Raw genomic sequence first — 123,755 nt, 5'->3', positions numbered from 1 at the left:
ACACCATTATATGACAAGGTCACTATAAACACACTCACAGACACACTACAAGTCCCTATAGGTTTATTATAGTGAGTTTTTACTATTGTCTCATAACAGTGTAAAATGATGGATTGCCAGTTGTGTTGGGAAGGTTTTTTGAAAGGTTTAATGAAACTACATAATTGTAGGCCACATAATAGGCTATGTATCATAACCCAATAAGTAGTTAATTCACTGATATGCAGTATGTTGCTGGGATGGAGTCACCCTGGTTACAGTGTGATTATTTCACACAGGGGACAAGCCAAAGCCTTCATTTCCTAGGCTGAGTCAAGTCACAAGTAGAGTTGAGTTGTCAGATTATATTGACTTAATTATGTGCTCATTAGCAAAACATTGCCAAAATCCACTTAATGTTTAATAAATTATTAACATCACCTTATGGTTGTCAAGTAGGGTTCATTTCCGTGGAGTGAAACTGCTGCTGCCAAAAGCAATAGCACTGAATACCAATACTAAAAGTGAATTAGGATTCATATAATGTGATTTATGGGGAAGATTGAGATGCTGTAACTTGTTCAGTGAGAATTAAATATAACTTATTATACATTTGTGCAAAGTAAACACTGATGTGCTTTTTCTTCTACATGATCTATTGCAACAGAGGGCACTGTTTGACACTAATGGGGTTATAATAAAGGTATTTCTACTGCCGCTATTGTTCATCACCACAGGCAATCTGCTCTCCTGTTTAACTGCCCATCCCCCATTCAATTAATTCAGGACAGATATTTGTTTAAAAACTTGGCATCTATTTGTTCATTACATTACTTCCATCGATTGCTTTCATGTAATGTCTTTAATCTCTTACATGCACTGTATCATAGGCTACTCATCTGCACAACATACAGTATATACTGCTGCAGAAGGACAGTTATTGACACAGAAACAACATTTTCAGATCCACCTACAACATCAGATGAAGGTGAATTAACTAATTGTCCCTCTTGACAACTAATATCTCATGTGCTATAAAAGCCACTATTTCAAGCTCATTAATATTTTGTTCAGTGCTGCCAGGCTGGTGTGGGTGTTATTTACACTTACTCACAAAGGTAAGGTATTTTGTTGTAGCCTAGTGGAGGAAAGCAGCTCCAGGGCCACAATCAATCTGGTAGGTGGTGAGGCGGCGACAAACTAACCCCAATATGCTCGACTCCTGTGTTTGTGTGTGTTTGTATGTGTGTGTGTGTGTGTGTGTGTGTGTTCTGTAGTCCCAGGTGGGGTTGCTGGTTAATCTCCAGCCCTTCCCCAGGGGACGAGTCCCTCATGTCAGTAAGCCTATCAGACACTCCCCTCTTCCTCCCTAAGTACACCTCCCCGCTGCCCTCCTTCTCATTTGCACTGGTTAGCATTCATCTGACCAGCGCTATTGTGAATGACAATGAGTGTGTGTGTTTAAGTGTGTGTGCGGGTGTGACATTTCACGCTACATGCAATTATTACAATTTGAAGATTGCAGTCAGCGAATATATTTTGCCTTTTTTTTTTATTCAGTCTGAAATATGTAACCTGATTAGCTGTTTGCGTAAATAGTTTCTTTGGAGAGGCTTCTGAGAGAATGAGTGTAAAACTGCCTCTGAGTGTGATTCACATCCTGTTTCTGTGAGAGTCAATGTGCGTTTGAGTAGGTGCTGTGTAGCGGACGGACATGCTGCTGATGTTTTAAAGACCTGTTAAACCAATTTAACAATGACTCAGAAGCACCCACAGAGTTAATGAATAGTCCCTGAGCATCTGGAACGCAGCCTGGATTGTAGAAGGAAGCCAGATAACTAGGGTCATGTGTGAGTTATTTATTTACTTTTGTCAAGGTGGATTGTAGGTTGTCTTCACTATGACATCACACTATGCTTCTTAAAAAAAGAAAATTTAAGGATTCTAATATAGATTCTGTTTGTTTAAAGCCCCCTCTGATGCTCTTAGACAATAAATTCAGCCAGGGTGGAGATTTCAATGGAAATCCTGTAACTCCGCCCCCATATCTCCACCCTCCCAGTTAAATGCATCATGACACGAGTTCTCTATCTTAACAAGAGGCCCGGCAGTGAGAAAAGGATTGGATTAAAACAATGTCTCAGCTACACGATATGGATCAGTACACAGGACCCTGACAGATGGCATCACAGGTTGCCAAGACAACTGAACCCTAACCCACCTCCATCTTCCCCCAGTGCGATGGTGGGAGGATTGATAGAAATTCAGCACAGGCACCATGTGCTGTGTAGCACTCAAATTGGTCCCCTGGGTCAAGAGGACCCGTGGCCCATCAGATGGGTCCACACTTATTAGGGACACACAAGTGTTTCATCATTCTGTCAGATTAGGGCAGATCTCATTTTGAGGTGGAACGAGCTGCGTTCATGTAATTGAATATTTTTTTGCACGCTGATCTTTATCAGATAAGTGCATATTTACATTCTCCAATCAGGTTTCTAATATTATTGTAATTCATTTGGGAACACCACCAGCAACAAAAAACCTTCAAGACTTTTTTGTCTACACAAAATGACATGTGACAAATCTTAAACAGTATTGTAAAAGTATTTCTTGGAATTTGTTTCTACTTTCTGTCTCATAATGTGTTATCCTTATAGTATTTTGTGCAATGAAGAAGTACTTTACTTCACTGCCTTTTTTTGTAAAAGGTATTTAATGTGATTTAAGTAATCTTATTGCCTCTCCTTCATTACCACAGGCTATTCCTACAGAGTATTAAGCCCAGCTCACTGGTTCAGCCTGTCACTGGGTGCATGGGGATGTGAGGCGTTCATATAAATGACTAATACATAATGTGTCAGGCAGTCCTAAATGACAAATGAATGCTGGTTACCTCGGCTCAGGCTGGCGGGCCAGGGGGTCAGTAGCTGCAGGGCAGACCTATATTTTAATTAAACTACCTGTCAAGTTGGCAGCAAAATGTAAAACCAGTCTAGAGTTAGAGTCAGGAAATTACTGTACTCTAACTTTCAGTCTGCTGTAGGCATTAGGCAATGCAAACACCTGGAAACAGATTTCTTATGCTAATGGGTAATGCAATATACTCATGTTTAATCAACATGTGTAGCTTGTATGCCATTACTGCAACTGATCATACACTGTGTATTTCTGAACTTTTGAACAAAGCGTGTGTTATGCAAGATCTGTGCATGATTCTGATACAGCATTCATTTGTTTCCAACCCTGGAGTGTTACAAATTGCCACCAGAGGGCAGCACAGCTACTTTCTCACAAACCTCTGATCACTGTACTGAAAGGAAAAAGGGGAGCCATCTTTAATATAATGGAATACATAAAACCATCATTTAATGGTTTTATGTATCTACTTTTAAGAAAAAATGGAATACCAACATAACAGTGTAGGTCCTTCCCTCCCTCCCAAACCCAGCAAATGGACAAGTCTCTGATGGAAACCAAATGGGAATACCTGAATTTAAATGTCCATTTCAGTACCTGTATGTCTATGCAGCACCATGGTTACCCAACAAAAGCTTCATGCACTTCACAACCTTCAGTCAGACATGGAAGGCTTGGCTGCACGGGAGGCTGTGAGAGAGAGAGAGAGAGAGAGAGAGCCTTGCTGTCATTCCTCTCTCTGTCACCGTGATTCCAATCACTGGGATTTTAACAAGATTACCCAGAGAGAGTGGAAGCAATGGAGTACCAGGGTAATGTAATTATCAAGTGATGGAGTGCTTGAGACGGCTGTATTATCACTGGCCAGTCGCTTAACCCCTGTCAACACGTGAAGGATCATACCCTCGGTTCCTGTGTGATGACAAACAAAGGTTTATAAGCCTATATGAGCAGAATGGCGCGTTATCATTTTCGTTTTACATGATTTGCACAAACAAGAGAAGGAAGAAACAACCTCAGGACAGGTGTGTGTGAGTGTGCATGGGTGGATATCTGTGTTTCTGTGTGTCTGCTTCCCTCTCTGTCGCTCTGTCTCTCTCTCTCTCTCTCTCTCTCTCTCTCTCTCTCTTTGTGTGTGTGTGAGACATAATGACTTGAAGTTGAATTAGATAATTCATGAAATATGAATTTACCTTACCAAGGAAAGCAAAGACCTTTACCTATGAACCTGGAGTCCACACACACACACACACACACACACACACACACACTGCCAGCCCGCTCTTTCTCTCTCAACCCCATGGTCCGAGCGTCTCCTGACAACCACATTTCTCTCTTTTGCCACTTCCTTTTTACACAAGTATCCCAGTCTCCATAGCAACCCATCTCAGTTTTAGAAACATGGACAAAAGATCCGGAGAAAAGAAAAATAGGCAAGGACATACACAAATAATACATGTAGACCCACATTACAGTAATCAATAGAACATACACGCAATTGCACAAAGATACAGCTGCTACCACAACAGCATCACATAGTGTGTACACACACAGATGCACATGTGCACACGTACTGTATACACACACATGCACACACACGCACACATACACCACCACCACCCCTACTACTGCCAGAATACAGACATTAAAAGAATACACGAATAATACAGGAGTTTTGAATTTAAAACAATTGTAATTTGACCCAGCTTTACTGTATTCTCTCTGTTATGTTGACAAATCTACTTTTCACAATATTGTGTCATTTTATTCACTTTATTTCCTCGGTCAATGGAGGGATCTAATATCACAGCCACAGACATACACACTCATCTCCAGTGACATCACTCAGCCTGACTACACCTCACCAAGATGACTGTGATTTGGCTCCTCTATTGTCTTTCACATACACCCTTTTTTCAGCTTCACACTCACTATCTCTCTGTTTTTTGTTACTCTTCTGTCTTCATGGCTCCCAGTTGACTCATAGTCTGGCTCAGCTCAGGAGGTTTCGTGAGGAGGTATGGTGCCACACTGATGATACTGCAATACTTAGGCACCACACATGTGGACTCCTACCCACCTTTTTACTTCCTCCCCTTCTTTCCCACTACATCGTTGCTCCACCTTCCTTCCCCTTTTCTCTGTTGGCTCCCCATTTATCTTCTTCCCTCCTCTTCCTACCCACTCCTTACAACTGCAATACCACTATCTTTAAATGGCATGAGTATATCTGGCAGTGTCAAGTCTAGCAGAAACCTATTTCTATTTGTGAGATGAGTTTGAGAGAATACACTTCACCTATTGCAACAAGGAGGGACATAACTGAAAGCGGAACAATTTGAACCACACTTTGCAGAGTACAGAGCATGAGCTAAGGAGTGTACCAACTAGTAACAAATGAAAGTGGTCAACAAACAAACATTACCAACAGACCCACCAAGGAAAGAACAGGACTGCAGATCTGTAAATCTTTCTTGTTTAGAAATCTGGATGAACCTTTATTTACAACAAGGCATTCGGGTTGACTTGCTGAAAGTCCTTGGGCTTGAGTGACTTGATGAAGCTCCTTTAAACAAAGGTCTTCTGTGTTTATTTGTGTGTGTGTGTGTGTGTGTGTGTGTGTGTATGGGGGGTATGGGTGTTTGTGTGGGGGTGTGTGGGTGTACATGTCCGTGTTTATGTGTTAGGGTGGACAGCAGGATTGGGGGGATAGTGGTGGTAGTGGTGTGCGTGTGTGTGTGTGTGTGTGTGTGTGTGTGTGTGTGTGTGTGTGTGTGTGTGGTAGGGGGTGGTGAACAGCTGAAATGCTAAGCAGAGAGGCTGACTTTCAATTTGAGCGGATGGGAGAAAGACTGACAGATGGAGAGAGAGCAAGGGGAAGAACAAAATTCTTGCCCCTCTGCGGAGCCGTGGATTGACAGATTTACTGTGTGTGTGCACACATCCTGTGCAGCAGCGGTCAAAGCAGTGTGAAGGGAACACCATTAAAACCAGCTTGTTTGTTTAGTCAGGTGCTTAGGTACAGAGGAGAGCCTGAAAATAAGGTTTCTTTGATAAGTAGCCTTGGCAACTCACTGTCTGTAGTGCTGAAGCTAAGCCTGCTGGAGTTTGTGTGTGTATGGGTGTTTGTGTTTATGTGTGTGTCTGTGTGGGTGGCTGACTGTGTGTGTGTGTGTGTGCATGTGCGTGTACATGCATGTGTGTGCGAGAGTGTGCATGCACGTGTCCGTGCCCGTGTGTGTGTGTGTGTGTGTGTGTGTGTGTGAAGTTTTGAAAGATGGACAATATCAGACTGTGTGACTCATCCAATATATCATTCAGATCTAGCATCTCTGCAGTGTCTGAGTCACCATGCAGCAGTGACAGAATGAGGAAGAGAGGGAGGGAGGGAGAGAGAGAAAGGAAGAGAGCAGATAACAAAGGAAGCTGATATGATGAAAGAAAGATCATGACATTATCTTATCCTTTTCATCTGACTCCCTTTGTGACGCTGTTCTGCAGCTCTCACTTAGCATATCGTTCTCTGTCAATGTCGTTATGCTCTGGGCTGATACTGTCGACCCACCGCCAACAGGAGCTACAGCCTTTTAGTAAATAGGCTCTAGATGTTTCAAATTTGAATGGAATTGCCAAAGACTTACATGAATTAATAAATCGATCTACTTTTCAGTAGTTACAAGTCAATAATATGTCAGCCTCAGTCAAGACTTTCATATACTAAGATTCCCTTCTCCCTCTTTGGAAAGATGGGGTCATACTGCAGGTGTATTGTGCATGTGCAATGTATTTATATAAATAAGATTCATAATGAACAGGTGGTAAAATAACAGGTAATGCTCAAGTTGAGAAAGAGCAGTGGGTGGGGTTCCTACGGTACTGTGTGATAGGAGGATGATGTAGAGGTATCTATCTATCTATCTATCTATCTATCTATCTATCTATCTATCTGTCTGTCTGTTTTTTAACAAAAAAAAATGTGCAAAAATCAGAAATAACCCTTTATGTTAATTTTGGTTTGAATTTCCCTTTAAAAAATAATTCTTGTGGGGGTTTTTTAAGCAATATTTTTTGTTTCTTTGGTTGAGGATTATTTTAGAAACCACAAAAATGGATTGCAAGGCTTCGTTCTCTGATAATCACCACTCATCAGTAAAATAACAGTAAAATTGTAAACTGGGAGTCTTACAAGCAGCAGCAACAGGTTTCATATTCATGGTCAAAGTGTATAAAATGATTGTATTATGAAAAACGAGGCTGATTTTGCCCCAAAATTGATGTGTTACCTGTCATCACTGCCCACACAGTACTGCTTGACTCTTCTGTTTTCACGTGAAATATCAAACTGCACATCTTACTTTCCATAGTAAATGTCAAAGGCAGTGTCTCCTTTGTGCTGGGTCTTATTTGTTTATTGTCTGTCCATTCTCTTTCACACACACACACACACTCGTCCCAAGGTGTCTGCTCTCACAGGCTCAGCTCTTAAAGGAACCGTGCATCAGTGATTTGTCACGACCATGACGCAAACCAAAACTGTAAGCTTAATGCAAATGTGTACTGTGAAATTTCAACAGAGATTGCTGAAGGGACATTGGTTCAAATCCAGTCAATGACATAACAAATTATATAGTTAACCCCAGTGTGTGATTGGGTAAATAGGGCCATCGGAGCCAAGAGTGAAATGAATAACTGCCTAGGTATCAGGTATTTTTTCAATTGAGGAGCAAGTGTATTATTACGACTGTGCGCAGGGTGTCATTGGAATTGCCTTGAATTGCAAAGCAATCATTAACCCTAATGGGTAAATTGCAGGGTGTGAGAGAGGGCCTGGTTTAGTGCCATGCACACCAGGAATAAAGGTTACTCGTGTTTTCGTTTTTCCTTTAATGGAAGATTTAAAAAAGCATAGGTGAAGCAATTAAAAAAAAGCATTGCAATTTGTAACTGTGCATACCTTTAGGGCCTGTTTTAAGTTTACAGTAATATTATTTTACATACATAGATTCATCATGGCTCACCCTTGCAGTGAGGACAGTGTATTGAGCTGCCTCTAAACACAGAACAAAAGCAGACTGTGATAGTGTCGTTCTCTATCGTCCCTCTACTTTGAGACCTCTCTATCAGATGTGTCACCTCACTGTAACTAATGAAATCAGATGGACAAGAAGTGGCGACAACATGAAATCAATAAAGCATTAAAGGAAGTGTGTGTGTGTGTCTGTGTGTGTGTGTCTGTGTGTGTGTGTCTATATGCAAATTTAGTTTGCATGAACTTTGGATTAACCCTATTTTTTAATGTAAAAAACATTTGTCTAACAACATGCCAAACTGCCAACACTGCAGCAATGTAATAAAAAGCAACAACAAAGACAGGTCAGCATGATCATAACTGCCAAGAATATATATTTTTGTATACACATATAACACAACACAGTAACTTACTTCTAGCAAGTTAGATTTACTACTATATCTCACACACGCGTTTCCCCCCAATCCCATTAGACATGAAAGCCCTCCCCCCATCTCTCACTTTTTAATGAGATTTGGAGTATGTGTGTCACCCCACTGAGAAGCCATCGGTGACAGGCAAGGGGACAAAAGGAGGCCTGATGCTTGGGTTTGGGGAAATAGACCCCCACCCACCCACCCATACACACACACACACACACACACACACACACACATCTACCCCTAGCTCCCATCTGGTGATGGGGCATTAAGAGGCAAGCCTGAATAAGGAACTACTGGCATACATGCGTGCACACAGACACACGCACACACACACACACACACACACTTCAATCCACGTGCCCAAGCTGCATTAATTGAACAAGAAAAATGCCCCCCCCTCCCCTGTCCTCCCCATGCTCTTATCTGGCTCTCATTCGACATCTACTTGAACTGCAAGACTGTGCTGTTTGGTATTTCTGTCTATCCAAATGCCTAAATGTCAAAGAACTGTCCAGTGCTGAACAAGGTGCAAGAAATTGTGAGCTACAAAGGAGAAAATAATTCCTGAATTTTGGCAGAATAATTTATTGTTTTGGTAAATTCATAATAAAAATGAAAACATACTAAAGAAATGTAATTAATTAATTAATTAATTAATTAATTAAAAAACATAATGTCACTATGCCTTGTTTTTTATTCACTGGACCATACACAGTTTCAAAAACATGATTTTAGGACCATTTATATCTGTTCATTATGTTTAGACCTTCTGTAGAAAACATTTCTCTGAGTCTAATATCAAAGCAGGCAAGCATGACAAAAACATCCCAATGCTCATTACCAGGACATTTCTTGGTTACATCCCTACAGACATCAAGTGTATGTATCATTCTGAAGAATGGAGGCTTTTATTCCTCTCTGATAGAGCCAGCGTCCTTGAAGTTTCCTGGGAGGACTGTGTGCTCAAGATTCACTTCTTTCATCCTCTTGAAAAAAAACAAAAACTATTTCTATTTCTATTTTTTCTCTCTCTGTCTCTCTCTGTCTCTCTCTCTCTCTCTCTCTCTCTCTCTCTCTGCCTCCCTTTATTTACTTACTTTATTTTGAAACTGTCATAGGGTCTCTAGCTTTTAAAATGTTAAAATGTTAAATGCTGAATTTAGATGGTGAGGGCGAAAGAAAGAAAGAAAGAAAGTAAGAAAGAAAGAAAGGACATTGTGTCTTTCTGCATGTGCACATCTAGGCACCTGAGCAGGCTTTTCAGCTGTATGTGCATAATCTTACATCATACTGTTGTCTGTGTGTGTGTGTGTGTGTGTGTGTGTGTGTGTGTGTGATGTGGAAGGAAGCCTGAAGAAGTAGAGAGTTTTTGACCTCCTAATATTATCGTGCCTCGCCCCAGAGGCTCCCCCTCGACAAACCAGTGACGCAGTTCCTGACAGTGGGAGACGGGAGGGGGGAGTTGGGGGGCTAGGCACGGGTCGTTGGGGGAACCAGCTAAATATATACCAGCTGTGGCGATGGCGTTGAAGGCCTGCGCGTCCGACCAATCGTGCCTCCCGACGCGGGCGGGAGGTGGATGCTGCTGTTCTCGGCGAGCCAATCGAGCATCGTTCCCCAAGCAAGCAGTCATCCTGAGCCTGTTGGGCGGGGGAGGTGGAGGGTGGAGGGTGGAGGGGGCCGGGGCGGTGTAGTGTTACCCAGCATCCGTGTAGAAGTGCAGTATATAGAACAAGAGCATTGGGGATCTTGAATACCATGATGCCATACTGTGTCCTCTCTGCATTCTGCATATCTATACGTACAACGTTTACCTCACTGAACACACCCATGGTCTTATTACGCAGTGATCCTTCATTGAACACTGTGGAGAGCTCACGTGTGTGTGTGTGTGTGACTAAGAAAGGAGGAGAGGCTTTATAAAATTAGAACAAGACTATCTATCTATTCTTAACATTCACGGTTCTAATTCTACATTTAAGGGCTTCTTGTAAAATACAATGAGTCAGTATGGAGACATTTCTTAATCATTTATGAGATTCACATTAGGGCGGTGTAATGCAGAGGGGATGAGGCTGTCTGATATTTTGAGGATAACAGTGTCTAAGATTCATTTATTCATCTAATGTTGCCACTATAGCTCACTTGATCTTCATGCATCTTGCATGGTCGGTTTGGTTTGGGTTCATATCCTCTTTCCAGGGGAGGTTGATCTCATCGTCCTGAGTATTGCTCAGCGGCGCTGGAGGCGCAGTGTGCAAATCAGGAGCTTATTTATGAGCCACATAGGATCTCTTGGGCCCTAGCACAACCTCAGCACAGCCCCCGAGTCATTAAAGAGTGATTTTGGCATCCACTTCCACTCTCCTTTACCCCCCCCCCCCCCCCCCCCCCCGCCCCGCCTCCCTCGAGGCCCCGACAGCACCTGCCCCCCACCCACATCTGAACAGCCATTTAAGATGCTGAACATATGCGCACACGTTCTCTCAATTTAGCACCCATTCTGTCAGACACACACGCCCACACTCGTATTTATACTCCATATGACGCAAATTAAAACTCAAGCAAACATTTGAAGAACTGCTGGATGGTTTCTTTCCACGCAAACACTCACTCCAGTACACAGACGCACGAAAGCAAGGATGCTGTTACCTTGACTTTTATCTTTCTTGTTATTTAGGTGGAGCTCACCAGGGAGGAGCGGCAGGAAGTTTTGTTGTAATGGGTGAATTGATGGTCACAGAAGGTTATGGGTCACCTCCCTTGCTCGCTCTGGGACTGGATGACGGTTCTGGCTGGTTGGCTGTGAGAAAATATCATTTATGGGGCTGGTGACGCGTTTATTGAGCCTGTCAAATTAACAGAGGCAATGAGCTGAGCCAGGACAAGAGTGGCAATGTTACTGCAGCCTGTGTGTTCACTCAGACACACACACACACACACACACACACACAGAGCAAAGTTGTTTTTTATCATCTGCTGATCCAGGAGTTGTGCATCAATCAAACACACATCTCTGTGTCACCTTGGGTTCTTCAAAGATCCTGCACAGAATTGTTAGACGTCACTGATGTTGGGAAAGAGAATGCACTCTGAATTTTCCTTGGCAGATTATACATTAGATCCAGCTATAGTGCAATCCATCAATCCATCTCATAAAATAATTTCATTTTTGATTATTATTAGTTATTTGATTTGCTATGATTTGTTTGAACAGTTCAGCCAAGCAAAAAATTAAAGAGCCGAGAATCTAATCTGCGACATGATCAAGCAACACATCTTAGAGTCGCTTCACTGACAATGAATAAGACTTTGTGGACACTCAAAGAGAGTTTCCAGGGATACAGGCACATCTTTTGATTCAGATCTGTTAGCACTAATATGAAATATAGTTGATAGGGTTGAGAAGTTCCAATTAATTCAATGACAATTGAATTATCCACAAAAGTTATCCTCCCAAACACTGTCAAAGGAGCAGCCTCACAACATCACTTTTTCCTAAAACTAGAATCTAACAAATAATAGTTTACCTATTTGTTGGATTCTAGTTTTGTTCGTGGTGATTGGGTTCTCAATTCAATTCAATTCAATTCAATTCAATTTATTGTCATTAACACAATGTGCAGGCACATAGAAGGCACACTCAGTCATAGAAGCAACATGATTGAAATTTGTTTTAGGGTATTTTTTTTTTAGCGGACTAGTGGGCACAGTTAGGCATTAAGAAATCCTGTTGCCATGAATCCACAGCTTGCAGTTGATTTACAGACGACCATTTAGCTCTATTCAGGTATTGCATTTTGTTTTGTTCCTATATCTGCTCCTCTGTGTGCTAAAGCTTTGGGGTGGAGGTGGAGGTGGAGGGGGGGCAGCTCCTAAATCGAAATAACACCTCCAAATAGCTCAATAAGTGCTCCTCCTCCCTCTCATCTCCATTAAGAGGTTAGAACAGTCAATAGGTCCGGCCGAACACTGGGGACAGACCCTATTGATTTCACAGCCAGGGAAGGAGGGCAGCCATTAACTGTACACTTCCCGTAGCCTTGGTGGAGCAGCCAGCGTATACACACTCTGCTGAAAGCCCTACTGTAATGTTATTACCCACTGTGAGCAGTAGGCTGAATTTGGTTTAGTAATCGATTATTCTTTCAGCATCAGTGTACTGAAAATGCCAGGCACACAAAACACAATATTTTGGTGTTTAGACGAGAAAGCAATGAGAAAATACTGTCCAGAAAATATGATACGGTGTGATATAAAGTTACCTGAGATGCTTTGTGACAGTGAGTAATAGTAAAATCGACCGATCACACAAAACAACAAAGACGTAACACTATGTAGGCCTGTGCTTTGGCAATTGAGCCTCAGCATGAGATATAATTAATGAAATTGTTATATTCTGCATATGTGAGTAGAATATTAAATCTATGTATCATGGTTAGCACATGTAGAGGAGCATTGTTTATCTGAATTATCTCAATCTTCCTAAAGACATAAAGAGAAAAAAATTGAAATTGTCGGAATATGTAGAAAAGTAGAAGTCAAGTAAATGCAAATGAGCTGCATCATTCAGAGTGTAGTGGAAGCCCTAAAGGTCAGGGAGGCTTGGTTTTCACAGTAAGGTTGCTGGTTTGAATCTCCTGGCTGGGAAAGTCTGCCCTCCTGGAACAGCTATCATCTTAGGCGCTCTTGAGAAAGACACTTAACCCCCCCTACTTCTCCAGTGGAACCGCCCAGTGGCCAATAGCATGACGGAGGTGGTTGTACTGCTGAGTGAGTGTGTGTGTGTGTGTAACTGTGTGAGTGTGTAGCAGGTTGTTGCTGAAAAACAAATTGATGCTCAGCAAACATTCCCTGGGCAAGTAAAAGTTTACAGAAGAAATTTAGTTTTGAGTGTTTCGGTGTGGACTTTTTAAAATACACATCAATGTTCTAAAAACATTTCATTCTCCCAAACAACATTTGTCCATGAAAAAAGAAAAATACTGTAAATAATGGTTGTATTGAGCGTGTTAATTCTGTGACTTTTCAAGGCCTGTTGCTATGCTGTTCAGTGCTGACTGAAGTTGAACTACAGTAGGAATTGGTGCATTGATTTTTCCCAAAACAGATACACTGGACACATACAGATTTTGTTTGTTTGCCTTTTTTTTATCAAAACAGGATATAGAGTATTTCATTTTGACATCAACAAACCTCTCAATTTACACAGCAAAAGAAGCCATAGAATCACACTGGAACTTCACTCAGAGGCACAAAAACAGGAAAATTTAACCATTACTTCATGTTGCACATCTGTCATTTTTGAAAATGTTGAATCACCTGTTTCAGACAATCCTTACGTCACTGAATATTGTGACAATGAAATGGGGGTATACAAGGGAAAGGAGGTACATGTGGTTAAAGGTGGAGCAAAGGGAGTCCAGCCACTGAATGAATAAAACGCATCAATCAAACTGAAAATTAGGGAATTAGGGGGACAGAGAGAGAGATAGAGAGAAAGACAGAAACAGACAGTTATAGCGAGAAGGAAACGACAGCACAGCCTCCATGAGGACCGTACCAAACAAAAACAGAGACATGGAGAAGAAGGGCGTCCGTCTCTTAGGCGGAGCCCCGGTTATCATTCTCATCTGGTGAGCAGTCCCGTCACAAACTCCTTGCATTTTCTTCTTGTCAAAGATGTTTGTGTTGGACTCTATTATTATATTTCTATACATATGTTTCTATGTTTTTTTTTTCTTTACAAGTATTTGTGTTTATTTTCTACATTCGTTATCACAAAAACACGACTTGAAAACAAATGCATAAAAAACAGTTACATAATGACTGTGTTCATGATGTCTGACGTTTTGACAAGAACTGTTACTATGGATTTATTGCTTTGTACACTGAGTTATGTTTGGTGCCACCTGCAGACTGGAGGGCCAGACTGGAGCCTCGCCGCTGATGGTCTGCAATCCCTTAAAAAATTGACTTCCAGCTAAAACCCAGCTCTTCACTTCACCTTTGGTTAATTGTGCAAAGAAATTGACACATCAGTAACAGTTTGAGAGACAAAGACAAATAAGTTTAAACATTTTAAATTAAGTTTAAAGAAATCTAAAAGGAAACGTAAAGAGAACACAACACTTTGTTCCATGCATAAATACACGTCCACACACATCTATATTGTGAGGTGCTGACTTAAGGTCGCCACAGACAAGTGAAACGTAGGATGGTTGGGTCCCTCGGCCCCTTCAGACCTTGTCAGTGTGGGTGCAGAATGAGGACAAAACAGATTTGAGAGGGGGGTTGTATTTGCTTGTGCTTCCTATTCAGGAGCCAAGTACACTGGTCAATGCCAGACTCCCAAAGGTATAGACAGGACGACACCATGGCGATTTGTATTATTATTACAAATGGACTAGTCCCTACTTTTTGTGATTGGTCACCCTGTCTTCTCTGGAACTGTTCAGAGAAATCTCCCAAAGTGGTGAACTGTATGCTAGTTATAGACATTTTCAAACAATGTTCACATCGTTTCAAAGCATCTATCATATCATTAGACATTTTGCACTCATCCCCCTATAGTTTTAAAATGTGCATTAAAATGACTCTTCTTAAATTGTCTCAACTATATCTTTATCCATAGACTTTGAATGTCTCTTTTCCAGTCTTAGAAATATTTTTCTTTCCTCTCAGTAAACATTACATATTTTTCAATTTTCTGCCATAATATAGTTAAGACTCTGATACTGATCGATTAATCTATACTTTCTCAAAGTCTCTGCATTGCACAAACCCTTTGTAATGCCAGACATAATTCTAGCAAGGCGATGGGCAGTGGTATGACCAGAATCTAAATGTAATCTATAAGCTCTTATAAATCTTTACTCACCTTTTATACAATAAATCATTTAAACAACACATTAAGACTTGACTTTAAGTGGCTAGACATTAAATGTGGAGTATAATCATAAGAATGGCTTTACTCCTGCACTATACTGCTGAGATGTGATGGGTTGCAACTGCTAAAATCATACTCTCAACTGCAGAGGTAACGTGTTACAAAACGGATCACAAATAGCAAACATCTGAAAGACATCTGAACATTTTACCTTTCATGCATTGTAACCAAAAGTAACTGTCACAGCTCACCACAAAGGTCATTATGCCACTCTTCAAATCAGTACAGTTTCTCTACGCCAGGTCACTTATGTGTTAAGGACATAGTTTTACAAACACAGAAGCCGATGATAAGAAAAAAATAAATTCCCAATATTGTGCATTAAAGGACACACTACTCTCAGTGCATTCAGGAGAGATACAGTATAACCTATGTCAACAGAGTGTCTAGTTTCTGGTTACAATGCTGTGCAGTGACATTTATACACTGTAATGGCTGGCTTGTAGGGATTGTACTGTAATAAGAATCAGTTAGAATGATAAATCAGGGGTCAGTTCATACGGACTGCATCTACAACCCTACAGGCTTCAACGTGATCAAGAACCCCTGGCTGATGAGGTGAAAATGGTTCACATGGTTACACACAATTGCACTCCAAATAAATATATCTATTATCCATATGCATAATAATACATTTACAGCCTGCCAATTTGATATGTTTTACACCTCTATTAAATTGGATATCTTTTAGTAATTTTTACAATAACTTATTTTTAAATCTTTTTTTTACGATTTGAATTTGTGCAAACATACAACAATGGATTGTATAGTTTCTCTTTTTTCTTGTTTCTTGTTTGTTGACACCTTTTTTTTTATGACTAACTTGATGCACACTCAGGAAAATAAGTCTACCCATGTGTCAGTGAACGCAGTGCGTGTTTGGTCTAAGAGTAGCCCTCATCCTGCCTGTAGCCATACCCTCCTGCCTGTCCCTCCTCCTGGACGTACTCCTCCGTCTTCTCCCAGCCACCGGGCCAGCCTCCATTCGCCTGTGTGGTAGCACCGTAAGACTTGGCCGGGCCGCCCAGAGCCCCGTAACTCTGAGTGATGTCGCCCGTCTCTTCTGCCAGCTCGTCCTCGTCAATGAAGCCGCACTTCTCTTCGCTGGTCAGTTCTGGGTCGGCCCACGGCTGTTTCTCCCCCGATGCGAATAACCCGTAGAACACCACACCCCCATAATGCACCATGGAGGCAATCAGGAACACATACTGCCACTCCTCTCGAGTCTGAAGGAGGACAAAGGGGAAGGGGACACAGAGTGGTATTGGAAAATAAAGCTAGAATTAATTGGCCAAAAGATTAAAGCGCTGCTAGTGTGACATTATAAGGAAATGCTCTAAGTCAGCTGCAAATATCTGTAGTATTAAGCTGTTATATCTCACTTTTTAAGTAATTGTAATATTTTATAATGTGCTATGAGTATCAGTATAATATATCATGATATATTGTATGTGTTTATCATGTTCACAAATCATTATGCATGCTTATATGTCTATTTCTATCTATCTATCTATCTATCTATCTATCTATCTATCTATCTATCTATCTATCTATCTACCTATCTACCTATCTATCTATTTATGAATGTATTATAAGCTTTTATTTTAAATGCCCTTATATTGTATTAAATGGTCATCATAGAAAGTGTTACCACAGATTTTTCTTTTTTTCCTTTAGACCCTTCACACACATAAAATGAAAGGATCCTGATAATTCCTCCCTCTTAACTGCCATGTATGTTGGTGTCTGAAAGGGGAAAAACCCCTTACCTTGTTCTTTGTCATAGCACCAACGATCAGTGGACACACCATGCCAGACAGAGTCCCCACACCGTTAGAGATGCCCATGAGGATACTGGCATAGCGCGGAGCAATGTCCAGGTGATTCACATTGAACCCTGATGAAACAAAAAACTCAGAATGAAAAATATGGGTGATACATTTTTCCCTTTGTGAATTATGGCAACACTATGAAACCTAATTCAAATGCCAAATGGGGAGAAACACTTTGACATATGAGAACATATTGTGTGTATGAAGTAATACAATAAAAGCAACAGAACTAAGACACGGCCGAAGATCAAAGCAGCACAAATGGTGACCATCTTGTTGCAGAAAGAGGCAGCAACTCGCTGCACATCCTCCTCCTCCCCCACACTGACTGGCTGAATGAGTAAGTGTCCTCGCTCGCTGCTGCACACAGCCTGCCTGGCAGATCCCCTGGGACATCTAACACTGAATTATTAAACACTCCAGGAGAAAGCTCAAGAACAACAGGCGAGAGGCAGGGAGCAGGATTTTGCCCGGAACCACAGACCCATGCTGGAAGAGATGTGAGGAGCTGCTTGTGAGAAATCTACCTGGATCCCTCTGTAGCTGAGCATTAACATGCAGAACCTTTGTATAAATGGCTGAAGAAGGTTGAAAGGGATGTTTTGCCTTTCAGAGGAAATATGTTAGAAGTGAAGCTATTGGCTATGTGACAATAATGAGTATTGCAAACATATATTAAGCTCTGAGCTGGGGTCATTTGGCTGGACATTGAATGGCTGATCCAAGTTACATTTCATTATAAAGAGAACAAAATCAGTGAGCCAGTGTTGGGGAAGCTGCTTTGAAAGTATAGGTTTACAAGCTATTTTACATTGGAAGAAGTTGAACTATAGTAAAATACAGTTTGTTAACTAAAGTTACTTAGAAAAAGTAGTTCAAACTACTTTGTAAATAAATGATCATATCTACATCTGCAATGTGATATAATACAAAATCACTCGCCTGCAAAGATACCACTGATCAGGATGTTAATTATACGTTATTTCAAATAAAGTGCAAGGAATGTTCACTATGTTTATACTCCTCACACTCTGACAGCTGCCTGCCAGAGAGAAGAGCCTGGACAGAAAACACAAACCAAACACCCTGTCTGGGTTCATCACAGGAACAAGTGCAAGGAATGTTAACTTTCTTTTGGGTGTAATATCCATCACTCCTACATTTTCAGTCAGTCTGGACTGAAACCCAAACCAATCAACACTATCTGGGCTCTTCACTGAAAAACTTGACTGTTAACTTGCTGTTGTACGCAAGCTTAAAATAAAGAAATTCAGAAGGAGGTTGGATCAAGACATGAGAGTCAGTGATGAAAAATAATTTAAAATAAATAACTAAAATGATGAAAAAAGCAATTCCCTTATTTTCTTTATAGACTAAAATAGCTGGTAGTTGCAGTAGTTTGCTAAAAATGACTCAACATGACAAAAAAATGACGAAAAACACTATCCAAATTTGAATTTAGTTGAACTTGAACTATCACCAATCTACTGGTGTTGATAAATGCAGTTAATACTAGAAAGGCCAGGCCACCGTCAACTGACTGCTGTTTTGAATTTTAGAATTAAAATATATCAGCTTTCAAAATGTACATCAGTGACTTTTCTTATACCCACTTTCTGTACAAACTAAATTTGTTAGATTTCCAAAATCACAACAGGAAATAGCAGTTATAGTTGTAGTAGTTGGAATTAAATTTACCCCTTCAATTCAATTTCTCTTAGACCCCTAAAATCCACTGGCCCTCCTGATGTTAAACTACTAGACCACTACATCACATGCAGTGAAGCTAGTCCCCAACACTGACCACATCATTACAACTATAGTCCTGATTGAGTGTTGTACTTCTACTAACCTGATATAGCAAATCCACTGAAGCCCACCGCCAAGACCAGGAAGGAGATTGCCATCCCTTTGCTGTGGGAATATCCCACCACCAGCAGCAACGTGGCCTCCATGCCAAATCCTAACAAAGGCAGACAGCAGGTCACACACACACACACAGATACACACACAAAGCCCACGGCTATTGGCCATCACAGTGCCAATTGAATTAGGCATGATACATGGTCTGCACTCAATTACATAAGTGACAGATATGAAATCAATGCACAGTCACAATCATTGAGGCAACTTGTGAACAAGTATTGAACAGATAGATTTTTACAAAACTATAATCATGCCCATCTCTTGTTGCAAATCCATCTGGTCATGCAGTGAAGAGCAACCAAAAAAAAGAATAGTATAGATCTGACACCCTGTAGCGGTTCAGAGAGAGGTGTTGAAAATGATATTTCAGCCGCGGTTCTGGAGTTCTCACCTCCACAGTTCATGATCTTCCTGACAGTGGTAGTGGACAGGATGTTCTTGCTGCGCAGGTGGTCAGCCAGCTGCCCCCCGATGGGCACAATGATGGTCATCACCAAATGGGGCAAGGCAGACAGCATGCCAACCTACAGCCACGGTCACACAATCACACAACTGAGCTGCATGCACAGTTATGGTAAGGCAACAGAATATGTGCACTACGATTTTAAAGGTTGCAGAAATGCACAATGAAAATTATTTTTCAGATTGCAGAAGTGGCAAATTTTACAATAATTTACACCAGTTAGATCAAGATGTTTTTCTTCCCATGTCATTCACTTATTCTATGATTACTGCTTTCCTTATTCTCTTCTAGGCAACACATGACATTTTTCCTAAATATATCATTGTTACATCGTTTGTGATAATGTTCACTTGCATAACATTCTTTGTGAACTTCTTTCTTTCTGCATGTTTCATTATTACTCCCACAGACTGCTTTGCATTGTACTGTAACTTACCAGTTCATCAGGATTACTTTGCAGCTCAATCCAAGAACAAAGTGGCACATGCTTGGCTCTAATACTTTTAGCAACACTAGCTGTGCTCTTTCCCATAGCATCTGAAGCTACTATCCAACTACCAAATAATCTATTCACTCATGCTTTTCAATTGTTCATTGATTCATCTGGGCTCACCTTGCTTATCTCAAAGCCAAACACCTCCTCAAAGTACGCAGGCTGGCTGATGAGCAACAGGTAAAACGTCCAGCTCCTGCAGAAGTTGGCCACAATGATTGCATAGACAGGCATAGAGGTGAAGAACTTTCTCCAGGGGGTCTTGAATTTCTGGAATGGATTATCATAATGGATTGAATGTTAACATCAGTGCATAAAAATAAATATGCATAACCTGTTTGATAATGTCTCATCCCTGCCTCTGAGTATATGACAAAAGAGAGGTGAAGTATATGATGTTGTGTAAAGCCCTTTGCGACTTGACTGTGATTGTGTGCTATATAAATAAACAAGACTTGACTAGACAAGGTGAAGAGGTTTTTGACACTAGAAAGTAGAAGTGACACTAGAAAGTAGGCCATCAGATCATCTTCCAATACAATATCAAATGAGATGATTTCCTAAAATGTTTGGCTTTAAGTCCAGCTTGGTATAACTCAAAAATGTGTTGGCGCCTGTAGTAACTTTTACACACATTGGATTGGAAAACAGAGGTACAATTGGGTTAAGGGAATGTTATTTGTTGGGTATCTTCATTTCAGGGCGGGTATCCCCTCACCTCACTAGGACCCATCAGCTTGGCACTCTCTCCAATGCTCTCCTCAATGTAGCAGCGTTCCTCATCGGTGATGGTGGGATGTTCAGCCGGACTCTCATAGGACACAAAGATCCAGAACATGTACCACACGATCCCAAAGCACCCTGCACATCACAGACAGAGATCGTGTCAGAACTCTGGATGATTACAGAGGAAGGACCGCTGCAAGTTTGACCTCAGCATTAGTTGCATAAGAACACACAGAGTGTTTGGCAGCCTGATCTTTCCGAAATGCCTCAGAGAATAAATCCCAGACAGGAAAGCCAACTGTATCCAGTCCGGAGAGAGAGAGGGGCGGGGTATTTATTGACACACCAAAACATTGGGAGGGGGGAAATCAATACCCAGCCTGCCTGGGTAAATCCATTTGACTTTCACTGGACTCTCTGACAGTCAAAATCTTAATGCTTCAAGCTTCAAAATGGAAAACTGAGAATATTTCAAGATATTCTTTTGTCATCATCGGATCGACCCCATTTCCCATTCCCTCACTTACACTCAACACTTACTAACACACACACACACACACACACACACACACACACACACACAGATACAGACACACACTCATCACACACAAAACCTCATGAATCAATCTTACCATAGACATAGAACACAGAGGACCAGCCTGAATACTGCACCAGGATCCCAGCCAGAGGCATCGCGATCACAGCACCAGCATAGGAGCCTGCATGAATGAGGGATCAGGAAGAAGAGAGGAGACAGTGAGACGAAAGGTCAAAGCACAAAAGCTGCGAGCTCAGACATCTTAACCGACGTGGAAATATGCACAGCATCGATTCTGAGCCCATTCTATAACAAGCCAGTCGCCCACCGTGAGAAGTAACCCGTATTTACCGCAGAAGGAGGTGGTGGCCAGACGACTCCTTTCCAGTGGAGGAGCCCACTTACTCCATATGCCATGACAGGCTGGGTAGGTCACTCCCTAGATACACCGCAGAGCAACATTCTGTGTTATTTCATGTTGAAGAAACATATATCACATATTTATCAACTAGCAACAGATTGAAACTAGGGATGCTCTTCAGACTGCAGTTTTGAGCTCTCAGTCATGCTGTTACACACAATATATTTTATATATGTATATATAGTGATCAAAGCTCAGTGTCAGCCATTTATTGTTTCCCAAGAGCAAGCAGGAGTTCAGTTTCTTACTCAAGTGCATTTCTTTCCACCCTTCCAATCCAACCTACCAATGGGCGAAAATAAAAGTGAAGGATATAGCGTTGTACAATGTATAATTAAGATTACTTTCTGCTATTTTTGATATCCAACATTGTATTTCGTCTGGGAGTAATGATCTGCAATGAATGGCTTGTATGAATAGAAACAATAACCTTTTTACGCATCCATTTCAAATGACAATATGGATTGCATTGCTTTTATTTAGCCTCCCATAATCATAATTTACCCTAATTGCTTATAACCTTGCACATTTTATTACTGGATTATTTAAGACTGCAATGAACTAACAATCTAAGAGGGAAAACCCATTCAGACATGAACCAACAGATATCATATGTAATAACCAACAAAAATTAACATTTTCACCCTTCTCATTAACATTAACAAATTACTCGATGCCGTGAGCAAAGAGGAACTGATGAGCTGTTCACAGAGCGAGGCAGATCCGCAGCTATTAAATGTTCATCAGCCACTAATTTGAACAGAATGTGCTACTGGAAAATACAATCTGCCTTGGAGAGAAATGATGTGCCAACATTCTCATGGCGATGAAATCTAAGATTATTTTATTGAAAGGTGATTTGCCACACAATATATCCAAAACCATTCATATTGAACCCTCTTTACAAATCTGCTCTAAATGCAATAATAGCTACAAATGGAACATTCATTCACCATCCTTCCTGAATACCTGATATAATTTGTCTAAAATATATTGATGGCAAACCATCAGCCAGTGATTGCCTCCTCCTCCTAGAAAGAAAGTCTCTCAATGATACACATGATGCCCACCAACAGCTAAATGCTTATAGGTTTCATTATTTATTTTATATTTGGAGCCAAAATTTGTTTAAACCTATAAACATTGAATATACAGTACAAAACCATCAGATTTTTCGAGGAACTGGGGTATCAGCTTTCTGTTTTCCCACCAAAATGGACAACAAAGAGCATCAACATGATTTACCAGCCAACAGCAGGCAGAGATGTCTAGGTGTTATATTTCACTACTGCAGCCAGAGGATTTATGAACTTTGCATATCAGCATGTTATTTGTATACCAGCAATTTCCCATGCAGGACAAAATGTGTTTCAGCAAGTAGTATGACAGCAAAAGGGAGTTAGACTATCCCACAAACACCCAGCTGTAGTGGAATGGATCAATATAGCCCGTTTCACATTTCCTCAGGCTGCATATCCAGAGTAGGTTACAGTCTTTATTTTGCTCCCTTTTGGCGTGCAAATAATAGCAACCCCATATCTATTTGCAGCCTATCTGCTCTATTTATGACAAAACCCCCATACTATGTATTTATAGCCAGTATGCTTTATTACTGACAAAAAACCCACACCATGTATCTGTAGCCTAAATGTTCTATTAATGGCAAGAACACTTTCGTTATTGATTTTTAGTCACGAAAACACCAAATTCACCACTTACCATAAACTGTTTATAGGAACAAAGAATCAAATAATTGTTTTAGGATTCTGATAGATATTGACATTCTCTTTCCAGCTCTCAGCGGAAGCTTTCGGTTTCTAAAAAAGAAAAAAGAAAAAAAAGCTCTTACCTCCACCAGTCCTTGTAATATCCTGACAAAAATGACACACCCATAGTGGACTCGGGCAGCCGAGGGAATGAACATGTTGAGCGTCGAGGTTAGGACGATGGCTGCACCAAATACCCTGAAAATAATCAGAATTTATTTGTATTTTAATATAATGTCTCTCATATTTATCACCAGTTTCATTTCCACTGAATGTGTGAAATAAATTGCCATTATTAAGTTGGTGGCCAGGGAATTGCACTGAAAAATCACATGCAGTAAAATATACCTTTCTTATCTTATTGTAGTAAAAATATAAGTAGGCCTCCTGATATCCTTTTCCAGTAACACACATCACATATAATCATCATATAATCACACATCACACTAAAAATGTTCATGATTAGTGAATTGCATTTCACGCGGAAGGCAGGTCCCATACTGTCAATGATATATTTGTTTTTATTGCATGTCTGTTGCCTTTATAATGAGCAGAAATGGATTGTCATATTTAAAATCTGTGCATAATATTGTGTCTAAGAGATAAACGTTGTTCGTTCTTGATAGACTATAAAACAGATCGTTCCGGTCCTCAGTTCTGATTGGCTCAGTTGTAAGATATCCAACAGACGCACAACTCTGACGTCATCATAATTACTTTAAATATTAATGCTTAAATCACCACTCATATCGACACATTGGTGTCGCTTAGCAACCATTTGCTTAGCTACTGTTCAAGAACTATGTTGCTTGGCGGAAGAATTATTAATTATTATCGATTAAAATAGAAGATGTAGCCTATTGGACATTTGAGTTCTTTGTTTTTAATACAATGGTGTAACACACACTTTGCTAAGAGTAAAAAAAAAAAAAAAAACCTCCATAGGCTAGGCTACTGTTGTAGCCTACCTTGTGTCACTGAGCCGCGGAAAAAAAAATCACACCCGAGGCACAACTATGGCAGCACCAGCAGGAGCCAGTGGGAATGAGGGATCAGTGAGAGATTGATGGCTCCTCTCATATTTTTCTATAAAAGGTAGGCTAGGTAGGCAGCTCCAGTGATAAAAGCTATAGGCTCCCTTTTCTTCGTCGTACTGGGAGCAGCTGAGCACGTGGAATTAGGCGCAAGTAAGGGCCAAGCCATCCATAAACACCGAGGGAGCTGTTTCTCATTTCTGTCACGTCCTGCCGCCCCTCTCATCCGCACGCGGGGGGCAAGCCCTAATCCGGTAGAGACAACTCTTGGGCACGAGACCAATTGATTCGATTACATCTCAGTGTCAATCAAGAGGACGCGAACACACAAAATGTAGTGTATGCTAATAAAATGCGCTTTATTTCACAATTACAGCAGGTAGGCCTAATTGTCGCTGTTCTTTAAGTGTTTGCATTGTAACTTTCGTTATCCGATGTTGTAGGTTAGTTTATTTTTCAGATATAGGCCTGTAGGTAAAGCTATTCATAGTATTCTGGTACATCACCACACGGCCTTGGTAGGAAAATAGCAGGTGATTGTCATAAATTAGCAGGTGATTAGCCTATATGACAGCTACAGCCAATGTGTAGATATGGCAAAGCAGTATTGGTGGGAAATGCATATGACATCATGGGAATACTATGAATAGGCTTAGCTAATATTTTGCCTAGACAGAAGAGGATGTGCAGTGCTGGTAGAATGCGCTAATGACGATTAAATCCATATTTTATGACTCAGATATTTACATCGTATCCCTTAAATTATGCCGCAGAACTATGAATATTATAAGCTAAGTATGTGCATCATAATGAGTAACGCAGCGGCTGCGCACATGTGAATAAAAGCCTTTGGCGACAAGACAAGGCCGGGTCTCCAGCCTGGGGGAGCAGGAGATTAGACGGCTGCCCCCGGGGAGCTCATTAACAGGTGGCAGAAAGCCCGCGCGCTGGGAGCCGAGGGCTGCGGTCAAATCACGGCGGCCTCCCTCCCGCTTCACCTCCGGTTTACAGGAGCTGATCAGCCATGCGGGCACTGGCCACAAACTGCCTGCCTGCTGACTGAATATTGACCTATGATTGGGAATCGTTCAACCCATTCGTAATTCAGACAACGCCAATATTTCATGCAGGGCCTTGGCTTTTTATTTTTTATTGCAAACAAATTATTTCATTTCCCTGCGTTCAATTTCGTTTCCTGCCTATTTTACAATAAACGTAGAAACAAAAAGTGACACCAGACACCAAGGCTGTTCAACAATTTCGTTCAAGAGGCAGTGAATTGCTGTGCAGATGTAATAAGCCTATATGAATTCCGTTCTGGTGTATTCATGGTAATTCACCGGGGAGCCTGCAGACGCACCGCCTACCTGTTTGCAGCCAGCCTGGAGGAGATGTATCCTCCCGGGATCTGTGTCACGATGTAGCCCCAGAAAAACGAGCCGTGAATCATGCCCACCGTCTCCGGATCCCAGTTAAACTTGGCTTTCTTGAGGACAATAGGGGAAATAAAACCAATACAAAATGAGCAAACCGTGACGTAGAATTATGCCTTCGTGTCCTCTGGTTCATTTTAGATTGTATTTATTATTCCAGCGAGAAATAGCCCTAAAAGCCAAGTCAATAGGCAACAAAAATATTTTCTTTGAAGAGTGGCTGAATCAATAGGCCTAGGCCTGTTTTTAAAAGGCCTATAGGTCTATGAAACGGCTTATTTTGATCAGATCACATTGATCTGCTCACCGACATTGTTCACCTGCAATGTCAATGGGGGGCTGCTGAGAGGCTGTGTATTTGTTTTAAGCACACGAGTGTCTGTGTGTGCTGGACGTGGTGCATGTTTTGCAGGTTTATTTGGTGAATTTTGGCCTAAACGCAAAAAAATACACATATATGCCTACATTTTAACAACAGATGTGTCATGGATTCTAATATATAGAAACCACTCATTTAAAAGTCATGTATCGTTTAACCATATGCACATATATAGTATGTGCAATATATCAAGGGAATATATGTCAATATTAGAAAAATGGCCACTGTCATATGTTCTGTATGTATTTACACGCATTTATGGTACAGAAATCCATTTGACATGGAATATATTGAAATGTAGGCTATTTTATAGGATATATTATCCTAGAATAGCCTATATTTTGAAACGTGAGCTTAGGGAACATTATTCATGCATATATTTAGGCTACTGATATTTTAAAATATGTATGCTCATCCCAGGATCTATTATGCATTCCTATATTTACTAGCATGTTGGAAAAAGATTGCCAGGATATAATATTCATTAATTTAATTTACAAGGATTTTAACTCATATGAAATAGCCTATATGGCAGATTGTGTGGGATACGGCCTAATAATGGCCATATAGCTTTATCTTCTGTGCAAGGGAATTCTCTTTCTTTTTTTCTTTTTTTTCTTGAGAAAATAAGAATGGGGTGTCGTGAGTCTCGAGTCATGCACGACGCTGTTTTTACGTCAACAAAGTGTTCGCCGCTGTGCCACACCTCTTTGATGATGATCTTGCCGTTCTGATGTATGGTGCTGTTGTTGACCATGCCCACTATGGCCACGCCCAGGTTACACCGGATACCGAAGGAGATGCAGAAGCCCAGCCCGCTCATGATGGCGATGATGTAGCGCCGGGGCAGACCGAAACACGTGCAGTCCCACAGCGGGGGTTTCTTCTCCGGGGCCTCGAGGGGCCGCCCATCCTCCGTCAGCTCGATCACCTCTCCGTTTTTCTGTCTCTTTTCCATCACCCTGCAACAGCCAGGTTAACACAACACTGTCTATCAAGTTTTCCCCCAATAAAATGACATGCAATGAGATGATCCTGAGAAGAAATCTGCAATTCTCCTTATTAAAAGGTTTCTGAGGAGGCCCATTTTTGTCATTTCCATTTTCTATATTTTATTTGAAGGGAATGCTTGATAGCCAGGTTGGTTTGGGAGCTGTGCCTATACATTGGGATTCCTTTTAATTTCAGGAACGAAAAGACATGAGGAAGCAGCTCAGTCGCCATAACCTACCAGCCTTATAAGGAGTGGGGCCTCTACATTGAATATTAGCCATTTTACACTGTTAAGAGAGGGATTTTTCTTATCACACTAATCGATTGAGCTGTAGGTCTATACGGTAGGTCCAAGGCAAATGATCCAAACACGTGACAGCAGAACAACGAAATTAAAATATCTGTAAGAAAAACAAACGTTCAGATGTTTATATAAAAAACAAACTTCATCGCCTAGAGCTGAAAAAAGGCGAAGATGCCCCTCTACCGCATTGCAGCAACCCGCTCACCTTCACCCTCATTAGCATTCACAGGACTGAGCAGCAGCGACACACACATGGGCATTCCTCAAATACTTTTTTTTTTTTTTTTTTTTGCAGGGAAGTCACGTTTATTCGATACACGTCGATGCCTTCGTTCAAATCTAATCCATACAGAACACGAACATACAAGATGCAGGCTCAAAAATCGAAAGTTTGACTTATCAGTGTCTGGAAAAGGATTTAAAATGACAAGGCGTGTTGTGCTAACAGAATAAAAGAATCGAATAAAATGACAGAGACTTCAATTGGCCTGCCCAGAAATATATGAATTCATCTGAAATAGCAGGCCTAACTGGAGATACGAAATTACAATAGGTAACCTACTGTCTTTTTCTAATAATTGAATCCAAAGTTTTGTTTGTATTTGATAAGTCTCAAGCAGTTTTATCGGATTTCAAGTAGCCTACGAGACGACTGAATTCAATAAATGAAGCATAGGTTATTTCAAGGTTTTGCGCAGAAATTTTCCAAGCACGATTGAAAGAAAAGAAAGATGTTTCAGAATTGAAAAATCTAAATGTAGCCTAAAGTCTACTTCATATAATAGGCTATTCGATTGGCTATAAATTGAAACTAGAGAAACCAGCAACAGATATCTGAATATAAAAGCTACCGAAATCGTATCGATGCAAATGACCAAATGACGTTTATTGTGTTTAATTAATTTTAGAGCCAGCTCACGCTTACTCATTAGCGAAACCATTAGGCCTAAGCCACTGCTTTTCTAAGGAATATGAAAGACACCATAAAATGCATACGAATCCACAAAATGCTTCTGAATATGTGTATGGCCTTACAGGCGGGTGACAGTGTATACCAATATCTGGTTAATGAGTTTTATTGTGGTAGGCCTACAGTCATCAGGCATGACCCTCTGACTGTATGGACAGCTTCACCCAGTGGCACCCAGGTTCATCCAAACCTCTGTCATCACCTCACACATTAGATTGCATAATTTTCTTCTGGCTTCTAGAGGCGTGACTAAAGATGCCTGCAAGTTGTATAAGATAGTTTTCGGTGGCCTGCAGACCACCCATACAGCATGGCAATAGCCCGTGCCTGGCTACAACCTAGCCTACATCACATTTAACATTAAGCAATGGAAGCATACCAATCAAGAAATAAAGCATATTGCCTGTGCCTACCTGTGCAAATGACCCAAGGTCTTCCCCGCAAATTCCTTCACCCCCGCCGTGGCTCTCGTCTTCACGGACTCCATATCCAGTTTCTACGTGTAGGCCTATTTCTCAATATTATTTACTGTTTAAGCATCATGTCACGGCGCAGAACGACCGACCGCAGCGGCGAGGAGGGAATTAACAAATCAAGTTCTATTAAATTTGTGTCCAGGAGGGCAGTTGTAGACGGTCCTAATTTCACAACGAAAGCGCTATAACAAAAAGCACCTTCATGTGAGAGAAATCAAACGAGTTGTGCGCCTTCGTCCACCACCAACTCCTCTCCTGCCTGGTGTACAGTAGACGCACCGAGTGCCATCACGACGAATACGAAAAGAGAAGTGAATAAAATTGACGCCAGCGTCGGCAAGCGATAACTCGGTCTCAGAAAACAACAAAAGAGAGAATGAATTAAAAAAAAACACCCAAAAGGCTAGAAAAGCAGGAGTAGGTGTGTGGAGTTGCTTCAATAAATCAAAGAGGGAGTGAGGCTGTATCGTGTCTCATGTGGAGAGCGCAGGTTCATCTGACGTCGTGTTCAGCACCGAGGTCAGCGACAGCAGCTCCGTGTCCAACATCTGGCGCGCCACAGCAGCTCGGGAGCTCAAGGCAGGGAAGGGAATGAAAAGCTTTCCACATGAATTCAAAGGTGTAAGAAGCACAGAGCGGCCAGAGGTTGTTTCTATCGGTTATTCATTTCAGAAGATGATAGGGGGGGAAGAAATCATCAATCTTCAATAATTTGCATAGTGTTTTAGAATAAATGGTTTGAGGTATACGACAACTATATTTATGTTTCCATTTGCTACTTTTCATGTTTTATAAATGTTAAAACCAGGGCAGTTTACCCCATATATGAAAGCTGCAATTCTCCCGAGGGCGGTGCTATGGAAACTAAATGAGCAGGAGTGGATTTCCCCTCGAACAAGCTCCCCTGCACGTAGGAAGCCATCAATAATTTAAGCATCCCCCCTATTTTCATCCCCAACCCCCCCAAGCCCCCCAGCACCAGCCCCTACCTACACACAGGCAGGCACAAAATTTAAAATTATTTTTAAATTTTCATGAGCTTTATATATATATAATCTATATCATGATTCAGCATGTGCAGTTCATCAACTGCATGAGTATAGACCAATAAAAGTAGTAATAATAATACTAATACTAGTAATAATATTACTTCTAATAATAATAATAGGCCTATGAGATAGAGATCTTAGATGTGTGATAGAGGACAAAAGAGTTGGGAGGAAGGGATCAATATAATTCCTGAGTGATTTATAGGTATTGGGCGCCATCTGGTGGCCACTCACAACATTGCACCTAGCTCAGAAATGTCTTAAAAATATGAACACAGTCTTCAATATAGTTATTTATTGATTTATTGTGAATATTAACAGGCTTTCTGCAATTCTGTACATTAGGCTACAGTGAAATAAGGAATGCAATTAACAAAATATTCACTTAATAGCAATTCATGCATCTCAAACCAGACAAAACTACCTTGCAATGACTAGAGCAGCAGGGACAACTGATATGAAACATGATATTTGGAATTGAGATAGGCAATTTTGTCATTAAAAAACCATACAAAAATGAGTAAACACAGACATTTAAGGCATTTGTTTGTTGGGAAACATATCATGCACCAGGATCATGCACTAACCCTTCCTTTTCCAAAGAATACTTGGACAGGCCCGTCTGCATACTTTGTCTCAGCCAGTGATGCTCGACACACACTGGAAGATAATCCTGAGATAGAAGTAAGTCAGGCTTACTTTTTGACTGTCAAATTTGAATTGCTGATATCTGGAATCACAACTGCATAATTTACAGCATAAGTCATAACAAGGTTTGAATACAAACAGGCAAAAAACGAAAGGGTTTTAGGCATAAAGATGCTGTAAATAAACATACTGTATAAGGTAAACAACAAAGCTGCGGTAAGGAAATAAAATCAGGACTGGGTTTCCCATAGTATTTGCAGCAGAAGTAGTTCTTTGCTTAACTGGTCTCTTGAGAAAGAAGTATAGAATTACATGTATTTTATATAGTATCCTAACACTGCATTTATTTATTTGGTAATTTCTTTTGTAAGAGATAACAAAATGTATAAAGTAAGAGATTTTGTACTTTTTTTTGTACTAGTAAATTGATAAGAACATTTTGAAAAAGAGGATTAAGAACTAACTTTAACCACAAATGCTTCAGGCTACAAACCAGCCACAGATCAATAAATTAATTGCACTCTAATACATCTTAAATATAATATACTCTCTATCTACAGCAAAGCTAGCAACCAGCTAGTATGTATGAGCTGGCCACTAAAATTCATGACTTCTTCACTGAAATTCTTACATGTATACAAACCAGGGAAAGGGCCAATTTTAATTCAGTTACCCTTCTTACTGTTTATCTTCCACACATACACTAGAATGATATATGCCTACAGTACATAAAGACACCAATAGCGTGACATCTGAAAACAGAAAACATGGGCCATTCATTATCCATGTACAAGACTAGGAAGGTTAAGGCTGACAAGAACGATCATCCTAAAACTATACACACATAGAACTGATTGCAGTAACACAGAGGATCAGTCTAGAGATCTTCCTTTAACATCTTCTTCATGTGATCTGTTCTTATGATCTAAAGTACACATGTGAAATCTCATAATTGGTCCCACAGCAGGTTGGGCATCCCATGGACACATTAGAAGGATTGCAGATAGACCTGCAGCTGCTGCATCACTATAAATGGATGTTGTGATCCCTAAAATAGGGCAGAAAATATGGAATAACCCAACATCTTTGATTGTTATAGTATCACTATATTGGAGGTACTTGGTTTTAACGCACAGTTTTAAAAAGACTATTGTCCCTAAACTACTCATTCACCTATCACATTTACAGAACAAAAAACTTGTCCATCTTATAGCCCAGCTACAGATCAATGTAATTAATTTGAACTATGATAGCTACCAATGTTCCAAAGAAAAATACATTGTAAAGCTGTTAAAGGAACAAGGGCAGCCCATTTAAAAAATTTGTGATGAGTTTCATAACTCATTATTTAAACACTACGTTTGAGTGCTGCATACATTCATAGTTAAAAGACAGAGGAGGATGGGTGATGTATAACATGCACCCTAAAATGATATGGATTGACAACTGCAAGTACCGTGGCTATTTAAAAAAAAAAACTTCAAAACTGACATATACTGTAGCTCTCTGTCTGAGGGTTCAATTCTTCATCTTACGTTCCAATTAGAGGCATCACATGCAGTTAATTTTTAAAAGTAAAAAGGTCAATTATGAGAGCCGGGACATCACACATCAACTCCTCTTAAAGGGCAGACATTGCCAACTTCGCATGTTCAAAAACCACAACCTCTAATTCTGTCAGGACATACAGAGTAGTTGTTGTGATCATGACATGTGAGCTGGAGAGTGCAACAGGAAGGCATTAAATTGGGAATGATGCTACAAGCTGCAGTTACAATCGTTCTGCTCCTTGCTTTTCTACTCCATCCCAACACCTTCCAACAATTTGCTATGGCACAGAATAATTACATACAGTAAAGGAGAAGAAAAACCTTCACAAGGTCGAAGTATTTAAGCAAAGTGACACGTTGCATTGGAAATTTTCCTGCTGCCTCTACACAGATCCTAATATAGGAGTACAGTTAGACACATGATTATCACTCATTTATAAAATAAACAGGTATAACAACAACAACAAGAACACATAATGGCGTTATTATCCCAAAGATAGAAGCCCTTGATTGTTCCTTGGTGGCGATTAAATTCCCAGAAATGTCCACCCGTGGCTCCGTTAGTTGGCGGCGGGGAGGAGGGGCTACAGGCACTCTGACAACACTTCATGCTTGCTTGAAGAAGAGCAGAACTCGGGGCGGAGCTCCGAGTTCGGTTCCGTGATGAAACTGGCACTCAGCTGGAGTTTGAGCCTCTCCACCTCGTAGTTATGCAGGTACTCCTGGATCAGGTAGCGTTCCCGTTTGATCCGGGCCTTCACCTCCGATGGAACGTCTGGGATCATCCACGCCACGAAGAACTTCACCACAAAGACCACGTGCTGCAGAGGGAGAATCATCACATGATATATGACTTTAATCAATAATCAAAATATTTGTATAGCACCTTTTAGTTAAGAGTACAGAAAGAAGTTGTTTCTCAGAGGAGAGTGTGTTGTCTTACTTCCATGATAATGATGAAGGCCATTTTAGCTGCCAGGATGTGCCAGAACTGCATAGTGTGTGTGTACTCCCTCTGGTGGCCTGGAGGGTAACGGTAGTCACGGTATCTGCACAAAGCAACAAGCACACAGGGGCAGGGTCACCATACAGTAAGTAATGCATGTCAGGGTTGGGGTCAATTCATGAATGAACTCATTGATTCCAATTCAACTGAGGAGCTGGAATTGGAATTGGGAACCAAAGTAGAATTGAATTGGAATTTCAGGAAGTTTAATATTTATTCAATGGAATGCTGTGAAGTTCCATGTTTTTTATGTGTGTGTTTTCTTACCACACATGAGACTACATGTAGTGTTATATATTATCAATAATGAATATCATGAAATGGTAAAAGGTACGTTTCAGGTGGTATTTGATGTATGTAACTTCACCTACTTCAATTTACAATTAAACTATCAAATAAACTGGTTTTGTCCAGTTCTGCTATACTGGAAAACAAATGTGCAGAATTTTGATTGATCCTGCATAACTGATCCTGCATAACATGTAATTGTGATACGTATATTATGATTGAATGGATTAGATTTGTTTAACTGTCTTTTATTTGATTCATAATGTTTGATTTATAGTGTTTAGCAAGTCAAGACAAACTCTCTTAGAAGTGGAATTTCATGGAATTTAATGGAATTCAATTATGTTTCCTGTCATTCCAATTCAATACCGATTCTGTTTCCTTAGAGCTGGGTGACATTCCAATTCCAATTCCAGGAATTTACCATGCATTCTCAATTCAATTCATGAATGGCCTCCACCCTGATGTATACTCTATTACACAATATGTGATGGTATTGGCACAGATCAGACAATCTTGACACCTATACAAATCCGAAACGTCAAACTTGGTCCAACTAAGGTTATAAACACTTGTATTGCTAATTCATGACTTCAAAAGCAGAAGGTGTTCATTCAGATGATCAGTTGCCCTCTTCTGGCTAACAACAGCTAAGGTACTGGCATCTAAAACATGTATGACAGACTTCAAGGCTCATACTACATACATAATATGCTAAAGTACTGTATGTTCCCAGTACCTGCAGGTGGTGATGACAGAGCTGTTATACCAGGTGGGGCTCTCCCCTTCTTCTGGCATGCTGTAGTTAGAGATCTGTGAGATGCTGTATGTTGACAGGCTGTTGTTGATGTAGCCCTTCATGGTGGCCTCTGAGCTGTAGGCGTACAGGTAGACCATACGGGGGATCATGTCCGAGGTGAACGCCATGATGAATGCCTGGGACGAAAGAAAGCACATGAGGCCGTCAATGAAATGTTTACCAATGGAGTAAAACCACTGCAAATATGATTATCCAGACACAAAGTTAAACATTGAAGTAAATAATCTGAAAAGAATTAATTTCATTTGATCAAGTCTATAAACAGGATTATGATTCAAAATCCAAAAATATAATACATTTATTATGCATTAAAATACAAAAATCTGTACATGATTCAAGACAAAAACTCATTGAACGTTTCTGATGAAAACAATTATTCTGAAACTCACATTGGTGACAACAGACAAAATGGCGACCACGTTGAGGATCTCCTGCCACGCTCCGATGCTTCGGGCCTTAGACGCCACAGGCCGTCTGAACTGGGTGGTGAACTTCCAGGCATCCACCCTGATCTCCAGGATGTTGTTGAACAGCGCCAGCAGAGGGGCCAGGGGGAAAGAGGCCACAAATAGAGTGATGAAGCCAAACTGGACCACTGTAGGGACAGGGAAGAGGAGACAACAGGACAGAGTGAGGGAGGGAAGCCGCCAGAAAGAGTGATTACAAAAAAACAGAAAGTAGAAAACAGGGAAATGAGAGAGAGGGATAGAGAGGTTTACATAATCGTTGACTGAGAATGAGATTTTCTAACAATTGTGCTAGCTATCCTGTCTAGATATGAACTCTCACCCATCTCCAGGTATTCATAGAACAAGCCAAGCTGGCTGAAGTTCTGCAGGTCATGGTCCTGCTCCCAGCGACTGTACTGGTTCTCAGGTTGGTGCCGTCCCTTTCTGCTCCCCCACCAGTTACGCATCAGCCTGTCAGGAAGACCATGAAGAAGAACTGAATGTCACATGGGGGCATGGGTGTACATAAAGCTGACAAGGTGTTTCCAGCAGGCAATGATAAGGACAAATAAAATGGATAGTTGCGGTCCTCAGTTCTGATTGGCTGATTCATATTTAGAGCTGTTGTAAAATACCTGATGAAGTGCACATCTGCATAACTGTTAATTTGAATATTAATGCACTAACCAAAAATCATCACTAATACTGGACGAGTATACCAGAATTATATTTCTTGGTAGAAGAATAGCATGTAATTATTAAGTTTTATTGGACATTTGACAATTGTGTGTTACCACAGTTTCATGAAAGCTTCTTGTGGCTTTTTGCTCAATTCTACACCTTGTGTCAGACTGAGGTGAAGGAGAGAGGAGAGCAGGACTCACGGCAGCAGGGCTTCCTGGATGTTTCCACACAGTTGTTTCCCTGCCATGACGATCACCAGCTGGGTGGTCAGCTCGATCAGACAGCCTCCAGGGTCACACTACCACACAGGGACACACAGCACAGGATGCACCAGGTTTTCATTTTTAGATAACACGCTTTTATTTGAAACATGTAGGAAGCTCTCAAAAATCATGAAGTTGCCCTGACTTGTAGAAGAATGTTGAAATTATCAAATTGTGTGGCACTCACTTTTTGTCCTTTGCTACAGAGCAAATTAAATAATCTCAGTTGAAGAAAAACTTGTCAGTTCAGTACACAAAATAAGATAAATTAATAATCACTACTATCTTAACCCCTTGCACCCTGAGTTTCCCCTTAAATTTCCCCTTCTGTACTCGTTCCAGTGCTTCATTGAAGCTATAGCTGCTTATATATGGAGTGAAATATTCAAATCCAAGACGGCATTTGTCTATGGCTGCACCACATCAGATGGAAAAATCCAGATGTCTTGCGCATCATTTTATACACATTTCCCTGTAATTCAGCATGACATATTTGGAATCTTTGGAAACCTTGGGATTCCGACTAGAATTTAAAATAAAGTTCTGTAGGCTTGAACAAAGCTTGGCTGCGAAACGTGTGTTTGTAATGATGATCCCACATGAGGGGGACCGTGGTGTTTCAGTCAAGGTCTGACTTGATTTCTCAGTTATGTAAGAAAAAGCTCACCTCCTCATTCCTCAGTCTGCTCCACTTGTTGAACATGTATGTGTAGTTGCCAGGATAACCCACAAATTTCCCCTTGAAGAAGGCCACATAGAAGCAAGAGGAGTAGTAGTTGACAAACTGAAACATGAACATCTTCATGGTCAGCTTGTTCTCGTACTCCAGGTGGGTCTTGGGGATTTCTGTATGAAGAAAACGTAATTTGAAGATGGCATCATGCTACAGTCAAACCCATGCGATAGTCTAGAATGAATTCCTACGTTCTCTACTGCAAACCTCCTAGCTTCCATTCTTCCTGTTTGATATGGTATGAAACGAAAGGTAGGCTGCCCATTTTTCATCAATTTTACACTACTTAGCGTTTGAGTTCTCGATTTTTCTACTGCCTGTGATATTACAGATGAAATCTCCTTACCCAAATCAGTGATCCAAATGGCCACCCTCTCATAAAAGAAGTTGAGGATCATGATGATGACAAAGTTGATGCAGGAGGCAGTGACCGAGGTCGCCAGCTGTGGAGTGATGAGGCTGCCGACCAGCTGGATCTTCTTGGTCGGGCTGTCCTTCATGATACTTGCAAAGGCGGCAAACACGGCGAGTCTGTAGGCTATTACCCCGATAATACAGGCCACTATCAGAGACAGCTGTGGGGAACACACACACATAAACATGTAAACATGCTGTTGGCAGTATGTGAATGGGCATGGAAATGACCATTCTATTTATTGTTATTGCACAAATTACAGAAGGAGTAGACCATCTGAAATACCTGGCATTTGCATAAGGGTTAAAAAGTACATTAATTAAACTAGGTTAAATATACATTTAAGAGAGATACAAACATTGAGAAGCACACACACACACACACAGAAACACAACTGCACACACACTACTGAGTTGAACATGCGGTTACCCAGAAGAGAACGGTGGCTCCAGAGAGGCAGAAGCGAGCGCACTTGCTGGTGACGGGTAGATATGGCTCCATTTCCTGAAAGATTAGTTAACAGGCACTCTGTTGATTGTGAACCATAGGGTAAATAATGTTTGTCATGTTTATGTCCATGTTTGAAAGAAGGCTCTGACGTACCTGGGTGATCCTGTTGAGTCTCTTGTGAGTGCATTTGATTTCAAACTCGGGTCGGATCTGAAGCTGCTGCTGTTCCTCTTCAAAGTCGACCAAGTCCCACTCGTACTCCAGCCGGGCCTGGCGCCGCTTCCAGAACTCCAGGAACAGAGTCACTGCCGATTCAGAGAACGAATATACAAATATCTGTCTAAAAATCGTAGAAACTTTGGATCCTTCACTTGCGGGTGAAAAATTGAATTCTAAATAGCAGTCATCCAAAAAGAAAACCAAGGCATTCTGTTTCAAGTGAAAAAAGATAAAAAGCCTTTGTTACATGGGCTGCAAGATAATTAAAAATGACTGCATTTTCTTTTCTTTTCTGGTTTTCTTTTTGGATTTCTGCTTTTTAGAATTCATTTTTTTTTGCCAGCAAGTGAAGGATCCAAAGTTTTCTAGTATCAGTTTGAATCTACTCGTCCCTTCAAACAGCACCTGTTTGTTCATATCAGTCCCGAGCAGCATTTCTTCCCTCTGTCCTTGTAAATAAAATCTTTGTTTAGGAGCAGTCCCCATTCAGGCCTGGTCTATCCCAGCAAATAGCTTACAAGTGCCTCTATTAAATATAATAGATAGTGCCTCTATTGGGTTTCTGTGTATAGAAGACATTTGTTGAAACTGCTCCTTGGTTTGGTGGTTGTTGCTTTAGTCCAAGACACACAAAAATTAAAAAGCCTTTACTGCATTGCTAGTTCAAAGGAACATATTAAAATTAATTCAAATGCGTTTTGGCCATGCTGTGACGTTCATCAGTGAATAGCAAGCCAAAATGCAAAAAAAAAGTAGATTCAGTGTGCTGGGCAAATCATGCAACCCTGTAGTATAAAGTAATGATGTTGGCAAGGAATAAGGCTAAAGCAGTATGGATAAAGGTTGATGCTACAGTGTGAAAAGGCTATAGCTGTGCAAATCTGTCTTACAGTGGGGGGTACATTGGAACTCCTACACAGGTTAAATACGGTAACAGCAGCATGGACAGACACTTACCCCAAATCCCCATAAATATGGCAAAGAATACTGTCCCCTCATTATCAAACAGATGGGATTGCTGGAAGAGAGAATATGGCACAGGATAAGTTCCTTAGCAGACCAGGGGAAGTGACACGCTGGGCACAAACTGGGTGACATACTGCACACTCAGCAGGATACATCTGACATGGTTTGATTGAATGTGGCTCACTCACATCATTAAATTATTCAATAGTCATTAAGCACAAATGATATTGCTGTTATAAGAAACTATAATCTTTTAAAAATCATTTTGACTTTCATAACAGGCATCTGAGTAAATTACTAACATCATAGTACATGTGTGGAATAATGCTGACACTGCTACAGTTTAAAATTCCGGGTGTGAAAAGGATTTCATGGTGTTGAATTTACATATTAAATGTCAAGTTTTACCCAGGATGAGAGACATGTAGAGCTGAGCTTCCAAAAGCTGCACTTTTTATCACAAAGTGGACACATGACGATAGTGCCTCCAATGCTGGGATCGCATATCTCTTTACTGACGGATAAATAGAAGAAGAGAATGAAAAGACATATGATAAAATTTATATATAAAACATATTCTCATCTAAATATAGTTTTCATTGTAAATTGGTTCTTAGAATGGAATTATAGCCATCAAGCTTGGTTTTGAACAAGCCAACATTTAATGTTGCAATATTAAAACCAATTTATAAAGCTCTGGGGTATCATAGTAAGTAGACCTTCAATCATTTGATGATTTGTGCTAGGCAAAATGAAGCATACTTCCTACCAAGTATGAGCTCCCTGATGCCCCCTGGTGGCACTGACCTTGTTATGTTGTCATCATAACTGAGCACTCCATAGGTGAAACATATGAAGCCCATGACGGCCGCAAAGAACAACATCTCCGTGTAAAACCCCAGCCAGGCGAAGTAGATCCCGATCTTTTCCCCATAATACTTCCTGCAAGCAAAGGATTACATCAACATCTAACTTGGCAGCGAACTCTCAGGCTTCAATATCAAAATTCCCACTAAACATTAATGGAGAAGTAATCACAAAATCTTGGTTAAAAACAAAAGCTGAATATATCCAGGTATTACAGATTACTTACCTAATGAGGTTAAGCGGCTGCTCTTTGTAGAAACAGAGAAACCTGGCCCAGTGCTTGTACAGATTGAAGCGCTCACTCTCGCATTCAGCATTTCTTGCCCTTTTCCAGTATCGACACTGAAAGGATCAGAGAGATACACGGGAACATGGGTTGTTGAGCAAAATGTCTTTTTCATAACTGTTTCATCACATATTCGTTGAAAATGAAAAAGGGTTTAGCTGGATTTTCTTTAACTATGAATGAATATTGATTTGGGAGCACAAAAAAAAAATCCAGCAATAAAATTACGATGAGCAAAAAGTCCATAAGACCATGTTGATTAAAACATTACGGCTCTAGGAAATGCACAAATAAATAATACAATTCTACATGCTAAAGTATTGGCATATTAATGTTCTTTCCCTCCTGTGTGTCTTACATCATGAAGTGGGAAGGCTGCAGTGTAGGTCCCATTGCTGATTAATCGCTTGATTCCCTTCTTGTCTTTATCCTTCCGGTCCTCTTTGTAGTAGGGACAACGAGCCAGGATGTAGAACACCTGACAACAAGGACGGGATTTAACTGAAGTAGGGAACAGACTCCACAAAATAAAGCTTTCATGTAGCATTACCGTATTCAATACTTGTAGATTGGTGTGTGTGTGTGTGTGTGTGTGTGTGTGTGTGTGTGTGTGTGTGTGCGCGCATGGTTATAAAGAGAGAATGCTACTCAATGTAAGAGTTGACATAGTATATGTCTCCTGTGAACATGAACAGATTAATCAATAGTTGCGAGCATGAACAACTTCTTTTCTAAAGTACCAACATGCGATGTCTGCAAGATACACAGCCTGATGTTTCACCACTGACAATGAGGGAAAGACTTTTGGAAAAGATTTTTTGAGCTCTTCAGTGTTTCAGTTTTTACACCTAAATGGGCCTTATTTTTCTCAGAATTAATGAAACTGTACCCATGTCCAAGATAGTCATCCTGGGTACAAAATCAACTGTTATAGGGCATTGGGACTATATAGTACATGAATTCATGGTAGTACTGTTTAATAAAGGGAAAATCCATCCTGACAGGGAATGATCAAGTTATTCCTATGATCTTGAACAGTTCAGTCTTGACTTATGAACAATACAAAGTGTCCCAACTGCCCCCCCACAACTAGAAAACAGAAAATCAAGACTGATCTATGATGTGATCAAGAGACAAAATGCAGATCTGTGAATTGGAAGCTAGTGGAGTCTTTTTTTTTTTTAATTTCAAGGCAAAATGTTTTATAAATGCATTTTAAAATATATTCTATCGTTGTGATAGCATTTGCTAACAATGTTTTATGAAGCAGAAAATGTGCCAGTATCCCCATAAAACCATCCTGAGTCAGTCTGACCACATTACTTGGTTAGACTGAGTTCGACTGGGTTCCCTGGGTTGTAGAGTTGTTCATGTTCATAAATATTAATTGACCATGTAAGACCATAGGGTATCTATGGCTTAACATAAGTGAATTCTGCTTTTGGGTGGAGTTTTGCTGTAAGAAACCACTCACTATTCTGTTTCTTGTGGAGGGTGGGAAGAATGTGTCCTTGTCATTGATGAGGAAAAAGTCAATCTTGCCCTTGTCAAAGGGGGAAGTGAAATAGTCAGGTTCGGGATGCATGATGTGCTCCGGCAGGCGGAAAGGTTGCGACAGCCACTCCAGAGGGACGTCCTGAGCGTGGGGGATGTCATTGTCCTTGAACGGCACCTTGATCTTCAAAACATCGGCGTAGGTGGCTAGCACCTCCCACGGAGCGTGGATCTTCAAGTAGTACGTCTTGAGGTCATCCGAGTCCTGGCACAAGTGGAGATGGAGGAGAAGAAAAGACAATGAGAAATGAAGCTTCAGTTCACCGAGCTTGGTCAAACTTGATGTTGTTTAATAGTTTAAACAATTTCACGAAGATACTAAAGAATGACCACATTATACTATGCATCTCACTGACAATGGGGGGCAACCTCCCCTGGAATACTGTAGTCAAGTGATGACCATCCCTTTAAGATTTTTTTGATGACTGTGTTGTGCCTCAGCATGAAGTCCACTAGGTGGTGCAGGCACTCCATGTTTGAATTTCTTACTGATTTGTCCTCTGTCTCCAGCTCCAGTCCTGCCTTCTCAAGGTTGGCCTCAAACTCCCTCCTCCTTTCCTGTGGATAAACAGGCAGACAGACCAGCAACCAACATGAGAACACACACAGACAGACAGACAGACAGACAGACAGACAGACGGACAAAGACACACAGACATAATATTTCTTTCTCCTTTGCCCCCATTATTTTAGAAGAGAAATGTATGTTAGATTCCAGACAGAGACAAAGAGAAGTGATACAGCTGATTCAATCAATACAACTTCCTGTATGCCTCCTTCTTCCTCCAGACACCTTTACTCCTCGCTGGCGTGCGACTGACAATCACATGATTCATATTTCAAATACATGTCTCTGCGTATGTCATGTCTCTTATTTATGGTGTGTATTCATGCATTCTAATTGCGTTACCACAGTGATCTACCAGTGACAGCTGATTTAATTTTGCTCAAAGTTACTACTGTGTGTGTTTTGTCTTTTTCGTGTTTGCTGGCGACAAAAGTTCAATTCAATTTCAATTAATTGTTTCAGAGCACTAGAGTTAGATTAGATAATATGAGACAGATGGATAATTTGCTGAGTTATCTTCATCTCACTTCCTCTTCATAGTGCACCATTTGTTCCTGTTCCCGTATGAAAATTGTGTAAGAATATTAGGAACATCACATTTCATCATTAGCCATACCGTATATTGTGTATGAAGACCAAGTAGTGAAGAAAAGGCAATTTGTCTTCTTTCTGTTAAACTCACCTGTTTCTTTTCTCCATCCTTGTCGTCTACATAAGACAGCACAAAGTCGATCCTGCGCACCCCGTCCCTGAAGAACACTGTGTCTTTATTTGGTTGTAGATTATCAGTCTGCAGGGAAGACAGAAACACTTCGTTAAACAACAAACACACAAACGGCTTTATCTGGCCGACACAATAGAAAATACAAAGCAGACAGACACACAATACTTTAACAACAGACATTCAAATGGCAGTGATGAAACTAGCAGAATCTTAAGGAGTAACAGAAGACAGACTTTGACATAGACACATAAATGGAGAGACACAAAATCACCGAAATTATAAATACCAGCAAGTTACTGTAATACTAATTTCCAGGATTAGCCATTTGCTTACCATTACAATGAAGTGGTTATTGCTGAAAATGTTAGTAGGCAAAAGAGAACGTCTGTTTCCTTTGGAGACAGCTGCAGATGAGGGAGGCCATGGCCACTGACAAACCACACAAAACTGTCCAGTCACTTGCAGAGGGCATGCCTATCATTACACTAAACTTAGACGCAAACCGTGGCAGCAGAGGAGAAGCATGCTGTACCAAGCTAACTAAACTTTTGCATTCCAGTCCTTACCTTAACCCTTGACTTCAAATGCTTTGCTATTAGATTATTCCCCATTACTGTGATAATGGCTTGATATGGCACTAATCTACTTGAACATTCACAACCGTTCTGTATAAGAAGCCTCCTCCCTCTGGTGTTAACAGCATCCCCGCTCCTTCTCTTAGGCGTTTAACTCTTGATTTATACAGAGAAAGTCTGTCTCCACAGTAAGTAACAGCACTCTTGCTGGCCTGGAAATAATCAATTTGTGAAACTGGAAAGGTGATAGTATGTGTCGAGTTTTTTAAGACTGTTTCAGTAATGTGGGTTACTTAAGTCAAAATCCATCTCATAACCTTTTACCAAGCTGGTGCTCGAGAAACTACTCTATTCTGTTCATGGTATTCTGTTACATCACCACACGGCCATCTTGGTAGGGAAATAAAAGGTGATTGTAATGAATTGACAGGTGATTAGAATTAAGTGACAGCCACAGCCAATGAGCTGTGTGTACTGTATGGTAAAGCACCACATTGGTAGGAAATGCACGTGACATCATGGGAAAACTATGAATACATTCAACGTCACCTTGACATTGATGCTGAGACTCAAAAACACTACATCTATCTACTTTGCCACACAGTTAAATTGCCAGATCCCAGCTGCTTCTAATTGCTGCAATATTCCTTCTCCACATCCCTCATTCATTTACTTTTATGAAAATATTGGCAATAGTAAACAGAGTAGAATCTTGTTAATCTGAATCCCTTAGGAATAAAGGTTGTTCAAAGAATTTAAATGTTTCAATGACTGAAATACACTGAAATGCAATGCCAAAACAGGCACATGTATACTGAAGTAGAATGTATAGTCCAATTTAATAATTTTGATCAATGCATTTAATACAAAACAAATGAGGCTCAACTGTAACTGGTCTGCAAACCTTTCCATGTCAGGAGAGAGAATAAGAGTACCAGCTTTCAGTGCAAACAGTGTTTACTGAGTGTGTGTGCGTATCCAAAAGCCTGGTGATTTCCAGTACAAGACAGCAATCATATATCCTACAGTAAGGAGGGAAGGACTAGGCCATATACTTAAATAAGTATTCTTCAGTTTAAAATCATCATAGTTAGAGGGCATAGAGCGCAGATCTAACTTCAATTTTCCAGTCCAATTTTAGAGGTTAGAGTTCAGTAGCCAGAAAAACACACATCAGAAAACAGGGAACAAGTGGTTAGAAAACCAACAATTTTCTGCCTCTGTTTGATTTTGAATGATATAGTCCGTCAGCCATATTTAGGAAGTCGTAGGAGCGGTTGAGCGAATGACAAAGCACACACAAGAAGCTAAATAAAGGATTTTCTCTGCCATCGAGGACCCAGTCTGCTCAGTGTTTTACAGAACCCCACCCAGCTTGTTTATCAGACCCACACATCCACCAACAGGCCTGCCTGGAGGAAGTAACCAGGGAGGGGATGTCGCTTTGTTTAATTTTATTTAATCATGAGAAAGTGTACTGTACATGCCCACTACTTCGTTTTTGAATGAAACCAGGGTGGCACTGAATCCTACTGGGGTCGTCTATCAGAGCAATATAATATACTCTCAGTCTTATAAACGGAACTGGATAAAAGCATCTGCTAGATGGCCTTGTTATGTTGTTACACACCCAAGTCCCGGTTTGAGCAGTGCGAGTTTATTTCTGTGTGCTGCCTGGTGGGAGGCTGATAGAGAAATGAGAGGAGCTCTTTGAGAGGCAGAGGTCTTGTGACTCAGCAGCGAGAGCAGTGAGTCAACAGAAGGTCAGTCATCTAAAGATACGACTTCACACAGACATGGACATAAACATTCCTGCAGATACGCAGACAGAAAGAGCCTTTGGAAAATGTACATGGAAACAACCTCCATTAACTGCTGTTCATAATCTGTTATGTAAGAAGACTGATTTTAGCTTGTGGGGGATCAAATCAAAATTAATGTGTTATGGAAACAATGAACAAACTGTGTGTGTGTGTGTGTGTGTGTGTGTGTGTGTACACTGTGTGTTGCAATACTCACAGAGAGGGGGTCGAATCAGGCCATGGGACTTACCTCTGTATGTCCAGGCAGCAAATCCCCTCTGTCAGTTGAATTGAGGCCATTACCATTGTTTTCATCTGTAAAAAAAAAACAAAAAAAAAAAACAAATAGCAGCAAACAAGAAATAGCAAGGGCTTAAGCAATGCAAGGAAAACATAATAAAAAATATAATGATATACCTATGTACATGAGCATGAATATGCTGGCAAATTTAAACTTTTTCTACACTGGAAAGAAAAGTGTATTAGTGCAGACGGGTTTCATAATACTCCAGAGTCCAGTCACAAGACAGGTGTTTGAAGTCCACATTTCAAAATTCAAAATTCAGCATTTAATTGCCAAGTCAACAGAGCTAACTGAATTTGCAGTGCAGCTCAGGTTAAAGAACACAGCCGACACTCCCATACAATACCATAAATACCAACTATTCACAGTCACATTCATTCACATTCAGAGATCCATTTTTTCGTCCATTTGTATATCCAAGGTTAACTCATGTTGCCCTAGAAAAGTGCTTGTGCATTCCATAATAAAAGATAAAAATGACATTTAAAAAAAAAAAATGTATTAAGAAAATAAAAAGAGCCTGTGTGTATACAAATGACCTCTCAGGTTACCTAACCACGGTTTAAGTGCCTGATGGCGTCTGGGTAGAATTTTATGCTCTTGATGGAAGAAATAGGAAAAGGGTGCTGGGAGAGTGAAGACGGTCTAATAAATATAGAATTCTGTTCTATTTTCTTAATGTTGTACCTGGAGTTTGTGTTTTTTATAAGGCCTTTATGATCACAATGCAACATATTTTCCTGTATCAAACATTTGTCTAAATTAGGAGTTATATATTGTATGCATTTGTGATTAATTGTGGTGGTAGTCCATTAAGCTTTTGTGGGATGGGGGCCAGTTTATTTAATGATGTTGTTTATGATGAGTTAGGTTAAGTGGTTGCTTTAATATTTTAGTTATTTAAAGGTGCAGTTTTTTCACTGACTACTAGATGTCCTATCATGTATGAGCAGAAGTCCAGCGATACTAATATCTAGGAGGGTATATTTAGGAGGGAACTAGTATAATTATTGTTGATTTTGAGTTGTACAGTTATACAGTGTTAGTGTAGGGGAGCAGATTATAATGTGGCTGTAAGTATTATGGAAGTTTAGGCATGGCAATTGAATCTAACAAGTTAAAGTAATTTTCAGTAAAGCTGGTTAGTTTCATGTGTTGAGTGATTCTGTTTTGAGTTTTCTATGATTACTAGGGACTGCGTCCATTGGAATGTTCTGTGTTTTTGCAGCGGCGTTTGTCATGCAATGTTGTGTCTTAACTCTTAGGAGTGATATTACATGAAGGCCATCAGCTGGCCTATAAAATTTACCACCACAGACACATTTCAGACATGCACAGCCAGTTCAACAAGGACCAAATAAAAATCCTACAGCCTCTTAGCGACTTAAACAGATTGAGACTCTTGCCCTGCTGGCAAGCGTAAAAATCGGGGGAGGGAGAGAGATGAGAGAGAGGGAGAAAAAGAGAGAGAGAGAACCAAAGAGAGGGATGCACACACATACTCTCAATTACACACACACACACACACACACACAGCCTGTAACACAAAGACACACAGCATTCCAGCAGCCTCTCTCCCAGCGTGGCGGACCCTGGCAGTGGGAATGTGCTCATGTAGCAGTGCTTTGCTCGCTGCCTGCCCTTATTATTCCTGAATGCTGGGAAACCAACACTTCCTGTGGGGGAGGCTGGAACGAGCATGCAGATATCAGCGAGGGGGCGGGGTCAGGGGCCGGGGGAAGCTGCCGTGCCAGGAGTCCTAGCTCCCTCAGACAGAACACACACACACACATAGGAGGCATGATCCGCAGCCTCCTTCAGCCACATCCTCAACCCACCCAGCGACCAGAGCCATGTGACAGAGAGCAGTGTGAGCCAATGAGAGAGTAAAGGAGGGACTGTAGTGCGTTCATGTGTGAGCTCTCTGATAGGCCGAGACACTACGGAGGAATGAGTTCGAGCATAAGAATCCCTGAGGTATATGAAGGACAAATTACACAGTGGGATTTTCCCATTGAGCCTGTGAGAAGCCTCGATGACTGTGCCGCTCAGTTTTTTTTGGTCTGTTTTTCTTTTTTTGTCTCACATTTTTGGCCTCACTCCAACACAGTCAGTTATCAGAGCCTGGGCTGAGCAAACAGAAGCAGAGGGCCAGCAGTGTGTTATATGTATTTCTACAAAGAGACTGGTAACTGGAGAAAAGGTTCACAAAGACAGTTTAGCCTGCCTCAGTGAGAATTCAGCAGAAATAAACCAGACTATAGTGCAGACAAAAACCTGGGGGAGAGAGGCACCCATGTGCTTATTGTTGGCACACATTGGCATAAATCTTCATTCACTGCAAGCAAGTGCATTCATATCACACACACTTTTATTCATTCATACGAAATTACCAAGGCAACCATGCTTTTTCAATACACAAATGAGCTAAACTACAGATCATCTAAAAATAAAGCTCACGCACATACTGTGTTTTCAAACATAACATACCTTCAAACACCCCCATTACTCTGGTCTATTTACTGCAGCTGAGATATTCTCTTGTGGACATGCCCATCAGCAGAATGCCAACTTACTGTGAATATGTGTCAGTAAGCTCTAGTGAGCTCTAAATTGAAGTGACACTGCTAACCAGCATGGTTGAGGAACTCATGCCCTAGATCAGTGGTTCTCAACGTGGGGTCCGCGGACCACCCAGGGGTCCTTGAGGGAGTTCCAGGGGGTCCCCAGCAAATTGATGAATTGTTAAACTTCACCATTATTTCATTTACAAGAAGTTTGACACAATTAGAGAACTAAAGAATGTAGAAGAATGACTGTTTAGATCATAGTTTCACTGTTATCTCTCTACCTACAATACAGAGTCATGGAGTTCTGGACAAAATCATATCTAACAATAAAAATATTCTCAGATTTGGGTTTGAGAGACAAAATCTTATAAAATGGGGGTCCGGGGCTCAAATGTGGACTAAATTAGGGGTCCTTGATATGAAAAAGGTTGAGAACCACTGCCCTAGATGATCGGCTGCTACTGAACTTTGCTCTCTCATAAAACCAGTGACAGAAATCCCACATTTCTCAATCCGAACAAACAGTTAGATCTATTATTAGGCTTACAACGGGATGTGAAAGGATATACCCTACCCCTCTCTCTCTCTCTCTCTCTCTCTCTCTCTCTCTATCTCACACACACACACACACACACACACACAAACACACACACACAGGCACAGGCACAGACACACGCATCAGCATCATCATCATCATCATCATCTTTATCTACACCCTCATCAGCAGCAACAGCACTTATCACATATTTTTTATCAATGTTTACAACAGCACAATACATGGCATGACTAAAGTTTCTTCACTTCCCTATATTCACATATTGACACTTATTATTGCACAATACATGACACATAGCAAATGTTCTGCCGGTTTTCAACACCATGAAGTTATGATAAACTTAGCACTTAACACTTGATATGCTAAAAGCGCAGATACACTAGCTGTGCGCATGTATGTTTGACACATTACCATGTGCATGTGCCTGCCTGCGTGTGCATGCATCTATATGGATATGACACTCAAGCCGTGCAGACAGAATACAGTACAAGGAGGGTGAGCAGCTCCAAGAGGCTCTGCAGACCTAATCAGAGGCGGTGAGGAAGGCCGAACATACACAGAGAAGACAGGCACACACACGCCTGGGTCTGATTAGCAGACTAACCGGAAGGCAGAGGAGAATGAACCACAGTGCAGAGCTACAACACAAGTATGGTATCAACTAGAGAAGAGAGAGTGAGAGAGCGGCATGATGAGAGCGTGAGTGGATGAGAGGACAAATGGAAGAGGATGATGAGAGGACGGACAGACAGGCGTCACATAAAGCCTTTGATCTGCCCGTACCTGAGTGCAGGTTAATCCTGAATGCTGTCAGCACAGCAGGACCATCTTTACAGGACAGACAGACACAGGATAGAAGTTAGTCTTAAACTAAAAGGAAAGGTAAACAAGCATGACAAATAAGTCCTGGGATACTGGAATTCAGTGTAACATACATGAAATCAATTTGGAGTAGAATTGCAGTTGCACAAAACTGCTTATAGGCCTACTTACTGTAAAATAACCAATGAGGAAATTAAACAACTCAAAAGCTCCAGTAGAAAACTATGTCAAATATGCATGTAGGAATCAAGTAATGGTTTTTACATCTGTAATAGTAGAGTTAGAGTATCAAAAGAAGAGGTGTTGATGACTTCTCGTGTATGGAAACTATGCAATGAGTTTGATTCAGGAATAAAGCAGGCTTTGTTTTACTATGACTCAAGCAAGTGTGGGATTTTGCTTTTTTATAGCACTTGCTATCTGCAAAAATCAAAAAGCACCAATAGCAGCTCTTGTATAGCCATTCCACCAGGCTGGCACCTAGCTAGACCTCCACACTTTCCAATCTCATGCCAGTGGGGATTAAAATGTAATTCACAGCATTGTTGGCACATTAAGTTATTGTTGATTTACAGGCAGCATTCTCTACACTGCTATCAGCGACAGATTTGTTGAAGCAGCACAGATTAGTACACTGGTCTAAATGTAATGGGTCACACTGAAAGTCAGTATGGGTTAAAATCACACTGAATCTCCTATATACCAGTCATCCCCCTCAACTAGAGAAGAAGACAGCCTGGCTTGATTATTAGGGTATACTGCATGTGCCTGGCAATTAAACATGGCGTTTTGTATTAAAGCAGTACAGTGGAAAATAATATCTATCGGTATCTTGTTTGGTAGGCCAACAATTGACACATGAAAACCCCATGTTAATGAGGAGAGAAAAACATTGATAAAGTAAAAACAATCCTTTATATTTTTAGTTGGCAATCTGTTTGCAGCATGTTCTATGTGTTTGCACTGGGTTTGTATCGTCATGAGGAAAACAAATTTCCCTTCTTATCATCAGGATATACTACTCCCAGAGAGCAGCTGTTCCTTGACAAAGCCCGGAAAGCTTGACCAGTAGAAGAATACCACAAAACAAGAGGTCATGTGCAGGGTAGACAGGATAGTGCTTTATCTTCATGAAACACACATAAAATAGCAAGCGCCCAATCTTCAATAGTCTGATAAGAAAGGCATAGTTGAGGGAAACTATCATTTTCGGGGAATATTGGGCAACACAGTACCAGAGTATGGTGAAGAAAGCAGCTTTCTTCTTATCACTTAATATGCAACCTTTAGCCTGGTTGTCTGTTGTGATATGATTCATTTGAGAAGGCAGCAGAGTAAAAAATATGATCCTATACCGTAAATTCTCAACTGAAAATGCATCATTGCTTTTTAAACAATCACATTAGATGACTGTTACCCCAAGATACAACGACAAATACAATTCTTACAGGCACAGCTGTTTCCATAAACAGCTTACATGAAACCAAATTTTATGGCCTTCGGGACTATTTTCCTTCATTTAGATGTTTTATGTCAGTACAGCTAAAGGCCAGACAAACAGGCCGAGGCAAGAGGGAGGCATATGGAAGCAGTGTTCTAAACTTAGAGCAGAACAATTTGGCCGAAGCTTAATCTGACAGCAGAAAAATGAGTCAAAACAATTCCAGTTCTCATCTACCTAAATGAGACCAAATCTGGGCTGAGCCACATTCTGCATGCTTTCCCTGTTTCACTTAGTATCATGCCGCTATCAAAGGGGTAATACAATTACTGGGCCAGTTTCCATAGCAACGCTTTGGCTCTGCCTCACGTGTGAGGGGAAGATGACTTCACCGGCTAAACTGCAGAGTGAAATCACCTTAAATGGAAGCACATCCCTTAAATGACAACTAATTCATATTTACTGTAATACACTAATGAATGGTCAGATATGCCATGAATGAATAGTGTCCTAATTAGTGCCTGACTGTCCCTCACAGAAGGCAGTTGGGCATAAAGAACTGGCAAAAAGCTTCGGGTCCCGTAACGATGATTTAGTGCAGGAAACACCAAAAGATTTATGGAGAAAAAGAATAACTTCTAGCCAACAATCTCCAGATTTCAGAATGAATACAACAAAAGACAATAGTACTTAGACTTTGAAAAACTAATCAATTTAGATGTTTATTTTAAGTGTAAAAAGACAATAATCCACTTAATCTGGCATAATGTAATATAAAAAATGTCTTGTTAGTCGAGCAGAATGAGTTCAGTCATGATTGTCTATAAATCAGTCACTGGGCAGCTGTTAACAAGGTAATACACTCCAAACACAGCGAGGTGAGGAAAGGCCCCTTCCTCTTGTTTCCTCCTGCATATGTGCCTGAAGGTTTGCCCTGATAACAGCCTTAACAAAGCTGTTGATGTGAGAGCACAGTCCATCAACCGATAACTCGGCCTGGATAAACAGACACATATCTTTATTAACAACGCTCACTGATTAGCACGATAAAGGGAGAGGAATTACAAACAGTCAACGACAAATTGATATTTGATTAAGTTCAGTCAACTCGCTTTGCATCAGCCTGAATGCTGGGAAGTTGTTTACTTTTATTTTTCATTTCCCTCGAGGAGAGCGGGATAATTTTGTAAGGCTGTAACACGATCAGGGCTTGATCGAGATCCATGACCAGCTTAGACTTTTCCCAAACTTCTTTTTTGTTTTGCCTGTTTTTACCACATGATCTCAGGACCTTCACAGCATACTGTCAACTAAATTGCATAAGGACATACTCAAGTCTTTTATCATTGCAAACTGCATGTGTTGCATAGTGCTATTTCAGAAAGAGGTTTTGCATGTGCTGCATGTAGATCAAAATGAGGTCATCACTACCAGAGGATGTTTTCAAAGGAAAAGATGGAAAGTGAAACACAACTCTTAAATGCTAATTCCTGGTGTTTTTTTCATAAAAGGACTAATAACCCTAATTTTGAGGGACAATTCAAAGTTGGACAGAATCAATCTCTCCAGATCACATTTGCTGCAGAGATAATGAAACTACAGTGTATTGATTGCTCAAGAAGTTCATAAATGCATTCATGTTGTCTAGACAACACATACTAATGATCCTTAAGAAGAGGGGGGTTTGTAATTGTGATATACTTGATTATCCATTAAGACCAGGCTTCCTAAACCTTTTCAGTCCAGGAACAAAATGTAAAATTTAGTCTCTCATCCTCTGACCCAGCTTCACTAAAATACTGTATGTCACTGTACTTGCCATGTGGGGACCAGACCTTTCAAATACGTCGCTTTGTGTTTTGACAAGCATGATTTTTTCCAAAATATAACACAAAACACTCCATGAAGAGTAGATGAGCTTCAACTACTACTTAGTTACAGAGTTGCTTAAATGCTCAACTGATTAATGCCATTATTGAGGTCTTGACTCCACCTGTGATTTGGGTGGAGCCGACATACTGTTAAACATTTTTACAAAAACTGCCAAACTACCAGAGATAACATTTTAAAGAATTATCAAGGAAAAACTGCTTTCCCCATGCAATAGACTGAACTGAATTCCCTGAAAATAAGCCTGACTTACTGAAATAAACCTGATTTATCTGGTAATCTCACTTCGTGCAACAGCCCTCTGGTGAAGGCTACGATCCCTTTTTGGTTTCACCTACTTAAGAAGTAGTAGGACATTTTCTGCAGAGCTAGATCCTATTTTGTTTAGTAAATGAGTCATCAAATGCAGAAGTGCATTTATTTTGCATTTCAGTTACTGTATCCACAGTTATCTTTAGTTTGGAGAAATCTGTATTCCAGTCTCATACAGCTTTGTTTACATTCTCGCTGTGCCGACCAACACTTGGTCAACCAGCAACTGAGTGACACTGTAACATGCACATGCAATTTTGAAATGCTAAGCAACAACAATTATCTAAATAACATTTAAATACATGTAAAACATAATTATATTCACCTTTTTCATCCCCCCCATTTCATGCATTCTCCATGAAACTGAACATCTGTGAGACATCTCATATTAGGGGGCAGGACAACCCCTTCTATTTCTATTCTGGCTATGGGAAACAATAGTAAATGTTCACTGACAGAGACTGAACTGTCTTGTATTATATAAATGAAATACAAGCTGAAATTCAGCAGAATTTAACGCAAACTCTACTTTTCCTGTCCATGGCAACTATTTTGCATAAGAGTTCCACTGTATTAACAGTGGAAAACAATGTAATCCTCACAATCTACCCCGATATTAGCTATTGGAGGCATAGCTTGGTTGGTCTTAAAAGACAGCAGCACTCTACTATGAATCATTTATCAATCTTTTATCAATCTTTTATGATGTGTCCTGAGAGACATCATGGAAACTAAAAATAAACAATATGGAAAAGAAATAAAATCTACCCTCTACACTACTTGTTTCCCATCACACAAACATCTTAAAAGATATCTCCATTACAGCAAACTGGTTGGCCAGACTGTTAACCTACTGATGGGTTCTACTGACCACACTGCCTGAAACCACAGACTGAAAACGGTTCAACATTTAGCAAAGAGTTGATGTAGCCTGACTATGAAGAGGCAATCCTACCACATGTGGATTTGCATACTAAGCTTGTCTAATAACATAAAGGGGGAACCAGGTACCATGTCGTATTTCTTAACTCTTACAGATCAATACTTCACCCATGGCCATCTCTTTCTTTTGCAATTTATCTTGCTTTACACTGAATGAATGAATAAAGTCTAGTTAATAGGCTACACATTTGACTAATGTGAGAGCTTCATGGAGAGTAGAGGCTAAGATATTAACAAGCGATGTGACCTAGTTATTGGGACAGAACAATCACAAGTGGCATTCCTGTGATGCAAAGCTGAGAGACTGCACTACATTGATATGATATCAGCCAGTTTGCCTACAAGCCATCAAGGGATCATCATACTAACTTGTTGTATAATGACACAGACATGAACTTCAATGCAGAAAGATCATTTTGAATATTGATCACCAGCAGCGGAATCATCCTGCTATCTATCCGGAACGTACAGTCTTGACTTTTGACACGGCTGAGTCTAATTAGGCTAATCCAAATCCTTCAAGTCTTAACTCTCCCACTAGGACGTTTGCTCGTCCGTGACGTCATCACGCGCAGTCTCAGTTTTGGTGAATAGCTGCCAATTTGATGAAACAAAGTGCATAACTCACAAAAAAAGAGGTATTTCGAAACATGTATATTTAATTTGGCTGTGGATAAAGCCTACACAAAGCTACCGATTAGTCAAGCGACCAAACAAACCATTTCATATCTGTGTCATTAGAGTCCACTCAAATTTCAAAGTGGCATAATTTGGGAATACTGCCAAAACAATCACTAGGCCAACTAAATTCCTAAAATATTCGTACAGGGACTTATATGGACTTGTAGTGACCTTTTCGTATGCTATTTTTTAATCTCATATATGCTACTGTAATATTTCCACAGGGTAATAATTTGTTGTTTGTGTAGTATTCTTCAAAAGTTTGTTTTAGGATTACTGTAGCCTGGTTGTTTTGTTTAAGGGTGTGGTGGGCCATTTAGTTTCAATATACTAAAACAGGTCTATGACAAAATGAAGACATGTTAGGAAAACGTCCACGATCACCACATGTTATTATATGGTTGATACAGCATATATAGTACAAAGTAGCCTACTAGACAAAAAGACAAAAGCAGCCCTCCTTATTATTTAATTACCTCCAGTCTGGGAATCCGTTGCGTTCTTCAGCTCGATTAAAGTTTCATCCCTCGCCTTTCCCGTTATTCGTTTCATGCTGGCCGACTGTTATTACAGAGCCGTCACCTCTTCAGGAAAAGTGGGGAAGGGGGTGAGGATGCGGCTGCGGGTCGACGAAGACTCCACCATACAGAGAAGCACCGGCTGCTGATGGGTGATCACACACTGCGATCAATTAGTCTGATTCTGATCAATGGATGGTAGAAGCATCTTTTTTTTACATGTGGAATATAACCGATCCCTACTGTAATTGTGCCCTACAGATCTCCCCAGCTACCCGAGACGACTAGGCACGGATAAAGGGGAGTGGCAGCATTTACCGTCGGCATAGTCTGTGTGTGTGTGTGTGTGTGTGTGTGTGTAAGTAAGAGAGAGAGAGAGAGAGGGAGAGAGAGAGAGAGAGAGAGGGAGAGAGATCATTCCTCCGGTGCCCTCCAACATCTCGATATTTCAAACCTTGATACACATGGAAATGAATCCACACAAGGCTCGTCAGTGTTGTGTATCGATGTGTCTGGTCAGCAGCTGAGCAGAGCACCTAGGTACTGTAATGGGCTGCTGCCTCAACCCTACTGCATTGGAAAAAGTTAATTGTATCATTTCGGATAAAGAAAACCGCGAGGAGCTGACAGTGTGACTACAGTGTTCGCGAGGACATCAAGTGGGCATTTTATGTATTGCACAAATGTGTGACATGGTAATATGTGTTCCTAATGAGGTTTTTGAAGGAAAACCAAAATATAAAGGAAAAGAATTTCTAAGCTTAGTTTGGTATAAAGTCATCCATCAGAGCCCAAGAAGACTCTCCTACTAGAGGAAGGGTGAGGCCGGATGCCCTAGTGGCTACTGGCTAGTGGTTAGGTTAGGTGGCTAGTGGTTGTGGGCCCGGGCTTGACTCCCAGTGTTGCCATATAGCTGTGAAAGTATCTTTGAGCAAGATACTTAACCCTACCTGCTCCAGCAGCGCCCCAACCAGAGGGTGAAAAGAGAATTTCGCCTTTGGGGATAAATTTAAAAAAATGACAGAAGAAAAAAATGTATACAGTACAAACAAAGCACTTGTAGCTACGCCTCGTGCTATAGTGTGCTTATGGCAGAAGACTCGCCTGGATGTAAGTGGGGTTATTAAGTAATGTTTATGCAGCTCCTATTACAGAGGGTTTGTTGAACTCTGCCCATGACTCCTCTGGGACGCTCAACAGTGACTGTCCCAGCATCAACTCCCTCAATATCCGGCATTAGACCCACACTATGCTGCAATTATACACTTAGCTTACACTTAGGCTTACACAACATCACAAAAGATCATTTAAAAAACAACAACATCATCATCATCTCAACAAAGATAGTCTAATGGCCTGGCTGTGGGAATGGACTGACCTGCTCCGCAGCTCAGAAACCACACTGTGCCAATTACCAGAGGCTAATGGGATGGCTGACCTTTCTGGTTTGAAATGGCCCACTCAGCAGTTCAAAAACTGCATTGCAAACAGTGGCCTTAATTGGTGTCCGTTGTGTTCAACCAGAGCCACTCTTTCCAGCTGCTTCTGAAGCTTTCCTAATGACTTGACGGAAGCTCTGACCACGAATCCCTAACTAACGAAATCCCTAAAAAATCCACAGCACCTGAATGCCACAGGACAGACTCTTGCATTGCAGCCTTGTTGTACTTCAAAGTATAAGCCTCTTTCTTACCTACATGCCTCTTTTACAATATCTTCAGATAGCACAATAATCTCCAAAAAGTGGACAAGCTGCTCGTGTGTTCACCTACACACAGAGGTTCATTTGACACATGTGCCTCTCTGTCCTGACAAGTTAAGAATTGATAACTGTTTGTTAACTCAGTTGCTTGAAATTCCAATTGCATTGTTTAAGCAAATATTCACATTTTTCAGTGATCTCATAGACTATACCATGACTATGAGTTGAGAATTCATTTTTTTCTGTTGTAGGGATTTTTATTTGTACACATGTCCAATTCATTTTTCAAACGCCACACTTCACCACACCATTAGTTGTCTTATAGAGTGGTTCAGTCATTGGTGCCATTTGAGTGATCATGTTGTTTACATAAAGTACATAAGGTTCAGGCAATAAACTGCAGCTTCTGGCATTACTAGTGGCGTCTACATATTTATTGCTCCTGCTGGTGGAGAGAAAGACATTAGACAGATAATTAACATGACATTTCAGAGAGGGACATCATTGGCTGACACAGTACTGGAACCAAATTTCACACACAAACAAAGGTAATAGGACCATTACTTATTTTTATGAAGTAGTAGATTTGACTTCATTGGGACGATTAAGGGTGGTGATGCATGAGGCAATTTTCCTTTAAAAATGTAGATGGGCAACGTTCAGGCAACAAAGGGATCCACAGGGTCAAAATGCTAGTCAAATGTTTCCATGTAAGTAAAAGTCCCTGTGTGTTTAATGTGAAGATCTTAGGCTGCTCTGATGGGCAAACCTGTGTTAACAATTGGACATTGTTGTTGTCCTTCAAAGTTGCCTGAAAAAATTGCCTTTTATCACCACCTTAAGGCCATGACATGGACATATTTTTGGGTCAGCTTAAAGTAGATAGAAACCATTTCTTGTAGCAGAGATTAGAATTGATAACTGGATCAAAATGTATTTGTATACTATGGTGGTGTATTATTACATATATTGTTGGTCATCGTTTTGGTACTATACTATATATACTATACTACTATAACTTAAGAATTCTCCAAGCAATGCAACATCAATTTGTTGGAACAAAAGGCTGGTTAGAAGAAATCTTGTGAGATGGTGTTTATCTCCACATAGTCCCAGGACTCCTTTGGATTTTTTTTTTTCCCTTTATTAACTTTACAATCAACAGTTGAAGTAGATTCTTATTGGTTGTTCACGATTTCTGATATAAATTGTGTTTATTTCTGAGATTAGTTTTAAAGCTATGCAGCAATTTTCCATTTCTGAACTGCAGTAGCACACAGGTGCATTCACAATAACCAAAGATGGAAAAGATAATTGTGACAGTGTGTATGACAGTGAGTGTGTTTTTTGGGGGGATTAAATTGACATTCCTGTTTTAGAACCGATAGCACTACTGTAATTACAATTTGATTGGTTTGGCTGTAAGCTAAAATTGTAATGTATATTTGGTCCACAAGGGGGAGTTAGAGTATAGCCAAACAACTGTACCTGCTGTTTTGCCATTGTTTATAGGTCTACCTTGCTTGTTTATCATGTCAGGTTCAGTAATGATAAGCCATTACCTTTAAATAAAAACATCCACTACATAGCACACAATATTGTTGTTGTTATTGTCTTTATGAAACCTAGCCTACTTTTGAAACAGGTACATAAAAACAGCAAACATATCTGTATGTTGTTCAATATGGACAAAATACTAGCTGATCTTATGGCTGTTGTACAGTTTGTTCACACTGTAGCTACCATTCATCCCTCTCTTATTTTATTTGTTTTGCCACAACATTTCGTCTATGTCACTGGCAATGTGCATCCAATGATACATAATTGTTTTGATCTCACTAAAGCCTGCTCTATCTCCTACACATGTTGTGGGGCATAATGAGCGTGATCCTAATTAACTCTATTTATTTATGATTATGTAGAGAAACATTACCACATGTTGTGCAACCTGATTCACGATCTAAGGTACTGAATACAATTTCCTGCATCATCGGATCTGGAATTTCACTACACCTGTTATTATTATTATTATTATTATTATTATTATTATTATTATTGTTGTTGTTGTTGTTGTTGTTGTTGTGGTTGTTGTTATTGTTATTATTATTGGTGTAATTAATTGTTGTTATTGGCATTACTATTATTGCTATTATTATTAATAATAATGTCGTAGTAGGCTATTGTTAGAAGTAGCAATAGTAGCCTAGTTTCACAAATAAAGACATTCAGAAATCATGCAGCTTTTGCAGGTTTCTCATGCCTTGTAAGCGCAGCAGTCTGCTCTCTTTTGTTCCCAGAGCAGATTCAGCGAATGAGCTGATGGGGAGGAGAGAGAGAGAGAGAGAGAGAGAGAGAGAGAGAGAGAGAGAGAGAGAGAGAGAGAGAGAGAGAGAGAGAGAGAGAGAGAGAGAGAGAGAGAGAGAGAGAGAGAGAGAGAGAGAGAGAGAGAGAGAGAGAGAGAGAGAGAGAGAGAGAGAGAGAGGCTGCCTTCGGGATACAGCAGAGGGAGTGAGGAGGAGAGAGAGCGGGATGCTGACAGATTCCTGATAGATGTTTAAAATGGCGCAAGCATGTTCGACCCCAGCGAGCCACCAAACTGTAGCACTGTAGGTCGGAACATGTAGAGCTGAAGCTGGATACCTATGCCTTTTTTCTTCTATTCACCTCACGTTGTTCTCTGCAAGTATTGGAATATTTTCTAAGTGTTTAAATGGCAACCGCAAGGCACTGCCTTGTTCCGTGCTTTTTGGGAATACTCCTAAATGCTTTAACCGGTAAGTGTCATATTACCTTAATACCATGATAGAGACTAGTGCTGCAGGGTAACACCTTTGTGGAGGGGAACTGTTCCGAATCGGCTGGTTTCCAGGGGCCGGTGCATGCTGCAAACAGCGGTAACTAAATGCATCACTGACCATTAGTCCAGTAACCCTGAACTTGGCCACTAACGGACACCGGACCGTTAGTGTTTCAACACTAAATTCCCACTTCACGCTTTGAGAATTGAGTTGTGCACTGCATATTTTGTGGATGTAGCTTATTGAATTAAAACCAAACACGCCTATATCTAGCCCATATTAGACTAAGCATGTTAAAAGTTTCATATTGAGCGTACTGTGGTATCCCAGCTGGGTGAAGAGGCAGACTTATCTCCGTTTTGTTTCTGCAGCACGTCAAACTGCCTATCAGTGATAACGTTTGGACGCTCAGCACTTTAATATTACACAGTAGCCACGTGTTTCTCGATCGTTTTCATGTTTGTTTTGATGTGAATAAAAGATGAAAAGAATGGGAAGAGTGGTCTATTGATAAGAGAATGTGTAAATGTGTCTAATCAGTGGGCAACGTTGAGAAAGTAATTGATTTTTTTCTTTTTTTTTCTAAATAATGAAGAATTTTAATAGTTGAAGCCACTGAATGTGCATCTGTGCAGAAAATATTTCACGTGCAAACCACCCTGTCCTACTTTGAAAGTGGCTTTTCTTAATGCTGGTCTGCCTCAGGACTGGTATGTTTTTTTTATCAGGTGTCTCAGGAATAGTGAGGCTGCTGATTTAGAGCCTATATTTACCCATGTTATCATGAGTCAGACTCTCAGTTGGGTCTCAGTGATCCAAACTCAGCAGCAAAGGACAAATTATGACCAATGACTTTTATACTGTTTACTGAAACCTTGTTAAACCTGTACTATTAAGAGTCTGTTATGGGCTAGTAGTATTGAATCGCCATTTATTGTTGCCTTTATCCCATAAAAAGTCATCAAAACACCCTGTTGGCTAATTCTTAAAGTGAACATTTGATATTTGTTTATGGAGGCATACTATCATAAACAGGGTTTCATTTCATATCAGGGGACTTTTAAAGTAGACTGAGTTTTTGATTGGTCAGTCTTCACAACTCACCGCCCTGTGGATGGGTAAAATGACAGTGGTTATTGCTCCGAGAATGGGTACAAAGACTGTGGTTATTGCCTGCTGGGGAGAATATTTGTACAGATTAAATGTCAAGACTGTCCCTCTCCTCCTTTTCAAATTTTCTTTCGCCCCTTTGTTCGGTATGATAGACAGTTTCTCTCTCTATGTGAGGCCCCGTAATTCAAAGGCAGGAGAGAGTATTGAGTATTTGCAAAGCGTACCGCACACGGACCCTCAAAGGCCCCCACTGGAATCATAGAAGGTGTGCTACGCTGTGGTTCATAACATGTTCAGTGAGAGGACTGCAGGACAAAAAACTTCTGAAAAATGCCTTTGAGATGGATGTATTCCAATCTACCCATCACATAAAAAGAAATCAAACACTTTGAAGTGATTTTCTGCCTCAGAGATTAGATTCCGTTTGGATAAAGGCAGTTTTTGTGTCATTTTAAAGGGAGTTGATAAGAGTGGAGCCACAGCAGCATGTAGAGTATCAGGATTAAACAGCGGTTGGACTGAAGAACTCTGTGGTGAAACGCAGATAGATCATCTAGGAGATCTCATGATATGGTTTCGAGAGTGCCACTCAGAAAGTTTTGTGCTGTAATTAAGGACAGTCCAGAGATGAAAAAGAAACATTGTGTTTTGTCTCTTACATGGCTCCTACATGGCAATGTTTCTGAGGAAAACTTTAACCCATCAGCTAGGCTAATAGGTAAGCTTTAAATAAGTTGACTGAGTTAGTGTGTGTCTTTTAAGTTTCAACAGAAACAGAAGATTTGCATATAGAACAGATGTCAAGACTGCAAAAGAAATAGAAACTGTGTCATCCTCCATAGTTTTATGAATACACATATAATACTTGACTAAGCTGGGAGGTACAGTATCTTTTTTGTAATTGATTAAACACTGGCTTGGAATGACAGTATCAATGCTGTTAACTCTAAACAAATGAGTGAAAAGATTACATCTCCTTAATATATATAATACGATATATAATCTCCAAAGTTTATATATCGTAATCCAAAGCTACTAGTGTATGAATTTGATTTATCACAGTTAGGACTGGTATATAAAGATACCACAGGTGAATATTCCTTTTAAGGAAATTAACATATGTCGACAATTCAATGTATACCTTTGGCATAGGGAAGTTGGTTCAGGGAAATGAATTGTTCAACAGCTGCACTACATCTACCTATCATGCAAACACATACAGTATTTCTCAGCACTCTTGTACTGTATTTTACTGCTGTAACCTATATTACTGTCATTTCTCTGTGATCAGCATAGCAGAGTGTTCTTTAGAGTTTTCATTAATGTTTTGCTATAATTGCATCAGCTGAATGCCACCCTAGTTGAAACTACACTCTCATGAGTACTGAGGTGGTTCAAATAGAAGGGCATTGATTAATAATTTACCGGGCAGAAGCCTATTGGAGGGAATGCAAACATCAATGGTGCATCCATAGTCTTTCCCCTGGAAATAGAATGAATATTGCTTTTCCACGGTCAGACACTGTAGGCTATATTCGAATAGCAAAATAGTCAAGCTATTCAATAGATGCTGTCAGCAATAGTTCGTTTATACCGGCAACTTCCATAGTGTTTCATATGAGTATCACCCATGCAGAAGACTGTATTTCATCTAAGGTGAATGATAGGGACTTTTCCTGTGCATGCTGGAAAACTCTTTTAATTGGCTGTCAGATGATATGTGAATGCAATTTCGTAATTATAAGCTAGGCAACACCAAAACAGTATTTACATATGGGCTGTCATATGATATGATGCCCAGCAGTGATGTCAGTAGCCCATTATAGCCTCACACTGCTGTCAGTAGGAAGCCTGTGGCATGTCCTGAGCTCACTTAGCTCTGTCAGTGGTATTTCCTTCTGCTAACTACATGTGGCTGTCAGTAGCTGGTGTGTGATCCTCACTTTACTGTTGCAGCGCTAAACCTTTGTGCCAGCTAGCCACACTTATCTGTCAATAGTAAGCCAGAGCATGAGCCACACTTAGCCAGCACTTGTCTCTGTCAGCCTGGCAGCCTCCTGGTCTCACCCAGAGTAATCCTACATGTGAGGGTGTCTTTACCCAGCATGAAAAGAGCCTTAAGATGTGTGTGTGTGTGTGTGTGTGTGTGTGTGTGTGTGTGTGTGTGTGTGTGTGTGTGCGCGTGTGTGTGACTGTCTATCTATGCGTGCACATCCATGCATGTATAGATTCATGTCTGTGGATATGCATGTGTGTGTGTGTGTGTGTGTGTGTCCAGCCACTGGTGTCTACAGCTGTGCTGTCCTGTCCTCTCCTTTTGCACACCCTGCGGACCCACAGCATTCACAGATGGGTAAACCATAACCAGTACGCCTGTCCATCCCCTTTTCCTCAGTCTCCTTACTTTCTCTTTCTCATTCATTATGGTTCAAAGACAGTATTTATTGCCATTCAAAATGATTCTGTCTGACATTTTTCACACTGTGGTTTTAACTTCCATCTTTATACAGACCCCGCAAACTCAAAGACTTCATTTTGCAATATGCTTTATTCATTAATAAAGTCAAAGCCAAGAACTTTCCAGTTGTTCTAGGCAATAGAAGAAGCTGTAGTCGATTTAAGTAAGTATATACAGCATCAATAAAGCTATTTAATAAACTCCAAATCAATGACATCCTAACACACTGTGCTTGCTGGTTTAAACCACAGGCGTTGAACACCGAACTGTTATTATCTGGTTCCCTGCAAGGCTTGATAACACTGATTAATGTCTTGTGACAGTTTTGAAAGCTGAGCGTGAAAGGCACCAATATATTGCAGGGGCTGAACAGTCTACACACTGGATATAGTTTAACACTTTTGTATGCTTTATATCCTCATATTTGTCCAGAAGCATTTTGTATAGCCTATAATAGAGTTGTTGGTTTTTTTCGCCATGAGTCTTATCCATGTTTTGTTCAAAACATGAAGCGTGACTGAGTGTGTCCGCAGGCTCTTTGTGTGCTGTATTTTTTTCTGCTGGGAGCTTCCTGTGTGGAAACATGCGAGCCTTGCTGGACCAAAGGAGCTGGAGAGCTGTGGCCGGCATCGTTTTGGACAGCAGCAGCCCGGGCAGTGGGAACACCGCCTGCCAGCTAAGGGTTAAATATTTCTCCACCACTACCCCCCTTGTTTTTCACAAGTGGTAGCACTGATGTCTCTATGGTCCCATGGCCATTTTACTTACCATGCTTGTTGAGTGAAAAAAGGGGAGGGAGGGGGGGCACTCAAAGAAAGGAGAAAGAACAAGGGGAGAGGTACAGGAAATTTTTCTTTCCCTGCATTATATATGTGATCTTCATGGACGAGCATGCCGCTGCATTCCTGGTCTGCACCTAAGGGGGAGTATTTCTGGGCTGGAATTTGAGGGATGACGCCGGAGGTTCTCTGTTTTGACCCTTGTGCTGCGACCCCCCCAACCCAGCCCCCAACCCCCCTCCCACCAGATTCCAGGGCCTGGGGCAGAGACTGGTAGTGCTTAGTCCATCAGCAGCTGAAACATGATACCAGGAGAGCCTGCTAAGCTCCTCTTTTATAGTACCAAGTCAGGTCAGGCTGTTTACATCCTTTATTTATTGTTCTCTCACTCCCCCCTCTTTGCCCTGATAAACCAAAAATACAGAAATACAGAACTCCTCACACTATTGTAAAGTGTGAAGCATAACTACAAACAAATACGATCGGTCAGGACCTTGGTTCAGTCACATAATTATGTTTTGTGCCTATGGGTAAGTGAGAGTGAGGAAGAAAGAGAGAGAGAGACACTGCTGAGAGAGAGAGAGAGAGAGAGAGAGAGAGAGTGAGTGCATGTGAGCGAGAGAGAGAGAAGAGAGTGAGAGAGAGTTAAATGCGTGCCTTTCTTTTACTGCTTCTCCCTTTAGTCTTGCGTGCGTAGGCCTAAGTCTGGACCAGGTAGTCTATTAACCTTGTTGTCAGGTTCTGGCTGAGTGGAAAGAGAGATAGAGAAGTGAGTGGCCAGAGAGCCAAGGTGAGTTTACTCATTGACCCACTGCTGTGCTCTGCGTCTCCGTCTTCCCCCTCAATACACAAACTGCAACGGATCTGAGTGAAGGATCTGCTGTGGAGATAGGAGAGGATTTAGAAGGGAAGGGCCCATGTCCCCAATCAATGATATTCTCTCTCTCAGCTCAGCTCAGATGTCAGCAGGTCGGTGGGAGAGGAGCAGAGTCTTCCACTAATGTTGCAACTGATGACAGACGAACAACACTGCTGGCTTAGGGGACACAGAATTGGCAATACTTTGACTGTTAAAACGTTCTCTCCATTGCCGATAAAAAGTCTTAAAGCAATACTCCACTTAGTTTTAACAAGGGGGTTATTTGGCACTTGACCGCCATGAAAACCAGAATATAAACTACTAACCAAGATCGGATGCAGCTGGGATGAGTTTGTAGTGTTTGGATTTTTACTTCCCAATAATTTCAACGAGGCCATGAAAATAGCCTGAAAACGTACATTTAACACGTTCATGAACATATTCAACAACAGATCCCGCTTTTAAGACTAATAAAGCAGCCCTGGGTCTGTTGTCATTTTGCATTTCTATTTTTGGTTTACACTAAAATTAGTATTTAAAAATAAAAGTAGATCCTGTCTCCCGAACAGGAACTATCTCTCCTAAATGGTATTCCTCCGCTGGCGAGAAGAAAAATAGTCCGCCTATCAATAAAAATGCTATTCGGCAAAATTATGTTCTAAAATGTTGGACCCACACCTCATTCAAATGAATGGGAAGTAAAAATCCAAACGCTACAAACTCGTCCCAGTTGCATCCGATCTTGGTTAGTAGTTTATATTCAGTTTTTTTTGGCGGTCAAGTGCCAAATAACCCCCATGTTAAGACTAAGTGGAATATTGCTTTAAGCTCACTTCTGACCTCTGGACATCGTCTTTGACTGTTAGGTCTAGTTGTTAGATTTTTTTTTACCCTGCAGTGTCAGTGGCCTTCAGGTTGTAACAAGCCACAGACACCTGCAGAAATGCCACTTTTATCGCTGCCAGTAGAAGGAGATTTCAAGGAGAATTACATAATCGCTGTCTTCCTACTCTCTGTTTTGATGACTGACCTTGCAGGTGATTACAGGGTAAGGACACTTATCGGAGTGGCTCGGCAGGGCGCGCAGTGTGTTATAATGGGAGGATGAGAGGGGGGCTTTCAGCATGGGTTGTCACTGAAGCTCCAAATGGATTGACAGCATAGCCATGCAGTATTGTGACTTGCTGTACGCTGGAAGTAGAAAATGACAGGCAGTGTGGGAGTATCATATGATCTGAGAGACCTCATGTGAGGTTGGCTTTGGGTTTTGATTCCTTCAGGCACATGTAAACACAGCTCTCTACATGCAGCTGTTTGTATCCCATAGTGATCAGAATGACAAAGTTGCTGTCACCAGTTAACTTGTATTGCACATAAAAGGCAGTGTGTGTGTGTGTGTGTGTGTGTGTGTGTGTGTGTGTGTGTGTGTGTAGGTGTAGGTGTGTGTGTGTGTGTGTGTACAAGAGTGCACATGCTCTGGGTGCATTCAATCTACAGACTATGAATTCCCTTGTGACCATGGCCTTAAGGTAGCCCAGTCGAAGGTTTTATTCATGAGCAGTGAAAGGCCCTGTGAGTTGTTATCACTGACTGTAACAAGGAGCATTCTGCCTGTTTGTTTAGGTTTGAGAGTTGATATGAATATAATTATTCAGGCTGCAACTGCTATCCTTGAAGTAGTTACCACTGATACCAAAACAGAGAACATTAGTCAAATTGCATTTAACAGAGACTATACATCTTCAGTCTCCAATCAGGAAAACTCAGCTGCTGAACAGTATAAAGGCCTGTTTTATCCTCACAGGTTTGCCTGCACAGTCTCTGCAAGAATTGAAATGGTTTGATCACTAGCATTATCCCAGCACCTTAAAGGAAAGTAATGCCAGACCTCCTGAATTACCTAGCAATGTGACAAAGTGGGCGTGGCACCAACACGGTTAACGTGGGAGCAATTACGGGGGCTGGATGCAGGAAAGTGCTCCCACAATGCTTGAATTGCCTGAGCCCACGTTTGCTCTTCTGTTTTAAATGCACTGGAAATATATTGAAAGTGTTATATAGTGACTGTGTCTGTTTGGGGTGTCACATGTATGAATTTATTAAGTATTCAAATATGAAATTATTTTAAGTATTAAAGACGTATTAAAAACTCTCTTTGACACTGTGTTATTAAAAATGTATTAGACTGATGATTTTTTCAGCATGAGTTGGTAATTCTAATATAAATTATATCTATACGAGAGCAGGGAGGCATGTACTATGTGTATCTCAGTTAACATCAGTTGCACGTTCATATAATGACTTTTGTGTGTGTGTGTGTGTGTGTGTGTGTGTGTGTCCCTCCAGGTGTGACGTGTGAAGCGGAGCTCTCCTTCACGCTGGAACCCAGTGACATCATCGCGGTGCAGGAGCAGCCCCTCATGCTCCACTGCCAGGTGGACGGCATCCCACCAATTACGACGCAGTGGAGGCAGAGCGGCCTGCTTTTGACTCAGGACCAGCACCATACCACCTTCATCAACGGCTCGCTCCTGATTGGTCGCTTCCAGAGGACCAAATCTGACGGCTCGTCTGACGAGGGGGACTATGAGTGCGTGGCCGAGAATTCTTTTGGGCTGGTGGTGAGCCGCAAGGCCCGCGTTCAGGCAGCCAGTGAGTGTCTCTTTTCTTTGAGTCTTTGAGTGATGCGTTTTCAACTGCTGTATTTGCTCTTCAGAGGGCATGAAAAGGCTGCTGCAAGTTTGATTCAATGTCCTTAACTGTGGAGTCATTTGGATATTTTAATATCATTCTTCGGGTGTAATGAACTTTCTGATGCTCATCTACAGTCTTTTTTAGTAACAGTCTTTTTTATTCTCTGGAATTTAGCTTTCATGCTGAGGGTCTTCAGGCTGCTTTGTTAGAGTGCAATAACCTTGAAGCACTGGTGGCAGCCCACTCACTGGAATCAGCACCAAAATACATTTTCTGTGGTTTTGAGTGTAAAAATCTGTTATTTGAAGTCATTCTAATACCATATTAAGTTCTCAGTGTTGCTGCCATGGTTCAATCACAACATGCATATTGTATCACAGTTGACTTGAGAAAGGCAATCTCCCTCTGTCTGTATTTTTCTTTGTCTCTCTCTCTGTCACGCACATACATGACTCCGCTTCAACTTAAATGGCAAACCAGGCATTCTCCTGTGCACATGGCTGAGATGTTGCGGCAGGAGCCTTTGCGATTCTGTGCTGTAATGTACTGTGCTGAGTTAAGGGGTTTCGAAGGCCCCGTCATATGTTCTGTAACACAGAGACAGACAAAGGCTGGCAGAAGCCTGTTGATTGCTGGCCTGTGTGTAGACAGCATACTGCTGTGCTGTTGTGGCCATGCGGCTTTTCTGCTCAGTGGGATAGGGAGGTTAGCAGGGACGTCTCACTGGCCGGAGGGAAAAGTCACTGCAGCTCAGTGGCTGGCGCTGTCAAACACATGCAACCTTTTAAGACCTCCCTAAAGAGCCTTTCTTTCAAAGGTCAGGTTGTAGCCTCCATTTTAGCACATCTCTTATTCTACATCAGGGAAAAGTCCTCAATATGGCCTCAATATGACCCTCAATATGAAATTTAATGTGATTATTGTTGAACTGAACTTTTAACTATAATTTCAAATTCAGTTTTCCCAGTTCAAATGGCAATGATTGAGACATATTCTTCCTATCTGGTGAAAGAGTTGCAAATCATGTCATTTGTTTTATGGTAGTGAAAATTATATCAATCAAGCATAGTATGTAAACATAGACATTTAGGACTGCCAGGTTGCAATACACTGCTTTTAAACAATACTACAGCTGCTGTCTGCAAGGTAGCAATACACAGTATTACATGGCTTCTGGTTGGATAAGTGAAGAGTGTTAGTCCACTATTGGCAGCCTTTAAGGAAGCGGCTACCTTCCAGTCAACACTTAGGGAAATAAAGTCCCTTGTGCCGGGATGTGTGTCTCAGGAAGCTGCATTTGAAATTATAGTTAAAAGTTTAAGTCTATAGTAAGCACATTCAATTTCAAGCTGTTGCATTGCCTTACAAATTCATTTTTTGGATTTATTTATTCAACAAATTCATCTTTTTGAATTCAGCAGTTCAGTTTGAGCATGACAAATTCAAAATGATGCAATTCAAATGCAATTTCTGCTGGCGCCTGTTTCTTTCCGTAAAAATGTTATTAGGTAAAATTGAAGGTGGAATGTGATGTGAATACACATTTGTTCTCTCCCATGGGTGGAGGATTTGACCTGGAACACACCGTTTCTATCCATTTTCGGGGATGTGCAGACAACTATGGGTCAAGTTCAAGCTCATGCCATGGTTGAATTATTCTCTTTTGACTGGGCTTGGATCTTCTGCACTCCTTCCCGGCTTTTCTTTTTGACTAATATCGATTAGAAAGGGACTGAAGGATTACTGCAGGTCACATTCTGACCCCTGACCTGCGACCCTTTGGGTGAGTTAAGTGGTCTGGGGAGGGTGTTGAATGAGTAAAGGCTCTGCTCTAATGAAACCATGTCCTCCTCAGTGAAGCTTCGCTTCTATCAAGACAGCAAGAAGCCATCACCCTGGCCTGGAAATACTCCCCCGGAGACTCTTCAAAGTGTCTCACAGGATACGAACTTCCCACTGTAAAGCTTCCCCATATTGCCCATCATTACACACTAACATCTTCTGTGTTTCGGAAGAATTGCCACAAAGCAGTAATGTTCTTATTTCTCTGCGTCTGTGACCGTTTCTTTGAGCTCCATTTCTTCTGTCACACATGGAAAATGCCCTGGGGCTTTTAAAAGTCAAATCAATGGGGCTTTGATAGCACCGTTAGATGTGCTGTTTGACTTCCAGCCTGACCTAGGGATCATTATACATCACTAGGTTCTTGTACTAGCCATGTTGAGGTATTGTATCACATGAAGTAAAATCCATATTTCCCCTTTTCGAAAGCTAAGTGGGCATTACTTCTTTTCAATTTCTACCTTCATTGCTCTTTTTAGTTGTTCGCTAGATGGACGGCAGTCACAAGGCTCTGGGCTAATATTGCACCGCACATTCAGAACATCTTGGGCTTCCTTCAGTGTCCAGCTTCTTGCTCCTCTTCAGCCACTTGTCCAATGCAGTAGTGTCTATCTGTAGTTCAAGCCTCAGTCCGCCAGGCTCTTATGTCTTAGGTCTTTGACATGAGGTCTCCAGCTTACAGGAGCTTAGTCTATGAGTTGGACTGAAACACAGAGATTTGACCATCTCTGCCCTTTCATCCCTTCTGTACCTACCAATAGAGTGCAGGCTTTTGCATTTGGCATATTATTTATGGCAAAGTATCTTTCCTTTCTTTTCCTTTTTCAAGAGAGGCATGGTGTTACCCAGCGCTACCTTTATCAAGCACTATTATTTGTTTCTTTTTCTACTCCAAGTGTTTGTGTGTTAAGGTTGATGCTCCATTTGTACTTTAGAGGTAATTTGCGATATTATAGTCCCCTTTACAACAGAGCTCTGACTTGTACCACTGTGATGCAATGTGTGGTGTGATTACTGAAGCCTCTTTATAGCCCCCCCACCGGTGGATAAAGCCTCCATCTTACCCTCCACGCCACCTTCCTCCATAAATTTCACTTTTTATTTGCTTGACAACCATTTGTGTGAGCTCACTGTCGGGGGCTGCTGTAGGACGGACTCCCTGTTGCCCCTCTAAATCAGTCGTCGGTCCAGGAAACACTTTTTTTCCCCCTAAATGTTATCTCTTTGATGGTCTCTCAGTCAATCTCTCTCTCCCTCTTTCTCTCTCTCTCTCTCTCTCTCTCCCTCTCTCCCTCTCTCTCTTTCCCCCGGTTCTCTAGGACCTCCTCATTAGCTTAGGTTCAGGAAGCTTTTCATCATTTGGATGAATGACAAGCCTGGTACAGTGGACCGGGCCAGAGCTGCCGCCCCTCCCCCACTGCACACCCGCGTCACCAGGCAACACATTACAAAAGCCCCCCTGTTACAAAATAGCTTTTAGGATCAATTGAAATGACTTGCTTTTGTCTGTTTCTCTGGCATTAATTGGAAAGAGTTTAAGCTTTGTTAAGAAATAATTTATTTTTTTTCCCCAGTCCTATTCGTCTGGGGAGACTGTAATTGACCTCAGGAACCATTGGAAAAGATTTGGAGCCACAGTATGAAGTGTCCTCAGAAAAGGGAAAGTGAGGGCAAACATGTGGAGTGAAAGCACAATAAATGAAAGTGCCAGTAAAATACCTGCACATTACACATATTATTTACTTTTTATACCACAGACCACTTTGGTCTAGATATAGAACCTTTGGCTGCCAAGACTATTTTTCACACCTTTTTAATGCTGAGATTGCCATGGTGAATTGTACTCGCTTTGTAATGGCGGGAATGAGACTTTAATGAAAAAGAAGATTCCAGGGGGCTGTCAGGGATGAAAGAGGAGCAGGCAGAGGATGCCTGTAAAAGTGTTGCAAATGCTACCCATGGCTGTCATTTGTGCGAACGTAACTGCAACTCCTCTCAGGGGTGTAAATGTAAATATGGCTGACAGAGGTAAACAGCGCACACAGAGTCTGATATAGAAAGCAGCACGTATAGCTGTGGCAGAGGATGAGAAGTTGTAACACACTGCAAAAGAGCTCCGTGAAAGGTTTGCCGCTGGCAGGTATTCAGACCGCGGTTAGTGCGAGTGATTTATGAGGAGCCATGTTAGTCTACGTGTGTGCGTGCGTGCATGTGTTTGGAGGGTTGATGGTGGCTCTCCATCACCCTCCGACCTTCCTGTCCCCACCCCTTTCATGGCCTCCTGACTGGGTGAATGCTGAAGCGCCATCCTTACATCTCCCTGTAGCTCCCTTTGTCTGCGAGCCAAACCCCGCCCACTGTCCACCCCCCTCCCACCCCAGCTTCTCTCTCCTAGCTTACCCCTGGCCTTTGAAGCCACTCTGTACATCCCTCTGTCATATAGATTAGCCAACTGAATGCCATATAAGCTTGTTTTGACATTTAAACATTAAGTCTTACAGTGTTTCTTTTTATCCTTGCAAAATCTAGATTAGCTCATGCAAAAGCGCAAGCACATGTTTGACATATGACATGTTTTTTGGGGAAAAGCCGTTTGGTATTGCCAGTTTATGCCACGGAAATGTGGGATAGTCAGATGTGTATTCCTCTCCTTGACATATTCCTGCCTTGAAAGCACGTGTAGTGCATATGGACATGGTTTGCGACTGCCTGTTCCTTCTGTTAGATCCTTTGGGCAGGTATGTGGGCTGATGTTAAAGCGGTGTGTTCCCTCCTGCTGTGTGGTCAGTGTCGCTCCATCTGTCTGTGAGTGTTCAGAGGGAGTGGGGAAGAAAGGGCTTTTTCTGTACTGATGAGGCGGGCTGAGGGGCTGAGAGCTCTGACCTCTGCTGTGTAATTACACCAGAGACCTGATTGGCTTGTTACTGCACACCTGCAGAATAAGAACTGAAATCTCATTGCCTGATTATGCGTGGCGTACTTACGTTGATTCAGAATGGGCAACGATGAAAAAGGGATTTCATGACTTGTTTTAGAATAATGATCAACATTTCAGAATTGGTCTTAGTCCTATATTCTGCCTGTTTTTATTTGAGTAGCAGCATGGGTAAACTGTCTCTCTCTCTCTCTCTCTCTCTCTCTCTCTCTCTCTCTCTCTCTCTCTCTCTCTTTCTCTCTCTCTCTCTCTCTGTCTCTCTCTCTCTCACTCCCTCTCTCTCTCTCTCTCTCTCTCTCTCCCATGCCTATAGAGATGCTGTTTGTCCTCCTCCATGGGTTGAGCTGCTTTTTGTCAGGGAGCTGTACAAGCAGCCATGCTAAATGTGCCTCATGAAAAACACTGGGGGTATTTGTAGTAACAAATGTTCGAGCTCGTCCAACTCTCCCACGGGGAATGAAGAGTGTGAATTTCTATTATTTCTGTAGATGACACATCATTGACCTCAGAGCAGTGGAAATTCACCAGGGGATCCCATACTGCCCATACTGCACCTTATTTGCTTATTTTACTGCATGTCTTCGTATGGCGGGTAACTGTGGTGTGTCGGTGAGATCCTGGCTGTATAGATTTGCTTTATTACTCGCCGTCCACAGTGTTATTCTAGCTGTCTGATTGTTATATTACATTTCAGTTAGGTTTCAGTTAGTTTTCAGATGCTTCAGATAGTTTTAGTCACTTTTGTTTAGTGATTATTTTCTTTGTTGTTGTATTATGTTTTGTTTTTAACTCTGTAGCACTTTGAGATTCACTGTGAATGAAAAGTGCAGTACAAATAAAATGCATTATTATTATTACTTAGATATATACTAATTCTAATTCTAATACCATATAATAGTAGTGATGATGCTTGTGTGCCACAGGTGGAAACAAAAAGGGCATTTACATTAACTTGCAGTGTATTAGATTAATTTTGTCCTTTTGTTTGGTTTGAATGCAATTAACTGCAATGGTTTTAACTTAAATAGTGCCCCCAAGTCATGCTTTTGTTTTGTTGTTGTTGTACTCTTGACGTGCCTTGTCTAAGGTTCTTCCCAGTCTGAGCCCTTAGGACGCCATTGTACCAGGTCAGAGAATAGGCTCCATGTCTGTGTCTCAGGCCCTGCAGGAAGGCGTCTAAAGCAGCTCTGCCCTTGGTCATCTCTATTCTCTAAATGTCAGGAATGAGCAGCTAATACAACACACGCTAATACAACACACAGCTAATATAACACAAGCAGAGCGGAGAAGAGCACAACGCTTGCTAGTGTGCTCAAACCTTGAGCTATGCTGACAGGTCATGAAAAAGCCATGTGTGGAGAGCTATAACAGTCTTCTGTTAGACGGGAGCTGCTGCATGATATGAGGGACGGGCTGCTGTGTAGCGCTGAATGGGTGCCCTTCCGCTCTAAAAATATCTGCTTGTGTAAACAACATCACTAGGTAAATCAAGCTACTAAACAGAGAGAGGGGAATATAGAGAACTGGCAGAACAGCTGGCTGCTGGAAATATTGAACAGCTCAAACAAGGATTTCGCAGATTCCTTCAGGCGCTCTGCCTTTATGTTTGACAAGATTTAAATCCGATTCATGTCTTTCTTAGGGTGATATAGTAACAAATGGCATCATGTTTTATATGTTTGCAGATCATTTTCATAACTGGGGAATGTTGGCTTTCTACCACAGATTGATTTTGCTTTCAGTTTTTACTGGGTGTTTGAGAAGAGGAAGTTGGCGAGGTGCCAGTAACATCAATAACCAACATGAGAAGACCAACATGGAGGATCTTATTTCACATCAGAGCAATTACTGGAGATGTCTGAACAGCTGTTTATGCCTTTCACTGTCTCACTGGCTAACTGTCTTTCTGCCACTGAGCTTTCTCCCTGTCTCTCCTCTCCCTCCTCCTGCTGACTTGTCTCACTGTTCTCCTCTTGAAAAGGTCCAGTGCAATGAGAATTACATCCCCCAATTTCATGACATTGTTTAACAAAGGGCATGTTATTGTAAAGGTGCCCAAAATGTTATAGCTGTCAGTGTTGTTGCCCTTAGAAACTCTCTCTCCAGAATCAAACCGTTTTAGATATCTAGTCTATTTCCCAGCATAAATTACATCAAATATACCAAGATTTTAATGAAATAAGTGCTCTGATTGGTTGACAGGAGGTACAGTTAATGAGACGCCCTGTAATCTGTCAGTAACCAGCTAGCAGCTTGCTGAACTAGCCAAAATCACGACTTGATGACAGATTGTGATTGGGTGCCGAAGTTCATACACTGGGTATTTATTCCCCAAAGGCAAAAATATTGGTATGCAGAGGATGGATGCCCATTTTCAAGATCACTTGGATTTCCTAGTAATTTAAAGTGGAAGAAGGGAACGGTATCATCACTTTATGTGGCCCAAGACGTCACAAACTCAGAGTTAAGTGACAGTAATGCTGGGTGGATTGGTTAGCTGACTTGTTAGACAATTGAGCACATCTGCTGTTTTGACAATGTGACAAAATGTGTCTACTGGCAGTGGAAAAGTGGGAAGAGAAAGGCAATTAAGAGATTGCCTTGGTGGCTGTCGAGAGCAACACAGGCTGGTGTAAAATAACAGAAATGTGGTTATTGGCTATTTTTCACTTCTCTCCTTATCTTGAACATGCATTTTCTTTTTCATCAGACTACTAAACTTGAGTGGACAAGATGGGCAAAAAGCGAGGGACCTCGTCTTTGTGTGCAGGTGTGTGAGGAAGGCAAAGACTAAGACACAAGGAGAGAGAGAGAGAGAGAGAGAGAGAGAGAGAGAGAGAGAGACCTCCATGCTTATAACTCTTGGCTTGTACTTCCTATTTGGCATGGAGTTTGACGTGGCATTTGAAATATTGCAGGAATTTCACAGTAGGCATTTTTTTCTTAAGAATTCACTTTAATTCCAATTGTACCATGAATGTCAGATGCTTCTGCTTCAGACATGGCCAGCAAAAAATGGGTGAACCTCTAATAATGACACTCATTACAATAGTTTTTCCTGACTGAATTAAAGTCATTGCACTGGATCTTTAAAATATATTTTTTGCTTTTTTACCCCCCTTTCTGTCTTGACTCATTCGGCTTCATCATAGGGTCAGTTTCTTCCATTTTACATTAAATTTTAGGCATTTAGCTGATGCTCTTATCCAGAGCAACTTCTAATGAGTGATCAGGACAGGACATTTTGACAGGACACATTGCTGTTTTTGGACACATCTGCACAGATCAAACCTGTGACCTTGTCTCTAAAACCTTGTCACCCAATTCCATCTCCTGTATCAGCTCTCATCAGCTATGTGCGCTGCAGCAGCACCCAGATGATGCCCATTGTCTTCTTTTAACTGTCAATCACATTTTACTAGGATTGGTTGCAATTCTTAGTTTTCAGAAAGCCATTTTTAGTTATTATGGTCTTAGAGAGATACCTTGACATTGAGAATATTTATTTGTTATTGTTTTTTTTTCTTCTTGCAGCTAGCCGTGCCTGACGGTTTCAATGAGAAATTCTTCTCGCTAACAAGTCATTGTATACAAACTGAAGGACAAATATATAAATGTTTTTCACACAATGCGATAATTGTCTGGTGAAGGAAAATAACCAATATATCTGGCCCATCCACTTAGGTCTTAGTTGAAATTCATCATTGTGTGTGTGTGTGTGTGTGTGTGTCTGTCTGTGGATGTGTCCTTGATTCTGTGCATCAATCTGAATGCATGTGTGCTTGTGTGTTGGGCGAAGTGAGACCCTGTTAATGAAGTCTGTGTTGGTCTCCGGATGTCTCTGGACCACCCTAGCTTTTCTCAAACAAACAAATGAAAAGGGGGCCTAAAATTCCTTCTGCCTGGTTTTAAGGCTCATGGGAGGAATTCCTCAGTAATAGAGGTCGAAGGTGAAAGGAGAGAGGGCAGAGGCCGGGCCAAAGGCTAGACAGGGGCGGGCCGGTCTCCAAACGTTGCAGTCTGGCTCTGCAGTCTGCACACCGCACACTTTTGGAATCATGTCTGGATTCAGATAAATCCAAAGTGATTTCCCCTCCAGTGTTTTGGCTTGTTGTAAGTATGTGTGAGTGATGAATTTGTGCGCTTCAGTGCTATGCATCTATGTCGTCATAGCATGTGCTAGTCCCCCCATCACCATCACTCACCCCCTGTTAATTTTCCAAGTGTGTGCGTGTGTGTGTGTGTGTGTGAGTGTGTGTGTGTGTGTACTGTTGGTGTTCCTATGATGCCAGGCCTCACTAGGGGCTTGGCTAACTCTCACTACTGCCCCGTCACCGCGCTTCACTACACTTAACAGAGCCTTTACGGCCAGATTGTGCAGTTAAAAGCCTTTACAGGGCCTGCACCATCCACCAATAAAAACCCCCAAACTCCCTCTTCCTGTCCTCTCCTTCGGCAGACATTTTGTTTATCGTGTGAGCAAAATAATGGGAGGAGGGACACCACTTGTAATGCAGAAAGTACGAAAATCCATTCGAGCTCAACATCGTAAAAGATAGCGCTAGAAAGCTGGCTATCAGTGGCTCATGCACACTCGCAAACGCGTTTATCGTTTATTTTATATCATGTGAGAAAATCTGTAATAGAGAAAGAGACAGAAAGAAGGATGAGACAGCGGTGGTTAGTGATAACAGTAATAATAATAATAAAAGTACTAATGTGATATCTGCTTGGACCATCCCAATGCTATCCTCCCTCGCTCTGTCTTATCTCTGCACAAATACACACACACACACACACACACACACATACACACAGGCACCCACAAGTCTGTCCATTTCCTCCTTTTCAACCTGTCGTCTTCCACTGGGCCCCTCAGTCCAGTGTTCCAGTTTGTTCAAGCAGGGATCAGGAAGTCCTCCATTGGCGGCCCATAAGCTGAAGAGACGGAGACAAAGGCCAGTCAGTGATGGGCAGGCAGGCAGCTCTCCTTTGGGCCTCTACCACCTCTCCCCTCTCCCCATCCTATGTGTGTTGTGTGTGTGTGTGTGTGTGTGTGCAGGGGTACCTCTCGGAGCAGAGCAGCACCTATTGTTAGTTGTGAAACGCAGGGCAGTGGAGTGGCTGGGAACAGGCAGAGGCTGCGGAGATGTGCAGCCTCTGGTTGGCTCCGCTTTGTGACGGTGGCCTGAGCGTTTGTTCTCCTGACCGACTCAGCTAGCTGCGGCTGAGGCCCCCTTTTGTCACCGCTGACTCTGGGAGGGTGTGTTTCCCCTTGCGCCCTCCCTCCCCCCTTCTTCTCCCTCTGTTTCAGCATTGACTTAGAAATAGAGGGGTCACAGGTCATTGGGGGGGGGGGGGGGACGACGGCGAGCGGGAGGGGGGGTTATCTGGGAAACGGTGACCTTTTTGTGTGCACTAGGGCAGAATACCCCTCCCCCTTTTTTTATTCTCCTCCCATTACGTTTTCCCCTCCTCCTCCTCCTCCTCCTCCTCCCTCGGACTCCTGCGCTCGCTCATTCCCTACTCGGGGCCCATCCCCCCCCCCCCTCTCTGATGGCCCCGGGGCAGTGGCAGTGACCTTGGCTTTGGCAGTGAAAAGAGGTGGCCCAAACCTGCCGCAGCGTCACACGGCCCCGACCCGAGCCCTTCCCCCCCAAAAAAAAACACACACACAGCAGCCTGAAAGAACAAGAGAGAAAATAAACACATTTTCACCCACACACAGAGAAGACATTGATTTGCCACGCTGTCACCAGAGATTTTTTTTTTTTGGTAAGGTTTAGTGTTTCTCCATGCAGGCTGAACGGTTAGTCTGTGTGGGTAAAAGTCCATTATATATAACAATGGAGTTGTTTACCGCATTAAGGCTGCTGTTGTTTTCATACATGTTTAGGGGGAATGATAATATCATGTCGGACTTGGCTTTTAGAAACACAGTGCAACAGCTGAGCTTAACCAAGCATGTCGTTTTCAGTTATATCGCATATTATCTATCGCTTTTTATTGTTTTTTTGCAGGTTCAATTCTGAAATTAGTGATTTAACTAAATGATCTCATCAAGATCCACACTGAAAGTAGAAAGCAAAGTTTACTCTCTCCTCAGTTGTGCAGTATGTCACATGGGGACAGCACACCTGAAGTGTTTGGGGTTAAAAGCCTGTCAGCCTCCAGTGTGTGTGGAGTAGGCCACCAGGGGATGAAATGAATTCCACAGGAACCAATTAGAAGAGGTTGCTGCTGGGTTGGAATGCAAGCAAGAATTCTGGGAAGGCTGTTTTCTTCTTGACAACCTGTACGCAATGTCTGTGTTAAAGACTTATTTCCATGTACTGTGGTATACATTTTTAGTGTGTACTTTATCTACTCCTTTCTTATGACACTGGAGTTAATTACGATATGAGAGCTATTTTATCATGATGTAGAAGTGTAGATAACATCAATTTGATTTACTTGAATTTTGATTTGTTTGATTTGAGTGGCAGAGCAAGCAGGCCACAGTAACATAAACAGCCATCGGTAAACGAGGCAGAGGTAGATGAAAGTGGAAGGAGGTAGGGAATAAAATAGATGGAGCATGTGTTGGTGGTCTCAAATGATCTCTGGGCCCCTCCGGCTCTAGAGGCTGGACCTTGAACCAGGAAGGAACATTCCATTCCGATGCTGTGCCGTGACCCGCTGACCCCGGCAACTTTGTTTCAAGGGCAGCTTTCGACAGGCAGCAGGATGCAAAGCAACAGCAGCTTGAAGAAGCACGCCGCTGCAGTTACAACATGCTAGAAAACTGCTCCTCTGTGCCCCCCCCCCCCAACCTCTCCTCGCCACCCCCCATCTCCCACACACACACTTCTAATTCATCATTGTAACAGGCACATTACCTACACTTAACATCAAATAAATGCATTCACACGAACATGTGCACACTTTGGCGCAGACTCACGGTCAGTGAGTGTGCATGGACAGATATTCTACCGGCGGTTAATTTGCAATGTGCATTCCCTGTGTAATATCGAACTGTTTCATGTACAAACACAGTGCAGCTCCCACCTCAAGTGATGTAGTAGCCTGGCCATCATAGGAGCCGTCGTTAGGCACGGCTCGGGTGTTCCCCTTAGGTGCTCAGGCGATAGGATGTGTTCATTTCATAATCATATAAAGATTTGCTATCCCCCGCCCAGCCACGGACTTTTATCATATTTATGAATGTCTCTAACCTTTTTTTATAGATGCGGTTTCATGCGGTGTGTTAGTAAGTCGTAAGGCTGACTATTTCGTTGCTGCAGTGTGAAAAGATGAAACATGACGCCTGTAGTGTAATAGCCCTCTCAATTTTCCTGCTCAGACATCATTTGTGAGTGGGAAGACAGTTTGAGAGGGGTAGCTGGCTGCTGGCAGGTTGGAAGCGCCAGTGATATGTCCTTATGCCTGACAGCTATAGTAGTTCTCCTCCCTTTCTCTGCAGGGAATACAGGAGGGCAGAGCAGGACTGTCAGGGAGGCGGCAATACAGACTGATTGTCTGTTCTTTTTCAATCTTTGTGTCTTGAGGAGCACCAAACAATGTTTTTATACATCATAACAATAGCAGAGAACAGGCTATTGCTATGCCAGCTAACCAGCCCAGGGCGACTGGCTCTGAGTTAGGGAAACACTATGGCAGCATACACTATAAGAGGATTGGTCAGTTCAGTATGTGATACTGCTGGAACACAGCATTTTTACTCTAATTAGCATTTTAGTGGTAAAAAATGGTCATTTAGTGTCAGCTGGTAAAAAAAACATCATAAATTAATTTGTCTCTGTACTCCTTAATTAATTCAGCTAATTCAGATTTAGGAGTTCATGCAAATGAGCCGGCCAAACTGAAAAAAAAAAAAAAAATCTTGTAGAGAGGTTGGCTGGGTGTGCACAGGAATGGGTGATATGGGCTTTGATGGATTATTTTTCCAACGGTGCCTGACAGGTAAAAAACACTGTGCCTTGAATCTCCTCAGAGCCTGCCAGGCCAAAGGAAGGTGCTTTGAGTGACAATTATACGAACAGGTTAATCCAGCATTCAGTCTGAGAGGGGTTCGTCTTACAATGACAAATCACTGCAAAGACAACGGCTCAAAACCTATATTTTATTCCATTGTTCATAACGCCGATAACCTTGGGATTTTTTTTTTTTCCGAACAAGAATTGCTTCTCTCAATTTATGTAAAGCCTAAGCTGTTCTTTGTTTTGCTGAAATCCTGAAAACAGTATTGCATTATCTGATAGAACAGGGCATCACAACAGATACAGTAAATATACAGGCTTTGTTTCCACATACAGTAGATAGAGGCAGAGACAAAGGGCTTTCATTTCTCACCCACTGTCTTGTAACACTAAGTGATTATGACAGGGCCTATACTTGCCTTGTTTTCCTCCTGTTCCTTTCCTCTTCCTCTGCGGTTATTTTTCCTTGTGGATCGGTGTGACCTATAGTCTCCGCGCTGTGGGCGTGGCGGAGAATCACACAAACACACACACATGCAAATAGGAGTTGGGGTTACTGACTGCATATTAGCATGAATTCATCTGGATTAGCCAGTTGGGGGCTGGGTTGCTCTGATCAGCGAGGGGCAGTAATATCCCTGGTGACCAGAGTCAGCTGGCAGCTTGAGAGCCTCGCCAGAATGGAGGGAGGGAGCGAGGGAAAAGAGGGAGAAAAGAAAAGAATAGAAAGCAGCCACACTGAACTGCCAGCTGTCTCAAGAAGAGGATGTGGTAGTCACAACATCTTGGTGTCACAAAGGAGAGAAGATGGCGCCACATATAGCACACAGTGATCCTCTATTCTCTTTATCACCATCTTACAGTATATGCTGCCTGTGCTGATACTGTGCTGCCCTGGGATTATGTCTTATTTATCCCACTGGCTCGCTCTTTGTTCCAATTTATGCCTTTAAGGTTGGTTTTCAGCACCAGCTAATTTCTTTCTGTACATGTGTGTGTATGCAAGCGTGTGTTTGTGTGTGTTTGTGTGTCTGTGGCGGCTTACAAGTTTGTGCAGGAGCTCAGTGACTGGCAGCAGTATTGCTCCTCTTCGCTCTCCCACCTGCCTTGTTGGTTGTGATTGATGTAACAGGGTCTCCGCTCCCAGTAATTGAGCTCATATTTACAGAATGGGGCATCTGGGCTTTTGTTACTTCCTGTCTTTATCCTCCATTTAGCACAGTATGAGCCTATGCCCAGAATCGCACCCACCAAGACGGAGAGGATTTACCAAACCAAACATTGTTTATGAGGCACCATTACATTTTTTTTCATGGTCCTTCTCATTCCTTCCCTCAATCCACTCCCTCTGTCTTTGACACAATTGTTACCTCCCCTTTACTGTCTTGTATTCCCATTGCCCCCCATGAGCGCATCTCTGTTTGCCACACACGTGATGGCACAGTGTTGCCCGGGATTGTGATTAATGGCCGCAATTCAGCCTGAAAAATTCCCTTGAGTGGGTGCCAGTTGGCTTACGCAGAGAAGAAACTCATTACTGCTGTCAGTTGAGCTGACGGAGCGGGGAGGGGTCTGAATGATTGTGTATGTGTGTGTGTGTGTGTGTGTGTGTGTGTGTGAGAGAGAGTGAGAGAGAGAGAGAGAGAGAAAAGGAGAGAGAAAGAGAGGGAGAGAGAGAGAGAGACTCATTTTTGCGCATGTCAGTGAGTGCATGCGTGTCTGTCCACTTGTGCACATGTATATGCCATTGTGCCTGAATAGGTGTGTGTGTGTGTGTGTGTGTGTGCGTGTGTGTTCTAAGCTGAGTGTGAATGTGACAGTGTGACAGTGTGTCACAGGGCTCGTATCCAAGTAACATGGATAATTTCTTAGAAATGAATGTACCTGATTCCGTCAGCACCCTGCATACACAAACAGTTAGGCTTTTTAATGGATAACCTGTGTCCGCCGATCATGTTGTTTTATGAGCTGTTCTCAGGCACAGTCAAGCCTCCTCTATATACATGTATGTTTGGAACAGATGGATTCTTGCTTGTGTATTTCTGCACAACAACCTCACCCCACACACACACCCTCCCACACACACACACACCCCACCACCCCAAGGTTGAAATCTGTCTTTTATCCGTGGTAAGGTAAATACAGCAGGTGTAGCAGGCAGGCATATTCCTGTGCTGAGGCCCATTCATGTTTGATTAATGGAAAATTTTTCATTTTAAAACCTTAATTGCCTGTCCGTTCTTATTAAAGATTACGAGCATGTAGCAGTAAGAAAGGAAAGCAAGAGGGAGAGAAAAAGAAAGAGAGAAGGCGGGAGAGAAAGCAGTCTGAAACGGGGGTAAGCCTGCATTATATGGATAAGTAGAGAGGTGTGCCATTCGCTGGGAAATTGCCAGGTAGCTCAGAGTGCACATTCCCTGACACCACAAAGGATGCGTGAATGAAGATTTGAGGATGCTACATATCCATTGCTGATATGGAAAGTGTGTGACATCCATGTGGCTCAGGCTGTTTGCTTTGCTGCTTTATATTAAAGAGACAAGACAAGACACGATAGCAAGGGATTTGGTGCTGTCACAGGATATTTTGGACATGCTATGGATGGGGGAATTTGGGGAAATGGTGACATGAGGATTCGTAAACTGTCTGGGACAGTGACACATAAATGCCCAGTGGGACCCAGCAGCTGACTGGCACAGCGGACCTCCCTCTCGCAACTGCTAAGGGTAATCCCAAGCGTTTCTATTGTGTTTGTTTGTGTGTATGTGTGTATGGGTGTGTGTGTAGCGAGTGAGATTTACACAGCCGTTTGGGGGTCCCAGTTTTCCAGGGTGCTGTGAGGTGCAGTGGAGCGCATGGGTCCGTCCCGCCCTGCGTCTTTCACATGTCCCGTGGGAGTGCCAGATGTGGGGTCATCCATCTAGCCCCGGTTCACACCGGCCCGCCTCAAAGTCACTGTCAGGTTCACAGTCACCATCACATTCTGCGCTCTCTGAAAGGAACACACACACACACACAAACACACCTCATTAGTGAATCTTCATTTCAGAAAATTAAGAAAATGAGAGTGTTCCTTCCACTGACCGTATGCGATGAAGAGACGGCAGCAGCACAGAGGAGAGACTATTCGGGAGAGATCCATCCTGGCCTCCTTCTAATGGCCTCCCAACCCAACAGTTGTCCTCTAATGAGGGGGAAGTAATGAGTGTTGGGCTGAGGAGGATTGTGATGCCAAATGTCCATCCAGGTTGTTATTCAGAACCACTGCTGTCTGCGGGCCTCGCTAATGTCTGGCCTCACAAAACAAGAGGCGGGGACAAGCCAAAGAAGAATTTAATGGCATTTCCATTTGAATATAAATGTTATTTCACCCCCAGATGTCTTTGAGCATTTTCAAATATTTCAAACTCTGTAACAACAGAAAAAGGACAAGATGGGGATCAAGCAGTTGTGCAGTTTTGCTTTTTGCAGAGAGCGTACAGTGAATGAGGTGAATGAAAGAACACATAATTCATGTGGATATGAGCTCATATATATTGGTACGATGGTGGGAGAGGCATCTCATTTGAATTATAAAGCAGGCAGTTGCATGCCCCGGTATTGGTGATATTAATTAGATATGTGGCCTCTGGGCAACTAGAGAATGGCATTGTCAAGGCTATAGCATCTCCCCAGCAACAATCAGAAAATGAAGAGATTGTCGAAATCTATTTTAAGGTACATTACTCCTGGCCCTTACACTTGAAGAATGAATGTATGCTTTTGAAGGGCCACATGATTAGAGAGCAGATTCTATAGTGAAAGAAAACATGAAAAAAAAAAAATCGAGTATTGACTAAATTGCGTTGAGATGGTGAGTGAGGCATGTGCACACTGATGCTGTAGTACTTTGATATTGTGAAAATGTGTTTTTCCGTAGAACATGGATCTGCAAAACGCATGACAATAATGACATGTTTTTCATTAACCTGTGAAAGGATTGCTTTTATTGACCTGTTCAGTCTGTTACATGTGATATACTTTTTCCCTTCTCTCCTCATCCCCAGTACACCTTCCCTCTAGTTCTAATACTCCCTCTATCCCTGATCTATCCCTCCATACCTCAGTTTTATACCTCTCCTTATCCCTCATATGCACTTCATCTTCCAATTCTTCCAATTTCTCCCTCTGACTTACTTTCTTTTTCTTCCCTCCTCTCTTGGCAACATGAGTGAGCGAGTGAGTGAGTGATTGAGTGAGTGAGTGAGTGAGTGAGTAGGTGAATCTCTACCGTTGCTTAAATGATTTTGAGTGCAAACCCTTAAGCAAAGCTTAATGCTCCTTTAAGCTCTCTCGAGAAAAAAATTCATTAACTTGTAAGATTTACTCCGCACTACCTCACTAGTTACAGTGAAAGAGAAGAGGAGGGAAGATGGGAAATCGCCAGGCTATGAGACTAGGCCACTGGAGGTAAAGCCGAGCGGGCATGCTGCATTTGAAGCTATCCCACAGCAAAATCCCTAATAAGGGGGTAATTTGGCAGAGGGGCACAGTAGGGAGGGAGCAGGTTAAGAAGAGATCAGGTTCTTCCGAGTGGAGAATTCCAGGCTCCAGTAGAGTGTCTTCATTCATGGTAGCTGTCCTCAAATCCTCTTCAGCTATCTCTTTCACTGTTTTGTTTTTTTATCAAAGTAGCAGCCAAATGAACAGACAGGAACCACAAATAGAAAACTATTACTGTGCATTTAGTTGGGAGGGAGGCATTATTTTCTGAAATTTTATAGGTTGGATCTGGGTGCATCTGTGCATCAGTGAGGATGTACAGTACGCACAGCATTAGCCCCAATGAGACGCTAGATGGCGTTGCGATTGGACGTGAGAGCATATGTATGTTTACTGTTGCTCAGTGCCACTCCAATAATGCATACTCCCCCCTTGAGCACCTAAAAAGCGCTGCCGCATGTGTATGGTGAATAGCAACATTTCTCTATTCTGTGGGAAACACACTATCAGGGTGAGTGTCGGTGAGGTCCGGGGGCTTTGGAGAGAGAAGAAGACGTCCTTCTGTGCTGTGCTTCCCTGTGATGAGAGGAGTCCGTTTGAACCATGCGTGTCAATCTATCTCTCTCTCTATGATTATTACTACAGAATGTTTGAAGTGGTTTAATGAGTATGCAGTTCTCCACCCAGTTAGTCATTAAATGATACAAAAGGCCCACTCTTTTTTTGTTCTCACACATCAAGCCCCTTCTTTGTTGCTTGTTGGTCTCTACATGCACACAACACTTATTAATGTTTTTATTCTTAAAAAGAGACACAATATCAACAATGGCAGCACCAACAATGAAAAACACTGGCAGTTAATTTAAAATTGAATGCTACTTTTTGTGGCGCTGGCTTATCTATTATTTTAGCAACCCTTTCTCTTTCTACCTCGCCCACATCTCTCTCTCTCTCTTGATCTCTCTCACTCACCCTTTTCTCTTCCTTGCCTGTCTCTTCTCTTATTCAAGCTGTGACTGGGAGTCATTTAAATAATCCCTTAATTTTCAGCATCTGTTGTGCTTTAATGGGCCTCTCTTTAATTAGGGTCTGCATGTTGATGTGGGTGTAGGAGAGTCGGGGCTACTGGGACGGAGCAGGAGTGCAGGGGCTGGGGGTGCTGGAGTGGGAGGAGCGGAGGCCAGGGGGACGATGGGGTGCGGGGTACAGGGGAAGGGGCTTCAGGAGGTTAGGCGGTTTGGAGGAGTGTATGGGCTGCAGGAAGGGGTGTGACGGAGGCACAGGCACAGCGCAGGGCACCAGGGGAGGCCCAGGCTTTGTCCCAGGGATGGAGAGGTTAGGGGGGCGGTGCCGCTGGCTACAGCAAAAACAACTAGACAGTGAGCAATGTGCCGTTCCCATCACCCTCCTTGGCTCTTTTTACATTGAAAAAAGCTTTTATCTTGGTGCCGTAATTACCTTGCTGGTGTGTCCCCTGATGTTCTGGAGACCAACATGAGCAAGTGAAACTAACTCAGTGCTATTTACATGCTTGTCAGCTGTGACTGTCTTGGCAAGTAATGTAATAATTCTAAGTTATTCTAAGTTATTGTTAAGTTTTCTATGACTGTAATGAATACAGACAACACATCTAATTATATAGCAACACTTTTTATGGAGGCGACAAAGGCTATTTTTGATCATCACTATACCTATCTATTGAAGAAACAGACAACAAGCACAATGTCACGACCATGTTCAAGTGCTAACCTCATCAGATAGTCAACCAAATGAGCTCACACTGCCCAAAATATACAAAATCCAAAAGACGTTTGCATTATCTCAATTACTACTGTTAGGAATGGGAAAACAAGTAGCCAATCTCAGTTTCTCACCACCCATGAGTACATGGGATAAAGATAACTCTTTTCTTACAAAATCATGCAAGTAAAAAAGCAAACCTTTACTATCAAAAGTACAATCCATTGTTATAGTTATACATTACCATCTGAATGCAAAAAGGTGATTACTTTACAGAAAGAGAGGTATTTAAAGCTGTGGGTGTGTGGATATGTGTGTGTGTCTATGCCAGGCTGTCAATCTAAATTAGCAATAATTGCTTAATTTAATCACCAGGTAAGATAATAAGTTGACTTTGAATAATTTCACTTCATATTTAAAAATTGGAAATACAGCTATGCTTTTCAGACTATAAGTTTGAGCAATGCTGATGTGACATTGGTTATTAAAGTGGATTGTTGTTAACTATCTTATGTTAGCTAACAAGTCAGTGAGATTTCTCATTACTTTTGCACCCTGGACTGGCAGTCAATACAGAGCAAACTATCCTGAGACCCACACATGAATACAACTCATCTGTTTTATAGAGAGGAATTGGCTCAGTAATGTTAGCTTAGTAGCAACCTAATGTTACGACAGCATGGTAGCTTTTAAACACATTTTAACATTCAGGTTATCTTACAAGAATATAACTAGATAATTACTGGTAAGTTACTGACCAGTGACAAAATGCTGGTCACATTATAAGTGTACTTAGTCTCAGGGTCCCAAAGTTTCCCCCTCTTCTACCATGTACCACTGTCAGCGCCTCTCTCCTTACGGCCTAGATCCCCATTTTTCTTCTCAACGGCTCCCTTGTTTTACTCGGGAGCACAAAGAACTGTAATTCACGGTTTTTAAGTTTGTTGGCTGTGAAGCCCACCACACAACAGCTTTTAGGCATGTTTAATTTGGGGAATAATGACAATGATGTACATTCAGTCACACGAGGTGAATGGAAAGCGGTGCAGCGGTTTCCCCCAAGCAGTTTTAAAACAGAGGAATTATTGCTTTCTAGAAAGAATTAATTCATCTACAGATCTGCACATCTCTCACATCACAAAGTGTATCTTTAATTAACTTGCTTGGTTAAATAAAGATGAAATTCCAAAGTGTTTAGTGTTTATGTGAGTGTGAACTACAGTAGCAGTGCACCCCCCCCCCCTCCCCTTTTTGACAGTCTTAATAGCAGCCATCAATCTTACTATATTTAACTTAGTGCACACAAGCTCTAGAATATTGATCAGCGTAACAGACTAAGGACAATCACACCAATGTAAACCCTAATGCAAACAAGCTTGCAACATGGGCAGAAAAGACAATCAAATTCCAGTCAAAACAATTCTGTAATGTGAGAGGGAAATTCTTTCAAGTAAGAAAATCTGTCATGTTCAGCTGTGGTATTGGAAATCAAATCTTGAGAGGAGAGCGTCCTGATGCAGGGCAGAGCCACCACAAGACCTGCTTAGCAAAGAAAGAGAATAATGGAAAGACAAATTGGGAGTGGGTAGAATGCAGAATATCTTATCTTTACCTTGGTAGACATTTAGCTGATCCATGTGAGCTGATCTGTCATTTGTTAAAATAAAGTAAGCTCATGCCCTGGTGCTTGAGTGTTTGACTACAGTAGTGTGTTTGTCTGGGAAGTGCATCATATGAATCTGGCTCATGCTATGCTGTCACTCTCTTTTCTGAATATCTTCTCTGTCTGAAAAGCTAATTACATTTAGAAGGTGGTCAGCCTGCCTCTTCTCCTTTTAAGAATGAAACAATATTGACATTTAATCTTCTTAAAAACTGCATACGTCATAGTTCTTAGATAAATCTTTTTAAAACTGTGTACTTCATAGTTTTCACTGTTACAGAAACAGCATGCAAACACCAAAGACTAAGAGTAAGTTTTCCTGTCTTGGACTGTGAAACCCCCAACAGAAGACATGGCTTATTGCATTCAAGTATAGACATAAAGCATGCCCTTGAACACGCTTTATATTGGTTAATATTTTTCTAGCTGTTGGTAATTATGATACTACTGTACTATGATACTAAAATACAATTAAAAATGTCATCACAAGGGAAGATGGAAGTGTTTTGTTTAAGTTATGAATCAAAACAAAGGGTAAAGAGGGAAGCTGAACTGCCATTCTTTACACAAACAAGGAAAAAATAACTGAGAAAACAAGCTTGCAAGGACTCTCTGTATGGCTCGTGTTGCAGGTATATTGGCTTAGGAGCTTTTAATACAACCTATAGGTGTGTTTCGTGAGCCCTACTGTCCTCCTAGGGTGTGTTGGTCTGAAGAAGAGCCCGTCCCTCGGCCCTGGGCGGCAGATGCAGCACAACGGATGTGTTTGCTCAAGCAGGTGCTGCCGTAGAAAGGTGTTGCTGTGCCAGTGCATTAATGGAGGGGAATGGGTGGGGTGTCAGAGGAAGACCGAGCACAGCCCAGGCTTGTCCTTTTCGTGGGTGATAAGCATCACGCACCACGGACCTGCAGCTTGATCACAGGAGTGCCCAGGCTGCGGGGGGAGAGAGGGGGTGGGTGTAGTGGGGCAGGGAGCCAATAAAATTGCACATCTGCATTAAAATGCCATCTCTGGGGTCCCGGCACAGAGCCTGCTATTTCAGGGGCGGCTATTTAAAGGCTGTTGAAGTGTTGGCTCTCCACGCTGGAATAGCGTCGTACACCATCTCCATTATTTATGGGCCTCATCTCTATTTTACTGGTTTACCGAGATGGGGGGGGGGGGGGGGGGGGGACCACGGCAGTCGTCACCACAGATAGAACAACATGTGCTCAATGATGTCACAGGCTTGAGAGGACCTGGAGAGGAGGGGTGGAGGGGAGGGGAGAGAGGGGTGTGAGTGAAATGAATGGGGTGGGGGGCTGGAGGCAAGGAGAGGTATGAGGGAGGGCGATGACATTATAACATGGGAGTTCACTGAAGCTTCACACCATAGCTGGAGGTTTGAGCGGTGCTGCAGGACGTGCGTCCCTCTCTGCTGGCGTCATTAACTCTGTCACATCGATGAATCATCCTCCACCCAGGGAAAACATCCATCGTGACCACGTGTGTGTGAAACATGGAAATGTCTCATCAGATTGGTTGAATTGTGTCGTTTTCCTCTGCATTGAGGGTCGTCACAGGAAAACAGCGCCGTTTGGGCTTTTAATCACCCTGTTGATCATTAGCTCATCTTGTGTGTGTGTGTGTGTGTTTTGTTGGGGAGGGGATGAATTCCAACTACTGTTGAGATTACATTACTTTTACTGAACAATAAAGACATGGACCATTAGTTTGGGGCGATAATTGAGATAGGGGTCATTCAAATAATTGAGATATAATCCACATTTCCCCATTAGAGAGATCTTTCTTTCTTCTATAAAGGGCAGAAAATCAGATCACTTTGCTTGAACCTCTGTTATACGTGACTTGTAGTATGGAATTTTAGGATGGGGAAATTCTTCATTTCTGCTGGCTCTTGGCATCGGCCCAAAATCCAATACCAGTATCAGTAATAGCGCATCCACACTTGCATTCATAATTTATGCCTTGTGTGTCTTTGTGAGATTTCAGGGCAAGCATGTCAAAAAGATATTTTAGGTTCATGTCTTCCTGATGTAAATTGTAAATTGTGAAACAGAAGGGCAGTGCCAGTCAGTTCTTGACTATTATTAGATGGTCAGAGCTAAGATTCACAGCTTTGCTCCACATCTACAGTAAATCACCACACTCCACATCTCCTGCCTCTGCCCTTTCCTCCTATTACTCACTCAGTCATACTTGTGTGGTGATTGTCATTGTGAACCGCTGTGCGTTAAAAAGGAGCGATTTCCTCACTGTGCACTAATGTATGGCTTTCTTTTAGCATGCTCCCCACCCTCTCTAACTCATTGCAGTCATTAGAGCTGCTTCATTTACTGTACACTAGCAGGGCCACGCTGGTAGTGGACAATCTCTAATCATGTGTGAATTTTCTGAATGCTCTGCAAAGTGACACTCTGGCTGGAACAATAAAAAAAAAGAATAGAAAAACAAAGTCTGCTGGAACTGGGCTTTGGGGTGAGAGTACCTCACTGCCTCATATCTGATCAACTGTGTGTTCAGTGTGTGTCTTTGTGTGTGTGTGTGTGTGTGTGTGTGTGTGTGTGTGTATCTGTGTATGTGCATGCAGCTGTTTGTATGTGTATGTGTGTATGTGTATTTGTTGGTGTGTTATATTCATTTAGATTAGTCTCTCCAACAATAAAGGGCACAAGAGCAATGCCAGATTATGAATGCCTGTTTCCTTTTACATTCAGCATGAGGATTTCTTTCTCTGCCTCTGTATGTGTTTATTTATGTATCCCTACATATTGTGATTTTCCAATTGTGTCTGTGTCCCTGTGTGTGTGGGTGTGTGTGTGTGTAGACAGTGGCAGGGGTGTGGGCCTCTCAGCGCAGCCATGTTTTATGCATGAGGGCTAAGGGTGGGGCCCGTTAGGGGGGTCGTGTCTGCGGACACACACAACAGCCAGATCAGCGGACACCATGACTACTTGGCAGAGATGCACGAGAAAGCTCTTTTAGGCGCTGGTCTTCCTTTTTACTCCTTTGTTCTTCAGCATTCATGCCCAATTTCGTTTCTTTCTCCGTGTCCCCAGTGTTCCTCTCACAGCAACAGACACAAACTGCACAAACAGCGGTGTGCCCGCGGATGCCTGTGTGTGTGTGTCTTAATCGGAGAGTGTATTCGAAGACAGCTAGCTGCTTTGATCACGTTAGTCATAAGTGCTCTGTTCTCCACGTTTCTGTACATTGTGTTCTGAAGGATACCTCGCTGTTTCACCACACCTAGACTATGTGTATCAGCAGTGGCAGTGCCTCCGGGGCTCTAATTCAATGCTACACACTGCCGTCACTGCCCCAGGCTCTGAATTACAGCAGACCAAGCCAGAAAGCATTGCTGATTGATTTTGTCTACTCTCACTATAGTAAAGGATGCATGGAGGGAGAACCCATAAGAGTTGCGGGCCAATATTGAATAGCTTGGTAGTTTTTCTTGACTTACCTAGCTTGCAGTGATTTTCATTGTGTGAAAACTTTGATGAAATGAAAGACAAAAGGTGTTTTTTTGTGAATCATGGCTCTGTCAAAGGGGTGCTGCTGTTATACGAAGGACCAGTAAAGAGCTGTATATCTGCTATAATAATGGGGTTAGCTTATGAAACAGTATTTATTTTCACTGTGAAGTTTAAGCCATCTCTGCTCAGCAGTGAGGTAGGCCTAAAACACTTTATGATAGAAGGTTGTGAGTCCCAGGTGGAGACATTGCAGTTGGGCCCTTGAGAGGAGCACTTAGCCCGAATTACCTCAGTAAAAAAGTCCAGCTGTTTAATTGTGGCCTTATATGTAATGTGGTAAGGAGGTAAAATAAAAATGCATGCCCTAGAAATGTGTCAGGCTGAGTAACAGTCAGACTTACAGTATTTCTTGAGGCAACAATGATGGAAACATTAAATGTCCTATCTCTACCTTCCTATATAGATCTCATACCTTAAGAAGGCTGAACTGTCAGTGCTGGAAGAATGCTAAATTAGCATGTTTAAATTTTCATCAGAGCCCCATACATCCATTTGGAGCTCTAAGGTCAAGTCGTGTTGGAGAATGCCACGTTTCTCATTAGGCTCTGAGATGGAATAATCACAGCTTAAGACCACTGATGCAACGTACTGCCACTCTATATGCAGTATATTATTTCTCTCTCTCTCTCTCTCTCTCTCTCTCCCTCTCTCTCTCTCTCCCTCTCTCTCTCTTTCTCTCTCTCTGTCTCATTAAGAAGAATGTGTGTGCGTGTGGGTCTGTGCTTTATTAATGTATAAATATTTTAGATTTTAGCACACCACTATTTAAGTGGCCAATTATGGGTTTATGCATGATTCTTAGAAGGTAGGCCTTTCGCAGAAAATAGACACACTATTAATAGCATCCAGATACATTCAAAACCATGACTAGCTGTTTGTCATATGTACAGGCACAATTACATAGTACAATGACACATGCTGGCAGTTCTTGCATCAAGAGCATGGTCAAATTATATATGTAATTTGAGGTTGAAAAAAATGTTTCAATCCAAAAAAATCAACATAAACAAAGTGAGTCGTATGCCGGCAGTGCTACCACAGGCAGCACTATACTCCGTCTCTGTATTGGGCTTTCAGAAAAGACAAGCCTGCCACATAAAATAAACATGAACGAGACATGTCAATAGACAAAATTTAATACAGAAACAGTAGATAAGCCAGTGAATAAATAGAACTCAGCAATCAGCAGTGCAGAACGGACACAGACATGGAGCAATGCAGCAATAATAAGTACGAGCACATGCACTTAACATCAGAGGATACAGCTGGGAAACAACGCACATTACCACAAGGACAAACAGACAGCGGCCAGCACAAGCACATTTCAGACATGCATAAGCTTTCTGCAGGATGCTGCTTACTACTTGTTCATCCGGAGCAACGACTAAACGTAGCCTACAGTTTGGAAAAGAGCAGCGCATGAGACAACAAGCGGGTCTGTCCCTCTTGTTATGCTAACAGTGTTCAGATAAGTCCTCCTCGCTCCAAGTTAATTATGGTTGACATTTAAATGAGTACACTTGTCTTGAGGATGGTGGGAGAACTGTGAAAGAAACAGGCCTCTCTCTAATTGAGTTTGTGGCTCGCTCCACCTTCCATGCCGCCTTTGTTCTGCTGGGAGTAGATATGTGAAGCGCAGTTGAATGAGACTCAGGGCACGGATATTGATATTTGTTATGCTATATGAATGTGTGTATATTTCTGTGTGTGTTAGCATGTGTTCTCAGAAAGGTGTCTGACCTACATGAATGTTAACATATGGCAGGAACATTCCTACCACCTTATTTCACATGCGTAGCCATCACTTCGGGTATGACTGCAGTACTTGTGTCATGTCTTCATTTAAGTGGGCCCTTTGAATTGTTATGCAGCATAAGCTTAGAAGAATAGCAGATATTCTCGTATAACCTGCATGTTTATCTTTGTGGTGACTTTTGGAGAGATATGACATGTTTGAGAAGGTAAATGATTAGAGCCAGTATGACAAAAGCATGCTAATATGCTGAGACTTCAGAGATAACTGAGTGAGCTAGGCTTACACAGCATTTGGGTCTAGATTACATTAATCAGATAATCCTATTGAAACAAGTAGCTATATCATTTTTGAAAAAAATAAATATTTCTCTCAGAATAAGTAATTTTCTAAGGAAAATAAAGCCATTTTAATTTTTTTAGCTTATGTCTATCAAGTTTCTGCTACCTCTGACCCACTTTCACTGGTAGCCAATGTAGATCATTGCAGCGGTCACTGCAGCCTATTCTCTATTGAATGTAGTGAAGTACAACTTCATAGGCATATTGAACACAAACCTGGGTGTCTCCAACAACATTTGTTCAGACTTTCAATGGGTGAAAAGAGAATGAACCTATAGTGCATTAGCTATATTGATGTCCATCATTATGACCCAAGAGGTGGTTATTCAGAAAATATCCTCATTTAGTTTTATATAGAAATAGAATTATTGTATCCCAAATACAGCAATTTGAACCTACTTTGGGTCTTTGTTCAGCCAGTCTGTATTTTCACCTTATAAATCATCACCCTCATCTGGGCTATAGTTTTCTGCATAACATGATAATGCAAAGTAAAGACATAAATACAGTATGATCAGTTAGAGTATCTGAGTTAATGAATACATTGTTTGGCATTGGTATGTCATACTGCGCTGTTGTGATGCTGTTTTATGGCACTTTGGCCCTGCACACTTTATCAATATGTGGTAATGATAGACTTGTCAGGAGATTTCTCCGTACATCGTTTGGCCAACAAATGTTACATTATTATGAAATCGACAGATTTCTCATGGATTCAACTTAAGGGAAAACAAATCTAAAAGAAATACTTCTTTCACATTAGCAGCCAGTCTACTGTATTGGGTTGTTCTGCAGCCATGTTGTGTTATTAAAGAGTTTGCCTCTTGAGCTAATGCCCCCCCTTCCTCCCTCTCCAGCCATGGCAGACTTCCATGTCCAACCCGAATCAGTACATGCTGAGGAGTCTGGTGTGGCCCGGTTCCAGTGCCAGATCCACGGCCTGCCAGAGCCTGTCATCAGCTGGGAGAAAGACGGCCGTCCGGTGGACACCAAGGACGAGAGGTAGGACCGCAGCACAGTCTGGCTGGACACTGTTACAGAAGGCTACACTTCGCTCGTTCACATCCAGATGATCTCTCTCTTTTTCTCTCTTGTTTGTCTCTCTTTCTGTCTGTCTCTGTTCCTGTCCTCTCTCTATCCTTCTGGGTTTTTTTCTTTATGTCTTGTAGGTACACCCTTCTGCCTACAGGTGTTCTGCAGATTACAGGAGTGCGTCAGGAGGACAGTGGAAAGTTCTGCTGTGTGGCCCACAACAGTGCAGGAGTGAAACACAGCGCAGAGGCACACCTCACTGTTTCAGGTTGTCATATTGATACCTATAATGAACATATCTACCTACTATAAGGCATACTAATCTTTTATGTTATGGAAAGTATGCACACATACCCTCACTGTCGGTTACTTAGCCATACAGCATGTGCTGTATTCTGTACCATTCTTTTGTTCTCACCATCACTGCTTGAATAGTGCCATTGCTTTTTTCCCTGTTTATCTATCCAACATATTCCAAAGATTTCCCAAACCCATTGTTTCTCTGCCTGATCTAAGAGATACAACATATCAAGATAATGCACTATAGAGAAATCCAATTAAAGGAAGCCATCCATCACGCTCTCAGACTCACAGCCATCTCTTGCTCCCCTCTCCCTTGTTTTCCAGGCTCCCAGTCGTCTGTTTACAAAGAGCCTGTGATTCTGGTTGGTCCAGAAAACCTCACCCTCACTGTTCACCAAACCGCCATCTTGGAATGTGTTGCTACAGGATACCCTCGGCCCATCGTGTCTTGGAGCAGACTAGGTAAGAAAAAGTGCTGATTAGATAGAAGGAAAAGGGCCCAGTGTGTTTTCACCCCAAGAAAATTTTTCAGCTACTGGCACAAATTGCATGTTTGTGTGTGCATGTTTAAATGTGTCTGTGTGTAATTGGCAACACACCTTTGGTCTACCTTGCATTGTATAATGTACATGTATATATGTCTGCTATAGTAGAATATTTATTGTGTATACATGAGGAAAGGGGATTCTACATTAGCTCTGAGGGCTAAACATTATGTTCTGTTCTTGATGAATGCGTCCTTCATCCCCTCATGAAGTTGAACCTCCAAAGTGACGCAGAAGCACTGGAGAGCTTCACAGTAATTGATATGAGGTGTTGAGACGGATAGGATTTGTTCCCCCCCCCCCCCCCCCCACTTCCTCATGCATTTTTTTTGACTATCACTCAAACTCTGTCGTGACCAATTTTCCAATCTGGTATCTGTATTCCTTAGCTATTATCCAATCTGATTTGCTGTTCAAAATGTAAATTGCTGCCCCTCCCAACCAGTTGGGCATAATCAGATTGAGGATATTGCCTTACACAATGTTGCTAGAATGAAATGCTAACACGATGGGATTTGTGTGTATTAGATTACGGCAGGGAGGCTGGGATAAGCCGCATAATGAATCTGATAGATTCACATCAGTCACTCCTTAATGCCAGAGTTTGTTTGGTGCTTTTCATTCATCAGCACCACAGCCTGCTAGCTTGCTCTCTTTCTACTCTGACACTAACCAAATTAGTGCCTGACAGAGAGAAACCGATGGAGAGAGAAAGAGAGAGAGGGAGAGAAAGAGAAGAAAAGGCAAGAAAAGAAAAAAAAATGCTTCTATTAAGACAAAAAACGGCTTCTTTGTGGTCCAGTGAGCTGTGAGTCAGTGATTATGGGAAGAGGTAGGAATAGCAATAGAATACCCATCACCAAGAGTGAGAGAGGGAGAGCGTAACCACTTGCCCAGCAAGGTGGAGTGATTTATTTCATTTTAATAATTTGTCATGATTAATGAAAATATTGTCTTCCTTGTAATCTATCACCAAAAGAACATCCCCAAGTTATATATTCTATTCTGTTCTCTAAGGCAGACCAAAGATTGATAGTTATGTCAAAAAATTGATGCAGTTTTTTTTCCAACTAACGAATATTGCTAACGTATGCCCTATGCTATCTGTTCAAGATTTGGAAAGATTTATGCTTTTACCTCCTCCCGTTTATTGTAATTCCTTGTTCACATGCCTCAGTCAATCCACCAAGGGCAGATTACAACAAAATACAGCTGTGAGACTTCTCACAAAAGCCCCACGCACAGCTCACATCACTCCTACATTGGCTTCACCCCACTGGCAGCCAATTAAGTTCCGTATTGACTTTAAGATTTTTCTGATTACTTATAAAGCATGAAACGGCCGTGCCCCATCGTATATTTGTGGATTGTTGAGCCCCCACAAAGCTGCAAGGTCGATTAGGACTTCAGACCTAAACTTCAACTAAGAGGGAACAGCCTGAGTGTGAGATCAGCAAATGGAGCTGATTGTTTTAAACAGCAAAACCCGTCTTTTCATGCCAGTCTTTAACAAATTTCATTCTCTTTCTTTTTTTACTCTCTTTTTTTTTTACATCACTGCTGTTCCTTTACGTTTGTGAAGCACTTTGTAACCCCTAGTTTCGAAAGGTGCTATATAAATAAACATGTACTTACTTACTTTACTTATATGTGTTAAATATTTGAGGACCTGTACAGTGCTTTTATAGAAATACATCCAGAAAATAGACTGCTGAGTAGTGACCATATGGCATGTGTCTCTGGCTGGAGCTGCTGCCTCTGCATGTGTCCAGCATGGCCCCCATCTCCCCTGCCTGGCCTTTTAACACATCAAGACCATACAGGCTTACAGGCTGCAGATGGAAATTATAGATGGGATTCAAATACCCCCCTTGGCCTTATGGCCAATATCAGGACCAGGACCAAGTCATTGTTGGGGTTGGGACTGCAGATAGGGCGCACAGGAAAGTGCGGGCTTATCTTGTAACTACAGCGAGAACAGAGAGGAGGGAGCTATAGCAAAATACCATCTTTGCCCCACTGCCAACTAGTTATCAGGGTTAAGCATTGTGATAGTGTGAGGAGATAGATAAGAAGTTGCAGTTACAGTTTCTGGGCCCCCACTGTATTTGGAAAATCCCCTGTGTAACGCTTATAATGCGATGTACTGCAAGGCTTTGTCTGACAGGCAGAAAAGATTCCTGCTCAAGTGTGCAAGCTTAGATTAACTGAACATCCATTAGAAAAGGTGCAGTGCAGGTACTGCACACTACATTGAAAATGCTCATTCATTGTAAAACATTTGAAAACACAATCCTCTATCACAGGGACTTTCTAGCGTCTCTCTCGCGCTTTCTCATGACTGTATGAATAACATGTAATTGTTGTAGGGTTTTCTGTCTTTATTTATATTTTTTCGTTAGTTTTTAAGTGCGTGGTTGAAATGCAAGGTCTTTCTGTGGAATAGTGTATGCTATTAAATGGTGATAATAAAGACCTTTTGAAATGACTCGCATACGTATGCACACACATGCAGAAAATAAGCTATACAGTACACACACCATGAACTCAGCGACCCTCCTCCCTCTATGTCACCCTGGTTCCTATTGTACTAGCGTCATCTTAACAAGACATGCTCTGTCACAGTTCTGAGAACTGCACTGCAGTTCACTGTGAAAACTGCATTCCCGACCTCTGGGAAGGCCAGAAATAGCATCGCCTCCTTTCACTTGTGTGTGTGTGTGTGTGTGTGCGTGTGTAAGCATGTGCAGTAGGTTTAATCAATCATTCATGTGGTGGACTTAAGCTTACTCTGATCTTTAAAGTAGTAGTGCTAGTAGAACCCACCCTCCCTCCTCACTGTACATATGCACACCTAACTCTTTTTTTTTGCTGGCCTATTTAATTTTTTTCCCCATCTCTCTCTCTCTCTCTCTCTCTCTCTCTCTCTCTCTCTCTCTCTCTCTCTCTCCCTCCCTCTCTCCCTGGGTAGATGGCCGTCCCATCGGTGTGGAAGGCATCCAGGTTCTCGGCACGGGGAACCTGATGATCTCAGATGTGGGTGTGCAGCACTCAGGGGTCTATGTGTGTGCTGCTAACAAACCAGGGACCCGTGTTCGGAGGACTGCTCAGGGACGTCTAGTGGTCCAAGGTGAGTCCTGGGTGAAGAGGATGTGCCGGTCCGACTAGACCAGTACTGTGATACAATATATAGAGGGAGACTACAAGCGCATAAATATACTCATGGTCAGTTGATTAGGTAATGCATGTGAATCTCCGGCCTCTCAGTATATTGACCATGGGGGGGGGGACTTAGATTAATCAATTATCTCGAGTTAATGGGAGAAGCAGATTTGCCAGACTTAAAGTTACCCTCCGAATGACTCTGATGCTGTATTATTTATACTATACTTCCATTTTCATTAATAAGGGAATGAGAGTTAGTACCTAGGAAGAATTTGATGATTATGTTCAGAGACAGACCAATGGTTCTGGCCAATGGGATGGCGGGTGGTAGGTGGGTGGCCCCGCGCATTAATTGTCACCGAGCAGGATGCATTCAGCATCCACCTCGCTCAGGTATTGATCACATGGCCCACACTTTGCCTCAGCCCATAGCAATAACGCTCCTGGTCAATATTTCATTTAATCTGCCTGACAGCTCAGAGACAAGCCCCTACCCTTGCAGGAACAAAGAAGAAAAGCCACAGCTGTTAATTATGTGTCAATTTCTTTGGTTTTGTTATTGATTTGTGAAAACTAGGATGCACTTTTAACTCCCAAATGGATCGAGGTAAGGCCTATTTCATTATGAGAAAGAACAAGCTATTTTTACTATACAGCCTTGAAGAATTGGTCCATATAGTAGCGTAAATATCCCATACCAGATGTTTCTATGAATGTGAGATGGTCTCAATGAGTATCAGTTCAGAACAGCAGCAGGGCGGACAGGGGATGTGCAGCTCGAACCTCAAACCCATGCGGTGGTGAAACAATTAAAATCCCCAGCCTTTACACATTAACAACAGCACTGATGCACTGAACCAATTAGGTGTCCCTTTGGTTCATTTGGAGGTACAATAGAGACACAAGGGAGACAAAGACAGAAGGAAGAAGAAAGTGGGAAAAGAGGGAACGAGATGAAGAAAGATAGCGCTGATGGTCTAACCCACACCCTTACAGTTGCAAATCAATATCTTCCCTGGCTCCCCTTGACCTTCACCTTAAGACAGCCTGCAAAGAACAAACGAGAGAGAGAGAGAGAGAGAGAGAGAGAGAAAGAAAGGGAGAGGATGAAGGGGGGAAAGAGAAAGAGAGATAAATTAAAGGGCCGTCACATAATTCTGAGCAGACAACATTCAAGTGCCTGAGGGCCAGGCGCCTCACCTTTCTTCCAGAGAGATAAAAGGAAAGGCTTACATTGAAAAAGTGTCACGCACTATCTTGTTTTAACAGTTTTATTTTCATTATCTTATTCACTATACCAACAAGAATCACTGGTCCTGTTGGCACTCTGTGCTCAAACACACTTAACAGTAGAATCAAATAGTTTTTACAAGCAACAATTGATACAGCAGCAGCTGATACAGCAATTTTTAAAATGTACTGAAACAGAAACGGACTCCAATTGCCCAATCTCAGTGGTAATGGGAAGCCAGATGATGGGGAAGGAAGGAAGGAAGGCAGGAGAGAGTGGAGGTAGAGAGTGGAGGTAATATGATACGATCAGCGATCCAGCTTCGCACCCTCTAGCACTGATATTGTAATTATCTTAACATTTATTTCTTGAGTTAACACGGGCATAAATAATTCAAGTTATCAAATCATTGATAACTGCTGGCGGGACAGCGAGTACAGAGGCAATGATACAATACCTCTCTACCTCTCAGCTCGGATAAGAGCAGCAACCCAGGATTTAAAACACTGGCTGATGTAAAGGCAACGACTCTATATGATTTAAAGTACCTATACTGCTAAGAGGTGAGAGCCATTTAATATGGAGAAGTTATTACCACTAATGGGCTATAGCTGCGAGCCCATAGCATGGGATGAGGCCGGACAAGACTACTAACTACAGTTCCTATTACAAACTGCATCACTTGATTTTCATGGGGTTTTTTATGGACTTTTTTTTTTAACCAAAAGGACACCTATTAGTGCTGTAATGTGTGATTTTCATGCACTTACTGTAAGCATTGCACTGCCACCCCAGTTTCTACATATCTCTCTCTCTCTCTCTCTCTCTCTCTCTCTCACTCACACATTCTCTCGCTCTCTCTTGTGCCGACTGTCCTGCTCTCCCTTTCTCTCGCTCTTTCGCTCACTTCCCCGTATCTACATTGATCTGAACGTCTCCTATAATCCAGCTAATTGATCCTGTGCTAGGGATTTGTGACAATTTTTTGCCTCTAATATGGTACACCGTCTCTTTATAATAAATAGCATGAGGCTGGTACACTCTAGCCTATCTCTTTCTCTCTCTCTCTCTCTCTCTCTCTCTCTCTCTCTCCTCTCTCTCTCTCTCTCTCTCTCTCTCTCCCTCTCTTTCCCGCTTTATTGCTACTCTGTCTCTCTCTTTTCTCCCTATTTTCTCATACTTCTTTTCAGACGTTGCACCTCGGGAGGACAGAATATCAATCCGGCTCAAATCTTATACTAGTTTGTTTCTCAGGCAGTGACAGAACAGATGTTTGCGATGATGGGAATTAGACCATATCTCTCCTGACTCTGTGTGTTTCCCACCTCCTCCCTTCAGCCCCAGCAGAGTTTGTGCAGCCGCCGCAGTCCATCGCGCGGCCCGTCGGCACCACCGCCATTTTCACCTGCCAGGCGCAGGGCGAGCCGGTGCCCCAGCTCACCTGGCTGAAGAACGGGCAGATTCTGGAGCCCGGGGGACACGTCAAGCTCAGGAACAATAACAGGTTAATTACTTTCTATGCGTGCTTTCATACATGCATTCAAACATACATAAAGGCATACAGACATAGCTGCAGATGCACAGGTCACAATGCTTGCATAATGCTTGCACACTTTATAGGCATACAGAAAGGACTCAAAATGTATAATGGAGCCCTGTTACACAAAAAGTGCATAATGGTTGTTATCACCTAGTTGTAAATACACTTAGATTAGCCATCACGCCTACCCAACAGGACATACTATTTACATATGGGCATTTATAATTTACCCTTACTCTGCAAATATCTGTGGGCCATTATCCCATTATCAATGCAAATCATGCCTTTAACACAGTCCGCCTACGGGTTTATCTTAGTGCCATCAGGGTACCAACTATATCCCTACAACTGGCAATGCATCAGCGTAAAGTTGGACCCCACCCACATCACCCATACAGATGTCAGCAGCACTAAGCACTGTGTTGTTTGGGGCGGCTTGATCTTGATCATTGGCATCATCAAACGCTGCATTTCTCTGCGTATCTGCTGCTCTTAACGCTACAGCTGCTGGCACACATGCCTGCCAAGACATGAGCTTCATTTATCTGTGCGTTTGTATGTGAGGAGCGTATTGACTGGCTGTTGGATGCTTTCCCAAAGCACTCCCCTGGAATGTCCATGAGGCGGAGGAGGAGGACCCAGGAAGCAGTTTTGTAATTTACCATTTGCAGCACCTTAGACCATGAAGGCTGTATGGTGCTGTATGCATTTTTTGTTTGTGTCGTGTGGTATCGCAGTACCATGGTAGAGAGAATTTGGTTGGTCCTGCCTCTCTCGGGTCAGGGTTTTGCTATTAACCGAAAGCTTGGGCTCTGTCACAGTGTTCCTGATTCAGAGCCACAGAAAAGTTGATGAATACAGCCGGGGCTTTCTGAATTACAGCTCAGCAATGCCACGCATGAGAGAAAGGAGCTACAGTATTACAGATTCATGGTTTATAGCATAGGGATAATCTCATGGCTAAGACTATTGTGTTCTGCCACTTTCCAGTTCATGATTTCAGGGTATAACTTCAAAAGGATACAACATAAGCATCTGTGTTAGCCTGTTGTTTTTACTACATATCAGGGGCTACACCATATCCATACAGTAAATGTATTTTTGAATTAGTTCTGTTATGCATTACTACACCTGGCAAGTTCATTTTTCCCAGTTGGCCCTATAGTAGGAAACCATCCATACAGTATATGTTGATATTATTCATAAAAGAGAAAAATGAAGTGATTACATTTGATATGCACCAAAAAAAATCAATACTTGCAAGTCAGTGCAGTGAATGAAGAGAGGAGCAGATGCCTCCATCGCTCACATGCACTGCTCCACTCCCACTTGCCTCCACCAGTCTATATTTGTCAGAGAGATGGAGAGAGGGACTAACAAAGGAGGAAAGAGGAGAGGGAGAAAACAAATGAGGGCCCAGGCTTAGATGTAGAAAAGCAGAGAGAAATGGAAGGGTGGTCGAAAGAGAAGTGATGAGTCGGCAAGACGGACGAATGAGGAGAGAAAGACAGATAGAGTGTGCAGCCTAGTCGCGGCGTCACAGCATTTCCACTTGCCACCATTAGTGTACGACCAGCTATATGGATCTCATGCATCACGAACTCCGCTCTGTGATTGGTTAAGGAGCCAGGCCTCAGCTTGAGGTCTACCATTAGCTAATTAGCTCATAAACTGAGCTAGTTGACCAGGAAATGCAGTCAGCCATTTAGGGAACAGAGAGGCTTGATGTGCATCTCAACAATTCATACTGTGCTGCTGAATAGTGAGGTAAGTAGACAGGAGACATTACAATCTGATTCATTATCTCAGTCTCCAGCATAATCTCCCTGAAAGTCTTAAGTGTATGGTCTGAATGTGCAAAGCAGCCCTCCCCAGGGTGATTCACAGAACAAACAGACTGTGAAAATTCATAGTGAGGTGAGTTTTAACTAAAGCCCAAAAGGCTTTTTGCCTCAACCATTAAGCCTCTCTTCTGTGGATGGGAGTGTTTTCATTATAGAGCTTAAATTAATAGAATCCAATTCAAGTTCTGTGGTGTTCACTGGTGTAGCACAGGTATTACTGAAAGGATGGAAAATGATATGGTACAGGCCATATCCTTCCTCACAGAGCCAAAACAAAAGTAATGATATGCAAATGCTATTCGACTGCTCGGGGCAGCACAATGACTCTGTTCTTACATATATTGTATCTGATAGGGGAGGCTGGGCTGTGTGTGCAACATACCTAGGAGAGAGAGTTTAATTAATGTGTGTGGTGTGTGTGTGTGTGTGTGTGTGTGTGTGTGTGTGTGTCTGTGAAAACAGAGGGAAAATAGTCCAGAGATATACACATGCAGTAGGTTTCTCCCCTCAGCCATCTCTCATGATGCTGACCTTCAAGAGCAAATCAGACAAGCAAAGCAAGGGGAATCGATTGCACATTTCATTCACACCCATGCATGCACACACATTAATCAAAGAACAAGTGATCCCCGCACACGCCCATACGCACACAAACAGCCCTCTGATGCACGCCCGTTACTCATTTGCGCGCACACGTAATCAAACATGCAAATGCATATACGTGTTGCCGTTTACTCTTAATCCTCATGCACACTACACACACACACATAAGAATATCACACACACGCAGAAGACAAAGCTACATGGAGGTTATGTGAAAAGCTACGTGAGCTAAGATGGTGTCAGAGGAAGTCCAGATGGGCTGCGCAGGGTGTAGCTGGGTGTCTGCTCTCTCTGCCTCCAGCCAGTCCCAGCCAGACCGGACTAGACTGGACTAGACTGGACTGGACTGGACTGGGCATTGGCTTGGTGGAGATCAGATTTGGGGGCGTACACACACCTGCACACAAGTACATGCACACACACACTGCAAGCATTAACGCTACCCCATCCATTATCAGCCTTTGCTGACCAGGCTGCTGTAAAACATGCTATCGCGGCTACTATTTGAAGTGGAAGCCTCTGAGAGAGCTGTTGTTAATTATGTGTATACGGACTCGCCTCACTCTGAAGTCTCTAAAGCTGGCTACTGTAATCATCTACCACATACAGGCTGCGATCCCAGATTAGACAGTGTATTATGCTAGAGGTTGAAAGCCAGCCTGTATTGTTAGAGTGATAGCCGCTGAATTATTGGCATCTGAAGTTTAATTCTCCCTTGAAGCAAATGAGGCAGAGGGCAAGAAATAACCTTTTCCTCAAGTGTCATGTTTTAACAGGATTTCCCAGTCATGGTTTGCATTAATTGTGCTGCTGTTGGTGTAATCACTGTGAGAGCAACACCCTACGAGCATATTACTAATCTAAGCACTTTCCTACAGCTATCATCTTTCTAGTTCTGTGTGCGTACAGGGTTTTAAGGTTATAGTAATAAAGATACAGGGAATTTGTTTATAGTGTGGGCGAACGCCTTGGTGTGCTTTATAATTAATGGTCAACATATGAGGGAACAGGCTTCTACACAGACCTGGACATTTTGCTGTGGAATCTTTTCAAAGAGTCTTTTTTTTTCTTTTCTTTTCTTTTTTCATTTTCTTTCACGCAGACCTGCCTTTCTTGTTTGCGCCCCCTCTCTGTGCCCCACACCCCCCTTCCTTCCCCCATTCCAGAGAGCTGGGGCCTGGGCATTGGCCTTGAACTCTGACCCAGCCTGCAATCAGTCATATCCCTGGGCCCTTCCCTCCTCTCAGGCCACAGACAGCTCATTGCTCCTCCCTTCCCCCTTCCCCACCTCTTCCTCCTGTTCTCTCTTTGTCCCTGTTTTTTTTTTTTTTTTTTCCCTTCTCCCTCTCGCTAGATCCCGAATGGCCACGCTGGCTTTTGATGGGGTACTGCTCACTGACAACAGAGTGTAAACACAGCCTCAGCAGCTGAACAACAGGCCCTTTCCAAGGCCCCCTCCGCTGCCAGCCACTCCCCTGGCCCACGGCCTTATCCATCAATCTGTGAAGTGGCCTTGAACTGATGAGTAAATGATGGTGTCAACCTGTCGGTCAGGACGGGACAGCTTGGGTCTGGAGCTCAGGGAGGACAAGCAAATAGCCCAAATACAGGCCATATACCTCCAAAATCTCACTCTCTCTCTCTGTCTCCCCCTCACTCTCTCTTTTCTTTCTCTCTCCTTTTGCCTCACAGTGTGTCTATCTAAAGAACCATTGGTGGCTTTGTTCTGCTGTTGTCTGTTGCATATTAATGCAGATGGAGAGATTAACACCCAAACAGCGCTGCAATTTTTTCTTGAAATTAGAGTCACTTACACTGTCACATCAGAATAACTCATCAAGTCATCAAAATTAAACAAAAGATGAACGGAGGTCCATTGATTAGGCTCTCATATCTTAATCTTTGTGATTTTGAATCTTTCAGAACAAAGAATGAGAATAAAAGGTTTCTTTTAGAACCTTTTTATCTTTAAGAACTCTCTTTGAACTCTAGAAAGGTTCTCCAGACAAATAACTACTGGTGGTATGGTTGTACAAAGAACTCAGTACAACCATACCACTTTTGCTATTCTCTCTATGATTCAACCTGTAACCAGCTCACGAAAGGTTTTACATTTGCTGTTCTAAACATCCGGAGTTGAGTAGGTCTTTCCTGGGAAATATCCTCTGGCCCACAGGAACTGATGTATTTTACATTTCCAGCAGCAGAAGCAGCAGCTTGTTTGGAATAAACAGAAGAAGAAGTCTTTAGCATGAGCAGCGATATCCACTGCTTAAAATGCAACAAAAGAGCGGTACCTACAGAAACTACATAAACAGAAAATCCAAGGAAAAAGACATCACAGTACTGGACACACTGTACAGTGGAGTAAAACGTTCCTTGTTTTCTTCAAAATGTTTTTGAATAAGAATACAAGCTAACTACTTAGAAGAGTTAAAAATGCACAGAAGTAGCCTATCTGCAACAAAATAAGAACAATAAAGACACACACACAAACTTGGACACCTTGTAAAGACACACACACACACACACACACACACACACACACACACACAGATAGAGAAATGCACACAGAAACATAGTCACTTGTGAAACGGTCATTAATAAATCAAACTAAGCCATGGGTCCAGGAAGTGGGGCAGAACTGTTGCCAACAGGTGTGGAATTTCATAAGCTAGATGTCAGCAGCATCAATCCGTGTGTGCGTATATGTTTATGCATGTGTGTGTGTGTCAGTCTGTGTGTGTGTGTGTGTGTGTGCACGCATGCAGTTGGACGCCACTGTACCATCTGAAACAAGCAATGTCTTGTGAAATTTCCCCGAATTCCCCTTGCACATTCAAGGGGCCGGTGGCATCCGGTAGTGTGTCCTTGGGGGCCTGTTTGCTGTGTCTTTGGCGTCTGGTCAGGTCGCCTGTCTGAAAACACTCCATCCATCGCTGATATGAAAGGCTGTCAGAAATGTGATGGTTGAGCAGCGAGCTGAGGCCTGGCGACTGCTGCCACCTTAAGGGTCAGAGGTGAGATTGGCTCAGAGAAGGTGAAATAGAAAGGGCCTCTCCAACCTGATAATTACCCAGATTGAATCCACCTGGCAGACTGGAGGGAATAATGACTATCCCACCCCTCAGCCTGTCCTGACCCAGTGAATAGACACAATTGTGTCGCAGCACATCAATTTTTAAAAGGTAATCGAATGATTCACTCCTCCATAATGCCCGTTGACCTAGAAGAACACCCCTCTGTCCTTACAAATCCATCACTGGTGAGTCTGGTATGAGGGCAGTGTTGTCTGTCTCACTGTCCTCATCTCCTATTTCTGCTCATCTCCAGGAGGTGGTCAGTAACAGACTATGCATACCGCACAAGGCCAACATGTTATTCTTTCAATAAAATGCGAATTGTTCCTCACAGACAAATCCCGGCATCTCTGGATACACTTTTAATGAATACACCCAAGATCCAACCTACAGTAAATCAGTTTAAGAAAGATGACGGTCTCTTGTGCAGGTTCTTACAAACTGAAAGAAGAGATAGAACAGCAGGGCAGATGATTATAGTTCAGCTCTATTTGTTAAACTCCCACAGCATTCAATTCAACTAATTCAATTTAGGGTATAGCATGAGAAACAGAAGCAGAAAAAGGATTTCTTCCCTTTTATTTGCAAAATGTAATTGATCTCCCCAAATCCCAGGAGCAAGCACTACAGAATCTTGCAGTAGGGAAAGTGGATGAAGGAAATAGTCTAATTGGTCTACAATTCACTGGGATCCCACAAGCCTTGAAGATCTTTGAACGTTTGTGGATTTGAGAAAAATAAAACAAGGCCTTTAAAGTTTTTGAAAATGAATAGATGGCCTCTCTGGCCCTTTCTCTGTCCTAGTATCAAAAGTTTACATCTGGAGGAAAACCTTGTGATGGATATTTGTGTTTTTAGCAGCAGTTTTAGAAATTAAGGGTTTTGCCATGATTCCTTGACTTGACAAGTTAAAAATTGAGGCTTCTTTGATGTCTAAAATTGAGCAATGTCTTAACCCAAAACATGCCAATTTTGAGTTGGAACCCTGCCATCCCTCAGGAACACCATGTAGCTATATACTTCTTCCCTCATGAGTATCACACTTTAAATACAGCACAAATGGTCTTGGCATGAAGATGGCATGAAGAAATGTTACGTGCCATGGGGCCTCATTTCCATAGTATGTTAAATGTTTTATTTTTCTTTTACCTCAGGACAAACAGGATAAGAGGGCTAGATTATGCATTCAGGTCTAATAACACCCACACGCACACACACACTCACACACACACACACACACACACACCCAGTGCCCCCTCCCATTTCTTCCATAACAGAAGAAAGGGCAGGTCGGAGGGAAGAGGATGAAACGGAGATAGAAAGATGGTGACAAAGCGCAAAGAGCGATGAAGGTATGATGGAGTGAGAGGAGGGATGGTGGGAAGAAAGGAGATAATGTAGAGTCAAGGGTATTGAGAAAAAGGATTTACTGTGGGTGGATAGGCATGTGTGTATGTCAGAGTGCATATGTGTGTGTGTGTGTGTGTGTGTGTGTGTGTGTGTGTGTGTGTGTGTGTGTGTGTGTGTGTGGATGAACAGATGAAAGGTTTCACTGATGTTGGCAAATTAAATTTTCGAAACACTGAAATACATTTAAAAATTCCCATCCAAGTTCCAGCAGTAGAGCAGTCAGTTTGAGAGTCTGTGCTGTGAATGAGGTTCATCTGTACACACTGCTACTGTCTGTAGTGTGTGTGTGTGTGTGTGTGTGTGTGTTTGTGTTGTATGTCACAAATCTTGTCTCTCACACACTCACACACACATAACACACACATAGCTGAACATGATACCTTGAGCTGTTGTCACATTCATCATTGTTTTATGCAGTCAGTCACTATTTTGCTTTCCTGTGTTCTATTAGATGGGCTGCATTTTATGAAAGGCATCATTGTTGAAATACATACATATGTCAGTAGCACCTTGTTATTTTGGTAATTAGATAATAGCTTTACCAGCAAAGCCTAATATAAGGCTACAGTCCTACATATTCGAATGTTATGTTCCATCATGTTGGCGTCAGAGAATTACTGAGTTACTTACTGAGTTATTATCGTTTACCAAACAGTCTGCACTCCTATATGTATTCCAGGTTCTCAGAGTATAAGTGCGCCATTAAATCATGAAGCATTACTCGAGCACACTGGTATTCTTGCTACTTCACTTTATGTGGAAGTAATTGCCGGCACTGCTCTTACTCAGTTTGACATCACATGTACAGTGCTTTCCTTTGTTGTAACATTCCTCTACCATCTTCTCTCCTTCTTTCCTCCTTTCCCCTTCCTTCCCCTCCTCTCCCACTGTGTGCTCTTCTGTCTCCTCTTCCTCCCACAGTACATTGACGATATATGGCATTAGCCAGGATGACGAGGCCATCTACCAGTGTATCGCTGAGAACAGCGCCGGCTCCACGCAGGCCAGCGCCCGCCTCACGGTGCTCTGGGCAGACGGGCTGCCTGGTGTGCCCACCCATGTGCGGGCCGAGGCCCTCTCACCCACCACCATCCAGGTGTCCTGGAGGGAGCCGGACCAGAACACTCAGGACATTATTGGCTATGTGCTGCACATCCGCAGGACTTCAGGTGAGGCTGCACTGATTTATCAGATCCACATCCAAATAGTACTATGCAGTAGATTACTCTACATGAAAATGTGTAATAGATAAAGCATTGACACATTGTTACATGACAGCAGCTCCACATCAGGTAAGGAGAGACTCCAGGTGAGATGAGGAGTGTGAGGAGAGGAGGGATAGAGATGGGGAAAGTTCTCTGGACTCCCCAGAATAGATGATCTCTCTGTCATGTCTGTCCCTCCTCCAGAGGAACCATAAAAGCTGTTAATTGATAATTGAATGAGACTACATTTTATGGTAGCATGTTAATGTTTACTTACTGAGGGCGTTAAAGCCACCGAATGTATATGTGAAGAGTGTTTGGTGTGGTGCCCCCTCTTCTTTGTGTGTGTGTGTGTGTGTGCTCTCTTATTCACCTACATATCTGTGTGCATGTGTTTACGGCTGCGGGCAAGTGTATATGTGTGTGTGTGTGTGTGTGTGTGTGTGTGTGTGTGCTTAAAGTCGCCTAGCCCCAGCTGCTGTTCTCCTCAGTAGTGCTATCAGATGGATAATTAAGGGCCCCAGGGGCCAACCAATAGGATCTGCTTTAATTACCCTCCATAGATGGCATGGCCCAATGGGTTGAGAGCTGGAGCTGGATAGTGGTTATGGGTGGGTGTCTCTGGATTAAGGGCAATAAAACACTATAACGCATCCTCCGTAACTCCCCGTTTTACCCCCTCTATTTCCACTTACCTTGCACCACCCCTGCAATTCACCCAGGCATCGTCATTCAGGCACCCAGGGCTACATTAGATTACCCATTATCTAACAGAGCTATTCTGACAGGGTAAAAACCAGTGAAATGGGCAATAACCATAAAATGATGACAGAAACAGATTGTATTTATTGTTTCTCCATTGATCTTATTTTCCATCTATTCTCATCCCTGCACCTCCTCCCAACCTTCTTTTCCCTTCTTTTTTTCTGTTTATTTCTTCCCTCTTTTCCTGCCTCTTACCATCTCTGTTCCTCCTCTCCCTCGCTCTCTTTTCCACCCTCACCCTCTCTCTCTGACGCTCCCTCTCCTGCTTCTCTTCCACCTCTATCTCTCCTTCAGACCCATTGGAAATGGAATACCAGGAGGCAGTCAGTAAGGTGACTCTGCAGCAAGTCATTGGGGATCTGGAGCCCTCCACCAGTTACACCTTCTATGTCAAGGCCTACACCTCCCGCGGGGCCAGCAAACCATCTGACAGTGCCACCGAGAGCACCCTTGGGGAGGGTGAGTCTAAGGCAGAGCCGTACTCTCTCACTCTCTCTCTCTCTCTCTGTTTCACGCGTCAGATAGTGAGCATGCATAGAGACTCACGCATGAATGCACAATTACTTATTTACTCAATACACAGAGGCACACATTCTCAGTAATTGGCAGTGGTTGCTGGGAGTGAAAATATCCTTTGGAGTTTTTAATTGCAGAAAACCCATAAAAAGCAATTGTGACAAAGCTTAGATTATAGCGTCTTCATTACTTTAATTAAATTAAATATGTTTTGGAACATAAATGAATTAGATCAAGTCCTTTTTTTGTTCTCTATTTAAAAGTTGACCTCAGTTCAGGCTAAATTGCTTATAAAGATTTTGACATAAAGCAGGTGTGTGATACAGAGGTTGGTCACACTTTACATGAACTCCGATTTATAACACAATCATAACACCTAAACAACAACTTGGCACATTCATGCATGATTCCTTGTGTCAGGTTTTGTCAGCTGTGACATAGTGTGACAAATTATTAAACAAAAAATTTTAAATGAAGGTTCTCCTGTTGGTTGACTTTCTAACCTTAACAAAATTGGGGTTTTTTGTAAAATGTTACCTTTACACGCCACTGTGTATGAGGTGTCGTACAAGTCATATTTCAAATATACTAGTACCAGTTTGGTTAATGGTCTGTGTTGTGTTGCAGTGCCAGCGCCCCCCTCCCTCTTCACCAAGGTGGTGAACAGCAGCGTGGTGCAGGCAGTCTGGGAGCCTTCTACTAAGATGGGCCAGCACCAGGGCTTCAGACTGTACTACAGAAGGGCCCACACACCACTCTTCACCGGACCCATTACCTTCCCTCGCAACACTACCCACTACAACATCACTCAGCTGGGTGAGACATCAGGCACATGGTGCTGCTCCTCAGGGCTACAACTGATTGTAGCATGGCTAGTTCTTAAATCCTCTCAGTTTCTGTCATCTTAATCTTCAGTGTAATTACTGGAGAAACCACATTTGATAGTATGACATGTTTTTGCTCAATCATCCATGCTTTACCCATCATCTGAATGTCTCTTTCGCTCTATCCTTCTGTCCAGATCCTGCACTGGTCTATGAGATAAAGCTGCTTGCGTACAACCAACACGGAGATGGCAACGCCACCATGCGATTTGTTTCACTTAGGGAGGCGGTGGAGAAGTCAGGTGATTGTCTGCCACAACCAACGACAGCCACACACTTGTCCCCATGCATCTAAGTTTAAACATTCTCACTGAGTCAGACTGTTGCCTTGAGCAAAGTCGAACTGTCTCTCATACACCACACTGGCTCTCACACACACACTGCTTATCACACATTTTGACACACCTCCCTCGCACGCACTCCTCAACACACACTTTGTGTCTCCTTTGTGTGTGGTTATGCAGGTTGGGTTGACTGTGATGTGTGCTGTATCTCCTCAGTGTTGAACACCCCGTGCGACTGTGTGAAAGACGAACAGAGCAAGACGTCCACTACAGGCATCATCATCGGCATTCACATCGGAGTCACCTGCATCATCTTCTGTGTGCTCTTCCTCATCTTCAGCTACCGGGGCAGGTGTGTATACACATAATCCGTATATGCTGAACGGCAATGGATGGAACCAAAACAACATACAAATGAAAGAAAACCACCCAGCATTCACAAATTGTTTTCTATGATCAATGTCGATCTAGCCTGGTTCCAGACTCCTGAATCGCGTCCTGCCCACTCTTCAGATTTTGTCGAGCGATTCAGAGAGTCTGGTGTTGCTCTCGCTCGGAGAAACAATCGAGCCAATCAGCGCCTTTGTGGGCGGGACTAAAGTTTGAACAGTTTTTCATTGGTGTTTCGGCAGAATAATATTTGTTGAAATCACCCCTTAACCAACATATTGTCTTTGCAAATTTTTGTCAAAAACATATGCCCAGCATCAGTGTCACTGAAAATAACATAACAGTGGCCGGATACGTCCCTCACTAGTGATTGGTTAGGGGAAAATCAACCCCCCCCCCACAGAAAACGGCTAACAAGGAGGCAATCTCAGGCTGAATAATGGAGTGGTAACGAAATGGCCATTTAGTCTGAATATCAGGCTAATGTGGGTCTACTGAGGACATGAAACTCTGACACGTGTGTGCGTGTGTGTGTGTGTGTGTGTTTATTCCTGTAATCTCCAGGTTAATGATGTGTAAGACTGTCCAGGCCACCCCCCAGGCCGGCCGTAGTGTGGTGCTGGAATCCTCTTCCTCCTCCCAGGGGGCCTTGGGGCTGAACGGGGCTGCCAGAGGAGAGATGGAGGTCAATGGCAGCGCAGCAGGGAAGAGTATGGTCGACAGCAACGAGCTCGAGAGACTTTTCACCGGCCCCAACACACAAGACACATGCATGGTGAGTCGCACGAGTCCTGATAGCTGGAACTCTGTATCAGAAAGGTGAAGATGTTATAGAAAATAAAGTCAATAAGAGGCATGGGAGTCAGGGAGAGAAAGGTAATTTTATTTGATGGGAGGGGTGCAGAGGGGTGGGATTGTTCAAAAATCGGATAGATTTATTGGTTAGAAATGTATATTTAGTTCTACTGGTGCAGCATGAGGTCATCATTAAAGATACTGTGTTTTCCAGGGAGTAAAAGTACTGGGAGTTAATTTCATGGGGACTTTAACACTCAATAAATAAAGAGTATTTTTCAGGATAACAACATTGTTCTTGTTTGTGTGTGTTCCCAGTCAGAGAACTCGCGTGTCTCCTATGCGCTGAACGACACCCAGCTGTCTACGATACCGCTGGACGAGTTTGCGTTGGAGCGGGACAGTGAGACGCAGTTCCAGGAGCCTCCTGCAGCGGGAGGGGGCCGGCAGGACCAAGGCTAATCACGTATGAAGGCCAATTCACACGGCGCTGTCCACAGTGTCCACTTAGACTCTTCTCTCACTCAGGTTGACAAGTGTTTCCTTTCATAGTAGTTTTCCTTTTGTGCAAAGATTTTTTTTTTTTTTTTATCGGTAAGTTAAGAAGTTCTAGAAGATCTAGGACTGGATATCGGAGTGTTCTTGGCCTGGGTTCGGAGAGCTATCTCCTGATGGACAGCTATATCTAGCTTGGCAGGCCACTCAAGAGTTTTCTTTATTTTTACAATTTGGTACGTTGTTAATTTTCTGGTTGCCGGCAGCACACAGAATAGAGGCCCCAGAATGTCCTTGTTATACAATGCTGATTTTATTTTAAAGTATATATATATATATATACATATATATATATATCACTTCTATGTCAAAGTGGTTATAAGTTATTGGTCTTATTGCTACTTTTCTGTGGATGTCAAAGACTCCTGCTGCCTGCTCTCAGCCTACCAATGATTCCACCTTCTCATCTACAGAAGACCTCGGCCTTCTTCCAGGGATTTGATATATTCTGTCTCAGGACTTTGTTTTCAGTGATATCAACATTTTTTATTAGTTCTTGGCCTTCATACAGGCACTAGACTTGGCTATGTGAACCTTAGGATTCAACAAAAACCTACCTCAGCCGGAATGAATGTGTTGTGGGAAGCTTTTTGGGTCTGTACTTTCCCCTGTGTTCAATTACTTTACATATAGAGGAACTGATTGGTTAGAAAATTACAAGATCAGGCGCCGCACTACCTCAGATGTCAAGAATCGTCACTCTTCTCCTGCTTGTCAGAGCAAAATGAAAAAGAATATCCAACATAAAGCACTTCCAAACGCTGAAGTTAATGTTCTACCTCAAGATAACAATGTTAATGTTGTCACTGTTGTTGTTGTTGTTTGTCTGTTTATTGCATAATGAAATATCTCCCTTTCCCTCTGTGAGATCCTGGCTTCCCTCTGTTGATGAATATGGTGTTTGTAGATATGTCAGTACCTCATGCAAGTTGACAGACTGATGACATTGTTGTATGAATTCTACTTGTAAAGACATTTTATAGTGTTCAATAGTTTTTTAAGATTTTATTTCATTTAAAAGACCATGATGTTTTGTTGTTGTTTTTTTTAATTGCTTCAGTTGAATGAAAAGACTTAGAGATGCACTGCACCGCTAATGATATTTTCAGGACTATTTACTGCTAATTGAGATATGCTACATAATGTTCTATTGGACAGCAAGTGAAGTAACATAATGCACATACATCATATATGTATCTAAGAAACAGTTCTATGACTGAATTCTGTGTGCGTGTGGTATTTGTATAGTGTGTGTATTTGTGGGTGTTTGTGTGCAGGTGTGTGTTTTTGTGAGCGAATGGAAGTGTTTATATACATATGTGATGTATGTAAAAAAAAAAGGAAAAAAATTAAGCACAAATGTGTCAAAATGTCATAAAACATTATTCCACTATTGTTAGTGTACTAGATTTCATACAAGATTACTTAATATAAATTGGCAACAGTGTATTTCTAATCTGACTTTGGATGATATGTCATGATTTAAGTTGACACTTAAAAGTCTACAGTGCTCTTAGTGATTTTTTTTTTTATCATATCACATCATCTGTCTCCTTTTTAAACGAAGGAGTGGCCTTCAGACTTCTGGTGCCCAGAGAGGACGTGACAGGCGAACACAGGCGCTGATCGTGCCCGTCTGTCACCACTCTCTTTCCAAAATCCATAGTTGCTGCTCAGCCTTCTCCCTCCAGTCAATATTGACTAGTAAAAAGTGCTTCAGGAATACCAGAATTATAGTGCTGGATGCTGACTCACCCGCAGAGAGACAGCTGGTTGAGAGAGAGAGAGAGAGAGATAAGAGGGCACGCTGCCAGCTTGGCTGTCAGTGGCCATGACCAGTAGGTGGGCATACGAACACTGCAGCCTCTCTCTCTCTCTCTCTCTCTCTCTCTCTCTCTCTCTCTCTCTCTCTCTCTCTCTCTCTCTTCTCTCTCACATACAGGAATTGCTCTGATGCATTATGGTTAACCTACCTCAACCCTGTTTTTGGCCCTGCTCTCAGGTCACTCCCCCCTCCCCCATAATGAAGGAAACTTCTAGAGTATGCACAATGGAGTAGAGGAATATACACACACACATATATATATATATATCTATACAGACAGACAGGCAGACATTCTGGCTGATTGGCAAATACTGTCATTCTGTATAATGCTGACAGCTACCGAACAGACAGACAAACAAAAAAAACACACATATAGTACACACACACACACACACACACACACACACACACACACATGGAGGGAGAACTTCTTAGGACCTTTATCTTGTGCATTATTAGAACAGTTCATGTTCATGCTTAGTTTCTAGTGGATGTGAATGTATAGCATTGTTCATCATCTGTTTTTTTTTTTTTTTTTGTTGGTTTTTTTTTCATATCGCCAGCTTTTTACATTTGTTTTCTCACTTGTGTTTGAATTTAATGTTTGCTGTGGGCTTTGGGGCACACCAGGCTCTCACCATACATGTTGCAGTTTACCTGTGAATGAAGTAAATTGGGAAGTGGGTGGCACTTACAACTCCAGTGCACACCAAGTTTGTTTTAGCGATTTCACTTCGCTGCTTCAAATTTGAGTGCTTCTTGTTACTGTAATAAGCTGGAAAGGGGAGTAATGAAATATAGGAAATTGGAAGATATTTGGTAAGCAGCTGTTGAAATCCGTGTTGTACGATTATTGGGAGCCTTTATTGTAATCTGTCATACTGTCCGAACGTCCATGACATTTTAAATGAGAGTTGTATGTGTCCCCACAGCAGAGAATGACCCTGCATTTTAATGTGTTATGCAGAACAAACCATGTATTATGCGGTAAAAAATCTGCATTACACACATTTTACACTTCAGCGGTCATCTTGAGGTAATTTTATGCCTTTAAATTTTATTTGATTGCATGCTTGTTTGTCTGCAGATCGTTTTTGTCTTTGCATTCATTTACTGTACTTAATTGTACCCTTTGGTGTTAATATTATGTTACAAGTGTTAGAAAAAACAATAATGGTACTTGTCAAACTAGCAGAACAAATGCCTGACTTAAATGTCTCCTACGTGTGTATTTATTAACTACCAATGTGATATTCTCTCTCTAGGGCTGCTTCGACCTTAATGTTTTTACTTCTGTTGAGAGTAATTTCACTAGGGAAACTAGAGGTGTGCTTTTCTTCTTTCCCTCCACTGTCCTCTCCTCTTCCCTCGGTGTAATTTAGGGTTAATCTCCTGATGCAGGAAATTGCCCACATCTCATCTGTGGATGTGACAGGTTTTAGTGCCATACAGTTTAACCTGATTCACTGAGAATGTGGTGCAGTGACGATCATGTTTACGTGATTAGATTTTGATAGGTCAGGTCCTCGTGCTGCTGTATATTAGAGCTTTGCCCTGTGTGATTTAACAGGCTCCTCAAAGCTGTTCTGACTGACTGGTAACTCCATCAGTAGAAGGGATTGGATGACTCCTACGCTGACACTGTAAATGTTTTAAAAAAAAAGGGTCCTTGTCATATGTTTTGCAGCCTTGGGAACCCCTACATCACCAAACCCTGCTCCGGTCAGTTAGCCAGCCTCCTTTTTTCCTCATGCGAGAATCCTGACCATTGATTTTTTTCTTCTTTGGACAGGGGGAGTGTGTGCTCAGGGACACTCTGATCCTCACGTTATATTTGTCTCAGCAGGCTACGCTCGGCCTTGGTGCTGCTCTCTTAGAATCCATGTATTTGTACTTATAGTGATCTTCCTCCTTAAGTTCTGCTCTGTTCAGGCTGTTTTCAAGGGAAGGAATGCCTCTTTGTTGCTCAGTTAAATAAATAGGGGAAATTATTGTTGGTGGTTCACACATACTGAGGGGATAGCGATAATCCCTATAAGGCTTTGGAGAGATGGAGCCTCTGTCCACATCAGTAGTGAGCTCCCCAACCACATCAGTTGTCAGTTTTGTTTTTATCTACTCTGCTAGAAATACACACAGAACACACAGGCAAGGGCACCCATGCATGTATGCCACGCACGCACACACACACACACACACACACACACAAACATCAAAGAATCATTTGTCAGAAATTAGCTCAAAGCCCTCTTTAGTGTTCCCCAAAGAAACCGAATCTAGGGATTACACATTAACATGGGGTTACATCATCAGTGGAAAGATAAACCTGTGACAACTTCAGGGAAATCATCACTCTGGGAATACAGAGAGTAAATAAACTTTTTTCTCTCGCAGTGAAAGAGTTGCAGTTTAAGCCTATAAATCCCCTTGATGAAGGGATTCACTAATCCAACCATTTGTTTTCCCTTGATTCACATAGTGTGGCAAGGATTACCATGGTAGCAGTCAGCTATGTCCTGCGCTTTGGAAACCTGATAACTAAGTACCTTTGTTACTGGGTTGGTAGCCTTACATGGCTCTAACTTCAGTGTGATTTCATTCAGTAGTAGTATGATTCATTCATGCTTCTACTAATACCCTCAGGTCCCTATAAAATAAAGAAGGCACCTGCCTCCAGCAAACTGCTTTGGGCAAGTGTTGGCTTTGTTTTACATTAACTATGGTGCCAGTACATGGCTCTAGGTGTTAAGACTACACATCTGTCCATGCAGTCCTCTCTCACTTATTATGCATATCCTAGACAGAGTTAAAGACAACAGATCAAGCGTAAAGGACAAGATAAGCTTAACCTGGCTGCAGTCACATACTATTATTGTACAATGTCTGTTATGGATGTAACTACATGCTGTAACTCCATGGTTGACTTCAACGCCGGGGGGCTGAAAGATTCTTACTATGGTTTCTCTGAAATCCCAGGGCCTGATGCAACTTAGCTCTGATTGAAATATCCTCTACGTTATGTTGTATTGATCACTGTGGCACCAAATGACCATACGAAATGATTGTGAATTGATTATATTTCCAATGCATTTATCTCTCTGGTGTTCTGCTCTAAGACCCCAACGACTGTACATGTCAAATAATGCTGAATTTAAAGATTTTTCAAGTAATTTATACTCTTGTCAAATGGTGATTTAATGTAATTGTACTTTAATGTTTGAGATCAGTATTATATTTATATACAGTACCTCTGTCAAGAAAGCAGATTGAATCCGATGTATTTAAAAGTAGTAGACAGAGGAAAACCTAGATCAGCATGATAAACAACAAGCTAATGTGTTATTTTAGCTGAAATGGAAAGTGTTAGTTAATCATTATTGGACTTGTGATGGTAACACTGTGATATTTAGCCCAATATGGCAATTAATTTTGTGATCTCAATATGGTGCTATTGATGATCCTGTCTCACATTGTTGGTCAATCTGTTTTGATAGTGTGTATTGATGAAAATAGGTTGAATGACCTTTTGGTTGATGAATCCAAATCTGTCTTGCCCTCACTGATGCCTGATGATCGCCTCATCTTCATCCTGTTCCAACCAGCCATCCTCACTGTGAGTGACTTGGGGTGAGATTCTGTCAGTCCTGTTACCTTTAAAAAAAGTGACATGGTGTCTTCATTTATTTTCCTGCACAAAACATCTCTGCCTGAGGAGAATGTTCGCTCTGTATCGGTGTTGTCAACACAATCCAAAATCGTTCAGTCATCCTTCATCCTTCAGAGAGGAGAGGAGCAACAGTGTAGAATCTACTCTGTAGGTGCGATTGACTCCCATCCTTGTCCTGTGAAGTTATCTTCAAGCATGATATGAAAGGCAATTGTGTGTTAGCCTCTTAGTAAAAACATCAGTGTTCAAGAGTACAGAGACATGCATTGTACAAAAATGTTCATTTATGGAACATCACATAAAATATACATTGCTTGTGTGTTTGTGATCCACATTCTAAGCCTCAATCCTGCAGCACAGCAGGCAATTCAGACTTAAAGGGAAAATTATGCCAATATATTGTTGCCATATCAAAGCATGCAGGCGTTCAGAATGGCTCCATGTGACTTGCTCTTGCCCAGTGTTGTTGGTTTATTCCCTTTCATCTGTAGGACTACGGCCTATATGCATAACATATCTTGGAATAAAAGAACTGATTTGAGATAAGCTTTACCTGTTAAATCCTAATGAAATTGATATAGTCATATGAGCGAGACAGTGATCCTATTATGCATACAGGCTCTGACCTTTAGCACCGCTATTGGGTCCTGAAGCTTGTTAGGAATTGGAAAAAACAACAGGAGATATACGTCATATCAGGTGTAAAACAATCACATTAAATGGCCTTTCTTTAGTTAGTCTACCAATTTCAGCAGAAATGTCTCAGTTTAATTGCTTTTATATTAAATTAATTGCCATCTCCACTTTGCTTTTATAATAAATGAATTGCTGTCATAACTTGCAATTTATGATGTCAAGCTCATTACAGTTTCTGGCCACAGCAAAGGGCAAGAGAAAGGAAAGGCTCTCTACCGCTTCATTCACACTACATTGCCACTGGAATTGCTTTTACCGCTATTACACGAACAATGAATAATACTACTATTTAAACTATGCAGTTTTATTTTCTTAATCACTGCAGGGTTAGAATGTGGTGCTAACCTGAAACCAAAAACCATATGCAGTGCCCAGCCAGGTCTGTAGACTATTTGTTCTATGTTCAGAAAAGAAGCCTCATTTGTAATTTTACCTGGGTTTGATAAAACGACGCAGATCAGAGGGGCAGAAACAGCATCGGCCATTTGGAGAGAACAAAGGGAGCACAAACCTGTAGAGTCAGCTGCGCTTGATCACACATCTGTCTGTCTTTTCTGTCTATATGTTTTTCTGCCTGTCTGTCTTTTTTTTTTTTCGTCTGTCCGCCAAGGTCAGTGCCTCTGTCTGCTTGTACTGTATATCTCACAATTCAATTCAGGTCAATATGAAATGATTCTAAGAGTTCTCAGAGCATTGTCAGGGATCACTACTGTACGTTTCCACAAAGTTGTGTTTCTACACTATCTGTAGTTCCTCAAGACCAAGGTGTTGCAATTATAAATCTGTATACATATTCACATATACTGTATGTACTGTATGTGTATATGTATATGTGTATAAAGGCAAAATAGACCATTTTTAGTGGTTTGTATTGTTTTAGGGTTCATTGTGCAACACTGATTAAAGAAAAAACAACAACAATGATAATAAACTAGCTCTAGTAATAATAAATTCAGACTCTGTGTCTTTATTATGTGCGTGTGTGTACATAAATGCATGTAAAAGTGAGTGGGTAATGTGCTGTGTATATGTGCATGTGTGTGCACTCACCTGTGTGTGTGTGTGTGTGTGTGTGTGTGTGTGTGTGTGTGTGTGTCACATACCTGTAAAAGACAGTGTATGGTACCCGGTGGATACAGGATTAATTTACAGTGAGGAAGTGTGTTTGCTTTCTGCAGCCTGCTGAGATGCAGGAGATCAATCTGGTCCAGACGTTCTCCTCTTCCTCCCCTCTTCTCTGTCTTTTGCTACTGTTCAGCACATTAACACATGGACTGCTGGCCAGACTGAGAGTATTGAGCAGGAGGCCCAAAGCTGCTAGTCGATGAGGGCTGGTGCCGGATTTCTAATCACCGCTGATCCTGATACATGATTGGACTTCAAGACAAAGGGAGAGTCCAATATGGATCAACCTCTTTCTCTGTCTTTCTTTTTTTCTTTCTTTCTCTGTCTTTCTCTAAGCTTCATTTTTCTTCTCTTTAGCTTAAATGTGGCATAAATGTGTTCATTTGAAGGTATTAAGGTGAATTCTAGATCAAACAATGATATAAATGTAACCATTTTTCACACTCTTATTTTAAATATCCCCGATTTTCACTATAATCCTAAAAACCTCTCCAATCCTGGAGATATCCATATTTTATCTGCTCAGCCACGGATGAGCAGCATATGACAGCGTAGCAAAGCTAATCTCTGTCTCTTAGTATCTGTGCTGGACTGCATGTCTATATTGTCTTTCTGTTTTTTTGGTTGCATGATAATTTGTCCTGTTTGATGAAATGGACCTCCTTGGTGGGTTCCTTTGCATGTTGATTAGTATGTATATTCATACACTGGATATATCAATTAGTGGAGATGCACTTCAGTGCTGCATGTTAAAATTCACTCTCCCTACAGACACTGTAGGTAAACATCAGTGCTGCAACATAACAGTGTGTGTGTCTGTGTGTGTATATGCATGGAAATGTGTAAATACGTGAATTTGTGTTGTGTTGTGTTCTTTCTTTCTTTCTTTCTTTCTTCCTTTCTTTCTTTCTTTCTTTCTTTCTTTCTTTCTTTCTTTCTTCCTTGTTTTCTTTCTTTCTTGTTTTCTTTCTTTATCTCTCTCTCTCTCTCCTTTATACACACACGCACAGAAGAGGCCAGACTGGCCATATAAAGCAGTGAAACTCTATCCCTGGCTGGACCACCTCAACTGGGCCCCGGCTCCTCCTGACCCCACAGCATTTAGAGTGAGTTGAGAAAGGGGACCCCGGTTTCCCAGAGAGAGCCCAGAGAAAGAGAAGGGGGGGCGCAGCTGTCTTTTGGCTTCTCACACCGCACGCCTTTTAGCGGCTCAAAGGGAGCAGCCAAAAGGGAGGCAGGCCAGAGGTCACACCAGCCAACTTTCATACCCGCCTACCTCTGATGTTCCCTGTTTTTTTTTTCTTCTTTTCCCTCTTCTTTTTTTTACTGTTTCCAGATTTCCCAGCCGTAACACACTTCCCAGGTGATGTCCCTCCTCTCACGTCGCAAATAATCAAAACCGTCTTGTCAGCTCCTGTTTCTTTTTTAAATGGTCTCTTGTGTGTGTGTGTGTGTGTGTGTGTGTGTGTGTGTGTGTGTGTGGTTGTGGAGGTTTGGGGGGGTCTTGGTTATGCATATGTGTGCGCACATGCTTGTCCACATGACTCTGTGAGAGTGTGTGTGTGTGTGTGTGTGTGTGTGCGTCTCTGTGTCTGTAGGTGAGTCAGTGCATACGTGGGGCGGTTGAAAAATTATAGCATAGGCAATGTAATTTTTGCCACTTCTTCCTTCTTCCATGTGCCGGAGCCGGTTGCCTGTGGCTTCAGCTGAAGATGGAGTGTCATGAAGGAGGAAGGCAGTGTGGTGGAGGGTGACTGATGGAGAATGTGGGCATTAACATGCTGAGGCCACAGGAGACGTGGCACTGAAAGCATTAATGGAGTGACTGTTTCTGAGAAAAGGAGGACTGATGTTATTGCAATGCGTGCCGGGGGAATCATTCTGTGGGAGCCGGCCTTATAGGCTATATAGCTGCCCTTATAACACATTTATATGTATTTGCCAGAAATAAATCGGGTGGCCTTTTCAGTTGGCCGTGAGTGAATGGCTCACATGCAGAGATACGCAATCATCATCCCCAACCCCAACCCCCCGTTCTCAAGTTGCTCTCCATCTATCTCTCACACTTACATATACACATACACACATAAGTGTTTGAGCAACTAACTCACCTACTCTCAGTTAACACACACAGCGCACGCTACCCCCCGAAGAAAGAGCGGTGGGAGGAGGAGAGGAGCCGGGGACTGGGGGAGGGGGAGTGTCGTTCACTCGGCAGAGATGTCGCATCCCCTGAGCGCACGACGGCAGTGATGTGTGAAGCGGGACAAAGGGAAAGGAGGGAGGGTGTGACAAAGGGAGGGAGCGAGGGATTGTGATGTTGGGGTGGAGGAAGGAAGAAGGGGAGAAGATGGAGGGACGGGGATGCAGCCGGTGTGGGGAGGAAGCAAGCAGTAGGTGTGAGGATGTGTAAATAAAGGGGAGGGATGGAGGGTGGTGCGGTGCTTTGGGGAATAAGGGATAGAGAAAAGGACGTATTATCTTCTAATGCGCTCACTTTTGAGCTCTGGTCACCACTACACTTGTACTTCAATGTTTCTGCTTCTACTCCTTCGCCGTGACCACAGTTTTCGATCTTGTCATTCCTTCTCCTCTCACTTTCCCCTCCTCTCC

The 123,755-nt window shown here is 42.0% G+C and overlaps 3 protein-coding genes across 3 annotated transcripts; 1 reads left to right on the top strand and 2 right to left on the bottom strand.

Moving 5' to 3' along the window:
- Positions 1-16,182: 16,182 nt before the first annotated feature.
- On the bottom strand, positions 16,183-29,063 carry slc17a6b (solute carrier family 17 member 6b). The gene is made up of 12 exons (XM_071917198.1): positions 28,990-29,063; positions 27,016-27,271; positions 25,865-25,983; positions 23,547-23,661; positions 21,628-21,715; positions 21,371-21,457; positions 20,731-20,873; positions 20,133-20,282; positions 19,448-19,580; positions 18,983-19,093; positions 17,068-17,195; positions 16,183-16,524 (listed from the first exon to the last, which is right to left on the bottom strand). The coding sequence occupies exons 1-12, from the start codon at positions 29,061-29,063 to the stop codon at positions 16,183-16,185; spliced, it is 1,746 nt and encodes a 581-aa protein (XP_071773299.1).
- Positions 29,064-32,085: 3,022 nt separating this feature from the next.
- ano5b (anoctamin 5b) lies at positions 32,086-55,204 on the bottom strand. Its single transcript, XM_071917197.2, has 20 exons — positions 54,963-55,204; positions 45,219-45,283; positions 42,550-42,657; positions 41,789-41,857; positions 41,220-41,504; positions 40,104-40,223; positions 39,686-39,801; positions 39,400-39,534; positions 39,001-39,106; positions 38,584-38,644; positions 37,561-37,712; positions 37,387-37,461; positions 36,889-37,117; positions 36,477-36,655; positions 35,747-35,844; positions 35,203-35,333; positions 34,803-35,008; positions 34,333-34,529; positions 33,243-33,348; positions 32,086-33,120 (listed from the first exon to the last, which is right to left on the bottom strand). Exons 1-20 carry the CDS (start codon positions 55,036-55,038, stop codon positions 32,884-32,886), a joined length of 2,751 nt encoding a protein of 916 aa, XP_071773298.1. The 5' UTR covers positions 55,039-55,204; the 3' UTR covers positions 32,086-32,883.
- A 4,212-nt stretch (positions 55,205-59,416) lies between these two features.
- igdcc3 (immunoglobulin superfamily, DCC subclass, member 3) lies at positions 59,417-116,030 on the top strand. The gene is made up of 15 exons (XM_071917209.2): positions 59,417-59,480; positions 67,060-67,365; positions 94,540-94,684; positions 94,852-94,982; positions 95,342-95,479; positions 98,534-98,692; positions 101,297-101,462; positions 109,357-109,604; positions 110,700-110,864; positions 111,549-111,737; positions 111,943-112,047; positions 112,306-112,441; positions 113,044-113,254; positions 113,593-113,720; positions 116,006-116,030. The coding sequence occupies exons 1-15, from the start codon at positions 59,417-59,419 to the stop codon at positions 116,028-116,030; spliced, it is 2,316 nt and encodes a 771-aa protein (XP_071773310.2).
- The last annotated feature ends 7,725 nt before the right edge of the window (positions 116,031-123,755 follow it).

The sequence above is a fragment of the Centroberyx gerrardi genome, chromosome 1, assembly GCF_048128805.1.
Source record: "Centroberyx gerrardi isolate f3 chromosome 1, fCenGer3.hap1.cur.20231027, whole genome shotgun sequence".
In the NCBI taxonomy this organism is placed as follows: domain Eukaryota; kingdom Metazoa; phylum Chordata; class Actinopteri; order Beryciformes; family Berycidae; genus Centroberyx; species Centroberyx gerrardi.
This window is presented reverse-complemented; position numbering and strand designations above follow the sequence as displayed.

Coding starts and splice junctions, on each gene's coding strand:
- slc17a6b (XM_071917198.1), bottom strand. CDS start 29,063: ATGGAGTCCGTGAAGACGAGAGCCACGGCGGGGGTGAAGGAATTTGCG. Junction 27,272..28,989: donor ACCTTGGGTCATTTGCACAG/GTAGGCACAGGC, acceptor TGGCTGTTGCAG/GGTGATGGAAAAGAGACAGA. Junction 20,283..20,730: donor AGCTGATGGGTCCTAGTGAG/GTGAGGGGATAC, acceptor AATCCATTCCAG/AAATTCAAGACCCCCTGGAG.
- ano5b (XM_071917197.2), bottom strand. CDS start 55,038: ATGAAACGAATAACGGGAAAGGCGAGGGATGAAACTTTAATCGAGCTG. Junction 37,118..37,386: donor GAGCCACCGTTCTCTTCTGG/GTAACCGCATGT, acceptor TGTTCCCCACAG/CTGTCTCTGATAGTGGCCTG. Junction 34,530..34,802: donor TTTTGTCTGTTGTCACCAAT/GTGAGTTTCAGA, acceptor CTTTCGTCCCAG/GCATTCATCATGGCGTTCAC.
- igdcc3 (XM_071917209.2), top strand. CDS start 59,417: ATGGCAACCGCAAGGCACTGCCTTGTTCCGTGCTTTTTGGGAATACTC. Junction 59,481..67,059: donor ACTCCTAAATGCTTTAACCG/GTAAGTGTCATA, acceptor GTGTCCCTCCAG/GTGTGACGTGTGAAGCGGAG. Junction 98,693..101,296: donor GGGACGTCTAGTGGTCCAAG/GTGAGTCCTGGG, acceptor TCCTCCCTTCAG/CCCCAGCAGAGTTTGTGCAG.